At 43.7% G+C, this 119,779-nt stretch overlaps 9 protein-coding genes across 13 annotated transcripts; 5 read left to right on the top strand and 4 right to left on the bottom strand.

Annotated features, from left to right (window-relative positions):
- Nucleotides 1-12,786: 12,786 nt before the first annotated feature.
- Nucleotides 12,787-26,074, bottom strand: coq8b (coenzyme Q8B). The gene is made up of 16 exons (XM_071536923.1): nt 25,997-26,074; nt 25,204-25,385; nt 24,340-24,496; nt 23,701-23,909; nt 22,610-22,676; nt 21,462-21,536; nt 20,869-20,988; nt 20,656-20,741; nt 20,230-20,370; nt 20,034-20,115; nt 18,319-18,412; nt 17,550-17,691; nt 16,098-16,205; nt 15,650-15,715; nt 15,233-15,319; nt 12,787-14,205 (listed from the first exon to the last, which is right to left on the bottom strand). Coding segments are annotated over exons 1-16 (1,923 nt in total). The 5' UTR covers nt 25,998-26,074; the 3' UTR covers nt 12,787-13,899.
- A 3,001-nt stretch (nt 26,075-29,075) lies between these two features.
- fbxo46 (F-box protein 46) lies at nt 29,076-41,020 on the top strand. The gene is made up of 3 exons (XM_071536936.1): nt 29,076-29,447; nt 35,706-36,338; nt 37,238-41,020. Exons 2-3 carry the CDS (start codon nt 35,853-35,855, stop codon nt 39,110-39,112), a joined length of 2,361 nt encoding a protein of 786 aa, XP_071393037.1. The 5' UTR covers nt 29,076-29,447; nt 35,706-35,852; the 3' UTR covers nt 39,113-41,020.
- A 960-nt stretch (nt 41,021-41,980) lies between these two features.
- Nucleotides 41,981-49,410, bottom strand: slc5a2 (solute carrier family 5 member 2). 5 transcript variants are annotated; one of them, XM_071536912.1, is made up of 15 exons: nt 49,297-49,410; nt 49,075-49,146; nt 48,588-48,692; nt 48,309-48,368; nt 47,996-48,100; nt 47,680-47,785; nt 47,351-47,431; nt 46,512-46,741; nt 45,827-45,962; nt 45,603-45,710; nt 45,134-45,284; nt 43,341-43,509; nt 42,597-42,812; nt 42,309-42,444; nt 41,981-42,233 (listed from the first exon to the last, which is right to left on the bottom strand). In XM_071536912.1, the coding sequence occupies exons 1-15, from the start codon at nt 49,408-49,410 to the stop codon at nt 42,013-42,015; spliced, it is 2,010 nt and encodes a 669-aa protein (XP_071393013.1). In that variant the 3' UTR covers nt 41,981-42,012. The 5 variants fall into 5 exon arrangements, with proteins under 5 accessions (XP_071393013.1, XP_071393014.1, XP_071393017.1 ...); XM_071536913.1 differs by having other exon boundaries at nt 41,981-42,213; nt 42,289-42,444; nt 49,297-49,335; XM_071536916.1 differs by having other exon boundaries at nt 41,981-42,225; nt 42,349-42,444; nt 49,297-49,335.
- Nucleotides 49,411-50,015: 605 nt separating this feature from the next.
- Nucleotides 50,016-55,132, bottom strand: LOC139658772 (kelch-like protein 12). Its single transcript, XM_071536940.1, has 5 exons — nt 54,680-55,132; nt 54,143-54,296; nt 53,813-53,891; nt 53,451-53,678; nt 50,016-53,268 (listed from the first exon to the last, which is right to left on the bottom strand). Exons 2-5 carry the CDS (start codon nt 54,294-54,296, stop codon nt 51,777-51,779), a joined length of 1,953 nt encoding a protein of 650 aa, XP_071393041.1. The 5' UTR covers nt 54,680-55,132; the 3' UTR covers nt 50,016-51,776.
- Nucleotides 55,133-55,684: 552 nt separating this feature from the next.
- On the top strand, nt 55,685-63,169 carry sars2 (seryl-tRNA synthetase 2, mitochondrial). The gene is made up of 16 exons (XM_071536941.1): nt 55,685-55,967; nt 56,649-56,744; nt 56,962-56,991; nt 57,152-57,292; nt 57,657-57,711; nt 57,846-57,909; nt 58,829-58,934; nt 59,035-59,082; nt 59,548-59,656; nt 59,862-59,907; nt 59,998-60,085; nt 60,586-60,698; nt 60,824-60,917; nt 61,815-61,907; nt 62,002-62,067; nt 62,619-63,169. Exons 1-16 carry the CDS (start codon nt 55,692-55,694, stop codon nt 62,757-62,759), a joined length of 1,566 nt encoding a protein of 521 aa, XP_071393042.1. The 5' UTR covers nt 55,685-55,691; the 3' UTR covers nt 62,760-63,169.
- Nucleotides 63,170-64,233: 1,064 nt separating this feature from the next.
- Nucleotides 64,234-69,110, top strand: LOC139658774 (uncharacterized). The gene is made up of 6 exons (XM_071536942.1): nt 64,234-64,365; nt 66,989-67,029; nt 67,146-67,215; nt 67,559-67,624; nt 68,211-69,023; nt 69,106-69,110. The coding sequence occupies exons 1-6, from the start codon at nt 64,320-64,322 to the stop codon at nt 69,108-69,110; spliced, it is 1,041 nt and encodes a 346-aa protein (XP_071393043.1). The 5' UTR covers nt 64,234-64,319.
- Nucleotides 69,111-71,498: 2,388 nt separating this feature from the next.
- LOC139658766 (inositol-tetrakisphosphate 1-kinase-like) lies at nt 71,499-77,676 on the bottom strand. Its single transcript, XM_071536935.1, has 10 exons — nt 77,513-77,676; nt 77,034-77,058; nt 75,735-75,857; nt 73,662-73,779; nt 73,374-73,475; nt 72,928-72,968; nt 72,641-72,806; nt 72,458-72,525; nt 71,772-71,934; nt 71,499-71,650 (listed from the first exon to the last, which is right to left on the bottom strand). Exons 1-10 carry the CDS (start codon nt 77,593-77,595, stop codon nt 71,499-71,501), a joined length of 1,041 nt encoding a protein of 346 aa, XP_071393036.1. The 5' UTR covers nt 77,596-77,676.
- A 247-nt stretch (nt 77,677-77,923) lies between these two features.
- psma6l (proteasome 20S subunit alpha 6, like) lies at nt 77,924-82,152 on the top strand. Its single transcript, XM_071536928.1, has 7 exons — nt 77,924-78,205; nt 78,788-78,882; nt 79,525-79,606; nt 79,812-79,967; nt 80,070-80,248; nt 80,712-80,806; nt 81,392-82,152. Exons 1-7 carry the CDS (start codon nt 78,130-78,132, stop codon nt 81,447-81,449), a joined length of 741 nt encoding a protein of 246 aa, XP_071393029.1. The 5' UTR covers nt 77,924-78,129; the 3' UTR covers nt 81,450-82,152.
- A 16,675-nt stretch (nt 82,153-98,827) lies between these two features.
- LOC139658771 (homeobox protein otx5-A-like) lies at nt 98,828-101,370 on the top strand. The gene is made up of 3 exons (XM_071536939.1): nt 98,828-98,934; nt 100,335-100,486; nt 100,735-101,370. The coding sequence occupies exons 1-3, from the start codon at nt 98,838-98,840 to the stop codon at nt 101,368-101,370; spliced, it is 885 nt and encodes a 294-aa protein (XP_071393040.1). The 5' UTR covers nt 98,828-98,837.
- Nucleotides 101,371-119,779: the final 18,409 nt, after the last annotated feature.

Below are 119,779 nucleotides of genomic sequence, written 5' to 3'. Positions count from 1 at the left end.
CCTGTGGGAGGACAGTTTAGGTACTTTCTATTGATCTCCACTCTATGGCTTGTTGAGGCCTGAGGAGCCTGGAGCCTCATCTATTAACACAAAAAACAAAAAAAAATGCCCTCTGGCTTCATCCTAGATTTCATCACACTGTACAGTCATTTCAAACAGGGATGAAATGCAACAGCGTCATATTGTGCGTAATGATATAAAGCAGTTTTAGCTTTGATATATCAAAGAAAAGCATTGTTCTTTTGGCATCGAGATGTGTTTTTCGTGATAAAAAGACTCGGGTTTAGAATTTTGTGTGTACAGAAGAAGCTTTTCTCCACGAGGAGCCTGGTTGTCTGATCTTGTACAGACACATAACAGGCAAACCTGCCACCCCAGTCTTCTCTGCCTCATTGCTTGGCATGTTTCTCTCTCTCTTTGAGTCTCTCCCTGTCTCTATCGTCCCCTTAATTCAATTTAACTGTTCAATTTAGTGGCTTGACACTGGGATTCCACACATTGCCAAAGCAGACGGTGACATTGAATTATTATTAAGGTGACATTGAGTGAATTACATTGACTACAGAGCAAAATAGAACGGTTTCGGCATCTACAATGTTATTTTTCATTCAGGATTTTTGCCCATTTAGCTCAATGTGTAACAACAATCGACACATTTTGCAGTTGAACTTGCACACCAGCTCTTCTTGGCACATAAATAGGGAACTTTTAGAGGACTGGGAAACTAGTAAGTAAGTAACTCTTATGTTTTCATATCTCTTACAGTGTAGTGTGTGAGATCCTGTCTCTATTTCCCCTGATGACAAAATGAACACAGCCTCTCTCTTTCCCTCTTTTCTCTGTCTTATATCTCTGTCAACTCAATTCAACTCAGTGTGCTTATTATAAACAATATTGCCAAGGGCGTCAAGAATTTTATTTTATTTTTATTTACATGAAATGTTTCCTCCTTGTATCGGTGTGTGTGTGCGTGTGTGTTTCTGCCTCAGTGGTTGGACGGTGGAGGATCTGGGTCGTTACATATTCATTTCTCGACCACACACTGAGTATCAATAGTCTATGTGGAAGATATCAGTGTAGACACAAAGATACAATGAAAAACCAAGTACCTCTTGATTGTCATGTAGCAATGTAATCATGTCTATCAGTGAGATAGAAATGTCACTATTCAGTTTCCACTGGTTGACCTCAGTTCATGGCATGAAGTAATACATTTTGCTGCAGTAATTTCACATGATATTGGGATTTCTCCAAGTAAGTATGGGAGTTCCTGAATGTCTGTTTTGGTTTCAAATTCATGGTAGATCATGGTTATGCTTGGAAAACGCATAACCAAGGTCTGCAGTCTTTCTGGCTCCCTCTCCATGCTTTCCCACCCACTTTTTCCCCTAGTAGTGGAGGAAGCAGTGTACAGTGCCTCAGCAGAATACCTGACTGACTGGGTGGCTGGTTAAGATGGATGGCTGGCTGGCTGGCTGTGCAGACCTGGAATGCCCTGGACTAGGTTGCCTGCTGGATGACAGGCTGGCTGGCTGACTGGCTGATTGACTGGCTTTCTGGGTGGCTAGCTCGCAGCAGGAGAACCCTGAATTCCCTAGGCTGACTGGGCTGACTGGCTACTCATCTTCCTACAGTGCAGACAGACAATGGCAGGTCTGTTCCTTTGGGAGAGAGAGCAGGCAGCGACCGCCACTTCCCCTGGCCGAGAGAGCGAGAGAGAGAGAGAGAGAGAGAGAGAGAGAGAGAGAGAGAGAGATGAAGAAATGGATGTGTAGAGAGGAAGGGAGGAAGATTGAGAAAGATAGTGAGAAGAAAACTAGACAGAGGGAGTCTTTTAGAGGCCGAGGGCCGGGAGGGAAGCCGAAAAAAGGCAGGGAGGATGACAGAAATTAGGAGAGGAAAATGACGGAGAGAGAGAGAGTGTAGAGAAAAAGGTCTGCTGGAGTGGACCGGCACTCCAGCAGCCGGTCAGGCATTGCCTATTAGCCCTATACAGTCCAATATGGCTCTTGTGTAATGACCTACAATCAATCACAACGCTGCTTTCTATTGCCCTTTTCACAAGGTATTTGCCTCATAGTCGAGCCCCTAAGCGGTCCCGACAGGAACAATCCACTCTAAATGCTAACACTATCAACAATCTCCATCTCCGGTATGGATGGGCTTTCCCTTTTTTCATGGTGGTCGTGGCATTTCACCGCAGCCCACCGCTCGCTGTGTGAGCCTGTGAAATAAGACACCTCTCCCTCCTCCATCCCTCCATCCCTCCCTCCTTTCATCCCTCCCTCCCTCCCTGCCCTCCGTCCATCTCTCCTGCACCCGGCCGGCTCCTCGCCTCTCTCCTCTTGGCCTCCGCCTCCATCCATCTGCCTCGGCAAATACTCCCTCTCTCTTCCCCCTCCTTCCCTCCTCTACCTCTCTCCGTCTATCATTACTCTGTCCACTATTCGTCCTGTAGTTTTCCTTCTTCTTAATCTATCTTCTTTCCCTCTATCAAACAGAGGGCTTTCAGGTGACATAAACACCCTCTGGCAGCACACATCTGATTGATTTTGTGTTTAGATGTCACCTTGTTAGCTAGCTATTATATCTGATAAGCTAACCATCACTGTCTTGTAAACACATCTAATTTGCGTACTAGCTAACATATCTAGTATAAGTTAGCATCAGTAGTGGCTAGTAGTCACATTTTAACATGTAACTATTAGTGTTAGTAGTGGCTAATAGTCGCACGTGAACATTAACATCAGTTGCTTGGCTTACTTAGCCTGTTGGCTAGTTAGCTAGCTAACAAAGCCAAACACCGACAGTTTGTTCAGGTTAGCTGACTCTTCTCAAGCTACGACTCAGAGTAGAGACGAGGACGAAAGACAAGATACTTTACTGTGTCACAGTAACCTACATTTGGAAACAAATCTACCTTAGCTGACTTTTCAAATTAGCCTATAATGTTTCAGCCACACCACAACAATCCTTTTCAGGTAGGCTATCTCTCTTTTGCTAGCTGATTGTTATATTTTAGGTATTATTTGTGCACAGTTCTCCAATGGACCTCCATGATGGCACCAGCAGCAACTGCAAATCAATAATAATACTATAGGGCCTCATAGACTATCATAGTGTGTCTATGGTACTGAAGTTTATAGTAACTTTTTTATGGTACTTTATCTCCTATGGTATCACTATATATTCCTATAGGGTCTGTGGTAGGCTACTAAGCGAGTTTTTAGTGACCTTATCTTACTCTATGGCATTTTGTTTTCTCTCCTATGGTACTGTATCATTATAATATTCCTATAATATTCTTATAGGATATTATATATAGTTTATAGTTTTGCTGTGATATGTATATAGCATCCTTGTAAAATGTATTATAAGGATTACTAGGCCTGTAGTTCTTTTTTGTAAGGGATCGTTCCTCTTTTCCATCTCATCCCTCTCTCCTTCGTGATCATGATGCCAGCAGCTGGGAGAGTGGGCCACATCTGGCGAGCAGCTGGCCGCATTGGCTAGAAAGATAGGCAGACGGAGAGACTGAGAGGAGGAGAGGAAGAAAGGAGAGGAGAGGAGTGAAGGACGATAGTGCGATAAGAAAATCTATATAAAGGTATATTAAAAGTTGGTGAGAGCTGCAGGACTGAAGCGAGGGAGGAGAGGAGTGGTGCAGGCAGAGGAAAAGAGAGAGAGAGGAGGGACAGTGCAGAGAGGAGGAGTGGAAGAATGGAGGGAAGAGCAGGAGGACAGAGAGAAAGAGAAAAGTCAGGGAGGGCTCACTCAGAGGAAAAGAAGAAGATGAGGGAAGAGAGAGAGAGAGAGAGAGAGGGAGCCAGAGAGAGATAGAGAGAGTACAGTCATGTGAAGTCAGATGCTCCTAATCAGCCGTGTTGCTGTCGGAGCTCCTCGCCATGGCAACCATGAGTCACAGCACCGGTAAACGGGGAGAACGTTTTCGACCGAAGCCTCGTCGACGCATTCACCGCCGTGGCATGACTTCACGTTTTACAAGCGTAGCATGAGGTAACCCGCAGAAAATAACGCGCGCTGCTTACAAGAGGTATACTTTCCCTTAGCCGGTATTTTCTTTTTTTACAGGTGGATTTACTACTGAGATTACCATGTATTTTACAACAGCAACCTGTGGGATTCTCTGATCCCAAAACACAAAAGATGCCTTGTTGTTCCTTGGCATCTGTGATGAATTTAAGTAGGGGAGTCAATTCACTGAATACTAAGGTGTTGCAAAGGCCCTGCATCTGATATCATAGACAAACTTGCTTGTATATCTTGTATTACCTGCTGGCAATACATGTGTATTTGGTAAATGTGATCAAGTAGGACTATTCGTCCTAGGCAAGCAAACACACAGCTTAAAAGGGAACATTTGCCCTGAATGTTCCTCTGGTTTTTTTGTTGTTTGTTTTTAAGATAAGACTTTAACATAGATTTTAGATAGAATTTAAGCAAAAGTCTGATTTACAGTTAAATAATAGTAGCAGTTGGTATTCTTCCATCACCTCCCCATTCTCCTCCCTAAATTATGTCAAGTCCAATCCAGTGTGTCCGTTTCAGCACACCCTTGATCCATGCTCTTGTTCCTTGATCCTTCTCATTCCAGTCCTGATACGGAGAATCTCTTAACGAGTGAAGTAGATAATAGTTTTGTTCCATCTGTTCCTGTAGACAGCAGGGATGCGGTGCAAGGGAAACCCAAACTGCACACTGTGGTGTTACGCTACACTGAACTGGACAGCACTCTGTTCCCCTCTGTCATCCCAGTCACTGGTCAGTGCTTCCTTGACTGTTTACCAGGGATGGAGTGGAGGGTAAACCCATCTAAACTTCCCCACCTTTTAGTATACATCACAGCAAGGTGTATCAAACTGATGTAAGTTGATGATAGAGTTTTTAAGGAGATAAAAACTATCATTTTCTGAAACTATAACTGATTTTTGTTTTGACGTAGGTGGTTCTTTGCCTTATGATGATCACTGACTGGAGGTCATAGTTTACCCACTTGTTTATTTACCACTATATCCCTGTCCACACACTGTCCACACACACACACACACAGAAGCAATACCCACACACACACATATGAAAGCACCCCCCCACACACACACATACGCACACAGACAGACTTTTCTCAGAGTGACTCATTCTATTTTCAAGTGGAGGCAACATGTGGCCGTGTTACCACATAAACTCAAACTCTATCTCTCTGTCTGTCTGTCTGTCTCTCTCTCTCCCTCTAACTCTCTCTCTCTCTCTCTCTCTCTCTCTCTCATACAGTGTGATTCCTATGTGTTCTCTAGCAGTAAAAGACTGATTAGATCAGCCGTCCTCCATCCTTCAGTCTGTCTTTGGGACACTGACCGCTTCAGACAGGCCCGTGGAGCTCTACCACACACACACAGACACACATACAGACACACACACGGACACACACACAGACACACACAGACGCACCCCATCAACCATAAAAAACCCTTTAAGTGCTGTCACCCTGCTCCTCCACCCCCACCTCTCTGTCACCCACCTCTCTCTCTCTCTCTCTCTCTCTCTCCACTCTTCACATAGCATAGTGAATAGGCTCCTCTGTGCTCTGGAAGATTTAACTTTGGGTTCTGTCTGTCGCTAACAATCTCTCTCCCTCGGTGTCACTCTGAAATAGTGCGGCGGAGGAGCCGGCGACAGTCTAAAGGGTCTTTTCCACACTAATAAACCGAGGCTCAGCTGCACATACTGTACAGGCTCAGAATTAAAACAGAGGAGCGCCAGAAAAACCCACTGGACCTGAGCTGCAGCTATACTGTACATCACACAACATCAGAGACTAACAACGCTCAGCTTTCCCCCGGTGGATTACAGTCCAGACAAGCCATCTGGGCTCATTTGCCTCCTCATCTAGATCAAATGGGGAATCCTGATTATGCAGTCATGTTTTTTTTTGTTTTTTTTTACCTTTACTTATCCAGGGAGAGTCAGGTGAGCATGCATGCTGTTTCGCAGCATCGCCTTGCTTCACATTCACACAGTTAAAACGCGTTCAAAGCCTTGCTCAAGGGCAGCTGTTCAGGTACAGGAGAGCCTTACTCATTCACTTTCCCCACCTAAATTTTCCTAGCCGGTTGGAGGGATTCAAACTGGCAACCCTCCAGTCACAATCCCGCTTCTGTAAACTCTAGGCTCGTACCACCGCCCGTGTTTTTCCCTTTCAGAAATGTAGCATTGCAGTAATGTAGAGGACGATGAAACATTTGGTGAGTCTGTCATCACGCCGCCATAAATCTGGCACTAAGACTGCGCTGGGCCTCCCTTTGAAGCAGTTGACACTTCTCTCTGTGTGGAAACCCTGCGTTGGCAGCACATAAGTGTCTCCATACTGCAGAGAGAGCTACTGGGATTAAAGTTGGTGCTGTGTGCTGGACATTCACAGTAGGCGCTAGGTGTAATTCGGGATGAACCGTGTGAAACTGCCAGCATGTCGGTATGCTAATAGCTCGGAAAAGGCTACAGATCAAATCAGATCTGCAGGGATGCGACATTTCAGATGCTTATTTTCAGCATTTGTAGGTTTTTGGATGCACAACTCCTGTTCGTTTCCAACGGAGAAACTTTTCCCTCCTTTTTTGGTGTTCCTCATCGCATTGCTTTTAAACAGGCTAAAATAGGTCATCACAAAAAAAAAAAAAAAAAAAATCAGAGCCCAATGAGACAAGCGCGCGCAACCCTTGCAACTCAAAGTGACAGTTATTAGTTGCGATGAGTGCTCCAGTCGGGGGTTCTGGCTGCTGAGAAAGACCCATTTCCACTTTCCTTGTTATCTGCAGAGAAAAACGCCACTGAAGCAAAGGAAATAAATTGCTGATCGCCGGGGAAACAGGCGCACGCACACACAAACAAGCACGTAAGCATTCTCTCTCCACACACACACACTCATACCCCCCAAATCTGTGCCTTCACACATGAGCACGCTTACACATGCATTCAAATCTATCCCTCCATTCATCCATCCACCCATATCTACTTAATGCACACAAATAAGAGCGCACCAGACGAAACACACACAAACAGACACATATACTATACGGTAGGCCTTCTCTGCTGTGTCTTTGTACCAGCGTGCCATTGTGCAACCATTAGAGTGTGCAGTAATGGAAATATACGGGGGGAAAGGAGTGGTTGCATTTAACTAGCCTGCAGAAATCAGATAACTCCACTCAGCACACAGGCACTTAGGCATCAGACGGCGGTGATGGAAGCCTATATGTGTGTGTGTGTGTGTGTGTGTGTGTGCGAGAGAGAGAGAGGATGACATGGATATAAATGTTAGAAGACAAGTGCATCTTGTGTATTGGGGTTCTGCACACACTGACATGATCATGTCCAATGACCAGAGGAGTCTGTGCCACAAATCAGAGACAGCAACCAGGGAACAAATGGCTTTTCTGTCCCTGTTGGCTAATTCCCACTTTTCGCTCTCCCTTTCTCTTCCTCCCCTTCTGTTCCCCCACCCCCCACCCCTCTCTCTCTCTCTTGTTCTTTTACATTGTCACTCTCTCTCTCTCTCTGTTCTTCCTCAATCTTTCCCTCTGCCTCTCCTAATTTCTGTCATGCCGTCTTTCTCTTTTTCCCTCTCCTCCTGGGCCCCTTGCTCTGTCTCTAAAGTCTAAGTCTCGCTCGTCTCTCCATCTTCCTCTCTTCTCTCTCTCTCTCACACACACACACACACACACACACACACATTACCCCTCCCTGTTTCTGCGTTAATTAATCCCACCACCAGAAATAGAGTTCTGTAATCAATTTGGGGGTTTAGTAGCAGGGCTTGGTTTCATTCATTAACACACACACACACACACACACACACACACACGTACGTGCAAACACAGTACAGCCGTAACCCACACAGTGTCATTTATTCAAACAATATCAGCCACGGCCTTATGCTTTATTTCATTATGCGCCATAGCCCTAAAAATAGCAGTCACTTCCTAAGCAAAGTGTATCAGGCCAAAACTATTTTACAAACTTTTCCCACATATTTAGCACCTCAGTACAGCTGTACTGCTAACGCATATTTTGCAGTTTACATAATACATTTTTATGCTTGTAACCTCCCTCCATGAAGGATGAATGATTCAAAACTGACATCGATTACATCTATACTTAATAAAAGATAAAACTCTCTGATTTTAAAAATCACAGAACAGTAATCCACTCCAGAATTTCTCTAAACTGCAATCTGGTCTTCAGACGAGCTCCTGACCAGTAGAATAATAAAGTGTGTGACTGGGTCTGAGGAAGCCCAGTGTGGCCGTGGCTGCCGGCAGTAGCAGGGCAGGGGGTGGAAGTGGAGCCGCTTGTTTAGCAGACCCACCCTGACCGGCACAAAGGGGGGCGACGCCCTCCTCCGCCACCAGCCAACCCAGACAGCGTCCTGATTGGCCGGCTGGATGACCTCTGATCCCGTCATATTGTGGTCCCAGCTGGCCCAACCCTCCCCCGTGTGTGTGTGTGTGTAAGTGTGTGTGTGTGTGTGTGTCTGTGTGTGTGGACAACAAAAGACAGCCAAGTCCTAATGCTGCAATCAGAGCACGGGAAGAGGGGAAATGGTCTAAGGGGAAATAGAGAGAGAGAGAGAAAGAGAGTGTGTGTGTGTGTGTGTGTGTGTGTGTGTGTGTGTGTGTTTGGGGGGCTGGGGGTAAATACGATCTAGTTGCAATTGCATGACACAGTGTAGCAGAAATGATTACATCAGGTCCAATCCACATTCAGCAGCTCTAGTTCCAACTCTGGGCCAAACCTAGACTTCGTCCAAACTCCGCCAGGTGCGAGCACAACTCAATCAAAAAATCTTCCTTAGGTGCACGGCCAAAAGTTAATAGATGAGGAAGGAAAAGCCAGCACTCATAATGTCCTTTATCTTTTTAATTCGCTGGGCAGCTACAGAGCACCAACGACGGACGCGTTTCAGCACTAAGCCATCACCAAACCTAGACTTCCACAAGCCCCAGCCCAAAGCCAAACCTAGACTTCCACAAGCCCCAGCCCAAAGCCAAACCTAGGCTTCCACTGGCCCCAGCCCAAAGCCAAACTTAGGCTTCCAGTAGCCCCAGCCCAAAGCCAACCTAGGCTTCCACTAGTCCCAGCTCTGGGCCAGACCTAGACTTCCACAAGCCCCAGTTCCAGGCCAAACCTAGGCTTCCAATAGCCCCAGCCCAAAGCCAAATCTAGGCTTCCACTAGCCCCAGCCCTGGACCACCTGCTTAGACAGCTGCTGGGCCAGGCTGGGGGGCAGCCCTGTCCCTACTCTCTTAATACTCTGCATGTGACACACACACACACACGTCTCTCTCTCTCTGAGAGGCATAGGTCAGGGTAGACCACCCCTAACAGCATGACTGGCTGTCTGAGGAATGCCATGTCATGGAACAGATGGAGCCACACAGACAATAGAATCACATGCATTTACTAGGCCTATGGAGGCATGTGCCGAATGTATGAGTGTGTGCGTGTGTGTGCCTGTGTGTGTGTGTGTGTGTCAGCTTTACAATGGCAATCTCTGAGCCATTTGAATGCTTTGGCACTTCTGCATTCATGTTCTGAGATGTTCCTTTTCATATCTGTGAACCAATGTGAGAGATCACTGTGCACTGCAGCACTTTCTCCAACAAAGGATAAAGCCCTGCAGAACTTTGAAGGTGATGCAACGATCCCCAAAAGAGACAAGTTCATAGGAGAACCACAAAGCATGATGCAATGGAGAGAGACACAGAGAGAGAGAGAGAGAGAGAGACGCAGAGAGAGAGAGAGAGAGAGAGAGAGAGAGAGAGAGAGAGAGAGAGAGAGAGAGAGAGAGAGAGAGAGAGAGAGAGAGAGAGAGAGAGAGAGAGAGAGAGAGAGAGAGAGAGAGAGAGAGTCCTGCAGACAGGTAGAATTATGGGCCTGCATATTCAAACTCTGGGCGCGTTTCTCAACGGCCACGCTGTCCCGGAGCAAATACCTAGAAAACACCGCCCCTAGATGAGGCGTACTACAGCAATCATATCTATAAATCAAGCATATACAAGTCAACGTCACTCTTTACAACGCAATCCATATCACATTATCAAATTCCCACGTCAACTATGAAGCACTAAACAGTCATCCCTGCCGAAAAATCACTATAATATGCCTATAATATTCCTATAGGGACTTACAGTGTGTCCGCAGTACTCAATAGTGAATTTATAGTGATCTTATCATACTTTTTCCCATCTCCTATGGGATGATTAGAATATTCCCACGATAATATTCCTATAGAGACGTATAGTTTTGATTATAGTTTTGCTGTGATATCTGAAATATATCCCACTGAAATGTATTATAGGATGACTATAGTTCTTTTTCGTTATGGATGTGCTCCGCTATCATAAAGGCTGGATCTGCCACAACTCATTCATTTCACACACATATGGGCCCACCGGCAAGATCCATTTCCAAGAACATTGCAGTGCAGTTGTATCTAAACATTACAAACAAATATTACCCATACTCCCAATCCAATTACACAATACCGCTTTGAGTGGGTGCGCGTTAGAATAGCCTATAATGTTTCCATTCATTATTAACCCATTATCAGATCTTCAAATAGCCCCAATAAGTCCCCATAAATAGGGATGCCAGATTGGACGGGAAACCAGTAAACTCACCCAAGAGAACGACGGATTATCGACTCCCCGCGACCTCCTTGTTGTGTAAATCCAAAACCACCCGGACGAAAAATATATGATATGGGAGAGTAGTCTGTAATTTGTGATTTCACAAATTCTTCTCCTTCATCCACACTGTGGCAGCGATGTATGGAGGCGATATATGGAGCCGCAACTGAACCTGGTCGGTGCACAAAAAAAGATATAAGATGTAGCCTATACAACAGCGATTCAGGCTCAGTCATGCAATAAAACAAAAATAAAAAACACGGGGTATAAAAGGGAGATTTCGATCAAATTGCTTTATCTGTAGTAGCCTAATCTCGGATGCTTTGGTTGTTGACTGACTGTGCACTTACTGGGCTGCTCGCTCCCCGGCTCCACCCGCTAGACCCAGCCTTCCCAGTGCGCCCATTGGCACAGACGGCCGGACATGCAAATCCACTCTTCCCATTGATGTTTTCCAAAAAAAGAAAAAAGAAAAAAAGAAAAACACCGCAGGTTGCGCTGCTTCAGCCGCTCCACTGCGCCACCGTGCGGCAGCGCGCCTCCCATGATGATGTGCTACTCCGATGATCCCTGTAGGGAAATTCTCTGTTCGCTTGCAGTGTGGGAGCAGAGTGTGAGCAGATAACAGAACAGCACCCATGGAGCTGGTAGGGATCCCCACCCTTGCACGAGGCCACCCTAGGGTACAAGGCAACAACTATTTATAAGACATACATATATACAGATATACAGATATGCTGGTGGCTGCATGGTTCACTCTCATGTCCAGCCTTTATGATAACACTTTACATCTACAATCATTTATGAAAAATAACTAATAATCCTATGATACATTTTAGGATTCTATACAAATAGCACAGCAAAACTATACGTCTCGATAGGGATATTATAGAGATACCATAGGAGGTACAAAAAAATACCATACAGCACAATAAGGTCATTATACGCACTAAGCCAGCATGTCACCCCAGGGTGGTCTAGTGTTCATGAAAGCAGGAGACACAACACTAACAGCATAGCTCCCATTCTGCAGTCTGTTCAGTTTGCATGATATAAATGGCAAAGCCTAGCGGGCACAGTGGGCTGTCAGCCATCAGTTAATGTTCACATTGTGGTCACTATAAGGTCTTAACTGTAAGAATGTGACATAGATTTTTCATTAAGCAATACCATCAGTGATAAAAAACCTGCTGGACCTCATGCTGAATGTCCAGACATTTGCTGCTGCAGAAATGTAATGTGAACAGTGAGTGAATGTTTCACTCCAGAAGGTGCCTCCTGAAAGGTTTCATCATGTTTTCCACTTCATAGATGAATTGGTCCTGGTAGAAATCAACATTCGCCAGTCCAGCGTGTGTACCCTAATGAAAGGTCTGCTAGCAGGGCCAAAAAGGACCATTTCTATTCCCATAAACTGAAGCCAGCTGCTCGTTACAAGCAGAGGAAGGGTCCAACTTTCCGTTGCGTGAAACTACAAGAGAAGAATGTCCTTTTTCTTCTCTCAGCATGTGCTGGAGTCATTAACTGAGGCTGATTCCCCAAACTCAGAAAAGCAAACTGTGATTCTGATGTATTGTTTACCACAGCCAACCTTACTATACAAATAGCTTAGCAGCTGTACTGTACAGGATGCAAAAGTATTCAATTGCAGAACACCAAGAGGTTAGATCTGTTTCCGTCAGGTTTTTATGGTCTTAGTGAAAGCCAGACATCTCAGCTACTGTGGAGTGAATGATAAAGTTTGGTGAGCAGCCTTCACACAAAATCCTGTGGTGTACTAATGGCTTGATAGACGACAAACAGGCTGGCATTGCCTTGAAACAAAAATAGTTCCTGAAAAAAGTAGACACATCAGCACCATCTTTACATCAAGTCTTACATTGTGTGAGCCGAGGACACTCAACGGTCAATACAAAAAAAGTGTAAGGAGAGAATGTGGAGGGCAAAGATCAAATATGGCCTCTAGTCAATGACATTTCCCTCACGGAGGTCTAAAATTGAAATGGAAAGATCGATACAAAGTGAAAGAAATCCTTGGCATGTAGCCTCTTCTTAACACGAGTCAGTGAAGTTCAATTTGTGATCTGTGAGCCTTGCTCTTCCTTGTCACATTTTATTTCACATTTTATAGAAAACACAACGCACAGCACACTGCTTTGTACAGTTACAGCATATAGGCTATATCATATGGAAATGTTATAACAAATATGAAAATCTCAGTTGCAATGAGTCCGACAGTATCTTACATTCTGGAGTTTTTTATATGATATATTATTCAAGGTCTTTACTCAATGGGGTTCCATCTGACTGTCTTCAGTGATTCCTATGATAATCTGCTCTTCTGCCATTACATCACATTCAAATGAAAACTTTATTTGTCCTCTGAAAAGGCTGCATGTCCTTGAGACAGAAGATACCCGCGCTCTTGGAAATATGGTGAACCTGGTTTTAAAAGTGAGCGGTAGCCAGTATAAATTAATTTAGCTATCCTTTTACAGCCCTACAAGCACACATGTAGTGATATTACGTCAGCAAACATTTACAGTAGCCTTGCGTTGTGCATTTGCTGTGACAGTGAGATGGAAACCATTGGGCCAATGCCATCAAACACACAAATCAACACCCAAAACACATTAAATTATCTTCTTCCCCAATACAGATCTAATCACTAATATAGCTATTTGGGCTACAGCCCGTATTGCTCATGACAAAATTATCAACATCATATCAATCTCATAGGGATTCTATTCATTCATTACCATTATTCTTAAGTATTTGTTTGTCTATACATGTCGGGGCTTAATGCAGCCCTAAGTGAAGAGCATTTCAGAGAAGCAGAGGAATCGAGTCACTGAGTGACAGGTTGGGGTGGGATACCTCCGCTCTTTATAGTCTCAAGCTAATATCAGTGGACTGTAGCATTGAAGGGACACAGGGAGAGAAAATCAAGTGCACCCATGGTCCACAGCAGTGCACACTGGCATAGTCAGTTATCTCTTTACATGGTGCACAGTCTTACATTAGACCCTCATTCATAGTGTTCAACCTCTCTGCCTTGTCCTAGAGTTGAGACACACCTTGATCCAAAGCCGAGCATTTGGGGATTCCCTTTACTTGGACCACAAGCCCCCTCTGAAACAGTCTAGGCGGGTGTTCTTATCATGGAGACACAGGTAGTGAACGTGTGCCTGCGCCCCTAAGCGCGGGCCTGTGCCGCCTCCCTGGCCTGCCTCCTCTGGTTGTAGTTGTTGTAGATGTCCAGGAACATGTCCCGGCAGGAGATGCGCGCCTTCAGTTTGGAGCAGATGAGGAAGGAGCCGGCCATCTTGCGGTGGAGGGAGTAGCTCTCCTCAGGCGGAGGGGTGAGGCGGTGGCGCAGCATGACGGGGATGAGGCTCTGGATGCGCTGGGTGGTGCTCTGGTTGCCGAAGTCAAACGGCTCCGCGGAGGCAAAGGCTTCGCCTAGGATCATCACCGCCTCCACGTGGGCGTCTTGGAAAGTCTGGTAGAGGAGGGGAGGGAGGGAGAGGCGTTAGGATGACTGTTTGTATGTATGGCACGTCTTCCTCTGTGTGTGTGTGTCTGCATATTAATTAATCCATTCAGCTCTATTGCAAACACAGGTATGTTTGAAAACAATCAGATTTGCAAGCTCAAAAAACTCAAAAAGGAAGGGCATAGAGGTGTATCAGCATGTTATTATCACATGAAAAGAAGAGGGGAATCACTTCTAATGCAAAAAGATCAATATTCAAGCTAACACTTGCGAAGATGGAAATGCATACATAAGCAGTGGAATAGTAAATATGGCTATGCAATACATACACACTTTAGGCAATGTGTTTTGAGTGGATACACTCTGAGGCAGCCTGAGGAAGAGTGTCCACATTTCCTTCTTTGCAACTTTATCTTGAATAATTTGTGCTCTTTTATGCATTAGAAGTGGTTCCTCTCTCCTTATTTTCTGAATATTTGCCTCCTTGGGAACTCATTGCTCTTTTCCACACCCTTCATGTTTAATTATCATATACTGTGAAAAAGGAAAGCAATACCAAAACAGAGACAAAACTATACGGCACTCGGAGAACAATTCTCAAACTTGCTGTTACACCCAAAGACATCATTCCTATCACTGAAACTATAAGTTACATTGATTTCTTGATCTGCAAATATACCCTATGGAATCAAGTCTCTATATCCGTTAGTTTCATAGTTCATAGTCCCAGAGCTGGATCACCACCAAAATCTAAGCAATTGTTTCTTGGTCTAACAGCTATCTATTCGCCACATTTCATGGAAATCCGTTTACACAGGGCTGTAAACAACCTCCTCGGTGGAGGTAAAAATAAATGTGGAGAGAGAGAACGAGGAGGCGATTATGCTCTGTGACTGTGGGGAAAAGGCACGGGGCGCAGGGAGCGAGGCTGAGGCAGGAATAGACGGAAACAAATGGAGAAGAGGCAGCGGAGGATAAACCCTATCAAAAATGAATGAGCGCAGCAGAGTAAGCAGAGACTAAAATACCCTACCTTGGCCTCGAAGCCCGTCAGGAACTTCAGGTCCTTCGATTTGGAGAGAACAGTGGCTCGATCACCCACAGAGGCTGCATGCACCACCTACACACACACACACAGACACACACACACACACACACACACACACACACACAGTGAGGATGATTCCAGCATGAGAGAGAGGACTGATACGGTAATCATGTTTATTTAAAGGGCTTCCCATTAAGGCATTGACATATTGAAGTGGCTCCAACTGAGTGTGTGTGTGTGAGTGTGTGTGTGTGTGTGTGAAAATGCAGCGTTATCATTTTTCCAAAGCTGCTGCAAAATATGGCCAAAGATACGGGTGCTTAATTATTAAAAAAACCTTGTTGCATAAATCATGTTGTGTGGCTCCCTGATGAGTGTGTTATCATCTCTGACTCATCGTACCTTTATGTAGTCATCTATGAATGATTCTGGGTAGTCTCTGCAGGCTCCAAAGTCCAACAGAATAACCTAGAGACAAGATATAATTAGTTGGTAAAAAGCAATACATGGTCAAATCACGCCCAACAGAGAGAGTATGATGTAGCTGCTGCGGACACAAAATCACAAGGTGATGAGTCATACTTGTTGCTAACGTTTGGTCTTCTTTTGTACAACTATGAGTTTATCTGACTGGTCAACATGGCATGTCTTCAGAATTCAAAATGCAAAATTGAAACTACAGTTCACTTATTAATGAGACCCTTCGTTACGACTAGATTTAAGAACCTTTTAATGGTTCCATTTTTCAAATATTTTCAAAAAACCCACTTCCCAAGTGAATTGAGCCCATCCCTGCTGTGTGTTCCATTTGCATGTAGATGTGTGTGTGTGTCTACAGTTGCTCTCTCACCTTGTTGGTGTCTGCGTTGTAGAAGAAGTTGGCCCAGTTGGGATCCGTCTGCATGAACCTGAACTCAAACACCTCCCTGAGACACAACTGGAGGATGCTGAAACAGATCTGGAGGAGAGTAGAGTAGAGTAGAGTAGAGTAGAGTAGAGTAGAGTAGAGTAGAGTAGAGTAGAGTAGAGTAGAGTAGAGTAGAGGAGAGGAGAGGAGAGGAGAGGAGAGGAGAGGAGAGTCAATTTGCTTTTTTTGGGAGGGAGAGTCCACTAGTCCATTAAAAATCAAGACCATCCATCACCTCAACAGTTTCTTCCCATGAGCAAGGTGGTTAATCTAAATTTAAGACTTTTTTAGGCCTTTTTAATCCCAGTTTTTGCATCTGAAATAAATGTGAGAATGAAAACTAGTGTCAACCTATCGCAACATAAGTCTGCATGACTGGGCTTTCTGTTCTCACCCGAAAACAAAACCTCCAAAACTGAATTACGAACTCGACCTCACCCTTACACAATCTCTGAACTCCTCCTCACACCCCCTATAGAGCCATCTGTACGCCTATTACTGTTTTTATTTATTGCTTTGATAGTTATCATGACACAACTTTTTTCAGCCTCAGGAATTATGTCCTTGGTCTGTTACGCACATAACCTATATCATACATCTAATCCTGTTCAGTGCACCACATGGTGCACTGGACCGATGCACTGCTAGACACTCACCGTGTCCAAAGATGCAGCCATACTGTATGCCATGGTCAAATGTGCATGAATCTTGAATGTTAAATGCATATTTGTAGAATGATACGCATAGTCTATCTTCTACTGCCGCTGTTCCTTTGCACTGTATGTGAGGTCCTGCTGTTCTTGTACGATGTGCCCCTGTCTCTTCAATGCTTCCAAGACAAATGCCCGTACTTGTCACATTATTGCATGTGTCACAAATCACAAATTAAAGTGATTGTGATTATGGTTGTGATTACCAAACAGAGAGTGGATTTCCCAAAAGAGCTTCCATACATTTTCATTAATCAATAGCGACAGGAGCAATGAAATACAGAAACACCATGGAATATGTTAAAGTTCAAATAAAGGGTTTCCACCATGGCTCTGATGTAAGATTGCATGACCGTTCCATAACTAGATTGGAGCACTTTTATGAAAAATGTTATTCCCTCCTGGTTTGTTCATGTGACTCAGCTCAGAGAAGTTCTAAAGTTGGTAAACAGTCTGGTTTGCACTACAGTTGGGCTTGCTGTGGAGAAAAACAGCTGAAAATCACCACCTAATGCAGTGAAATGAAATACATTCTGGTAATACATTCTTGTAAAATCCGCTGCTATTTCCCGACTTCCCCAGAGAATTTATCAAAGTCCCTAACTTTCCCCTTCTCAAAACCTCTCAAAATGCTGTAATATTTCAGAAATTCCACAACCAGTGTGGACCCTGAGTCAGCCCCTACCTGGTTCCTGGTCTCCTGGTCCAGGTCCACACAGCGGTCCAGTGGGACTCCCTGCACCAGCTCCATGGCCAGCACCCTGCGCCCCGACAGCTCGTCTATCACCTCGGGCACTTGGAAGAACTCCTCTCCCTCCAGCAGGGACCTGAGGGCCAGCGACAACACAACACAAAATTGTTTAAAAGAAGAAGAAGGCCTGACATCACCTGACAAGATGCCACATATTAACTGGCTAATATTAACAAAATAATGTGATATACTGTTGTTGTCTGCATAGGAGTAAACTAAACATGACTAAATATACAAACTATAAATACTGACCCAGGGACTTCATTTATAAAAAGGTTCTCTAATACTCTAATACTAAAAACTTAAACTAATATATAATAATAATCTTTTTTTGTATGACACTTTCAAAACTGTTACAAAATGCTTTACAAAAGGAGTATATAAAAACAAAAACACAAAATCAACAGTAAAAAGTAAAAAGCTTTGGATTTCTATCATGATCCAAATTCTGAATGAAACAGACTTATTTTTTATCGTATTATTTGAAATTTCTGATGAAAACTAGAATGAAGTCCTAAATTTGAGGTAACTACATATGTATATGCATGCATTTTGAGGAGCAGCAACCACTCGATGAAACCTCTTCAAAATTATAGAGTAAGTTTGGCTTCTAGTCTGTGCAGTTAAATAGTGTGTAACAGCCAGCCAGCCAGGTTCACTTGTGTGCGGAGGGTTTATGTTGCGACGCTCCACAGAAACACACCTGAACTTCTTGGCACACTCTGCTTCCCTCTTATAGTCGCACTCCCACGCCAGCTCTCTCTGCAGCACCTCTAAGCTGCTGTCTGCAAACAGACCTGCGGAAAAACAAACAGTGCAAAACTCAGGGGGGGAAGCTGAAGGAAACACACTGGCTCTCTGTCATCTTCACACACAACGGCGCGGCTGCTGCAAATGAATGCTGCAGAAAAATCTGTATTGATGGGAATGGATTAAAACAGGCGTCATTTCAACAAAACCTAAGGTGTGACAAGGTCATGGCATACAATAATACACTGTACAAAGTAGTACGACCACTTTCCTGATATGGAGTTGGATGCCCTTTTGCACAATCCATGTCTCTTTTGTCTCCACTCTTTAACCTGTCTCTCCCCTTCATGACTGAAATGGAGCCTGCAGTAGTTCAGGCAGGACATTCGGGCTGAATATCAAATCCACAAATGCCAAGTTGATACATGTGTCCTTGTGGAGAATGATCTTGCTAACTTGTAGTTTGAGATGAGCTGTGAACTTGACGTCTCGCACACGATCAATTAAAACACGCAGCAGGTTTTCAGTTTCCTAGCCGTTTCATCCGGCTCTGTACTATAGACTGCAGTACAGGTTGGACATGATGAGTCGCTCTCAAAATGAACATTGGGGCTACCGTCCACTATCCTTGCAATGTTTTGTTTTGGAATCATATTCCAGCTTTTATTTTGTCAATGTGTCAAGGAGGACACAAGAATGCACAAGAATACAAACTGAGAAAGAGCTTTGGCCATGTGCGGGCTATAGCAGCTATCAGCTTATCCATAACACACATCAAACACAATCAAATATTGACAATATGGTGGTCTATTATATCAAGATGACCTGCTTGTTGTACTGCTGCTTAGTCTGGTGTTGCTGAACCCTCCACTGGTTCCATTCTGGTACCTAGATGCTCTCTACAGTGTGTCATGCAGACTTGGCTTGTCTTGTGACTGTACATTAATCACCAGGAGGCTGTGTGCCTGCTGCTCCTGTTCTGTATATTCACATAGGAGGGGTTGGTTTGTGCTCCCTGCCTGATCTTTAGTGTGCTTGCTTGAATTTGTGTGGGAAGCACTGAAAAGAAGTGTAGCTGTCAATGTCAGATACCACTGTATTACCATTTGGTACAATAAATGGTTTCATCTGTATGACTTTTTGATCTTGTGTGATGGACAAACGAATGAACAAACGAACACGCAAACAATCAAACAGAAGAGGCATAATCCCATAGGAGCTAAGTGGAAAGCAGCATAATTACTGGTAATTATGATCTATCACTGCATCACACTGCTTCCCATCCCTCTAGCTCTTGCAGTGTGCTTATATTGTAGGTAATATTCTAAATGGAAATTGAGAAGATTTTCAGAGGAAAATCACGTACCATAGAGCTACTAATGGTTTGGCTTTTCTGACCCAATTGTCTAGATGAGTTTGAAGTTTGGACACAGACGATTAGAGGTAATTTGTGGCATGAAATAATGGATGTATGTAATGGAAAATATTTTTGGATATGACACTAGGATATGGCAACTGCTAAGGCCTGCCATATGTGGATTTATGCCTCCGACTTTAAAAGCACTCACTTATGTTACCAATTATTTCCAAGCAGTTTTCCAATGAAAAAAGGTTTTGGTCTTGGATGGACGAACAAACATTGAAATAAAAACTGATTTAGCTTTTTACCTTCTGGCAGGACCACGCTCATCTTTAGTACTGACATCAGGTTGTTGATGTCACTGTGGATGCTCTCCGCCACTCCTGGGTACTGAGATGGACAGAAACACCAGGACAGAAAAAGAAAAAAACAGACAGTAAAATAAATATAGAGAGAGAACGGGTATGAGGAAGACAGAAATAGAGTGTGTGAACACCCTCCTACCTGGATCTTCATGGCAATTTCTCTACCGTCGTGTAAGACCCCATGATGCACCTGGCCGATGGAAGCTGCAGCAAAAGGTTTGTCTTCATAGGACGACAGCTTCTCTCTCCAGGCCGGCCCCAGCTCCTCCTCTAGAACTTTCTATACACATACACACACACACACACACACACACACACACACACACACACACACACACACACACACCAAGTTGGAACTATTGAAGCGATTCTGGTATATTTAATGGCAAACAAAGGTCTTACTCAAAGCCACAATATCTTGGGCAAAGTGGAACGCAATGGTGAGGTGCATGCTGGCGGATCAAAGCTAGTAAACAGAAGAGTCAGCTGCACAGCTCATTCTGTATATATATATATATATATTGTATATATACACACACAATGTAATGTAACTATACCCACTTACATTCATCTGCCAGGTGGGCATGAAGTCTGCGCTCTGTCGGACCCTCTCAAAGATCTTCTGCAGTTGGGGGTTGATGAAGGAGTTGTCTGGAAGGAGGAGATAACATCAGGAAGCCATCAGATAAACTTTTTTACTGGCCCAAAAAATCTCTGTGAGGATATCTGAACAGCATCAAAGAGCATTCTGCAGTGCTTCTACTGCTGCACTGCGTACCTTGTATGCTGAGCATCTGTCCTATCTTGAGCGCAGCCCCGCGGACCTTACACAGCGTATTGACTATTCTCTCTGCGTTGGCCTCTGACAGGAGGGGAGAGTCTAGCAGGGCACCCACCTCTATGAAACACACACAGACACACACAAGGAATGAGCAGTGAGACAAAGTGCAAACTATTGGAATTGCAATGCCGCCTATTATACTTAAGGGACAGAAAGTGAAGCCCCATAACAGCGCAGTGAATTAGCTACTATCTTCAACTTGCAGCATGTACATAACCAGGCTCAAGACCTGAACTAGCCACTTGTAGCAGTGTGTAAACACTGGGGCAGTGGTACATCATTAAACACTGTTCATTTAACACAGACTGAAACCTTTGTTAAAACTCTTGTCAACAGGCTTGTTAACAGGTTTGATTTAATGCTAGTCCACTGCCTGGCAGGTGCTGACACATTAGAAACATCTCTAGGGCCGACCAGCTGACCATCTGTCTGCTGGATTTGCCAAGTCCGCACTGGACCAGAAGACACTTTATAGGAATGGGAGGAGAGAACGCTAGAGGAGGAGTCAGGAGAGGAGAGAATATCGTTACCTCCTGGTCGTTTGCCTCCCAGCGACTGTTTTGCCACCTCTGCAATGGCACCGAGCCCCAGACCCACTGCCAGTCCTGCAGCGAAGAGACAGAAACACAAGTCATGAGTTAAGTTTGGGGACTTTCAGCTCGAAGCACTCAAGAGACGCTCGTGGGAAACGATTTGACTGGTTTGACTCCTGCTGCTGCTGGTTGGAGAATAATGAGATCACATTTCATGTCTGGCCCCCTTTTGCTAAAAGTTGAAGTATTTTTAACTTCTGGCACTTGAGAACTGAAAACATGTTAAGCTCTCAGTGCTGCTGGGAACATGAAAAAGCATGCCCTTTCCATTGTAAACAAGGAGGGCCCTTGGATAGCAGTTGTCAAGGGAGAGTAGAGTGTGACTCATTCACTATCCCCATCCAGCTTCCCCCAAATACCTTCAGATAATATTGAGACTTTTAACAGAGTACACTGAGTGGAGCTTGGCAAAGAAAAATAATAGACTAAAATAAACAGTTAGGTGGAGACAATCACGTCTCATTTATCTAATCAGTAACAACAGTGCTGATCTGGGAGCCCTTCATTGAGATTGTGTTTTGGCAACACTCTATGAAATCCATATTCATAATGCATCTTAAGGGTATTTATCAAGACTGCATTCATGTACAGCTATCAAACAGTCATAGCGCATTAACATCAAAATACAATATATTATACCAATACCCTAAACACATTATACAGCATTGTTAAAGACATGAGGTGAAATGATAGCACAGCTCATAATACAGAGATCTTCATATATGGGTTTTATTTAACCGCATGAGTTATATAATTCGCCTCACCTTGTAACTCTGTGTTACAACACATAAGACCTCCTAGAGTTACGTAATCCGATAGCAACTGATTCAGGGAAGACATATAGATTTATGATATATGACATTACAGCTACACTGTAGGAGTATAATTAGGCTTTACGCTATATTTACTGCAGACTGTAAGGGTGTGCTTGGCATACTAGACATTTTTACTGTCCAAGGTCATTTTTGCCTGGTTTTATAATCATGTGGAGAGGACAGACAAGGATTCTCTCTCAGACCACTGTATATGAACAGTGTATATTGCCAAGATGTGTTTGTACACAACTAAAATAGATTTGCTTTTACCGCCGAAGTTAACCAGCCTGCTGATCCTAGTGGCAGGCACCTTCCTCTCTCTGGCACGGTCACTCAGCTGGGGAAGAAAGACCACATCTCAGTCATAATAATAAAATGTATTTCATATTTTTTACAGTAGTGTATTTCAAATATTTGTCATTGTGCAAATCTAAGCTGTACTAAAGAGAAAACTAACTAAAACACTCTATGTGCCATAGGGCAAACTCTTCAGACAGTACCCTTGACTTACATCATGAAGGGAACACACACACACACACACACACACACACACACACACACACACACAAACACACACAAACACACACACACACACACACACAGACACAGACAGAACAACTATGCAGTGACATACATTACATAACATGAGTCTACTTAAAATAAGGTCCTGGCACCTGTCAGTGGTTTATCTCCAGCACAGACCAGGAGGAATACACCAAGACCTCTAGTGTAACACGATGAATATATGTGTTGCACTAGAGGTGTTTTCCAGTGTTTTCTCAATATATAACTATATTCCATCAACACATGTGCAAAGACGAGACAAAAATACATCCATCACCATACAGAGAAGGATGCCCCTGTTATCTGACCTGGATTAAATTAATATTTCAAACATATTCTTTGTTCAATAAACTGATCTAATCTGGAATGATTAAATCAACAGCCTCATAACAAAGAAGGAGATGTTTCAACAGCCAATCTGGAGTATGACATTGCAAAAGGAGTAGTAACTCCTAGTAGTGAATAATTACTCTTCTGCTTATAGTTTCATTTTCTAAGCCATGTTTTATATATAATGATATTGCTTTCACCCTAAGCATTCACCAATCTGCTGATTCTAGTGGCACCTTCCTCTATCTGGAACAGTCACTAAAATGACCATGCAAAATAAATGTGTATGTGTGTAAACATTATGTGACTAGTGTGACTAGATGATAATACCGTCTTCTCCTTATACCTCCCTTTAGGTGCTAGCCTGCTTATTTATACTCATACTTATGAGGACATAAATATAAACTAAAAATAATCAAACATATTATTTTGTTAAATTGGCTGGTAGCTGCAGCCATCCAACCAACCTTCTGTCTGACAGGTTTGACCAGGGCCTGCTTGGCCTCCCTGGCCTTCTTGATGTCCTCTGGTGTGAGTCTGGCCACCACCGTGTCGTGGACAAACCTGGCCTGGTGGTAGCAGTGGCGCTGGAGGCCAGGACCCGTGTGGAGGAACCGGGCACTCTGCCCCGGCCAGCCTGCCCCTCCTGGAGCCGCCCCTGGGGTAGGAGGCACTCCTGTGGTAGGGAGAGGAGGGGGTGTGAATTATAGCTCGTCTTGCTGAACATATTACTCGGACTTGATGAGCCATGATGACCGAAGCTACACTGCAGCGCATAAAGCAGGGTGTCTGCAAGTTTCATCTAGTTAGAGCTAAGACTTTTTAATACCTTGAATGAAATATGAGCAGTTTTGCCACTGAAATGAACATGAAAATTAAAAATTACAAAACCAAAACAAACAAACAAAAAAATGTAGTCCTATCAGAGTATAAACCTGTGACTGGGCTGATTTCTCAAGGGAAAAAAAGATAGCCAAACCCTTGACCATCACTACAGAGGAGCAATGGCATCATGATATTCTTATAACACAATTGTCTATATTTTTCAGTGTCATGCATCTATATGTCACCTACTATATATGCTAATAAGATGGACTTGACAATACCTGTTGGCATCTCTGCTGAGGCCCCTGTTCCAGCCTGGTCTTGCCAAGCTGTGTCGGGGGGGAACTCAGACCCCACGGCCCATCTAGCTGCTTCTTCAGGGTCCATCTCCTCCCAGCCCTCCGCATCCGGAAACACATCCTCCTTTATCGACTGTTGCTACAGACAGAGTAGAGTTGGACCGGCAATTTAGCCAAATGTTTCACTGTGTACGTACATACATTACCCATTTTGTGTGTGTGCACATTTCTTGATGCTGCTGTTGGACAGAAATGTGATGATATGGTGAGGTCCGTAGACTGAACAGTGTATGCACTGGACTCCCTATACTCATCCCACCTCCTTAACAGATAATCAAGAACGTCTTCACAAAAACCTGTTTGAGGGAAACCCTACCCAACATGCGCAGCTGCCAAGCAGTGCTTAATACAAAAGAAACAAGTCTAAGGTCTGAATATTCCCTGTAATGTAATCAATGTGTAACACAGTTGTTGTATGTTGGCTTCACAACATCAACACTGAATCATCTCAAAAAGCATCCAGCTATTTCTACAAGCAAGGAAGATGGACTGATGGCCAAATTAGCATGACAATATTTGTACACAAACTCCTCAGATGTTTGACAGAACCAAACTGAGAAAATCTGCCCTCATGATGTAAGTGATTCTTTTTGTCCATCTGCTCTAGCCTTTGTCAATTCTGGCATGCGCTGATTAGTCAAATATGTCTTTAACCCTCACACCGAAAAGTCAACCATGAGAAAATGGACTTGCAAATCCCTACTGCATGGGCATCAGCACTCAACTGCAGATTTACATCATTCTATCTTCATCTCCCTCTTCAAATGTGTGTGTGTTATTCCTCACCGCACTGCTGCCTCCCATGACGGTGCCCACCAGTCCTTCCACCACATCCTGAGCAGCTTTGACCCCTGCCCCGAGGGAGGAGTTGCAGGCCATCAGTCTGAGCTGCTCCCCCTGGGTGGTGACCATGGCAGACCCCACCTTACCTGCCCCGCGCAACACCTGCAGGACCTCAGACAGCATCACTTTACACAAACAGAGACAACAGGAAATAATTGGAGTTAGATGATATGACAGAGAGACAACACACACATTAAAAGCCAAATTTCACAAGTTTACAAAGTAACTGAGACACACCCACCACACTCCTCAAAAGATGAAAAACATGTAAATAAGCCAATGTTTGCAAGATACATGTAGGATGATTCTAGATAAATCTAAAGACTGTTTTGACAAAAAATAGTTCTTCACAATATACTGTATCATGCTATGTGGTTTAACCTTGGATGTGATTGGCTTTCAAGACATGCTAGCCCATATGAACACGTGCCATCTGCATTTTCCGAACTCTGTACGACTAGTAACAGTGACCTATATAAATTTACAATAAACTACCTGAACAAAGGTTATTTATAGGTATTTATAAGCTAACAGTTAAGTTAATTAGCTACTTAGATAACTCCTGTAGTAAGTTTTGAGTCAAGTATTGATCATGTTGTGTAACATCAGAAGCTAGCTAAAGACAGAGGCTAGCAAACAATAAATCCAACGTGGGCCCACAATTACAAAATGCCTCCTTCCTTTCACATGCAAAATAACTGAATGGACATTCAGCTGTGAAAGTAAGGTCACTCACTCTCTGTAAAGCGGTGTTTTCCAGTGTTTTCTCAATAGCTGACAGGGGCGTCCTCCTCTGCCACTGAAGTGAATAGGAACTGCTGCTGTTTTGCAACGCTTTAGCACCCGGAAGTTCAAATTTGACAGACGAGACCGTCTTCCAACCGCAGTCGGACGTTTGATAAGTGGGCGGGACCCCATGCGTCCAGTCCGAACGGCCGTTTTAGTAAACCAATGACAGTGTGCAGAACAAACGTTGCCATGGTTTTTACAAGATGACGGATGTCTGAATTGCGACTGCAGATCAAATCAGAGCCATACAAGGCGGGGATAAATTGGAACAACGTCCAATCAGGTTTTCTTTGGGGCGTGCCGTTTTGGAGTGTCACTAAATGCACGTGTAGAGGTGCAGTTACAAAACCACAAGCCAAGGAGATGCGCTGGTGTTTGTTGGGCAGTTAATATAGAACCTCCTTGAGTAATATACAGTAACATACCTTAATTTACCCTTCAGATATCCTATGCAACATGTAGATGATTTCCTGTCTGTTGACCACGTGGTACTTTTGAGATCATCTTTCTGAAGTTAACAGGTGTTGGTATGCCTCCTATAGTACAGATTTTTCATATAGATCTGCAGCATTTGTGTATGTTTTTATTAACAGGATAACCCCCTTCAGGTTAATTATGTGGGGTTTTTATGTGAGGCTCCTGTACCAATGTTTAAAAAAAAAGTATATAGGGAAAATTTAAAGAAAATAAGCAAAACCAATGGAAAATGTGACTACAGGACAAGACACAGCAAAAGCGGAAACAGTTAATTTGTGCTGTTGAGGAAAGAAAGGGGGAAAAAATCAAACAAACAAAACCTTTGTCCAATACGAATTTTAACAAAGCACAAGCTGTAATGATGAACGGACTGAGCAAATAGTCAGTGGAAGCATGAGCAACCTGTTTGAAGATTACTAGGAGCATCATTCTTGTTCTAGTTTTGCACCACTGAGGTTAAACATCCCAGGCTAGCACAGTTAACAGAGTGGTGCGAAGAAAGCTGGGTTTGAACATATTTCTTAACATTGGTTTTACCGTACTTGGAGAACCAGAGGGGCAGGCTTTATCACTTCGGGACAAGTCAGATAGTGTCAGATGACAGTCAGTGACACCGAGAAAATAATTTCCTCTCCAGGACAATAAACTACCTATCCTACCCTATGAGTTATAAATCACAAAAAAGTCCACATAGTAAACTGTATTGCACTCATTGTATAATCATAAGAGGCAAGCCCCACCTATCTTGTACTCCAAGCAGTTTAGAACAACCGCTAAGAATTCTTACAAAACACAAACAAGAATCCATTGGTCCATTAGTCCAGTCTGATTAGTTTCATAGAGATGGCATAGAGCAAATAAACATTTTCAGGAGAGGGACATAAAGTGCTAAGAGGACACACACTGGGTATGATCCTAATCACAGCATAGTTCAGGGTAAACCCACCTGAACTCAGTTTACCCACCTTTTTGTTTGCAGTATACCACAATAGGTTATATCAAACTGATATAAAAGGATAAGGTATTTGAAGGGAAAACAGCACAAATGAATGCTTCTCTTAAAATATAATTGAGTTTTGTTACTCATGGTGGCTGTTTCCCTCATGATGATCACTGACCTGGCATCACAGCTTAGCCATCTTTTTATTTACCATGATTCACTGATCCTGATACTTCCTGGCTAGTGTTATGCATGATTCTTGTCTGTTTTATACTATTATATCTTATCTGTTACCATGTAATGTAATATACTGTAGACTAAGTATGTCTGGCTATGGTAATAAAGTAGACATCGATGGTGACAGGGGTATAATCAACATCATTAGGGTCTAGCATACTAGATATGTAGGGCACATACACACACACACACACACACACACACACACACACACAGAATGCAGGCCCTCTGCTGGACTGATTCGGTTCAGCTCTCAGCTTCTGTCTGTAGCCAAGCAGAAATGCAAACATGTGCAAAACACACTGTCCACTATGGCACAGACCTTTTCTGAAGCCACTACCTGAGGACCCACTTTGACATCTGCTCTGAGTAGACATACAGTGAAGAAACAGCGTGAATACCTGAACAGTTCATACTGAAAGATCCCCATGTGCTTCATTTCTGTCCACATACCCACCTACAGGTTTTAGAAGATAAGATGAAACTTTAATGATCCCTGTGGAGAAAGTGGGCCATTTCAGCAGCAAATAGTAATAGGATACAGCAGAGAAAATTCAATATAAACAGAAAAATAGAATATTATGAAGAATATAGAAAATGGGGGTTATATCAACATACAACTAACCATTTCAACACCAGAACAGAAAGAGTGAGAGGTATTATGATGTGCAAAATAACATCAGTAGGACTTATGTAGGCAAAGAAAGAATGAAAGCAGAACATGCATGAAATTAATATATATATATATATATATAGATAGATAGATAGATAGATAGATAGTAGATAGATAGATATATAATATGAAATACAGCAGGTGGAAAAACATGGATATATATGCAGTATGAAATAGGTGGAACCATGTTATATGAAACAATGCCAAGGATACAGAATATAATGAACAGAGATATGTGAATTTATAGCAATATACATGATGTGCAAAATTTACATTATAGTCACATTAATAAGTCTGCAGAGGGCCATACTGAAAGTGTGTAAACATGTATTGTGCAAAACAAAAACAACTTGTCACTGCCCTGGGTTCACCTGTCTTGTGGGTTTATCTGACACAATGACCTTCTGGTGTTGCGATTAGAGGATAGTCAAGCTCTAGTATTTATAATTATATATACTAACTGTGTACTCTACTCTAAATGATGTGATGTGAGACTGTGAGAGAGAGAGAGAGAGAGAGAGAGAGAGAGAGAGAGAGAGAGAGCGAGCGAGCGAGAGCGCGCAGGGGGCAGTAGAGGGAGGGAGTCGTGGTGAAGCCATATATGGGCACACCATCGACTCTGCATTGCTATTGGCTGTGGGCCTTATGCAGCTGCTTGTCAACAAGATGGCCTTCCTCCTCCTGCCGTTTTGACACTGATTATTTTGGTATCCCCGAGAACATACCGTAAAAGCTTGTGTCACTTCTAAATAGATAGCGAGAGAGGGACTGGTAAGAGTCCTAAAAAGGCGTACAGTCAGTTAGATTGTGTTCAAAGAACTGACAGCCACTCAGGCCTCGATAGCAACCACCACTAGACAAGGTTGATTAGAAAGTAGCTGCTGGCTAATGTCGTTAGCCAGCGACGGAGCTAGCTTAGCTACGTGGACACGGGTAACTCGTGTCACCTGCATCCCACTAACTGGTGTCTGGACAAATTGCTTAGGTTAGTAGGGAATACAGCTTGGTAACCAGTTGTCATCGACAGCCAATAGGTCAATAAGCTCATCTCTGGAGATCAACGTTGCTAAGGTAAGGTGGCTACCAAAGTATAACCACGTAACTAGCTTAACGTTTAGAGTTTTCTACCTAGTTAGCTTGCTAGCTGGCGCTGTCCTCATTATCGCGCAGGTAAAGCTATGCTAGCCAGTTAGCGAGCTAGTTAGCTAATGTTTTGCTATCCAGCCTGTTGGCTACCCTTTAACTAACTAGAAACGTATGGAATTCGCTGAAAGCGTAGATGGCCCGGGCCTAGCTAATGTGAAACATTCATGTTTTGAAATGAAACCGATACTGGTGCCAACTCGATCAAGAAGGCGAGCTGAGTATTTACTATTTTACTAACGACGCTATTGGACTGTTTTGCTCCGTTGGCTAACTCGTGAGCTAGGTTGGTTAAGACGTTAAATGATAAGTGCTGCAAAGTTGGTTATCAAATGATTGGTCTTACTAAAGTCAATTTTGTTGCCATCATTTGTGGTGCCTGTGGCGTTAATCTAGTTGGCTGTCATTAGGAAGTTGCCATCATCACATCTATTTTGTAGTGTTTTTAAGGTTATCTCTAACAGAATCAAGTAAACAAGCTTGATTTTCATCTAACACTTAAGATTAATTACAATACATGTTTTGATTTAAGGCAAGCATAATGTTATGCACACTGTGTGTCATTAAACCGCATTGATGTGGCGAACAAAGTTCATATGACTGAAGTAACAACCTGCATTATTCCCTATTATTTTCCTATTATTTTTTTCCATGTTTATGTTTATTGTATGCACCTTCATACCAAGGCAAATTCCTTGTATTGTGAAAACTTACTTGGCAATAAACCTGATTCTGATTCAGATTCATTGTTGAAAGGAAATATGTGCAATCCTATGGGGCAACCTACATTGAGTCTGTTTTTGTCACAATATTCAGTAATAGATCAGATAATTATTAACCACTCATGTTGGCATCATGTTAAAATTATCTGTTCTTGGACATGCATTGTTGTACTTGCATGGAATTTTGTCTGATGTTAATTATGAAAATGTTTGGCAATGTATAATTTGTCAGCGTCCTTTCAGAGGTTCAAGTAGGGCTATACGCTGTGTTGACACAATGGTCTTTGTGATTGTGATTTCAAAGCTTGCATCAAAGTCTAACTTGTGTTGTGACAGTGTTACAGCACAAACATGCACACACACACACACAGCCCTGTAGGCCAGTCAGCCACCCTTTCTAGCTGGCCTGACAGAAGGGCCACTCTAGACGGTTATGTTCCTGGGCAGGCTGCTGGAGTGATGCAGTCAGTCCTATTGTTCTGTTGACAGTTTGCAGCAGAGCTGGCCTGCTGGCCATGCTCCTGTTGCATTGTCTCCACAGGCGCAGAGGGACAGGGCGAACACACACACACACACACACACACACAGAGGGAGCTTGAGCTAAGGCTTTTTGGCATGCATGGGTAATATATCACTCGCCTGCTTGGGTCCTTCTGGCTGAAAGGCTGTGAAAAAGAGGGGGGGAGGTGGAGGAGAGAATGAGCTGCTGAGATGGAGTGACAGTGTTTTGTGTTTGCCAGTTTTGACTTGTATTGGAAAGGGTAGCCTAAGACCCATACCCTAATATCCGTAAGAGAAAACAACACAAAGTGGATCAAGGCGCAAGCCTTGACATTGGCGCACCACCTCACATTTACAAATGTGGAAAAGCCAAATTCAGCTTAAATGCAGATGCGTTACACTATGTACTCTGAACTGTGTACACCTACAAATGAATTGCATGTCCTGGTGAGAGTGCCCAGCTGCCCTTGATTTGTATAGGGAAATGACTAGTTTAGCAGAACTTAGGTTTTGCTGTGCATGGGTATATGCTAAACCTGCCAATCTCTGGTTGAACATTTGCTCTCACTGTGCGAACAGCAGGATAAGTTTCTCCCGGTTTGAAAGAACAAACTGTGAATGGGTCAGTACCTTGTAAACATCCAAATAAATAAATGTTGTGGATTACTGCATCTTGCTGGCAGAATGGAGTGAGAGTCTAGTCATGTTTTGCGATGTTAGAGTAACTGTCAGAATCTCCCAGACAGAACAGGAATGATAGTCGGTATTATTGACATTACATGCATGTGGGTTGGGTAGACAAGTAGCTGAGCTGTGAAGTTACTGAACTAGGCTGTCTGGTCTGTAGATCCACTTCATATCTCTTTCCTTTAACCTGTGTTGTGATTTGGCCTGGTTGAAAGTCTATTCCCATAAGACTTCTGTTGTGCACTCATACCATGGCAGCTTGTATCATCTAGATTTTTATATCCTACCTACTGCCTTAAGTGCACACTTATAATATGTGTGGAGACGGATAAGAGAATATGTTTTCTTGACAATTTCTGTTTTGACAGTTAATTTATTGGGCATCTTGGGGACCTGATGATGCAGGCCTCTGCTCTAATAGCACTGCACTGTGGTGTCGCTGGCTGCCTCCGTGCTTGGACAGGATTTGGAGGATTAGGTCGATGCAAAAAGCTTAAAACCAAACCCAAGCCTTCATTTGCAGGAATTGTTTCAAATGAAGAGAAAAATAGAAATGGCTGAGTTACAATTTTAGCTTATATCAGCTGTCGGGGGGAATGACGTGGAGCACTGAAATCTGAATGGGAGATGGATCTCCACTTAATCTGGATGTGACATTGTATGGTGAAATGTATAGCTCTCAGAACAAAATTTGTAATAATAACAGGTGTAATAATTTCACTGTCAAGAGCTGAGTGTCTGTTCTCACTCTTTGGTTGGCGTTTTAAAGCGGTTGTTTTGGTTTAGGCCTAATTCTGATAGATTTAGCCTCAGAAACATGTTCCTCTTCCATTTACAGAGATGACCCTAGGGTATTATGGTGGTGTTGCTTGTGCTGACTGGCAGCTTATTTTGGAAGTGTAGTGTGATAGTAACAACTTAAGTCCAGGAATAAATGCCAAAATATTTGTTAGATGTGTGTCTGTGTGTGTGCTTCCTGCTTTTTAGAATTGGACATTTTTAATTATTTTCCAGACCACTTAAAAAAATAAAGGTTGTTTGCCTTTGGAGAATGTTGAACACTCACATCCCTGTACAAAACATTTGCCATTGATTTCATTACCATCTAAGTGTGTGTGTGGTCTCTCCTCTCCCCACCATCTTATGTTGATGGGCTCACTGAGTGTGAGTGAATGCTGGTCAATAGCTTGATAAGGTGACTGGCGTTCCTGCCATTCTGTCTCTGTGTGTGTGTGCGTGTGTGACTTTGTACTGGAACACTGCAATGGACAGACTGTCTTTCTGTGGCCCCTCTTATAATTCCATCCAATCTGTTTTGGGAGACGGAGAGCGTGATGCAGTGAGAAGGCGGGACAAAGAAGAGGTGATGGAAAGGAGGCAGAGAATAAAAGTGGTTGGGCAGAGAGAGAGAGTGAGAGAGTGAGAAGGGGTCAGGGAGAGAGAGCAATGAAAAGGGTTCACTAGTTTTTTTTCCCTCACAACAGTGTAATCTGCCTGCTCTTAGCCGAGTTGTTGCTGTGTGATTATGGAGGAAGCATTTGAATTGGTTCACCACATTGCGTGGGCGGTGTTTGCTTTTTGCACCTCTCTCAACCATTCCATTAGTCCAAAAGTACAAAGCACCACCCATTCAGTGTGCCAGACAGACAGCAAAACAAAGACTGAAGGAGTATGGTGGCTAAAATGGGAGAGCAGGTTACTGCCTTGGCAAACCTCAGAGAAACCAATCTTAAACAAATACACCAAGCTTTTGCCAAATATGCTCTTTAATAGTCTTGTGCAACAACAACATTGTTTGAAGAGCTCTGTGTGTCCAGGGTTTAGAGCATTGTGGAGATTTTGAGGCTGCAATGCTAACTTGTACTGTCCACTAAAGTATATTAGCGTGATAAGTTAGGTGTAAAGGGTACTTCTGTAACAGAACAAGTGGAACTGGACCAAATTTTATTTTAGACTTTGTTTTATTTTAGGCTACGCTATCTTGTGTCTCTTCCCCCTCATTTACATAGACCAAACTGAGCCAATACTAATGGTTGGTTACCTGCCAAAATTGCATACCACTTTTCAAGTCGCTGCCACAACCCAAAATTTACCAGAGAGGAAGACAAGTTAATAGAATGGCAATGCACTTGTGTGAGATTCTCACTGGAGCAGACAGTAGGTCTAGACCTGCAAGTCCCAACACAGTCAAGTGTTCTTGTTGCTATGTACTGGTGCAAGGTAAATTTTTTGGCATGGGCTCAATCAAATCATCTCTTAGAGGGTTTGGCATATTCTAATCAGTACTAATATAATGGTTTTAAATGCTCACCTTTATCCCATCCCATGATGTATTTGTTCTTGAGGGGAGTGGTGTTTGTCAGGATGGCAGCGCTCCTATCAGCAAGACACAAGTTTGTTACTGTTCTAGGTGAGGAAGTTCACCTCAGCAACTGTTTTCAGGGAGTGCTTGGCTAAATATCCAAATGATATTCAAAGAGATAAAGGTAGCACATCCCACAAATGGACAATATCATGATCATATCATCATATGCTTACGCCACTTCTGGTGTACTGGTAATGGTTGATTTTTCCTATCTGAGGTGCTTCCTGCAGTGAACATAAATGTTCCTTGCTGATTGTTATAACTGAAATCAACTTTTATTGGTGTCAATTTGACTACAAACTATTTCTTACCTTGAGTGCTTCATATGCTCTGAAGACTGTATTAGCCAAAATGTGTGTCTTGTATAATGTGTGTGTGTCTGCCATAAATGCACTATAGTACAAAACAAGTGATTCATTGTTTTTCCGATGTGCGTGATGTGCTACCTTTTTATCTTTCTCAACCATAGTCACAATAATGGCTTTAGCCAATATGAATATGCAGTATTTCCCCAATAACCAGACACAATCTAAAGGTAGCATTTATGGGATGTTCTGAAATGTCATTTTTTATATAGGCCCATATGGTGACTCGACATATTGGTAATGACTAGCAGTTTTATCATACCCTCTGACATGTCTTAAACAAATCCACACCAGAATAAACGCCTCACACCACTGCAGAGCCAGCATCTTTGAGGATCTATACCTTATATCCTAGCATTTGATTACTCGACTATGAAGGATTCTACTCAGCTTTTTTCAATCCTATGTTTAAACACATAGCATAACAACCATAATATTGATGTGTAATGGTCTTAGCTTATTCTAACCAATCCTAGCAGTTATGGGGAAAATTGTACTGTATAAGATTACAGGGTGATATGGAAAAAAAAAATCCCGGCTAGTTTAATTATGCAATATATCTGTGCATGAAGCTTGCTTACTTAACCTTACTTAAAGAGGGCAGTTTAGGACTGAGAGTTGAGGTGTAACTGCGTTCAAGCTGTTCCACAGTTGAGGAGGCCTTTAAATCAGCAGTGAGCTAAACATGTTGCTCCATCGCCACTTGTTTCCCTCCTTAAGCATGCCGGCACGTTCCTGGCAGCTCCTACAGCTGGCACAGTCTGTGACGCAGAAGCAAAGCACTCTGGGTGGACTAAAGGCTTTCCCCCCAGCCTGTAGCATAGGCTCTATGGCAGCCAGGGAGAGAGGGGTGAGGACAGGGGAGGACAGCTACAGCAGTTTGACTACTACCCCACCCCCCCTCCTGCTGTTTGCTAAAAATAGGTCCAGCATATGCCTGCCTGCCCCTCCCTGTGTTGCCTCCTATTAAGCAAGTCCCCTTTGAAGCACTGAGAGGAGGAGAGGAGAAAGGGATGAGAGGAGAATCCATTTGGTGCTTTTATGTTCCACCTCTCATCCCTTTGATCTGCAGGCCCCAGACACATAACCTGAAATGGAATCCCTTTAATTTGATTGAGAGGCTCCAAGGCGGGAGAGTTGATCTTAGAATAAAGTAGCAAATGTAATTGCTAATTGAGTTTGGCCAAAGTAGGAGACAGTCTAGTTATGATTGGTTCTGATAACAGTATGATGGTAGTTCTTTTCTCTCCAGACTGGTGATTGGGGTGTTGCTGTAGAAAGCTAGTTTGCCTTCCACTCTCCATGCTCCATCTCTCACCTCGAGGCAACTATTCAATACGACCTCAATTGGTCATTGACTGTCTGAATTGATCCCGGCACTGATGAGCATTGTTGCACTAGAGATATGAACTCTGTTGTCATGATTTAGCCATTTTATGACTGTGCTAATGTTATCCTCTCTTATTTCCTCTATTCCCCTTATCTTTGCTTCTACCCCTCCCTTCTCTCTCATCCCCTCTCCTCTTCTCCCCTTCTCTTGATGCAGATTGTATGCCCAGTGCTGCTGGTGAGTTGGGTGCCAGACAGTGCCTGTCAGGTTGGCACTGGGACAGGGAGCAGAGAATGAGAGGTCTGGCTCTGGGTGCTTGCTGGCCAGCCTAGATGCCGATATGCCCCGGTGGTCCGCACCGTGATGGACCGAGACACCTTCTCCCACATCCGCCTGTGGTGCCCACGCCCCTTTGGCACCTACTCCCAGAACAAGGCTCGCAGCCCAGGCTCAGGGGGCAGCGGCGGAGGGGTTGGCGGGGCAGGGTCCCCCTCCCTCTGCAAGGCTGAGCCCTCCCCAGCGGGCAGAAGGTCGCTGGATGGAAGTGGAGATGGAGGGATGATGGTGGGGGGGCAGGAGGAGAATGGCGATGAGGAAGAGGAGGACGTGGGTTCGGAGAATACTCCCCCCGACCCTGAGCTCAGCTCCAGCTCCCTGACACAGAGCCAGGCCCCTCCGCCCTCCTCAGCCCCTCCCTCACCTCCCTCTTCCGGGGCCCAGATGGAGGATGGCCGCGTGCTGTTGGACACCTGGTATGTCATTAAGCCAGGCAACACCAAGGAGAAGATTGCCTTCTTTGTAGCGCACCAGTTCAGTGGAGCAGGCCTGCCCAGACCCAGCGCCATGAAGGTAAGGAGCTGCCAGATTGGTGCTGACTGGAAACAAAATGTGCAGCAGTGATTTCTACACATTGAAGTCTCTGCTACAGGCAGTAAATAGAATCAGTTAAGCTCACTCGTTCTGTTTGTGTTTATTCATTCAAAAGAATGCATTTTAACTTATTACAAACTGATCCTCTGCTTATCTTCCATTGTTCCATTGATTGTTGCTAACTGAGACAATCAGACACATGAACTAGATGGAAAACACTTTAGTTGTTGCTGTAAAATGTGGTAAACAGCATTAAGAATAAATAGCTTACAGCATGGCTGCATTTCTTTAATAGTTTTTGTCATTGTTACTACCTTCAAAAATGAAAGCATAAAAATAAATACCTTACCATTATAATAACATTGAAAGCAGCTCTGTTGCTGCCGCCTCTCAAAATACTTGCATTCCAAACATTACACATAGCTGTTGGGCTTTTTTCTGTTTGCAATTTAAAATGATTCCACACTGATGGTGCGACTCGACTCCTTCCACATTCTATGCTTTCATTTATGTTGTAATTTTTTTACACTTTTTACGGCAATTGGCATAAATGGAGTGGAGGGGGAGAAATTCAATAGATGGATCGGGATTTGATAGGGTGCCATGTAGCCGATATGGATCAATCAAAATACACCTTGATCAGGTCTTATTCCGATCTTTGATATCCGTTCAGGGCACCCTTTAGTGGTTGATTATCGTTTCCAAGTTAGGACTGGTCAATTGCTATTCAGAGTCGAATTTGAACAAAGTGTGAGTTGATTACAACTGTCCCTAAAGTTGTATTTTAGTTCACTGTTTTGTCAATGGCTTTAGTTAGAATTTTATTAGTAGTATTAGTATTTTTCAATTAAATATGAATTTATTTTCCTTCTTCCCAGGTGAAAGGTAATTGGGCGACCGACTGCAGTAAGGCCAAACGACGAAGACGATGCTCCTCCTACGACCCTCCAACACGCTCCCAAACATCCTCGGAGCCGCACCTGAGTCACGACTCCTCCCTGGCCCCCGACGCATCTCCTAGCCCTGATGAGCCGCCACTGGGAGGGGTGAGTGAGACGGACCTGCTGTCGGTGGCGGAGATGGTGGCCTTGGTGGAGCAGAGGACAGCCATGGCCCTCCAGGGGATGGTGGCTGTTCAGGGGAACCAGCAGCACCACCAGCCCCCTACCACCACACACACCCAGGGCCTCTCCTCCCACCAGCACACCCTTCTGCGGGGCACGGTGTCAGACCCCACCCCCATGGTGTTTGTGTCGGACAGTTCGGAGAGCCAGCCCTCTGATGAGCCCCAGGAGGGATCCTCTTCTCCCATCCAGACAGACCAGGAGCTGGAGGAGCAGCAGCAGCAGGAGTCATGCAGGGTGGCCCAGGCCATCGCACACTTTGAGTCCCAGAACCTGGAGAATCGGCTTCGCCTGGGCTCTGGTTCTGGGAATGGAATGGACTCCTCTAACCGAGACCAAGAAAGGGAGCGTAGAAGAGGAGGGGAGTCGGGGACTGGCCTCGCAGCCCCTCATCCGCCCCCCAGTCACAGTCATGGTGAGGTGAGGATAGCTTTCCGGGTGTCAAGCCTGGACCCCCGGTCCCAGTCTGAGCCCGCCGGCAGGCCCCGCTGCATGTTTATGAGCTGTGGCGGCGGGGGCAGCCAGGCAGGGGCCAGGTCCAAAGAGAAGATCACCTGCGACCTCTACCAGCTTGTCAGTCCCTCCTCACGAGACCCCAGCAGTCTGCTGCTCGCTGCCACATCTGCTGCCCCCAAACCAGACGGAGACCTCCATCACCCGGACAGGCAGGCGTGTGGCAGCCCAGATACGACCCAGGAACTCTCCTCTGGGGAGAAGAAGGCTGCAGGTGTAGGGAGGGAGAGAGTGACTGGCTTCCACGTAGAGGTGGTGGTGACGGGCGCTGTGGACCAGTGTGTATTTTATGGCAAGGACAGCACAGAGAATGTGCAGGAGGAGACGGTGTGTTTCGCAATGCCCAGTGGGGGAGGGGGTGGCGGGGGTGTAGGCAGCTCCACTGACCCTTCGTCAGACGATCCCCCTCCCGGCCAGCTCTTCTTCCTTCAGCCCCCCCGGGGCCCAGAGGAGGATGGGAAGGGAACGGGCACCGGCAGCGGGTCAGGAATGTGCTCTTTGGACTGTGCCAACAATAACGGCCCTGGGGCGGGGGTGGTGGGGGGCTCGGGGGAGCGGGCAACTCGGCCCGACTCTCCCCTGGCCAGCGTGGGGGTGGTGGAGGACTGTTCGGACCCCTCGCTGTGTCGCCTCTACCGCCACGTCTCCCACGACTTCCTGGAGATCCGCTTTCAGATTCAGCGCCTCCTAGAACCGCGCCAGTACATGCTGCTGCTCCCCGACCACATCATGGTCAACATCTTCAGCTACCTGCCGACCCGCTCCCTGGCCGCCCTCAAGTGCACCTGCCACGACTTCAAGGTGCTGATCGAGACCTACGGGGTGCGGGCGGTGGACTCGCGCTGGAACCAGGACCCCCTCTACAGGGACGATCCCTGCAAACAGTGCAAGCGGCAGTACGAGCGCGGGGACGTTTCCCTGTGCCGTTGGCACCCCAAACCTTACCACCACGACCTGCCTTACGGACGCTCCTACTGGATGTGTTGCCGGCGCACAGACAAGGACACACCGGGCTGCCGCGTCGGGCTCCACGATAACAACTGGGTCCAGCAGCCCGCCGACGGCTCCCAGCCTGTCCGCACCAAGCGGGAGGACAGGAGGGAGGAGGCCAGGTAGAGAGGGAGGAAGGAGTAGGCCTCCCGCGTAAACTCTTGTCTCTTCCTGCATCCCTCCTTCTTTTGTCCCTCTGTCATTCAGAGGAGGAACAGAAAGAACAGAGGGATACAAAAGAGGAACTAGCACTCCAGGACAGTTTTTTTTCTTTGCTCCAGCACTCCTTTCTCTTGTTTGCCCTCAGAGGAGGGAGGATGAGAGGTAGAGAAGGAGGAGAGGTGTGCCTCTCTCCTTGCCTTTTTTTTTTAACCCTCCGGAATCCCCCTCTCTCCCCACTCTGCTCCAATGGTGGCACGTTTTGAAAGTTTGTATACCAGGGTTGGGGTCCCCTCCTGCTGCTGTCAGTCAGCTCTCTCTCTGCCTCTTACTCATTCGGGTTTCTGTCTAACTCCATACTTGGTTGTTAGGTACTTCATGTGAAAACTCTGCAGTGTATTTGATTGAGATTAGCATTCATAAAGTGACGCATAGAAATGTAATGCCCTAGAGCCTGCTTACTATTCCCGCTATGGCCAATTCTTCTTCTTCATACTTGTTCTATGTTGTGTGTTGTATCCATAAACGTCCATGTTAGCTGTACAATGGTGCTTCGAGGAACAAGCTGTACGGGGTCCTACAGATGTAAAACGTTTCAGTGGTGGAATGTTCAGCGTTACAATAGAAATGTGATTGTATAAAGCGAACTTGACTTTCCGTTGTACAAGATTGCCACTCGTACCTGTCCTGCGCCATGCGTTTTCTTTCTATTTCTCTGAATGTGCTGTAATGTTGTACTCTATTGAACAGCCCCCTGATAATGCTGCTGAAACCATTGCCTGTGTCACTGATGTTAACTGTTTATAGCCATACTATTGGTCAATGACGGGCTCGGCCTCTCCATTCTAGCCAGTCTTATTGGCCACTGAGATCTATCCTTGTCACCATTTCGGAGCGGACCCTAACCTTGCATACAGAAGAGCCACCAAGGACTTCCTGGTTTACAGAGAATTATGGGAGATAGAATTTATTGAATGAGAACTAGAGAACAGTGGGATGGAATGGGATGGAAAAAAAGAGCAACTTGATGTCACTTTGCAAAGGCCTGATGTCACTTTGTATGGTTTGATTGACTTGCTTGTTTGCCATTTTGTTATTTTTGTTTGGTTGTTTTATTGGGGTGTGTGTGTGTGTAAGAGAATGTTTGCTGTTGTATTCCCTTTTATTCTTGAGGACTGTGTTCTCCCAGTATCGGTTTGTCCCCCCTCACCCCACATGCAATCTTTTTTTTTTTTTTTTTTTTTTTTAAACTCCATCTTTGGTTTAACCCCCAACTCTCTGCCTTTCCTCCTCCCCTCCGTGCGATTCGGCAGAGGGCAGCGTTTGCCAAAGCCGTCGTTCTTGCTTTGAAGCGGGTGAAAACAACGACCACAGACCATAGAAACTCTCTACACCAGCTTCCAGCCTTAAAACCCCCCTACCTCTTACCCACCCTGCAGGAGAATGAGGCGTCAGATGCCCCACAGAGATCGAGTGTATTGGGAGTCGCACAGGAACCTGTAAGCAGCTAGATTTTTGATGGTTGATGGACTCCATACAACTCCAGATCCACCCATGACTCCTTTTGGGAGTGTCGTTGGGTAAGACGGACAGTGCCTGGTGAAGGCTCTGACTCCTCATTCTTTGAAGAACCTATTTCTCTCTCCCTCCCTCCCCTCCCCACCACTCCTGCTTTTACACTCCCACCCCCCACCCCCCCACCCCCTGCAAACTGACAGACTGGACATGCATAAAGAGCTGTTGGGATGAATGATGCTGAAACTCTGCATGGAGGGGGGAAGAAGGTGGGGGAGGCATGGGAGAACTCTGTAGGTTCCAGACATGTACAATGCTAATGGGAAATATCTGCTTAAATAAAAACAGAAGTGATGATTAAACTGGAAATCTGGATGACTGCCTGGTTTCTGCGGTGTGACCATGTGGTGTGAGATGAGAGAATACAAATGAAAAGCTATGTGGCTTTAGGGATATCGCAAATGCTCACAGGCCTAATTTAGAACTTGGTGTATTTATCAGTATTTGACACAATGCATTGCTCTTTAGTTTACTCTTGTAAAGTGATAAATACGGAAGAGGGCTGTATATACTGTATATAACGGTTGATTAAGGACTGTGGGCAAATTACCCCAAATCCTTCATTTCCACTTTAATCTTCCATTGACTTCTCCAGCACAAGCTTGAGGGAGGTCAGAGAGATCCAAGGAAACAACAATGAATGCAGCCAAAGGCTTGATTTGTTACATTTTCCTCCTGGCGTCCTATGAATGTATATCCAAAAAGCCTAATAATTTCTTCCTCTCACACCTATTCCAGTGCACGAGACAGGCAAAGAATGAGCAGACATGCAATTCAATCAACATGTAACTGTATACAGTAATGGCACTCTAACCTGATGAAACAGTATTTTGAGGCTCTGCATTGCACATGCTTTTTGCAGCTGGGCAAATGATATCAATGAGCAAAACCCATTGTCTTTTAAAGAATAGTGAGACTGTTGCTGGTTAGAGAATTGCATGGAACCTGTATTACTTGGACTCAACTGCACATCATACAGTAAGGGAATCTAATATTTACTTCCTACTTTAAACACACTTGAAGACTAAGGTTTCTAATTCAATGCATCATTTTGCAGTGCAGTGACAAGACATTGCCAACAGATGGCGACACTGGCTTAGTATTTGTCTTACAGTCCACTGAAGTGAAGATTGACTAAGTCCCATCAAACCAATTAGAATAACCATACTTTTAATTGGGTTTATCATTCAACAGCATATCCACACTTAACTCACATCAAGATACCAACTCATTCCAATAAATTCATCATCTTCAGCACTATACTGGTCATCTCAGCCAGGAGGAGGACTCTCTTATGCGTAGTAACCCCACATAAAAACTGCTACAGCCATCATGACGAGAGCGTTGGCATCCACAGCGTACTTCCACACCGGGTCCTCGCTGATGTCGGGCAGCTGCTCTGACGCCTCGGGCACTTCCTGCTCCGTGGGCTCGGGGGCTACGGAGCTGCCGCCCACGCCGCAGAACCAGCCAACCAGGCGACAGATACCAGACTTGGCCTCCTGCTCAGCAACTGAGGAGAGAGAGGAGTCAGTACATTTGTCCATGTCTTTGTGACTCTCTGTGACAGCTTCCCATCTTTTTTCACCTGGGTTGCTCTCGGTTTTCTCCCTCTTCCTCTCCTCAGCCTCTCTTTGGGCTCTCCTCCCTCTCTCCTGGTCCTTCCAGTCCAAATCCTCCCTTTCCTCCTTGGAGTGGCGCAGGCTGAACACCAGACGATGGAGCTGCGAGGGAAGAGGGAGAGAGAGAGAGTGTGTATTGCCTCATTCTCCTACAGTATACACACTTCCCCCTGCTTCAAACAAAATCTGACCACGATTCCATAGCTGAAACCGGATCTGATCGTAGCTCTTACTGTAAGTTTGAAGTGACTCACGTGTTGATCCTCTATGGGCTCTGTGCAGTAGCTGACCAGCAGCACCAGCGCTGACGTACAGAGGAAGAGCAGCACGGCAAAGTAGAGGTAATGGACCCCGCACACCAGACCGGGACAGTTAGAGGGGAACAGACAGCTGCCGGTACCAAACCAGAACTCCGGGACCATCCGACACAGACCCATCACCAGGCCGCCCATCAGGCCCCAGAACGCACCCTGGAAAAAGAGAGAGGAAAAACACAGTGTTCAGTGTGTATAATTTATCAGTGCTTGATTGAAGCACTGAAAAGCTAGAAACAAGAACTAGAACCAAGACTGTAGTTTGCAGTATCATCAAGCAACACTTGATCTGTTTTATTGACAAGACACCGTGACAGGATGCATTTCCTACTTTTGAAATGTTCGCACTACTTTGAAATGCCATTTAGATGTAAAAGCTCAAACATGCATCCTATGAATCCACATAGTAAGCTTCTCATTCAGTGTCAAATAGCTCCAGAATGTGATTTTAGCTCAGGGAGAGTGCTGTTGCACAAATACAAATCAAACTGTACAACATCTTAATAAAAGTATACATGAATTCAGGTTGCCTCTCATAAGCAACTGATGTTATACTTCAGATCATATGTTGATGATTTAACAGACTTCCCGTTCGATAAGTAACTCTGTGCCATTAAAATATAAAAAAAATATCAATAAACCATTAATTACAATGTATTACCAACTACATATATGCAGTCTCACCGGTTCGTTGACTCTCTTAACAAACACTGCCAGGAGGAAGACTGAGGCGATAGGGGGAGCCAGATAGCTGGTGACTGACTGGATGTAATCGAACAGCTGACCACTCTGGGCCGCCTGGACAACTGGGATCCAACAGATGCTGATGGCTACGATACACAGCACCCAGACTCTGGAGAGGAGAGGAGGAGGAGGAGGAGCAAGGTATGGTAGGTTGATGGTGAGTAAGGAAGAAAGGCAGAGATATGGTGAATGAAATGTGCCATGCGGTGGATGCTTTTTATCCAAAGCACCTTACAGTACCATAACTTAACCTCTTTTTGACCTTGAGTGGGGCCACTTTGTTCAGTGTATTACTCAGATAGTTATTGAAAGCATCAACCATTTCATGTCCTGAGCAGTTTAGATGACATGAGTCCACTTCTCTTACAAGCTCTGAGAACTAGAGGAACAGAGAGCTCCAAGCTGAGGCTGGTACTGGGGCTGCGGTGAGAGTGACTGGTCATCTATGGGTTCAATACATTCAATGCTGGCAATTCATTAGCACTCTGAGCCTGAGTTCTAGGCTGTTTTACCTCACCGACCGAAGACATTGGAAGTGTGTCATGCAGTTCTCTGTCATTTTCCAGTGCAAAAATTCTGGTTTTTAGCAGAGCAATCTTCTGTAGCAGTTTATGGCAGTCCAGAGTGTGAGGAGGTATCGTGTATTCCCGAATGGTGAAAATGTTTTAAAAATAGGTGATCACGACCTCTGATCACTTTAATCCTGTAGAATTAGTAGTTAACAGGAACTCCCACTCATATTTTTGTGCATTACAGCTGGAAAAACAGGAAAATATTGCCGAAAAATAGATAAGCAGGCAGGAGCAAAGCAGAGAGCGCCTGTAGTGCTGGAGGGGCGGAAGCGAGAGTGGGAGTAGGAGTCAAACCCCTAATTAGGATCAGACCAATAAATCGGTTTGCTGATAGTTTGGGCCGATATTAGCCTTGATATTGGCCAGTCAGTCGTCCACCTCTGATATGATGGATATGGTAGTTTAATAGATATTTATTGTGTAATTGATCAATTTTACACTGGTTGTCTATGGGAAGCCCTTAACCTGAGTTGATTCTAATATAACATTGTGACTGTACTCTACGCAACGATGCATGAATATGTTTTAGTATTATTATTATTAGTAGTAGTAATAGGAGTAGTACTAGTAGTAGTATCCTGGGTTTTTGTGTCCCATGGTCTAAATGCTGTAGGAAGGCCAGCCCACACAAAGAGGTGCAGACTATTGGCAATGATCGCACACTCCTTACATTTGCTGTGATTTTTACTTTATGCACCAATATTCAGTTAGAGTGCTTTCATCAGGGTGTTTAATACCAAGAATAAAATTCAGGCGGAAACACTGAACACTTGGGATGTTTTGGGCATGAAAATAGTCTAATTTCAAGATATTGAATGTTGGCACAAAATATCAGCTAATGGCAGCTTTAATCCCAAAAATTGTCAGCCTATATATTGGCTGAACCCTACCCATAACCTTGGCAGCATTAATGTCATTATCTACTCATTGAGCAATGCTATGGCACTGTGAAAAGACATCAAGAAGCTCCAACAGATTCCTGCTGGTTAGGCCTGGCATCCACACTGTAGCCGGGGTGAGAATCATCGCGCAAAAGAGCCCAATGTGTTTTAATACCACAGGAAAAAGAACAGCTCTACATGGAGACAGAGAAGGAGTTTGGCAAATGCAAAAGACCTGAAACGGGCCTTTTGTTCCGAACAGCAGCGTCTGTTTCCCTACCTGCCCACGATCATGAGCTCGCTCTCGGCGGCCTGCGGCCTGATGCGAGTCCAGATGTCCATGGTGAACAGAGTGCTGCTGCTGTTGAAGATGGAGGCCAGGGAGGACATGAGAGCAGCCAGCATCACGGCCAGCATCAGACCGCGCAAACCTGCAGAGGGAGAAGGAAGGAGGGAAGGAGAGGCAGTGGAGAGGAGGAAGGAGAAGGGGGGAAAGAGATGAGTAGAAGGGAGAGAAAGAGGGGGATCAAATGAGATGAGGATGAAATTAGGACCTAAATATCTTTCTGATATCAGTTCAAAACACTTTCCAAAGCTGTTTTAATATGATTTTTGACCATGCCATAGTATCACATTATGCTTTCTTGCTGGGTTTAGTCAGTCATTAAATCTACCATGGTGATGTGGTCAGTGTCAGAGATAAATAGGGTGTGGTTTAAGGGTGAATAGTCACTGTGATGCGTCCTTACCATTGGGCATGACTGACACCACCAGTTTAGGGTAAGCAATATTGGAGCAGCCCACCTCAGTCCCACACACCTCCTTACACACCTCTGGGACCACACAGCCAACCTCGTCTATGGGTGGATGGAAACACACACACATACACATACACAAGAACACACAATCACTGGATCAACACCGCTGACTAGCTCTTGAATGTGATTTGACAGGAAAAGTGCAACCCGCACACCTGGGTAGAGGACCCTGCTGATCATGCCGGGGAACACCATGAGGAACATGGGCAGCAGTTTGAGGTAGCCGCACATGATGCAGCCGGCCTTCACATGGGTCAGACTGCGAGCCGCCAGGCACCGCTGGACTATCACCTACAGAGGAAAGCCACATTTGTATCCAACATATTCAAAATGGGTCAGGGCAGCAGGTCTACTTGTGGGGGCGATAGGGGGCGAGGCACGGCTTCTCAGTTAGTTGAACACACATATAATATTCTCACACTAGAAGGATATATAGTAGTTACATATATAATATAGCCCTACTTTACTATGAAATTAGCATTTTTTTGTTGACAACATATGTCTGTAAGTATATCTAAAATATATCTTGGTCACTCAAAGTATGTCAGATACATGTACAAATACATTTGTTGGCCATTTTTTTTTTAATCAATTTTGAAACATATACCTAAACATATTCTAAGGTATATGTGAAATGTGTTTTTTTCCATATGAGGCCAGGAGTAAAAAGTGATAGCAGCATCTCTAGTGAGTCTAACGAGTCCCTGGATGGGACTACAGAACTGACCCCCGCTCTCTGTGTTCACACTCTGCCCCTCAGTTTGCCCTGTGGGTGTAAAACCAAGCCAAAGCTTTCAACTGACAGGTTATCTGGAAGGATAGACAATCTGGGACGTTAACCTGGTCCGTGCACCAGTACCAGCCTCCCACTATCGCGATGCCAAACAGCACCCCGGGCCAGGGCAGGTCCCCCGTGGCCGGGTCCCTCAGCAGGCTGAAGGCGTCCTGCCTGGGGGTGTAGCACTGGGGGGAGATGTTGTAGCGCTGGGGGTCCAGGGACGAGGTGGCACCCGGCATCGCAGAGCTGTAGCTGGCCAGTAGAGCGCTGTAGCCTCCTACTTCAGCAAAGGCTTCAGGGTTTGGGGAAGAGTCATCAGTCATTTGTGGCCTTTGTCATTTAAAAATATAGATTTACAATGACAATATATAGGCAGGGTGAAGGGGGAGATGTGGTGATGGAGAGGTTCAGATCCTTGTTTTTACCTTAACTGTGTTGATTCAAGCCAATATTACATGCAACCAGTGGTAAGGAGTACAAAGTGAAAGCTCAGATAACCTCTTGTTGTCTGCTACTGACATGGCTGGAGTTATGAGTCAGCTGCTGAGTCAGCACTATCTGCTCATGAAGTCAAAACACCACCGATTCATGATAGGGCGTTGTTGTTTTTCTTCCTCCCCACTCTTGCCTGGTTCCTTTGACTTTCTTGGTAATCTACACCAGAGTTAGGCTGCTATATCAATATTGGCCTTTGTTAGTATCAGCCTGTCAATGTCGCAACTGGCAACCCACCCACTGAATACTTTTTTTCCATGAAAATAGTCAAATTGACAGATATTGAAAGTCGTGGCACAGAATAACAGCTATCAGCAGATTAAATACAAAAACATCAGTATTGGCCTTCAAAAACCTGTATCAGCTGAACCCTGATCATAAGGGAAGCTGTACAGTCTGGACTTACAGAAGCCGGTGAGGACCAAGGCCCCGGCAATGATGACAAAGGTCTGAACTGTGTCTGTGTACATCAGAGCAGCCAGGCCACCTGGTGACACACACACACACACACACACACACACACACACAGGAATATCAATCAGCACCCTAACATCACTTTGACAAGCTAATTAACAGTTAGTCAATATTCATTATTATTGTGAAGCGGTGTTGAACATCCACTAGCTCATTATTGGATTAAAAAGTCAGAAAGGCCACAGAGGGATCAGCTGCATTGCCCAGATAGCCGGCCTGTAGATGGACCCAGCAACCCCTCGCACACACACACACACACACCTGTAACAGTGTACAGGGCTGTGATGGACAGGAGGGCGATGACGGCCACATAGATGTTCCATCCTAACGCCTGCTGGATGAACACAGCTCCTGAAAACATATCCACCTGGAGAGACAGGGAGGGAGGGAGGGAGGGAGGGGGGGGAAGAGAGAGAGAGAGCGAGAGAGAGAGAGAGCGAGAGCGAGAGCGAGAGAGAGAGAGAGCGAGAGAGAGAGAGAGAGAGAGAGAGAGAGAGAGAGAGAGAGAGAGAGAGAAGAAATTCATATATCCATATATCATCCATGGTACTGCCTGTACTCAGACGGGACGACTCACAGAGATCTTGGTGAAGATGTAGAGGAACAGAGAGATGACTGACAGGTAGAGGCTGATCCTGCTCCCTCCAAACCTCTTCTTCAGGTACTGGGGCATGGTGATCACCTACAAGACCGCACATTCACACAACAGCGATCCATGTGGAGACTATAGGAGCCATCACAGTTTAGTCAATGCAGTAAATGACTTACCAATCCAATGCAACACTGGCTGTGAGGTACATTACTTAGGGGACTTTGCTCTTCTTTACCATGCTTTTTGATTCAGTGGAGCATCTTTTCCTAAGTGCAGTGAATGTAAATGAACTACTCACCCCAGCTGTAAGGTAGACAGGTACAAACAGCCAACCCAGCAGCAGCACGATGAATAAAGCCTGACGCATCAGAAAAACAGCATATTATAACACCTGACATGTTAGACAGTGGCTTCTCCTGGACACAACATGACTGAGGTTCTCAACACAGACATATCAAGGTGATTCATGTATCGATTCACTTTGTCAACATGATTTAAGGTGACTTCTTGTATACGATCAACTCATGTAGAGTCTGGTTGTTTTCTGAGCAAGAAGTGTGTATAGAGTATGACTTACGTTCCACTCAAACCCTCCCACTGCGATTCCACTGGCGGCCCCGGTGCCTGCCAAGCCCACAAAGTGACCGCTACCAATGTTGCTGGCAAACAGAGACGCACCGACCTGAGAATAAACAGAAAAACACTGAGGAAACAGTGGACACATGCCATCATATTAAGACTTTTGGGAGTGCACAGGACTGGGAAATAAAGGAATAGTGAAGCATAAATATCGACTCAACTTAATCTTTCTGGGAGCTTCAAACTAGAGCCATTTATTGCCTCTTATCTGGAAGCAACCACCAGGTTTTTGCAGCTTAGTAACTCTTCAAGATACAAAAGGATTTGACAGGCGTGGGGAGAATTCCATTAAGAGGCAAACTGAAGGCACTATGTATTTCTTCTCACTTAGCCAGTCCTTTAAAACCACCAGAAGTGAGTGAAAAACCACATTCATACTCTCTTCATCTGAGAGGTCAAGCAGTTTTATATGTAGTTGAACTCACTGGCCACCAGGTCATGGTCCGTCCTGCCAGGAAATACCCTCCCACCGTCCCACGGTTGGTCCGAAACATGGACTGGAACACAGAGAGGACAATTTGCACAAGCCAAATGCAATATCACTGTGCTGACATACAACTGTACAAAGTGAATTTACAGTTTTATGTGACATAAATGTATAATTCCACCCATATAAGTCTATTACCAATTAGAAAAGACTCTCTCACCCAAATGCCGACACCAATGACCATGATGAAGTATCCAATGATGACGGTGATATCTGCTGGGTTGTTGATGTTCCCCTTGTCTGATGAGGAGGGGTTCAAGGAGGGATTCTCCATCGCTCTCATCCACGTTGATTAACCTGTAGCTTGATACAATTGACTCACCTATACTTGAAACAGCTGTCCTTTGTTTCCCCGATCTAACTTCCCTTATTACTTTACTTCTAATTGGGACCTTCGGCCGCAAAAATACCTGAACTTAGGCACAAATACTGTCAAATAACTACAAGAAAATCAATCAGTCCAGTTACAGCGGATCGTCTGAGAGACCGAGGCATGGGCAGGAGAGCTGGATGGTCAGAACAAGCAGGCTAAGACCTTTGGTCAGCAGTGACAATGGGCAGATTCAGCAGTTTATTAATGACAGTAATTATTAACACCAAACCACTAAAAATGTTCACCAACAAGTCAGGTTTCAGTCAAGTAGTTTTGCTAGATTTTTAACACTTGAAGCAGTTTGGACAAAATCTATCCTCTGCTTCTCTTATGTCCAACAAGCTATCTATGCTCCCAAAGTAGAAATATTACAAATGATTTAAACTACAACCCATATTATTCAAAAAGACAAAAACTGTTTGTTTTTTACCCACTAAAAAACATTACCACTTGTAATAAGAGAATAAAAGACAATCAGTAAAAAAAAATGTAAGCAAATAGTCCTTTAATCATTTGATAGCATTGCTGTCATCAAAACATCCATTTGCCTTTCAAGTTCAAAAACATCATCAGATTGTACGAATGAGGCCAACTTACTTCTTCAGGTGGAAGTATGTGGGTGTGTGTGTGTGCAAAGAGCACGTGTTGAATAGATTTGTTCCCCAGCATAGAACACACACACACATACACACACGCACGCATGCACACACACAATCACTTTTCACATCTCATACAACCTATAAGCACACAATTCTATGCAGGTGAAGGGAAAAATCTGTCAATGATTCATTTGAGACATCTAGGTGAAAATTCAGAGAATCACATGGGAAATAAAAAAAAAAAAAAAAAAGACAGTGGGACGTGGATCTTCTAGAAATACAAACGGTAGAATCTCAGTTTTCGGAGCCTCACACCTCTGGACCAACCAGCCGACCAAACTGACAAATGAAGCAAACTCTGGCAATGTGAAACTAATACTAATACTCTATGCAATGGCTACTAAACATGCTACTGAAATAATGTCCACTGCAAATGAAGACTATACAGGGTGTTTTAGAATACATGTTCAAGCATGTCTAACCTTTTGGAAAGTATTATCCTTGCATTTCAATGTTTCACTTTACCCTGCAGTTTGCAGTCTGGGCAATCAACTGACAAACATATTGGTAGAGAATTGATTGAAATTGTAATTTCTGGTGGTTTCAGACACAGCGAGTAGTGTTTTTCATGTGTGCAAGGCGCCCAGGTTAAAACCACTCAATCTCCCTGGAAATATTTGAATTTGATAGATGGAAAAAGACAAGTGGAGAACAGCAGACAAAGGAGACTGGAGCACAGTAAGAGAAAACAGAAACATAATGGCTTACAGTGGAACAATGACCTTACATCTCTGGACACAATGTTTTGGACTTTCACAAAGTCAGAATTTAGTTACTTTTTACCTCCTTGTGTGGAATCGTTTTCAGATCTGCACCCACTGTATCTGCCTCTCTGTGACAGTGGCTCTCAGAGCTCACAGCGCCATCTTAGAGGAAGCCTTGGCATTAGAATCAGGGCAAAAATGATCATTCCAAAACAACAACGGCAAAAAAAGATCTTCAAAATACATTTCAATAAATAAGGTACAATGTATTCAGATAATCATAACCTCCATGCCAGGTACATTCAAACCTCCTATGGCTGGGGCCCGTGGAACAAAAATCCCATTTTGACACTGCTGCTGATAAATTCTCAGCATTGACATGACTTCCAAACAGCCTTGAAAAAATCTTAGACAGCGAGTTAAAATTCAAATTACATTTAAAAAAAAAAGCAATTACAAAAGGGAAAAATACATATATTTTGAATACATTCAAGGCCTTTTTTTCTCTCAAACTTACTAAAGGACTTGAGTGTTCCCTGTTCTGGCAAATGATAGATTAAGTTACATTCGGGTACAAGTTGCCCTTTGCCTAACTTCTGGCCCCACTCACTCACTGTCTGTCTGTATTTTTGACTGTCTGTAGTAATTAATTTCACTCAGTTTGTCTGCATCATTGAGTCCATCATAGGCCTACTCTATGGCCTTTTTTATGGCCTTCTCTATGGTCTTTTCCTTGTGACTTCATCTTAATCATCATCAACATCAACTCAATCATCAACATGAGTGAGGTCAAGGAGGAGTTACAAGGAAAAGCAGGCCATTTTCTGGCTAATTCGAACGCAGCCTAGAACTCCTCTCTGTGTCACATGACTGGCTGCCATCACTCCGATCACACTGGTCCGCATCAGGCTACCTTCTTGCAGTCGTCTTTGGCTAGCCTCAGTCTGGCCAGGATGTGTTTCTTAGGGAACTTTAGAGTGGTACACCCGAACTGGCTCACCCCGCCGGTGTCTCCGGGGAGTTTCTCGCGTCTCTGGACCCAGCTACGCCAGCCGGGCTTCCAACAGTACACGCTGTCGTAGAACCGCGAGCCGTTCTCCCCGCCCAGCACGTAAATCCTCCGTTTCCACCTGGCCACGCCCCCGGCCGCGATCCGCCGCGGCAGGCCGGGGAAAACCACAGGGCTTGGGGCTCGGTCGCTCCCGCCGCCCGCGCTCCCCCGCTCCCCAGTGACCGTCCCTCCTCCCCCGGTCACCTCTCTCTCCACCCCAGAGCCCCTCCCCTCTCTGAAAAACAGCACGCGGCCGGTAGCGTCCAACGTTTCCAGATTGGTGTAGTTTCCGTCCAGGAACTTGGTGGCGTCCCTCATGTAGCCCCCGATGGCGCAGACTCCCCCTCGCACCGCCACCCCTCCGGCGAGACAGGTGGCGCCGGAGTCCAGTGTCACGCGTGTCCAGCAGTCGGTCAGGGTGTGGTAAATAAGCACTCCTGAATGGACCACGGCCCGGTTCTGCTCTAGCGTGGTTCCACCCAGTAGGTAGAGCCGTCCGCGCAGGGCGGCGCAGGCGAAGGCGCGCAGGGGGAGCGGCAGTCGAGGCCCAGGGGCCCACTGCAGTGACGCCAGCTCCAGGGTCTCGCAGGAGTCCAGCAGAGCGGAGCGGTTACTGCCGCCCAAGGCATAGAGTGAGTCCCCACAGCCCAGCAGGCCTAGCATCGCCCGGGGCTGGACCATGGAAGGCCGCTCTATCCAGCGGTCCAACACAGCATCGTATTCGTGGACGGCCGCGGACACGGAGCCCGTCCGAAGGATTCCACCAGCTACGAACAACCGGTCGCCTACAGCCGTGCAGCCGGGACAGACCAGCGAACCCAGCGCTGCCAACTTCTCCCACTTCCCTGTCCGGGGGTCAAAGCAGTCCACTGTATAGTCAGTCGCCACAAAATTCTCATCCTCCCGAGGCGTCAGATCCACGCAGACAATCTTTTTCTCAAACATGCCCTCCCGTGGTCTTAGAGGCCCTCCGAGGCCCTCACCGGCCGCGGCGGGCCCCAGCTCCTGGCTCAGTCTTCGGCTCTCCTCCTGGGACAGCAGCCCTGGCCGCAGGTGGTGAAGTAATGCCGGCATGTGGGCGTAACGATCCAGGGGTTGGTGCTCCGCCCAGCGCCGCGCCGCGTCGTACACCTCCGCCTCGGAGTCCACCCCCAGGCGGTCGGAACCCAGGAGGCTGCCCAGGGTGCCGTGGTCCAGCAGGAGGAAGTCTTTTTGCCGGGCCACCCGGGGGAAGTGCTGGGCTACCAGCCTCAGAGAGGCTCGCAGCAGCAGCTGGTCGTGGTGAGAGCGAGCCAGAGAGTACATCCCAAGGCAGTTATCCACCGAGAGGTGCTCGAATAGAAACCTGGAGAGGAGAGAAAGAGCAGGGGGAGAGAAGGAAGGAGGGAAGAGAGAGACAGAGAGAGAGCAAGATAAGGAATAGGTGAGGAGAGGACTGTTTCCTGCACTGTAAAGTGCAGGAAACCCCAACAATACAAATGTCACTTGAAGGCTAATGTGGACGTGAAAATAAACCCTAACAGCTACCTGGAGCACAGGTCCTGCAGGGGCATGACTTGAAGCCGGTTGGCGGCCACAAACAGGTCCTCAGCTGTGTCCAGAGAAAGCCCCGCCTCACCGGTGTACACAAACTGGATGACAGTCTCCATGACGGACGGCGTCACCTCCTCCAGTCGGATCTCAGTGAGGCGAGACTCAACCAGAGGGCTGGTGAACATGGCCCGGAAATACGGGCTAACAGCTGCCAAGAGGACTCTGAGTTGAAGGGAGACAAGGTTGGGAGGAGAGAGGGAGGGAATCAGGAGACGACAGGAGTAGATAACCACCTGAAAAAAGCTACAAGGTTATTCCCTCACAATACTCCTTTGTAAGAGAGATGGCGGGCCTACCTGTGACACATGAACTTCTTTCCCTCCACTAACAGAGTGACGTCACACAACTGCTGAGCATCCAGGAGCTGCTTCAACCCTGAGACACAGAAGAAGAAGGAGGGAAAGGGAGGAGGGGACGGACAAAGAAAGAATTAGAAAGAGGGGAAGTGACAGAGATAGACAAAAAAGGCAGTGAGAGAAAGGGGTTGGGAGGACAGGTGAAAGGACAGAGGAGGGGAAGAAAAGAGGTGAGGCAGAAAATGAGTGATACCAACGCTAAGATGACTAGTCCTTGTCGTCCTTGGACCGCCAACCCCCCAACTCTAGCCTCATCTTCTTCTGTCTCACCATGTGTGATGTAGTCACCCAGCGGGGTGGTGCTGTCGTCAGGGAAGTCCTCCTCCTCCGAGTCGCTGTCCGACAGGGGCTCCCCTCCTCCCCCGTCCCCGTCCTGCCACGGCTGGGGACGCCAGGTGACTGTGCCCCCCCGCACCGCGTTCATCTGAGGGATAGTGCACATTCACACTGGAGTTAGAGACTTACTCACATACACAAGCATGCAAAAATGTGTGAGCACAGTGACCTTAACAGGTTTCGAACAGCTTAATCTCTGTGTGTGGGAGGTCATATCTGTAACAGGCCCAACATCTCCCAACATGTAACCAATACAGGAACAGAGGAATTTCTCTAGCCAAAGTTCATGATAGCTAACTAGTAGCCTATTGTGCAACCTACTTTTATAGCCAAGTAAGTCGTGTTTACATAGATGTCCTTCCACTTCCATCTTTACCATTATGAGAATAACATTTCTGCTTTCAATAAGAATGACTGACAAGAAATTGTCAGACAAATGCTGACTGCTGTTGGCATTTTAGCTCACGTTACCTTTGCTCTTCTTCTCGTTTCCACCGTGAAGCTTTGGGTGTCCGTTTCAGCAGGAACCGGTAGGATAGTTTAGGGTAACTGTGGGCTATCTAAGCACCCCGTTTATTAATGTCTAGACCAGACGGTTCCAGCGGCTTTTAGGGCTCCCATCTGTGTGTCTGGTCCTCGGGGCTCAGCAGAAAGCCTCGTCCGGCCTGCGGGGAGAGGCGCGCCAGGCTACTCGGTCCTCATCCAGCCCCATGCAGATAACACCACCAGACACTAACGGGCTAACCTAGCTTGCGGAGAAAAACTCTCCCCCCTGTGCAAGTGCATCTGCCAGTCTGTCTCTTTCTCCCTGCAGTACATATCAGTCCACCATGGCACTACATACACACACCTAGCGCGGCCGCGAGAGGTTAAAGACTGTAGTTTTTAAAGCCGAACAGGACAGAGGAGATGTGACTGAGTTCAGTCGGCCGCACTTGTCATGTCTGAACCGCATTACCGCAACGTAAAGTTCCGCTTATCTGATTGGCTGACCTTTGACTCGTGACGTTTTGTTTTGAGCTCTGCTCGTGCTCTCAAAGAGAGCAAAATTATAATGTCGGTCATGTGCCCGACATAATTTATAACGATGCCTGTGCATAAATGTTTTATATATTTTGAAATTAACATTTAAGAAACAAAAAAATCATAATATTTCTTCTTCCTGGTCGCTTACTATTGGTCGCTTTTATTTTGATCCCGCCTCCGCTAATCGTACACACTTCCGCATTCATGTTGCATTCATGTTGCATTCATGCGCTATGTGCTGCGTTTTCGTCTGTGGTACATATTGATATGCTTTCAAACATTAAATCAAATGTATAACTTACTAAGTGCATGTGCGTTAAGTGTTAAAAAGCTGACCAACAGTAAACAAAGCCCACAGATAACAGTCACAGCGTTTGACACTCCCAACCATCCCAACCATCGTCTGTGTAACGGTTTTCCCATATGACTTGAATGCATCACCAACCAGAAGACAAACATGGCGACGCGCATTGGCATGGTCGCTAGAGTTGGAGGCAGAGCATTGCATGCGTTAAAGCCGGTAACAAGACAGTATGCAAGGCAGGGAACAACCTTATTCACCCCGCATCGCTTTTCCCACGGAGCCCGCAGCAGTTTGTACGAACATATCCGCGAAGGCTACAGTGACAAGCCGGAGCTGGACATGAGACTTGTGTGTGAGGAGACCGACAAAGTCATGGCCAATGTGGAGAGCAGGAAGGGCGACCTGCGAGGGGACGATGTCAGAGAAATTGTAAGATTTGTTTGCTGCAGATAGAGATGGATAGTGTTTGTGAAATTGAAACAATGCCAGCATAACGGTGCTAAGTCACTACCTGTCAAGGGAGCTGAGCATTAGCCCGATACCCTCCTTAAATTTGTCAATTTAATCAGCAGAAATGCTTATATCATAAAATATTATTAATGTGACTCATATGACCTTTTTTCTAATCGTTCGGATTCACTCTTCAATTCGGCATACATACAATTCACCAAATTGCACTTATTATAATAAAATTTCATATTTTAAAACCGGTTCGCATGCAACTCTTCGAACCACCAACCCATTGTTTGGTGGTAGCGAGCAGTGCGAACCAGTTATAACATATATAAAATTCATTGAAATGAATGCTGCTTGGTGGATAATATGTATGCCGAATTGAAGAGTGGCCCCAAATTATTTTCAAGAAAGATATTGAGTCGTGTTTTATGTGGTATGTACGTCTGTCTAGCAAGGACAGGTTGTAATAGCCAGATTTTTTAATTGAATTTGGCGTTAGCTCAACCTACTTGCCTGATTGTAAGTAAAGCTAAATTTCACTTGGATGTCTTTTCACTTTGATGTCTGCTCTACCTTGACACTGTTGTATGATCATATTCACTGCGTGTGTGTGTGACTGTACTGTATTTGCCGGTTTCTATCTATCCATTGTAGGTGTGTGTGTGGCAGCAGCTCCAAGCAGTGAGGAAGGACATCTCTGATCTGGAGGCGCAGAAGAAATACATCAGTGACTCAGTCAAAGCGCTAGTGGTCAGTAAAGGTTAAAGGTTATTAGTAGTCAATACGACTTACCACAATTGTCTTTGCTTGCATACAGTGCATTGATGATAACATTCACAGTAGGGCTGGATATCAAAAAACAATACAGCCAGAATGAGTTCTATTTAGTCCTCTATGGTAATGAACAGCAATAGTATAAGCTGCCTTTATCCATAAACTTGACATGTTCATAATCTCATCTTCACAGGAAAATAATGACAAGAATGCCCTTGCCAGTGTAAGTTCAACTTTTACTCATCAGAGCTTGAACTCTTTCTTTCTGTGCGATTGAGTCGACCAATCTTGATGTTCTTGCTCTCTTGTCATTACAGTAGTATTTGTCAGTAGTAAATGGCGTGTGGGGGCACAGTGATGAGTCCTGGTTCTTTCTCATGCAGCTTCCAGAGTACAACCAGGCTCGCCAGAGGGGCCGAGAGATCCGCAGCAGACTGAGTCAGCTCTACCCCAAAGAGAGCGAGCTTGAGCAGGAACACTACGGACGAGCGCTGAGGCTGCCCAACACCACACACCCTGATGTGGTGAGGACACACACACTTCTGCTGCTACGACTCCAGAGAGAATACGTCTGTAAAACTTAAAATGCCTTTATTGCATTGGCAAATTCTATATACAGAACATGATTAAAACAAACTCCAGCGCGTTTCGGCGTCTGCCTTCCTCTGGGAGTAGAACTTGCCAATGCAATAAAGGAATTTATATGTTTTTAACTAGAAGTTGAGTGCCTTGGCTTCTCTCATCCTCTTAAGTGGAATATCTGTACCCTCTGCCAAAGCGCACCTTCTTGCTTGGCACAGTTGATCGTTTTAAGAAGCTCTCCTGTCCTATCGCCCTCGAAAATAAGTGTAGTTTGAACCTTTTTAAAGTTCCTGTTTCCTTTTTCAGCCAGTTGGAGATGAGAGCCAGGCAAGGGTGGTGGAGCTGGTGGGACAGAAGCCAGGTGATCAGTGTGTTCTGTTTATTGATATGAACTGTGGATGGATAGACATTTAAAAATGTCTATGAATCACTTGTAATGTCCTGTGCTTCACCTTCATGAATCCCAAAATCTATTTTCTCTCCTCCTTGCTGCAGTGTTTGACTTCAAGCCCAGAGGCCATGTAGAGCTAGGGGAGGAGCTGGGGCTTATCAGACAGAGGTGAGCATGACTCTGTGTAGAGAAAATGTGTACTATTCCAATGTCACATGTCAACATGTACTATCTCACATGTTTTTCCCATTTAGACCCATGTCTACTAGGGTTTCTATTGGCAACTGTAATACCTCAGTAACCTGAATTATACAAGTGCTTTGAATAGATATTTGAACTTCAACGCTTCAGTCATTGCTTCCACGCACATAGCATACTCATCAACACATAATACATTACCTCTGAAAGCCCACAAAATGGGTATAAAAGAATGTGCTCTCCCTCAGGCGTAGGCCCAGCCTGTATAGCTGTCATTACTAAATAACTAGTTAATTTTGAATGAGGTGCGTCTTCATTGTCTAGATGAGAACAGATGTACAGTTAAACACATCCAGACCGTCCCTGAGGCCGGCAGACATTCATGTTAAACATCTGTTGTCTCTGGGTAATGTAGTGGAGGGTAAACCTATCTAAACTCAGCTTAACTGCCTTTGTATTTACAGAATAGAGTTTGCCACCTTTTTAGGCTGACATGTAAATTCATAGTATACAAAGAGGATACAAAGTACTATGAAACTGATGTAGTTTATATGGAATTTGCATCTTTTTAAGGCCTTATAATGATCACCACCTGGAAGTCATAGTTTACCCATTGCTTTGTTTACCATGACATCACTGGTTGTCTCCAGTTCTATGTTATATGAGCAACACTTGTTTCAAACAGAAAGCTCATCAGCAATGCTTTGCTTTGAGTTATGTCCTCAGTTGGTTTGAGTTTAGTCGATCTCAGTCTCTTATTTCTCTACCTAACTCTTTCATCGTTCTTTAATATTTTGTTCTGTTTAATCTCTTTCCTGGATATTGGTAATAAAGCGATAAACCCAACATCATGCTTGTGTTATGTTTGTCCCTGTGTCCCCTCTCCCAGACATCTAGCTCATGTGTCAGGCCACAGGTCGTACTATCTGAGGGGAGCGGGGGCCAGACTCCAGACCGCTCTGCAAAACTTTGCCCTGGACACACTGCAGCGGCGGGTAAGCCTGTGTGTGGAAACTTGAGATATAAAGCCTGTGGAAATAAATGGATTGCATCACTTTCCTCAAGCCTGTGTTTTTATGCTGTTGACTTCTGCAGGGCTTCATTCCCATGGTTGTACCTGACATGCTGAAGGGGGCGGTGTTTGTAAGTCAAAGCTCGCTTATTCCACCTTCACTCTCATTTGTTTTTAGTGTATCTGAACATACATTAGTGTTGTCACAATGCCAGAATTTTGACTTAATACCAATACTAAGTTTAATATCTAAACATTAGATACTACAATGATACCTTGACAAACAAGAAAAACCATCAAGCAATGTCAACACTATTTTAACCAAAAGCATCATAGCTTCTGAAGTGGAATATAAGCTTGCAGAATATATTTGGTGAACGCATTGAACATTCATAAATTAAATAGCGAATTCCATCTCGCCAACAGTACCAAAGAAATATTGCAATTTTGGTTATTGTAACAACACTAATATACATTAAATTGGTGCCAAATTCAGACATGATGGTTTGAAAGACCCAAACACCTTTAACCCTCACACTGTCCCTCCCTCCCTCACTACCTCCCCTTGTTCCTCTCTCTGTCTCCTCCCCCTCCAGGAGGGTTGTGGGATGCAGCCCAACGCCCACCGGTCCCAGGTCTACTCACTGGACCCGGCCTATTTCCCTGACCTCAACCTGGCTGGAACTGGAGAGGTCGGGGTGGCAGGTGAAACTCCACCGCTCACTACTGTTAATGCTCCTTCTCAACACGTTAGAATCTGCCAGAGACTTGTGTAGGCTGTGTAGATATGTTCTCTTGTTGTTGTTACAGTTCCTACTGGTCGCCACTAGAGGTCAATAACGGTCATAAATTACTATTCATTTTATAATATGAAGTAAGTAGATATCTGATGTGTCTCTGTCTGCTTTAGGTTATTTCATGGACCATGCAGTGAACTGGAAGGACCTGCCTGTCAGGTGAGAAGCACTTCCTGTCCTGGCTTGGTGTAGATAGAGTATCATATGAGACTAATTATACACAACATGACATGTAATCTCCCGCCGCAGGACGGTGTGCAGCAGCACATGCTACAGAGCGGAGACAGACACAGGCAGAGAGACATGGGGGCTTTACAGAGTTCATCACTTCAACAAGGTAATGAGAAACCCAACTCTATAACGGATACACTAGAGTTTTAAACTGTAATCATCTTTAATGATCCTCATGGGGAAATTGGGTCATTGCAGCAGCAGATAATGGGATACAGCAAAGAAAAGCAGGATAGAAATAAGAATAGAGAAAACCTACAAATTCAACACTAGAACATATTAAGTAAAAAATATATGAATTTACAGCATATATGCAGGGTGTGCTAAACGTGCGTTTCTATAATGTCAGATCATACATGTGTAAAGTATGTGAAATAACACATACAGGTCATGTAAAAAAATCTATTAACCTTATCAAATCATAGTCTCATCAATCATATAATTTACAGCTATAGATAACATGTACATGCAGATTTGCATTACTTTATTACCGATGTCACTGACAGACAAGTACATACTCTAACCCTATGTATATGCCTGTGAAGTGTCTTTGTAATTAACTCTCTGTGTGTGTGTGTGTGTGTGTGTATATGTGTGTGTCCCCAGATAGAGATGTTTGGAGTGACAGCAGATGAGACGGGGAACGAGAGCTCTCAACTCCTGGACGAGTTTGTCTCCCTGCAGAAGGAGATCTTCTCCTCGCTTGAACTACACTACAGGTCAGTACACACACACAGATACATATACTCAGACACCCACCCACTCACCTTCTCCTTCATATACTGGTACCAGTTGTGTCTTGAATATGAGATGTAAGTGGTACTTGCGTGGGCTTTCCTCGCAGAGTCCTGGACATGCCGACACAGGAGCTCGGCCCTCCAGCCTATAGGAAGTATGATATCGAAGCCTGGATGCCTGGGAGGAGCAGCTACGGAGAGGTCAGCCTCATGATATCACTGTCACCTGGACTTTCACAGTGTTCTCAGACCTGTAGTGATATTCTGCTAATATACTGTATGAGAAGTGTTTCATTTGTCTCAGCATGCCTTTGTCTCATCTGATGAGCATGAGCCAAACAATAGCTCAGTGTTGGTATACATGCTTTATTTTAAGGTTCATTTGACAGTTTTTACCTGCCAGCTTTACACCACCCTGACTGCATACATTTAATAAAATATGGGTAAATATGGCTCCAGTGTGAATGGAAGACCGTAAAGGAATAGTTCACCCCCAAAATGAAAAAGTCAGTCTTCATCTGCTCACCCCCATGTCAGCTGAAATGCCATTGAAGTTGGTACACATCAACTTCACACAGCATGTTAGCCCCCGCAGTTCCATCTCAGCCTTTTGGGACCATCTTTTTATAGCTCAAAAAAAGCATAAAATGTCCAACAAATTTGTCCAAACAGCTTGTGCAATATAATCCAAGTGTTTTGTAGCCAAACGATTGCACTTTGAGCATTGTCAGTGAGGAGAATATTGGACTTTTGGACCCACAGTGCGATCATTTGGCTACAAAACACTTGGATCATGCTGCACAAGCTGTTTGGAGAAATTTGATGGACATTTTCTTGCTTTTAGTTTGAGCTATAAAAAGATAGCACTGTTAACTTGGGTAGTTTGGGAGAAGGTTGAGATGGGACCATATGTGTTTGATGGTCCTACAAACTTCAATTGCATTTCGACTGTCATGGAGGTGAGTAGGAATTTTCATTTTGGGGTGAACTATTCCTTTAACCCGGCACTGTTACTGTACCCATCGTACTCCACTAGGCCGGTTGTATTTTGATGCTGATTGTGCTTTTGCCTGGCGGATCTCCTTCTCCATATATCAGATTTCCAGCGGGTCCAACTGTACAGACTACCAGAGCAGACGCCTCAACATCCTGTATGAGAGCGAGGACGGCAGTCTGCAGTACGCCCACACGGTAAGACCGGACAGGAGGCCAGGGCTGGTGTACGTTCTTACTGGTTTACTTTACGGTGGGTTGAATCCTCCATGATGTGTGTGTCCTCCTCTAGGTGAACGCTACAGCCTGCGCCATCCCCCGGACCATCATCGCTATCCTGGAGACTCACCAGACCAAAGTAAGACACCAACATGTGTACGCACTCATACACATATGGTATGAGTATTTTTATGCAAAATATAGTGTATTTAACTAGAAATGCTGAATGGAAACATCACATTTAAAAAAAAAACAAATTCCTTGACATTGCATCAAAGTAATTAAATAATTTTACAATTGCTTGAGGCAGATTGTCTCCTGTGTATAAGGCGGCCATCTTGGTTTTATGGACATTAGGTGGTGTATCAGAACATTACCAGGAGCATTTCTTTGTTTTTGTTTTTGGACAGTATGAAATATGGCCTTTAACTCCAATATTTCCAATACTAATCAATTCTTGAAAGACTAATTTTTTTTTTCATGGATTTGCTTCAACCCAGCTGATGGGAACGCACCTAATTCACATTTCATTTTTTGCGATATTTCCAAAGTTTGCTTGAAAGTCACTTGACAGTTGGATGAAAACATAGCCAGTGAGATTGATAATACTGACCTATCTTGGCACTTCTCCCTTTGTCTCTTTCTCCCTCCCCACCTCTATCCCTCCCTCCTTTCTCCCTATCCATCCAGGAAGGAACAGTGCGTGTCCCCCGAGCCTTGCAGCCTTATTTGGGTCTAGAAGTGATTGAGAAGCCAAAGTACACTCCACTGAAATACATTGGACCCAACCAGCACAGCCGTCCGCCCAGGCCCGCTCCCAAGACCAGATGACACACACACACACACACACACCTAGTACTATGCCACCACCGTCACCCACAAACATAAAAACATCCAAGATGGGAGCCAATTCACGCTCAACTTTGTCAAATCAGAAAGTAGATTTTTGAAGCATGCTTCATCCAGGATGTTTCCTACATTGAGCTTTAGGTTGATTGACAAACACATTAAGGATCATCGTTCTTCTTGGAATAAATTACTTTTTAAGTTGTGTGTGAATTCAGTTCATCCCTGTTTGGAGGTAATGGATCTGACCTCAACTCAGCGGAAGCCTTCCATCTCTCCACTGGTTTACTATCACTGTAAATATATTTATGTCTTTTGTCGAATGACATGAAATTGTCAGTATCAAGTTGAATGTCTGCTGTCAAGATAATGGGGAGAGGAATAAACAATGAGAACCAGAGTTACTTTCAGTCCCTCTGTTGCTTACTGGTTCACATGTTCTGTTCTTTACATGAGGATTGCATGCAGGAAATCTGAAAGTTTTGCTCACATTTTCAGTGAAGGAAACCAACATATGCACACACACACATACAGACACACACACTTAAACTCACTCACACTCACTGCTGTACTGTTGTGACCTTGAGGAGGCTGGCAAATGGAGCAGACAAGAGTATTTAATGGCTCCCAGAGGTGACATTAGTCCTGTTTGTGTGTGCTACTTTACCAACTGTTATGAAGTATCAATAATTAATGTGCAAATGTAATTAACCGTCAGCTAGAGGTGGTGATAGTGATGTTTGCAGAAGCAACGCAACTAACTGAATATCTCCCAGCAGGGGTTCCCAAGCCTTTCCATACCAAGAACTCACAAATAAATGCATATTAGACCGCAGACCCCATTTACCAATATGCAGGATTTGATATTACAGTCATAATCCAGGGTGAGCATTCATTCAGAAGCCCATCAGATGTCAAAACAATGATTTACTAAATCGCAACCCACTTACCCACTTAGGCTTATCGCTAGTCCCAACATTACTCAATAATAATATTGTGTCCCAAGGAACCCCCTCTGATAAGGTTTAGACATATAGGGACATACAGACACACAGATACAGTACATATAGATAGGGAGAGGACAGTGGGACCTCTGATCAAAACAGCCATCTTTATATATTCTCTCATTAGGATTATTCATTTGGATTTCTCATTTTGCTGTGGACCTCCTGGAACCCCCAAAAGGACCCGTGGTGTTCCTCGGACCCCACTTTGGAAACCACTCTCTGATACTATTATTAATACACCTGAGGATAGAAAGGTGTCAGATGAGCGTGTTTAACTTTACTATAATACTATAATACTATAATTTAACATGTACAGTAGCCTACTGATGACAGTTGTAGGAAAGCTACTTGACTTTTTCTGGCACCTTAACGAGGTTCCGGCATTGATCTGGTCTCAGTCACCTGACACCGCACACACACACACACACACACACACACACTGCGCTGCTCGGCTCCACCTCGCTCGGCGGGTGTGTGGGGAAGATCCTGCCCGTTATTTCAAGGTTATCTCCTGCAGGGGCCTCACTGTTCGGATCCTATGGGAATTTTGATATTTGCAGTTTTCCTCTGGACTGCCGTCGGAGGTAAGGATTCATTACAGTAATTAATGGTCTATAGACTTTATTATGATAGGGCGCTTCAATATGAAATAACGGTACACATTTCGAGGAGCCAGTTGCGCTCAATACGCCGGTGTCGAGCCTGATATTTCACACAATATTTTGATAGACCTATTGCCGCAGCTGAGCTCATTTGTAGCCAGATTTGTGTTTTTTTCAGCCGTGGAAGCCTTTTTGGTTATGATATTATGAAACCAGCCTTAGAATAAACAGACGGAACATGGATGCGTTGCCAGTGATAAACACTGTCCTCAATATAATTATAGGTGCGTGGTAACCTAATGGCGAAACAACCCACGTAGGTATAGACTAATAAACACAGGCGTTGTTACATAATTTCTTCAGCGCCCACCTTTATTTCTATGTTGTATGGATCTACTGGATTGTTGTGTTTTCTCGATTATCTATGCCGGGCGATATACTGTTCTAGCTGTTTGGGCTGTTGTTGTGTAGATTTTACATAGAAGCCAATACCTATTATATCTAACTACTGAGCCAAACCAATCCTGGTAAATGCGGATTAAAGTCCCGCACAGGTGAGCGGAACGGCGCACATGTGCGCACCGCGGGAGTCGCTGTGAAAACCGTGTGAACTGGCTGTAACAGCTATGTTTGTGACTTGCTATGTCAGACGCGAGTCTAAGTAGGTGCGCGCTGGAGTGAGATGGCGTGCGAAAGAGGGTTTCTAGTGTTGTTACGCACAGTGTAATGCGGTAACACCGGCTATAGGCTTCATATTGTACATAGACTAATAAAGCAGCCTATTTGTTTGGGGGTTTAGGGTTTATTCAGCTGTTGGGTGCAGACAGCAGTGTGTTATGGCTGTGAAAAAACATAACTAAACCCCACCCTAACGAAATAGAGCTATAGCCTACATTTTAGAAGGATTGGCCTACTAAAAATATCACAACAAAGGCAAAACTGCAGATTATATCCTATAGGAATATTATAGTGATATCATAGGAGATAAAATAACCATGAAGTAGAGTTAAGGTTACTATAAACTCTATTGAGTACCACAGAAACACTGCTTTAGTCCATATAATATGTGGCTCCGGTCCCTTTAATCATCTACAACATGTCATACCTTGGTGATGAAACTGTGGAATGATTTGAAATCTGCAGTAACCTACTTTGACTGATGATGTTGTCTTTCTTATTGTCTAATGTGGACCATTTGGCTGAGCATGGCACAGGGTGGCAGCAGGACAAGCCAATAAGAGCAGAGCCAGATCACAGTGTTTGGGCCAGGGTGTCCCAGCTTAGAGAGACAGTAACACACCAACACACACGCACACACCCCTCTCCATCACATGGACATGCTGAGCTTTACAGGGTCGAGCTGTACTCACGTGTTGGTGGAGGTTCATCAATGGCCAAGTGTCAATTAGGCCTATTGATCCTGATCTGTGCTGGTCTGGCAGTGTGTCCACACAGACCACAGAGTTTTAAAACCTACAGCTGGTGGCTGCTGTGTGTGGGTGACAAACAATGGAGCTAACACTTTAATAGAAAACAGTGTTGTGTTCAAGCCTGTTTCTGTAATATCCAAGCTAGAAGTCTTTAACAATCATAGTTTGAGGAAATACGAGACTAGGTTTCCATGTGTAACAGCACACTCAAAAAAATTAACATTGACACTCTTAGGTATTAAGAATAAAAAATACAACTTAATCTTTTATTCTTAATACCTAAGAGGGTCATGCTCATTTTCATTTAAATAAACACAGTTTCAAGAAATATAAAAAAATTAAACAAACACAAATTTGTTCAGTTTAATATCAATTAAACTGAACCAGATAAAATGAACTAAAATGGTTTGAAGTGTCTCGACTGTTATTGGATCTATGAAACTAGATAATGAATTGTTTAATGCCATTCAGTTTAGCTCTGTTTGAGTCAATTTTATAAGTGGTAATACCTTATTTAATGCAATTTCACAAATAGTAATGCTTAATTTAAGTTAGATTTACATAAAGAAATTAGAAATTTTATGTGTAAACCTTTCAAAATTGACCAAAATCTATGGCAACATTTAGGCTCTTATGAATTCCGTAACTAAAGCAGTTAAGCCAGACCTGCTGCCGTGACTGTAAATCGTTCTTCATGTGTTCCTGTGTATCTCAGTGAGGAAGACACTGATGGCTGCTTTAGTGTGCCTTTAATGATCTGCTGGCAGGCCGGGATTGGGCGACTGATTTAGCTCCGGTGGGAAACTACCTGTGAGGCAAAGCCTTTGGGAATATCTGCTTCCCGGGGGAGAGACACACACACAGTGAGAGAGAGGGAGAGAGAGAGAGAGAGATTAAAGCTTCTTTCCTGGGTCGCTGTACCAGGGTGACTGTGCTTACCTTAATGAGGGAACAGTTCCACCCACGCCTGGGACAAACCATCACTAAGTAAACAAACAGCTTTATCCCCGGTGCTCATTTCAAGCGTTTAGGGTAGTTTGGTGCAAGTGCAGCTGCTGCGGAAATGCTAAATGTATTGATTTTCACCAGCGCCCATTCTCCCTTAAATTCTGTCTTTCCATCTCTCTCTCTCTCTCTCTCTCTCTCCACACCTCCCTCCTCACTCTGTGTCCTAGTGGGATGCCGGCCAGTATCCTCGCCCCTAAACGATGCCAAGGTCAGAATCAAGTCCTTTCCTTCCTTTTCTTTCGCTCAGCATAACGTGCATCTTTATGTACCCTTTATTTATCTATTTGCCACTAACAATGTGTGTTTTGTGTGTTGTGCTTCAAGGTTGAATGTATTATTCAGGAGACGCTGAATGGCGACGGGTCACACCACGACTGTGACCCGCGGCTAACAGGTGACATCTCTATTATAATCATAACATCGCCTCTGTTCATCAGCACTCAATCGTGACTCACAGTATATCAGTACAATTCCAATTTACAGTAAATGCGACAGTAGAGAAAGTCAATACTTGAGAATAGAGGATAGAGGACTTTCTGAATCCATGCTTTTGCCTTTTGCTTTACCACGTTTACTGCATTTTACATATTTATGTGCTTTATATTCCACTAATCTAGCTGATGCATTCCTTTGTTGTATAAAATAGTTAGCTTGTTAGGATTTGCTGTGTTGTACTGTTGTATTCAGTGGATTTGCTATCCTTAAGTGTTATTGTGTCTTTTGTTTTTTCTGTGCAGAGGAGCTCGATGAAGTGCAAAGACATCAGGGTCTGCTCAGGGAGCTGCAGGAGCTGGCTGATGATGGTACACACACACACACACACACACACACACACACACACACACACACACACACAGACATTTGTGCATTTCCAACACTTCATTGCAATTGCAAGAACACGTAACTCTGATTTAGGTGTTTTTCATTTCATTTTTGCTTGAATTAAAAAATTAAACAATTAAAAAAATCCAATAAGGTGCGGTGCAACCATAAAAGTGGTCTCTAAGTACAAAATGGATGAACACCATACTCTCCCTTATGAAGGCCTTCTTGCCAAAACATCATGTTTTTAATTAAATATTACTTTTACGTAATGCAGAGTGTGACACCCGTCCATTTTGTACTAGTTTGTACGTTTACTTGAATTCTAGGTGATCCTATACTGTATATGCTGAGTAGGTCCCATGTCTGAAAGCCATTCAAAGGCCAGTGTATTGTAACAAATATGCACAGGTGACAGTGTTAGTGCAAGAACCTGCCCGCTTTTTCTCCTGGGCATGTTTTCATCTGACAGAGGTGACATTTGCACACAGAAACACACACACACACACACACACACACAAACACACACAGGCGAGTGACTATCTGGATATCGCTGTCTGCTTGCAGAGAGAGAAAGGGAGGGGGAGAGCGAGAGGGAGCGATATGAGTACAACCTGGCGGACGACGAGAGCGACTTCGAGCAGCGGGACGAGGAGGAGCGAGGAGAAGTGACCGAGCCCGGGAGGAAGACGGAGGAGAAGAGGGACGAGGACGACGAGGGCGACGAGACGGAGCGGAAGACGGAGGACGACGCGATCAAGGAGAAGATGGAGGAGCCGCGCACCGAGGACAGAGGGACGGCCGCCGAGGAGGCGAGAGCCAAGGAGCTGGAGGAGCTGCTGGCCGAGGAGATCACCAAGAAGGGCAAGGAGGAGCGGAACGACGACGAGCTAAAAGAGCTGCTGAAGGAGCTGAAGAAGAAGCGCTACGAGGCGGCGAAGGAGAGGGAGCTGCAGAAGGAGGAGGAGGAGGAGGAGGAGAACGAGGGGGAGGAGGAGGAGGAGGAGGAGAAGGACGCCAAAAAGGAGGAGGGGGGCGAGACCGCGGAGGAGGAGGAGAAGAAGAGGAGCGAGGAGCGGCGGAAGAACGAGGTGGAGCTGATGGTGGAGAAGGAGAAGGTGGAGCGGGAGCTGAAGGAGCTGCTGCAGGAGCAGGACAGCAAGAGCAAGCCGGAGCAGGAGCGGGAGCGCAAGGAGAAGCAGGAGGAGCTGGAGGAGCTGCTGGGGAAGATGAAGCGGGTGAAGGAAGAGGAGGAGGAGGAGGAGGAGGAGGAGGAGAGGAAGGAGGACGATGACGCTGGAGACGAGGGGGCGAAGGAGCAGACAGAAGGGGATAAGGAGGGAGAGGGAGAAAAGGAGTCGGAGAAGAAGGCGGCGGAGGGCGAGGTGGAGAAGAAAAAGGAGGAGGAGGAGAAGAAGAAGGTGGAGGTGGAGGTGGAGGTGAAGGAGCCGCAGCAGAAGAGGGTGATGGAGAAGGCGAGCGACGAGGCCACGCGGCAGTTCGAGAGGGAGAGGTTCGAGGGCGGAGAGGAGGAGGGAGACGGAGATGAGGAGGACGAGGAGGACGAGGACGAGTACGTCAGGGAGGACGAGCGGGGGGACGGAGACGACGACGAGGGTGACGCCGAGGAAGACGAAGGGGAGGTACGTCGCTGTAGATAATGTGTGCGGGAGAGATTGTGCGCTCCTTGCTTGTTTTCTGAGCCTTTTTTTTCTCTGTCTGCAGGAGTTGCTGGAGATCGAAGCAGAGCTGCGCAGAGTTGCTGCAGAGCTGAGGGAGCTTCGCAGAGGATAAGACCCACACACACACACACACACACACACACACACACACACACATTCACGCGCACACACACAGCAGACTTGACAGTCGAACCCCCTTTGTCACATTCACACATTCAGTTCACACATTCTCGATTAACAGTCTTCAGATCTCTACAGCACTCAGAGAAATGTCTTCAGCTGTGAATCTGTAACATGGGACTTTAGGACAAAACTGTACATACCGCTGTTTCATTTCTGCTTTTCGGAGCGCCTGGAATGTGATGTCATCGTTTCCTCGACGCTTCCCTTGAATGTTTGTGGATGAGGTTAAGGCGTCGAGGAAAGGAAAACACATTTTCTAGACCATGTGAAAGCGTACTTCATGTCCATCTCCACTCGTGTCCCTGTCTCTGTACATGTAAATGCTGTTTGTAGGGTAGACAGATCATTTCAATTGGGTCACACATGAACCAGTATGGATGCAAAGCATTCAGCACTTTCATGAATCATTATTTTAGACGATAGATTGCCAATCATCGATGAATACCGGCAATCCTTAGAACTGATGCTTCTTTTCTCTGAAAGTATGTGTTCTTGATGGGGAAAAAAGTTCTCTTCAATACGTAATCTGTGTTATTTCAATATATATTTTGTGCAATAATCGATAACTGTGTGTAAGCTGTTCCTGCTGTTCTGACTGTTAATGTAAGCAACGTATTGCTGATATTTCTACACGGAAACACTCATTATTTCTCTCCTTTCGATGATAAAATAGTAACGAGGATTGTGTTTCATTTGGCTCATGCACTGTTAAAACCAGACTGTTTGCGAAGAACCGGGGTGACACGACAAATCCTGCAGGCCGACGCGCAAACTTCACACGTCAAGTTTGTCTCACACGCGGCGAGTGTGCGGCGACAGGATGCGATGTACTTACAGCTTACAAGGTCTAAAAGTGTCACCTCGGGTTCTCAGCCAGCTTTGCACTCTTATCTTAACAAGCCAAGGAGGAGTCGAGGGAAGAGGGAGACACTTAAGCCATTTGTTGTCACAGTTGTAACAGCGACACTGACAAATAATATTGATGACTGCTCAGTAGTGTTACATCACCGTTTTCATGGCTGTTGTTCTCATGCCACCCATGTAAATACCAGAGCATTGTCTTTGTAAGCCAAGGTCATAGGAACATATGAAGCAACAGCGCCCCCAGGTGGTCATGGGATAGAAATGCACACAGTGCAGGAGATTACCAGGGTTACCATTGGAGGCCCATTAACTGCAATAACACAATATAGACTACAGCACATGTGAATGCAATAATTAGCCAAATACATTCTAATGAATTATTTAATGTATTTTAATATGTAATCAAAGTGCATCATATAGTACTCTAAATATAATCTCTTTTTTTCTACACAACAAGATTTACAACACATTTGTGTATTTGAACACTGGCAATGCAGCCTTTCAACTTGTATAAACACATGGTAATAACACACATGTAATCAGTTAACACTGATTTAGCTCATTACTGTCTATTCCAAAGATTATGAGGTGTTTGTTCACTTGAGATTAACTGAAAAATGAATGTATTATGATTTTTTCTATAGAAGTGCAAAACGTTTCCACAAAATGTATCTTACAAACCAGCAAGACAGATGTTAGGAAAATGTCTAGGGGGAGAGATGAGGGAATAGAGGGCATTTCAAACAATAGGAAAAGGATAATAAAAACACCATTCGTAATATTACTGGCCAATCAGAGTGCTGTATTTTGTGCCTGCTGTATCTTCTTCTATGCTACCTGTCAATCAATAAACGCAAAGTGTACTGAACCACTCTGCATCGTCTGTTTGGTTTGTGGTTGTCATTAATTAAGTAGCATCTCTTAACCGCAATGTTAATTAATTTGGGTAAGGCTTAGTGGACAGGGGGTACAATGTAAGTCAATGTAAAGCTAAATCTGCTACTGGGAATCCTTTTGGTCCCAGCAGCACAGTGAAAAAGTTTGTGTCGAAGAGTGTCTTGTGTTTCTCTTGGGTCCCAGGAGGCCGATGAGGCACGGTAGAAATCAGTAAGCCGCTCCAGGCTACTTAAAGGCTAGCTGTCCGCGCAGATGGGCCACCTGTAGCCTGCGTTGCCTCAGGAGATCCAGCAGCCTGGGGGCCAGCAGCAGTCTGTCTGTCCAACACCGACTCAATGTGGCTTAGCAGAGAGGAGAAAAACTGGGGGACTCCTTCATAGCCTGAGAGTGAGAGAGAGAAAGAGAGAGCCAGAGAGAGAGAGGTGTGTATGTCGTAACTTTACTGTGTGTGCATGTGTGTGTGTGTGTGTGTGTCTGCTCATAGGCCACCGTGCGCACCTACCTGGGAAGATGTTGATGTCGATGACGGTGAGGGTGTGTGTGTGTATGTTGATGATGACGTCCACGCCGAACAGGGCCATGCTCAGCTGCACCCGGAGCTCCCTGACCAGGGCGGCCACCGCCTCGGAGCTGGGAGGGGGGAGGCACGGCATCTGCTCGTCCAGCTGAAGAGAACAGGAGGAGAGAGCTTTGTTACGGTGCATTTCAGACTACTCATGGGTGCCAAATGGGTGGGGAGGGGTTGGGTTTCCACACGGGACAGTACAATGAGTGCCTGAGTTTAGACAACCACAGGAAAGCATTTGAAAGGCCATTGTAGTGTAGTTTTCTCTGATTGACAACTTGACACCATCTGGTACTGTAAGGAGTTTTAAACAAACGTTACGACTTATTTGCAGCTAAAATTAAACAAGGTCTGAGGGAAAGTGAGAGAGATTGACAAAAGGTCAATGTGGGATATAAAAAGGCAGAAAGTGTGAGGAGAGGGGAATGAAAGCGATGAAAGAGCAGTTTTTTGGTCAAAGGCCCAATCTGGCACCATCCACTTGTGACTTGTCTAAAAAAGGAGTTATGGAATTGAAGACGTTTCTTTCACTGCACTTTTGATACACAGTATATTAAAAATGTTACATGTACATATGTTGCGGCTGGTTTGTTTATATTTCTAATGTCATTTGTAATACTGACCGCTGTGAGGTGGGAGCTGGACTCTGGCTTGGACACCTCATGGCTGTTGAAGAAGATGGTCTTCCTGTCTGGAGGTGCAGAGACACCACAAATGCAATGGAGACAGGGAACAAAGTAGTAGAAGAGAGAAGAATAGAGAAAAACAGCAGGAGAGGAGAGGAGAGGAGAGGAAAGATCTCCTACCACAGGGTCCAGAGGGGAAGTTCTTGAGCGAGGGTCTCTCCACGCAGAAGTGTCTGTCTCCCACCACAAACACCTTGTGCAGGACGGCCCCATGGTTGACGAAGCTCTGGAGCACACAGGGCGGACGCACATCAGCCAGGCTCCCTGCACTGAAGATCAGAGACATCTGGAGAACAAACAGAGAGAGGAATGAACATCAATGAACGAACAGCACAAACACAAATGTACAGCTAAAATGAATTTCTCACAGGCATGAAGTGAGACTTTGATATCCGCACACCACTCACCTCATGGGAAAGCGAGCCATGGGCCACTCTGGTTTTACAAACTGGTGGCAACAGAGAAAAAGAGGAAGTGCTTTAAGCCTGTGTCATATTTCATGAAATAATAAAAAGTTAACTAATGGTTTCAGCAGTGTCAGTCAGAATAATGTTAAACTAAGAAACCTTTGGTTACTGCCAGGAAACATGAAAAATAGTTGAGGATATTTTTATAAATTAGCTTATAAACCCAGGTTACACACAAAGTGAATGAATACATGTAAGAATAAATTGGTACATAGAATAGAAATGAAATACAGATTGCTCAGGTGAGATAAGATGAAACATTCTTAAATTATGAATTCTTAAATATCTCATAACTACTAAATAAAGCATTCAAAGACGAAGTACTAAAATCAGCACACTCAAAGCTTCACTATTGAACTGAGAAGCTACAAACACAGTGTACTGACTGAGAGGGAAGCTGAGGCCTTGGGTCACCATCGCCTGCTGAATGGACAACATGTCACTGGCACAGTGGATCTCAAGATAAGGAGGACTGCAGATACGCCAGTCTGTGGAATAGAATAGAATAGAATAGAATAGAATATATAAAGAAACACCATTGTCCATTTGAGAGCATAATGCATTTTCAGAAGATCTGCTTGCCTTATAAAAAGGGAGGTGTCTGTATCTACCACCACACAGTAAATCTACAGTATTTACAGTATACATGTGGTTGGAGCTGTAGGCTACTGCACCTCGGAGCGAGTTGTGCAGCTTGCTCATGATCCGATAGGAGGCGAAGCGGTCCAGCAGCTGGGTCATGGCAGGCAGGGGGTCCAGAAGAACTGTACTGGGGTGAGCTGACACATAACTCTGTGGTGTGAAAGAGAGAGGGAAGACTTCTCACTTCCAGCACCACTGGTTGATGCATTTCATTATTAATCATTAGCAAATATACTGTATATAGTTGTCAGTATGCAAGTAATCCACATTCCTATCAAAATCAAAACCAGAGTCACAATGTATAGGCTATATGTTGTATGTCTTGGTGACATTGGTGCAGCAACAGGGCCTCACATTTAGTGCAAGGGGATAATTGACAATTACAATTACAATTACAATTTCACATTTGGCAGACGCTTTTATCCAAAGCGACTTACACATGAGATTTTCATACAACACAAGCAAGGTTCTAGTTAGGAGAGAACAACGAGAGTAAGTGCTATAAAGCTAAGTTCTGGTCCAACAGGACATAGGTGCTACGAGGCAGTGCTATAAAGCTAAGTTCTGGTCCAACAGGACATAGGTGCTACGAGGCAGCCCACGGCAGCCATTTTGAACACTCTGGGTGGGAAACTCTACCTACAGGACATACCTGGAACTAATATTTATTCAAAACATAAGTGAAACCTTACCTAGTTATCAAATTAACTCACAATCTCGGGAACAACAACTATCCTAAGACAAATGCTTGAATTTAGCAGGGAAGTTAGTTTACTAGTTAGTAAGCTAGCTAGCACCCTGGTAACTAGCATTAATGGACAAAATATATTAAAATGTCAACCTATATCCTTCTGTATTCTTCAAATAAATTCATTTCTAATATGTTTTTCAGTGGTGAATCTATGAATCTTGTTACACAGTCTACCAACAGTAGGACAGCTGTATAGGCTACTTGCTCTTCCAGGTAGAGTTTCAGGGTGTTCAATGGCCGCCTTAAGGTCAATGCAGGACATAGTGCATGAGTTTACTACTGTCTTACTAGCTGGACACAGGTATGTAAGTCAACATTAAAATCAGTTGAAACACTTTATAAGCAGACACTGAAAATATTGGATAAAAAGCCAAAGTCATATCATTGTAAAATTTTAAATAAATATAATTTCTAAAGTTGGGAAAGCATAATCATGACATTCTGCTTGTATATAAAATCTTCCATGGCTTGCCCCCCCCCCCCCCCCCCCCCCACACACACTCAATTCATTAATAAAAATCAAAACTTAGCCACCAGAGCTTTTGGGCAATCAGCCTTTTCCTATGGAGCAGCACATACCTGGAACACTATACCCACAGAACTAAGGAACATCACATCTCTTAACTCCTTTTCCAAATCTATAAAACAGTGCTTATTGGTCAAAAATGCTCTCATAACAGAAGAAACAAGGTTACTTGTAATGCTATATTCATTGTGATGTGCTTTATGATACTGTCATCTAGATGCCTGTGCTATGCTTTATGTGTTTCCATGCTGTATGATCTTCCCTATGCTTTGTCTGAGCTTATGTGTTGTGAATGTTCTTTTATGCTGCTCATTATGCTTCTTATTAATGTTTGCATAGTTTTAGCTCATTTGTCTGCGCTTATGTGTTGTGGATGTTCTTTTGTGTTCTTTAAGCCATCGTCCTGCTCAGGGACTACAGATGAAAATTAGGCTGTACGACTATGTCAGGCACATTTACATGGGGCATCTAAGGTCTTATGTTTATTAATGTGCACTGTCCCTTTGTTAAATAAATAAACTTAAACTTAAACACACAATAGGCCGTACATAAATAAATATTCCTCTAGATACATTTTATACACAAAGCATTTTAACACATGCATTCAGGCAGTGTGGCATGCAGTAGTTTGCAGCCAAATTGCGAGTCCAGCATTGCAGTGGAACACCACACCATGAGATAGCCTAGTTGTACTCAATAGGAATAGGAGTTCTGAACCTTGTAGAGCATGGATATAATTCTTGAGGTGCAGTGTATAAAGGCTTGTGCACACGTTATATGTACTATCAGCTTGTGCAAGCAATACTAGGTAATGATAAATAAGTCTACCTGGAAGTTGGCGAGGAGCTGCTGCGACTGGCTGTCGTGCTCAGCCTCCACGATGACATCAGACAATTTGTGGACGATGACATCAAAGGGTCCCTGGGACACCAGCGGCTGGCTGAGGTCGAGCTACCACAGTGGAGAAACACTACAGATCTGGGCATCCTGTGTATACATTATGCTCATCTGGTTGACCTGGCAAACAGTAGTAGTGGGGCATGAGGAGCTCTGAGGAACTCTTGATTTTGCTCATTTTCGGGTAATGTTTTGGGAATTTAATGATGACATGTAATGTGTAAACAAATGAGATCATGGTCAAGACGATCGATAGCCTCTATCTCACGCCAGTGGTGTTATTAGTGCCTGTGTTTCTCAAAGACCACATGTCCTCTCCTTCACATTCAGAGGATGTTTCCACTTGTCCCTCCTCCCCATCCCTGGCGCTCCCTGTCGCTACTTGCTTCATTTTCACCAGAAGAACAGCGCCCTCTTCTTGTTTTATGCTGTATATCAATCTCCCATTGTGCCATACAGCAATAAAGCAAATTTCCTGTGAAGTCCGACCCGGTGGCAAACAATGTAAAGTGCAGTGTAGAGGCTGAATTAGGCAGAATTAAAGTGGTAATGATTTATTGATGTCAAAATGCTACACTAGTTTGACATCAAGCCATGTCATAAATTCACATAAAACATGTGGGAAATGATTAAATCATTATTGTACGTATTCCACTCTCTCCCAAGCTGCTGTAGAGACACTCACATGCAATGAAATGCTTCAGCAGTGCCAGCCAAGCAGGCTTTGTTTACTGTACTGCTTCAAGGATGTGTTGGGGGTGGCTGCAGGTGGCTGTGACACATAATGCTAAGGTGGCAGACATCTGTAAATGACACTGTATGCTTGGGTGCATGTGTGTGTGATCATGTGCCAATCCTCTCCTATGTGTTACACCTACACTGTGATACAGTTACTGTCATTACTGTCACTATGCTTTGTTTAACTGTAACTTGTTTAACTGCTTTTGTTTAACGCGTAACGTCATCCTGCTGTATGTGTGTGTGTGTGTTTTGCATGCACGCAAATAAATGTGTGCATGTAAATATAAATGTAAATTGTCCCCACACACACACACACACACACTCACACAATGTTGATTGCTGCATAGTTACAGCCTTAAAAAAAAACTGGCATAACCACTTCCACGCTTTTCACCACAGATTTCACACTTCTTCATTCCTTCATTGTGCCTATTACCAAAGTCTTAACATAATGATAATAATAATGATTATTATTCATGAATCACTTACCTCTACCACCTCCACCCCATGGCCCCTGCAGAAAAATACAATGTACAAAGTGCAATTTATATATTTTACTGTTGGTGGTGTCATTTTCCCCAGTGATTCATACACTGGAGTCTTCTGATCGTAAACAAGGACGATATAGAACAAGACTTCTCAAAAGATGTCCCACCATTGGATAAGGTTTTGTCCCTAGGACCCTCATATGGGAACATTTTTGTTGTTGATTACGTTCTGAGTTGAACTGTATATAGTGGTGAGAATGAAACCTTTGATTACAACAGCCATTCTCATACATCCTCTAATTTGGTCAATTTCTAGTGAATTAAATCATAGTGAAAGTAATCTGTTCCTAATTTTGCTGTGGGACCCCCTGGAACCTCCTCACGGTCCCCGGATCCCACCTTGAGAACCACTGTCACTTTATGTATTATATACTGGAATAATAAGTTGTATATGAATAGCACAAGAGAGTGTCAACTTACGCACAGAGCTCTGCAAAGGCGTCCAGGTTCATCCTCCTGCGCTTCTTATCGCTGAGGCAGAAGCCCACCCTGCGGCCTGACATTTGGCTCCGTCTCTGGGGGCCACCAGTGGCCAAATGACAGGAGATAGGGAGAGAGAGAGAGCGACAGAGAGAGTGAGAGAGAGCGAGAGAGAGCTGTAGTAGATGCCTCGATCTATTCAACCCTCCTCCTAAAATGTCTGCTATGTCATATCGACAGAACTCCTCACTTTTTTTTTTTTTTTTTTAAAGTACACCAGAGTCATGAGGTTTTTTTTACTCCACCGGTCAAAGTAGCCGAGTCTAACTGGTAAAGTCACTTGACTTCCTTATTGCTGCCATCCAATGATAATAAGTGAGATGCGCCGGTCACCTCGCGCACCTCATTGAATAACTGAAAGAGAAAGTAAAAACTTACAGGGAAGTTCCTCCATTATGCTGCTTATCGTTTTAGGCTAATCCTCTGTCATGCTGGTTCAATCTCACTGACACTCACAAAGACAGGAATATTCTGTGATTCAGGTGTAAGTTGTAAAGGTGGAGTAAGTGCTCGCGAGTTCATTTGAGGTCACATTTGTTTTGACGCGGACGAGGAAAATGTCCCGCGGTTCCAACGCTGGTTTCGACCGACACATCACCATCTTTTCACCGGAGGGCCGACTCTACCAAGTCGGTGAGACGTTTTACCTTGTTTTACAGTCCTGGAACATGCATACTGCACAATACTACTACTACTGATAATAACACGCAGAAACAACGTACAAAAATCGCGAGCTTTGAATGATAAGGGTCTATCTGGGTGGAGTGCAGCTCTGAGATACTGAGCATCAAAGATTTGACACACCAGCTAGCAAAACTGCTATGTAGTCTACTTTCTTGTAAAATATTTAACCAAAAGGTTCTTTCACAAAATGACACCACACAAGTATGTGGTAAATATGTGGATAACTCAATTTTGATAAATAAAAATAACCATATAGTTCCAAGGTCACGAAATATAAAAATATGTATTCATTTACTTAATATATATATATTTTTGTAGTGCCACTTTTAATATGAAATATTGAGCTTGGATTTATATGGTTCTATCTGACTTTTTGTAAATCAGAATTGAGTTGTCCACATATTCATGAACTTTGAAGGACCAAACATGCTTGTTCTCAACAGATGAACAGGATATGACACATTGAAAACTTTCTATTTTATTCTATTCTATTCTATTCTATTCTATTCTATATGATGTACTGTCTTGCAGAGTATGCCTTCAAAGCCATCGCCCAGGGTGGGTTGACGTCAGTGGGGATCCGGGGGACGGACTGCGCTGTGGTGGTCACACAGAAGAAAGTACCAGTAAGACATTGTGACACACACACACACACACACACACACACACACACCGGGATGATGATGTGAGATGAAGCAGAACAGTAAAGGGGTCAGATATGACCAGTGAAGCCTGACAGAGTCGTGACTCCAGCTTTCTGCTGACTTGACAGTGGAAGATATTACCTAGACCCAATACTCACATTACCAAGCCAGAGGCAGCTTCATGCTTTAGCAAGCCTTCATTTCTGATCATCATCATCATCATCATCATAATCATCGGTGGCATTTGACTTTTTATCAAAAAATAAATCAAAAATAAATCAGGAGAGCATTCAAGACTAATGTTCCATCTAAGCTACATGCGTTTAAGCTACATAATTATCATATTGACCAAATAATAATATCTTGTCAGTCACCAGTCATTCTTTCCTCTTTGTCCCCAGAAACTTACTCTAAGCAGGTTTATAGTTTTGGTGGTAAATAACATTAGATGCAGGGACTTTGCCATAGCTTAGGGTTTAGCAAATTGACGCCCCTGATCATAATGTGTTTGTTATGTAATATAATATTAATATTTATTACATAACATACTGAAATATAGATGTTCGTTGTCACAAGATGATAATGTCAAGTGGATGTGACACTGTGACCTTTTCCCACACGCAGGACAAGCTGCTGGACTCCTCCACCCTCACCAACATGTACAAACTGACTCCTCGCATCGGCTGTGTGATGACCGGACACGGTGGTATGTATCCACTACACACACACACACACACACACACACACACACTTACACACACGCACAGACACAGACAGCCAATCTTCTCGGCAATGGTCTTGTTTGTTGACGGTATTTATACGAATGTCTCAATGTATGTGATAATAATTTTTTCATGTTAAAATGACACATGTAGCACCTTAAACTGTCTCTTCTCCTCTGTCCTGTGCAGCGGACAGTCGTTCCCAGGTTCACCGGGCGCGAGTGGAGGCGGGGGAATGGAAATACAAGTTTGGTTACGACATCACGGCGGACGTGTTGTGCCGCAGGATGGCTGACATCTCCCAGGTCTACACACAGAACGCTGAGATGAGGCCTCTTGGCTGCTGTGAGTGTAACCACTCTCTAGTTTTTAGACTTTACGTTTGTGAGTTTTGTCTATCCGCCTCCTTCATCCTCCTCCTCCCTCCCTCTTCCATTCTCCTCCCAGGTATGATCCTGGTGGCCATAGACCCCCAGCAGGGCCCCGTGCTGTATAAATGTGACCCGGCCGGCTACTACTGTGGCTTCAGGGCCACAGCAGTTGGGGCCAAACAGACAGAGGCCAACAGCTACCTGGAGAAGAAACTGAAGAAGAGGCCCGACCTGAGCCAGGACAGGACGGTACAGGTAGAGCAACAAGAGCTTTCTGAGTGCTGTTAGAGGGATCGTCCCGCAACAGAAAGGCCAAAGTGCCCATCAACACCCATAAGTCCTATCAAAGTGTCCTTGAGTAAGACTTTGAACCCCTACCTGCTCACTCACCCTACATTTCTACGCATAAAATGTATTGTAGAATGAAGGCTTTTGAAGACTGAAACTTCACCTTATGTAATAGTAGAGAGTTACACCTTGGGCAAAAGTTATAACTCTACTAGTGGATTTTTCAATTTCACCTTGACTGAAAACCTCTACCCACACGACTAGTAAAGAACACCCTAGCTTTGGTTGTATTTTAGCACCTCTCCAGTGTGTTTGTTTTCTATATCATGTGTTAAAAGATGGTTTAGGTGTTTGCTGTATGGGACAGAAGTTGGTGTTTATGTATTTAAGCTAGTCAGCACCCTCACGTTATCCCCCTCTTTCTTTCCAGATGGCGATCTCCTGTCTGTCCTCCATCCTGTCTACGGACTTCAAGGCCAGTGAGCTGGAGGTGGGAATAGTCACCAGGGAACAACCTAAGTTCAGGTAACTTGACTCTAGCTGGAGTAGTTTTGTTTTTGTTTGATATAGTGGTCTGAATGGTGAGTTTACAATGATGAAGGATCTTGTGGCTCAGACTCAAAGGAGCTGCCTCTGCTTTGGATTATTGTCTTTTGGAATGGTTAGAAAACTTGACTATGTTCACTTTATGTGATTTTGATTGTTTTTTGATTCCACACATAGTTTTATCTTGCTCTCTTATGTGTAATGTTGACAGTATGTAAGTCTGACTTCATGCGTTCTTGTATGTTGTTGGTCTTTTATTTTTGTCATGATGCTGCTTAATCTCAGTGGAACTAACCTTGTTAAATAAAGGTTTAATGAATAAAATAAAAAAAAGAATGCACCCTCTACCATATCAAAAAGTTCATAGATGCACTGGGCTGTTATGAAGGGCTTGACATGGCCGTGTCTAACTCGCTTTTTGCTTTCTCCCCTACTGTCTGTCCTTCCTCCTTGTTCTTTGTTCTTTTTCCTCTTTCATCTGGTTGTTATTCCCATGTCTTCTCACCTCCCTGCCTCTTCTCTCCCTTCTTCTTCCCCTCTTCTTCTCCCCTCTCCCTCCCCTAGGACCCTCTCTGAGGCAGAGACAGAGGCCCACCTGGTTGCCATAGCAGAACGGGAGTAAAGGTGCCCACACAGACTTCAGACCATGCTTCATGATAGTATTTCATTTTCTGGTGTCTTTGAATTAGCCCACTGAACAGCAGTGTGTGTGCAGTACACTACCTTCCAACTGGGACGTCCCGAGAGCTTAATCAAGCACACCTTCAGAAGATGTTTGACGTTTGTTATGATGCACTGATTCAGTGGGGCTTCACCAGATATTTTCACTGGGCTTCTTTATACAATAGAGTAACGCGATAATAACATAGACATAGTGTACCAAGGTTTTAATATCTCATATGGTCATAAAGTGATTGGGCACATGGAGCCATCTTGGATGAATGTGAAACTTCAGTGGACAGTACAGAATTATTTGGACACCAGCTACCTGGTATGGCTTCCTGTGTTTTTGGTTAAGTATGTAAAGAATACTTCATCCACCTCATTTCATACCATATGTTTATCTCACGAGCCTTGTTGTCATCTCCAAACTTCAAATTGCAATAAAAAATCTCCAACTGACTCATGGTTGACCTCTTAAAACCACTGTTAGAATAAAATAGACAGCCAGAGAAAATGGAAATTATTATTATTATTATTGGTTTTGGCAGGGTGTACGTCATGTCCAACACTAGTAAACAAAGAGCCGTTTTAAAGGTTTCAGCCCTAGTAGGTCTTCATTAGATCTCAATACTACAAACATTGCCCTGTTTTGGATCTATTAAAAGGTGTCTTAGAGAATAGTGTTGCTGTTTCTCCACTCACACTCAACCCAGCACCTACGGAAGCATGTGTGTATACCTACCTCCATTACTGAACTCCAAATTTTCCAGTTAGAATAGATAAAAACAGTTCATTTCCCAAATTTTCCCAAATTTCCTGATTAAATCCATACCAACACTCTCCTTTTTCATCAGCAGATGGCAGCAGTTAGGTGATCATATGAGTTGAGGCAGGCTTCCTGGTCGCTGGCTCTCGTTGGAGGGCTCGCTGTATACTAGAGAACTGGGAAATACGTCACCTGAGTCCATTAGGGCTCATTAGGGCTCAGACCACAGTCCAGGGTTCACTTCATGACATTCAGCTAGAGAAAAATGGACAATGTTGTCATGGGAACTGAGACGTCACAAATGCCTGTGTGTGTGTTCAGTAATCTGTTAATAGCAATAATAATAGTAGTAATAGTCCTATTTATTATTCTAACATGGTAAAACATGATACTTTTCATATGGTATATCTGCATTTCTTTTTCCCCGTGAATGATACCATCCCCCCATAATATAGAGAGCAATGGTTTTCCTGCACTACTTTATTTGACCACTAGATGGCAATGTTGTGACTTGTGCTAACTTACTGTGTCTTGTGAGTCTTTCTTAAGAGAATACAAGACTTCGGTTTGTACCTTGCTATACCTGAAAGTCTATTTTGACTCAAGGTAAACAGTCACAGTGTGAGGTCCAGTGTGTGGGTGTGTGTGTGTGTGTGTGTGTGTGTCTGGATGTGCATGTGTAGCTATATATGTGTGTGTTTATGTGTGTCAGACAGCCAATCCTGACACGACATCCTGTTATGTGTGCGCGTGTGTGTATATATGTGTGTGTGTGTTGTGTGTGTGTGTGTGTGAACGAACGCTTGTGCATGCAGACTGCCAGGTGACATTCAGTAATTGAATGGGACAGTGATCCGCATCCACAGATTGGTGGGTCATTGTGGTGGAAACTAAGAGTGACAGGTACACACACACACACACACACACACACACACATGCACACATAAAAGACAGAGAGCAGTGATGTGAGTCTGCATCCACTTTATTGAAAATAGAAGGCTAAAAATAGTAAGAAAATGCTATCAAGTCACAGGTTCCCATTATACTTATAAAAGATTGAAAATAAAGTGAAAAAATCAACACTTTATTTTGCAGGTAAATATCGCCTATTTAACATCAACTTCAGTAGTAAAATAACGAGCATAATAACAATGGACAAGGAATGTTTCCCTCCTTACTTACCTGTAAGGCAAACAGTAGTGTGTGAGGCATTATAGATATGTGAATAAGAGTTTTATTGATCTATACAGTGCTTCTATGTAGCCCTGATAGTGGAGAAGATTATGTTATCCAATTCTCTGGAAACTACAACAGGCGCCTGGAGTTTAATGCATTGGCTTCATAATTACAGTGTGCTTGGGGTTCCAATCCCATATAGATAATAATAAATAATAATAAAGGCTAATAAAACCATAAAAACAGGAATTTTGTGTATGAATTTTGGGTCCAACCAGTCATAATTACACACCTCTGGGATGTGAGGTAGTGGATCTACAGCTTGTTTGCAGACACAATTAGGATTTAGGCTGAGAGGCTTGGATGATCACTGACTGTCAGTGAGAGCAGCAAACCCCTGCTAGTCTCCTTAAAGCTACTAGTGGTATCAGGCCCTAAGTTACGGTGATAGGCCTCTTAACTTAATTCTTCTTTGGGTCTCTCGTCCACTTGGCCTTACGGGCGTGTGCACCTCGTCTGCTGTCTTAGGTGAAAACAACATGTAGGTAAAGGCATAGAACCTGGCACATGAGATGTCTTGGCCTACTCTAAGCCCATGCCAACTGCAACAACCTGAGTACAGTGTTGCAGCACAGATTAAGGCCATTAAATACATGTCACTGAGTTAGCAATAGGTAACTTTGTTTATAGAGTATCCACTGAATCCACAGATTATTGGCAAAAAGTAAAAAGCCTGTTTAAATACAATAAAAAGATTTGGAGGGAAGGTTGGAGGTGTGACTGGTGACTTGAGTCTGGGTATTTCTCAGGTTCTTCATCCCCTCGTCCTCATCATCTCAAGCATGGGTAAAGAAAACCTAAAGGAGCACAAAACACAGAAAAGAGAGTCTCCATTAGTACCAACAGGCATCCACTGTGCTTGAGTGCAGCAAAAGAAACATTGAAAGATACATCAAGAGAATCGGAAAGCGAGATGGGTGAAACGGGCCCTTATCCAGGCGTTGTGAGATCTGCTGTGTGTACCATGTAACAGAGTTGTTTATCCAGTCGTACATGAGTGTGCAGAAATAGCCACGGCAATTGGTACGTCATGTTCTCACAGGGGATCAAAGCGACGGTCGTGACACTGTGGATCCATCGCTCAGCTGAGTTTTCCATACTGGACATCTCAACTGAAGTATACCAGAACATTATCCAAACTGTTTTAAACTGTTGTACCGGCTGGGTCCCAAACCCTCCCTCTCCCTCTTTCTTGTCTCCTATCCACACTCTTGACCCGGCCAAGCTCTTTACCCTACATGGATAAGAAGACAGACTTTTTGGTGCTAAAAACTTGTTCGTGTTTTTATCATATGGCCTGTAGATTCGTAAATTGTAAAAATTAAACATCATTAACTCAATATAGCTGATGTAGCCTGGTTTATTTTTTGAACTATTTCAGGTGAGCAACCATGTATTCATCCGCTGTGCAGTGATTTTTAGGTGCACACAGTCTCCCAACGCCCACCACCTTCATTTCCTATGGAGACAGGGAAAGTAGTCCCCCCTAGTTCAAAACAGTATGTTATGTTTTAGATAATATTTCATGTACATTTTACCAATCTATGCAAAACTGCCAGATTTAGCCGGATATCATTCAATATTAATAACCATTTAGCTTTAGAGCTGCTACAAGTTCTCATTTTCCCACTTTTGAGATATGCTAGTAGCCTAATATCACTCGACATAGTATTTGTCGAGTTCTATATATCCAACAATCTACCAGGGACACATGGATGGTTTTGCATCTCTGTTCTCATCACTTAACAAGTACGTTGACCAATGGGACAATGTCCCAAAAACTTGGTGTATTCCTTTAGCAGTGGTTCTCAGTCCTGCTCCTCAGGACCCAGAGCCCTGCTGGTTTTCATTCTAGCCATCTAATTAGGGACTGATATACACCTGGGACGCCAGGTGAATGCAATTAACTAGCTGGTAGGATAGAAAACCAGCAGTACTTGGGAACAACTGCTTTAATGGGTTCTAATTTTCTAATATCAGATTTCAGCCAGTTATAAACACCATCTTCTGTTGAATCCCATCCACCCTCACCCCCTCTCCCCCTCTCCCCCTCTCCCTGCCACCTCCCTCCCCCACTTCTCCAACCAAACTCCTATATTCCTTTCCACTCCTTGCCCCTTCTCCCCTCCCGCACCCCACCCCCTCCACAGACTCTGCCTTTCCTTCTCTTCCTCCACCCTCCATCCACACCTCTTCTCCCCTTATCCCTCCCCTCCACCTCCTCCCACCTGTTGTCCTCAACCCCCCTCTCTCCCCCCTCTCCCTCCCTCCCTGGTATGAAATGTTGACCCTGTGGCTGGTGTCTCCTGGTACTGGGACCGCCTGCCAAGCTGAACGGGCCCAGTGCATCGGGTAGCCCCGCTGTGTACGTATGCGCGTGTGTATGTGTGTGTGTGTGTGTGTTGGGTCACGGCGTGGGGATTAGGTGTGTGTGAGTGATTGAGGGTGACAGCGGCCCTAGCATTAGGGGCCCTGTGGCAGATTTCGTAGGCCTGTTTTAGACACACTAAGCTGGATTTACCAGCAGCAGTGTGTCAGCAGTGATGCAGCCTGCCCGGACCTCCTACAGCACACACACACACAAGCACAGACACACAGACACACACAGACATAAACGCACACACACACACACACACACACACACACACACACACACACACATAGACCCTTGTCACCTCTGACACTACCCGTCTGCCCTGTTCTACCTCTAACCACTATGGTTCTCCCTCCTTCCTTCTCTCTCTATCCTTCCCTCATAGCCTACTATGGTTACCACTCTAGTCTATTTCCTATAGTTTCAGGTGTTGACTGGACCAATTTCTTCACTATATGGATGGAGGGTGCTGTACTGTAGCAAGTACCTGAAGCCGTGTTTCTCATGAATGGATTCCAAATTTCTCGTTTTAGATTTCAGTCAGCAACCCAAAATACTGTGGTACCTTCAATATTTTCCATCTGTCAAATCAGAAACAAATCTGACTAATAGGAGCGATCTGATATCCCCCTACCATGTATTCTTTTAGCTTACCTTGTGTTCTTCTATTGTATACAAGAGGAACCATCATAAAAATGTATGGCACATTGAGCCATATCTATTTCTTATTGCTGACAATCAAAATGTAAAGTCTTCTCACTCACTTTAGTTTGTTTCTTGCTGTTCACACTACAGTAACATGAATAGCAGAAATATGCTAAGGCACAATGGACTCGATGGAGTGTGCAGACCACTGCAGCATGAACTGAGGCCTGCACCGACCCCAACACAAACATTATGGTCCGATTAATACAAGACTCTGCCAGACTCATGAACATTTTCCCAAATCTTCAAATCCATTTATCTGCTGTAAATCATATTAAACGGTACATCCGTTGCTTCTCTACAGTGAAGTTGAGGGTGTTTAGCTTTGCATGCTGGGTGGAGGATGTGTGTTGCTACTTTGTGTGTATCGGCAGTAGTGTGTATAGTGTGTGTGTATTAGCGCTGGGGGTATGAGAGGTCGCTTTGGCCCTGCATGGTTGCGCACTTATATGTTTGCATGCTCGATTTTGTCTTTGCATGTTTGCGTGAATTGTGCTTGCTTGCCTGTGGATGTTTATGTGTGTTTGTGTGTGTGTGTGTGTGTGTGTGCCTGTGTGTGTGTGTGTGTGCCTGTGTGTGTGTGTTTGCCCCCAGATCTCTGTTACAGCCTGTCCATTGTGAAGCAGAGTGTTGAGCAAGATCCTGACCCACCGGCGGGTACTAATCAGACGCATTCCTCAGGATTAAACAGCCAATTAACAATAAGAGAACCATTGTGGCCCTGTCTCCTTGTGCGTCACAGTTAAAGGGTTTTGTGTGTACGTGTCGCGCTGGATGTGTGTGTGACTCCGTTTGCGCGTGTGAGTGCATGTGTGTGTGTGTGTGCGCGCATGTGCACGCGCAAGGTGCTTTTTGCCATTCAAAAAGGTCTTTCGAGCACTCTTTGTGTTTCTGTATGGGCGCATTGCATTGCTGTGTTACACTGCTCAGCGGTCAGTTTAAAATGCATGCAATGGCTTTACAATTAAGACACACTGCGGTCAGATATAGAGTGAGAGAGATGTGTGCTATGGCTCCTGCATGCCAAACAGTATGTGAACAGTGCCTGCAAGTCATAAAGTGTGTATGTGTGTGTGTGTGTGTGTGTGTGGTGTGTGTGTGTCAGTGTTCTTATAATCTTATCATGAAACTAGAAGGGCACTCGGAGAGCGCAGACCTCCGCCAAGGTTCGTGCTATTATTGCTTGTTTGTGAGTCGGATCCGGATCCGCTCCAAAATTTAATGGGTTCTTCCTTGGCCCATGCTACACCCTTCCACGAAGTTTCATGAAAATCGGGCCAGTAGTTTTTCCGTAATCCTGCTAACAGACAAACAGACAAACAAACGGCACCGAAAACATAACCTGCTTGGCGGAGGTAACAAGGCACTCCTGGGTTTGTTGGGACACCACTGGAGAGTCTACCTACTCTTTAGGTTTTACACAGATAATGCAAATATTACAGTGATTATTCTATTCTATTCTATTCTATTCTATTCTTTAAGTTATGAGCAGTAGCCATCGGGTCCATCACTGCATGCACGTAGACTAGTGTGTGTGTGTGCATGCAATTACTGTACAGTATGTGTGTTATTGTGTGTGTGTGCATGGGTGTGTACATGGGTGGCTGTGTGTCTTGAACAGGCATCCTTCTGTGTGTGTGTGTGTGTGTGTGGGCCTGGGGGTGGGTGTATGCATCAGTGTGGCACGTGTCGGAGTGTGGCCGAGGATTAGTGAGGCTCAGGGCCTGTTGCTCCACTTCCATGATTACTACTGCTGTCTACTGCCATATGGGGTGGTGGGGGGATGGGGTGGGGTGGGGTGGGGTGGGGGGGCGGGATGGGGTGGGTGGGTGCAAGCTACTGTACCAAGCTATACACACATACACACATATATACACACACACACACACACACACACTTACCCCCTGCCCAGCCGACCCGCCCCCACCCGTACCAATGTCCCCCTACACCCACCCCACCAGCACACCACCACACACATGCTGCCAGAACACATGCCCGCAGTGGTCACACACACACACACACAGCCAGTCTTCGACTTGGTAAAACAAAGCTGATATGTGCATTCATGCATGGTCTCATGCGCTGCCTTATGGAGGGCTGTGTGTATCCTTGCTCTGGCTTGTGTGTGTGTGTGTGTGTGTGTGTGTGTGTGGGTGTAGCACCCAGTCCATAAACCTGCCTAAAAAGCAAATAACTTTGTTTTCTGTTTAGTGATGCATCACAGTGTCTATACATTAATTGAATTGTTTTAAATCAAAGGGTTTTGTCTAGTGGCTGTCGGTTTGTGCAGTAATGATTTTAAATTCATGTACTGCTATATTAATATAGCCACATTCCACAGATCCAGCACCTAACAATTAATAGAACACAAAATGTGTTGTTCATAAAACCTTAAAATGGCAATTATCACACATATAATGATGATAATATGTGCATAATGAAAGGCCATGCTGTACATTTTCAAATGTACACTATGTATTTTGTTTTGGCATTTTGGTAACACTTGATAAATATTAGTAAAACAAAAATAAACAACAGTTCCACAAATATGTGTGTCATTGCTTCCACAGATAAAGGATTTTCAATTCACTATGGCCATAGATAGGCTTTTTATTACTGTAGCAGACTTGCTTTTGATATAAGTATAGAACCTTTTTCTGCAATTTTATAACATATAACTTATAACATAAGATTTTTATATTTTACGTTATTAAAATAAATATAAATAAAAAATTGAAATGTAAAAGCTCCTGTGACACAACTGAAATGAATTAGCTTATTACTAGTGTATGAGTATGAAGGTACGAACAGGTGTTAACCTGTTTAATCCCCAGACACTGGCCAAGGAGGGGGCTAAATGATGACAATTAACACACACACACACACACACACACACACACACACACACACACACTCTGCAAACAGACCCCACCTGCTGCTGTCTGCAGTGGATTAGAAATCTGTCTACCCTTGGAAGCCAGCAGGACACACACATGCACGCGCCAGGGGGTCTCAGTCTGTGAAATTGATCAAGACGCCACACACACATTATTTACAGATATTACACAGGGAGAGACAGACGGACCCTCTTCTGGCACATCCACTATGCCTGCACCGGGCTGTACAGATGCTGGTGAGCATCATAAATAGGATAAGACACGTAACTGTAAAGTCCCTTCCAAAAACAGAGGCTGAGAAATATTAATAAGTATCAACAATGTTACATTTATTTTCGGAGGACTCATTCCTCAGCTGCTTGACATGCCTCGGCCTGTGAAATAGATGCTGACTTCAATCTATTCTAAATATCACCTCCAAAATCACTGCTGGTCCCCTCAGAGGCCATGTGTGACTGGTAGGCCGTCCGTCTTCCCACTGTTTGTTGCCAGTTTGTCATAAACGTTCCACAAACAGGCACACATGCCTGCCGCTGTTAACGTGAAAATTGTGTCTACTAGATTGGTAAATGACTCCATGTCACTAAACATATTAATTGAATTAATATAGTTGAGTGAATTGTGGGGTTCAGGTCCAAATTTAACTCGACTCAATTCAGTTCACAGCAAATTCTGTGTTGATTTTTCAGTGACAGATATTTGGAGTTGACAAGTGTTGATTGGAGAGGTAAATTATCTCTGATGGTGTGGACTTATAGAAATATTGCAATTTGATTTTGATTTTATTTTGATCTCTTTTAGCCCATTGGCTAATCTTCCAAGAGTCCACATTAAAAACATTTAAACATACAATAATTCATAATAATACAACACATAATTGTTGACACACACATATCATATACATACACACACATAACCTACATACATTGGCACATATCCTGTATGGACCTATATATATACACATATTCATCTACATGTGTTCACATATAATACCAATACTCTACAAGCCTACTGTGCAATACAATAGTGTGATGATAACTACATTTGAATCTTGAAATCTTGCAATCAACAATCCAAATGCCGTACTGTTCTTGAGTGAGTTATTGTAATGAATTCCATAATTTAACAGTTCTGAAAATAAAAGTCTGTCTTCCCATTTCAGTTTTTATTTTTGGTAGTACATAATGATTTTTATCTCTTATTCTTATGTTAACTTGATGTTTATCACGTACTAATAACAATTTGTCCTTAATACTAACTGGCTTTTTAAACTTTTGAATTTTTGAAATTAGTGCAATAGAATGTTGTCTCACATGCTCTACTACTGTGGGCCATCCCATTATAGTATGTAGTTCACTCACTCCTCTTTCAAACCCACACCTTAAGACCATTCTTGCTGCCTTGTTTAGTGTGATCTGCAGTCTCCTCATATCTCTCTGAGCTGCATTGCCCCACACTGCACCGCAATAATTAATGTGACTGTAGATTAGACTATGAGATATTACCTTAAGAATGTCTTTAGATAAAAACTTTAAATTCGTCCAACCATTCCTGCCGTTTTCATCACTCTTTTAGAAAGATCTATAATATGAGCCGTCCATGAGAGATTGTTTTGTATTTTAACTCCCAATAATTTGACTTCTGTAACCTCTTTAATTTGAACACTGCCGTATGTTAAATACCATGGCTTCAATTTCTTCCTCTTTCCTGTAGTACATATAATCATATTTTTCGTTTTATTTACATTTAATGCCAATTGATTGCTTTCCACCCATTTGATGACACATTTAAAATAATTTGATGAATATTCATGCAACTGAGTTTGTGAATCTGCTACTGCAGTGATGGCTGTATCATCCGCAAACATATGTGCATTTGAGTTGGCTAACAGGGAAGATCATGGTGATGAAGAGGCAGTGGTGTTGATTTTTACACTCAGAATTAACAATGGGGATTTTGCTGTGTGTGTACCTAAAGCACAGAGGGAAATATGACTTTACGTTGATTTTTTATGTCCGCATTTATTATTATTTGACTTTTTAGATCACTGCAAAAAGTGACTTGATTCATTTCGTAGACATCATTCAGGTGGTCAATTTATATTTCAGAAGAGCTTGGTAACTTATCCCTCTACAAGATTCATAGTGGCTCTTATTCCATGTCAGATACATTGGTAGACAATCTTATAGTCAGGTCTGTGCACATCTTGGCTGTTGATCACCCTCTACAGATGACTGATTAAGTTTGTGTTAAAGCATTCATATTTTAACAAGAATATTTTAATGATGTGTATAATCTAAGGACTGAACACTCAATAACTTTACAAACTCATGAGTTTTTGAGTTTAGTTCTTAGGTAGAATTGAATTAGCATTGCTTCATTTTGAAAGGCACTGCAGGTTACCAACTGCCTAAGTTAAGTATTTGTTTGCATGTCCTTTCTGTTTGTCATGTGCAGTACACCATTAATTATGCTCTTATGAATGAAATTGGTGACATTTATGAAAAGTGAACAGCAGTAATCTTCAATTTAGACAACATGGTCTTATTTAATTTAGGCACCACAGAAGTAAATAGATACTACCGACACTGAGCATAATGTAGACCTAAAGGTTATATATACATTGTTATGTAGTCCAGTCTTATATAAGGGAACACAGCCTAAATAGTGTTCACCTTTAGCCTAGACCCATATACAGACACTGTTATGACAGACTGCCGACAACCCAAATCCCACTAAATGGACACACACACACACACACACACACACACACACACAAACACTCTCACATATGCACATGTACACTCTCTCGCTTGCTCTCTCTCTCACACACACACACACACACACACACAGTCACTTACGCATCCACTAATGGCATGTAATGGCCAGTCTGGTAATGACCATCAGTGAGGCCATCACATGTATCCTGTATGGACCATGGGACCATCACTGTACTACATGGAAGAGGAGCGAAGCTGCACCCTCTGTCTGTGTAGAGAGACACATGGCTGGGCCCGGCCTCACGCAGAGTAATCCTCACATCAGTTTAATGAGGAGTTAACACACACTGACCTCAATATCCACACACACCCAGAGACTTTTAACTATATATATGAAACCAGTGCAGACAGTCGCAGTGATGTGATACAAATTTAAAGATGCAGTCGGTAAGAACCAAACATGTCCGACCTCAATCACTAAATGAAAGCCTATGAATAACTAGAACTTCTAAATGTAGAAGCAACAAAAGGAGCTCAACGCTGACAGCAAGACCCCCTGAAAACTCAGCCTAGGTCTGCCGCAACGCCCCTCCCATACCCCCCCCAACCCCCCCCCCCCATCTGCCTCTCTCTCTCTCTCTCTGTCTCTCTCTTCCTCCACTTACTCCTGCCCCCGTTCTACCATCGCGCTCCTCTCCTCTTCCTTCCACCTCCACCTCCACCCCTCCCTCTCTCCCCGTGACATCCGGAACTTTCCGCCCAGTTTCCTCCAGTAAGACGTTCAGCTTCCACCAGTCCTCTTACATAAGCACCACACACACGCACACACACACACACACACACACACACACACACACACACACACACATTCTTCCTGGTCGGTCTGTCTGTCTCTCCATCTCACACCCAGCAGCCACGGTTCCCTATAGCGAGGTATCCCACAATGCTCCAGCCCTTTACCTTATCAATAGCGATCGATCCAGCCGTAGCGGGCAGGTCCTGCTCTCTGTCCCTCTGTAGCGAGCGCTCGGCTCTCTCCATCCGCCCTTCCTCTGTCAATCTGGCCACAAACCCCTCTTTCCTCCCTTTATCCCGAGGTAAGATACTTACTTTTCAGATAAAGCATATTATGATAAATCGGCTGAACTCTGTGCGTGTGTGTGTGTGTGTGTGTGTGTGTGTGTGTGTATGTGTGTGTCACTGTCACACACACACACATACGCACATGCACACACACTACATGCACACACTATGCACACACTTACACACACAGAGAGACATACAAAAATACACTGTGTATCGAACAACATGATGTCAGAGGTGCTTAACAGCTGGAAAAGTGTGTGTGTGTGTGTGTGTGTGTGTGTTTTGGGGCTTTTGGGATGTGAAGCTGTTTTTAGTCTACACCACGCCATAAATCATTCAATGGTGACATGAACACAACTGATCAGTAATCTTCCCTTTTTGCATGTTTACATCATCTCTCAGACACACACACACACACACACACACACACACACACACACACACACACACACAAAGGATCACTCAGCAAACAGGCCCACACAATGTCACAAGAACCATACCAAGTGCATTACATTGAATTGAAAAAAGTGTCAAAGCAGCCATCTTAAAAATGCCCATCCTTAATTTAGTAAGGAGACATTTAGGAAAAACTTGTTTCCATAGTTCTCAATTTTCAGATAATTTTCTGTAAATAAAAAAAGAAAGAAAAAAAGCTTGGCCTGTAGTTTCTGTTAGTAAGAAGTCCCCAGGAATTTATTTGGAAAGATCCTTTATAAACAATATCAAACAAACAGGCATGGACAGACCGATCGAAGGAACAAGGAAGATTATGTGTCTATATTTTTTCTTTTTTTAAATTGAAACGAGTCAGTTTGTACCGGCCGGCTAGTTCAGTGAAGGGCGCGTGGATGCCTCCTTGCTAATGAAATTGGACTAGAGAAATGCTGGAGCATATGGCCAAATGTTCTCCAACAAAGTGGGATGGAAGTTGAGGTCAACATGGGGAATAAAAGAGTTTGGAGAAAATGAAAACTAAATGAAAATACAATGGCTGTGTTTGCCTCTGGGACGTGTATGCGTGCTTGCTTCAAAATGGGATGTTTATGAAATGCTGTTTGAGTGTGTGTTTGTGGTGTGTGTGTGTGTGTGTGTGTGTGTGTGTGTGTAGGAGTATAGATTAGATGTACTAAGCCTCTTATGTGCTGGTTGTCCTTAATTTGTTTTTGCGCTGGGTCCTAGTGCCTCCAGACTACCAGCAGGCCTCCAGCACTGAGCCATTCCCACACAAACAACCCAGAAAACATCACACATCATGCAACAATAAAATGTCTTGTAAAATGTCTTGATCTTAGAAGGCAATAATATGAACAGCTTAGCAACAATTAGGCCATGTATGTACCCATGTAGAACAAGAGAAGATTAACTATTTTTTAAACAAAATTAAGAAAACTGAAAAAAGATTAACAGAATGAAATGAAATTTTAAAAAATCTATAATAGATCAACATTTTAACATGTCAAGGAAACAATTACATCAATCCATGGTAAACCAGTTTTATTAAGCCCATGCAAAACTGTGAGTGTAGTAAAGTCTCAGTAGAGTTTCAGTAGAGTTGCCTGTAACTTTGTGATCATCAATTTTAGGCCAAATAAACCACATTCACAGAGAAACAAATTACATTTCCTATCCTAGCACCCTAATGGAAAATCACTGTAACATTCCTATGTTATTCCTATAGGGACTTACAGTGTGTCTGTGGTACTCAATAGTGAGTTTATACTCTTACAGTCCTAATTTAGGCTACGGTAGAACTAACTGGTAGTAGGTACTTTATGGGATCACTTTAATATTTTATAGGGATTTAGGCTATAGTTTTACTGTGATATTCGTATAGTATTCTTCTACAATTTATTATATCTTTTCCATAAGGGTATCGATAGTTTCTCAAAAGCAACTGTCTCCTTTAGTTTCGGTGTTTTTGTCCTTATTCTGCTTCTTTCGATATTTTACAATATAGGCTAACTGAACTATTTGTGAGGGCCTTAAATAATTATTAGTTTGTAGCCTTTTTATCTCGCATGCAGAAACGTCACGGCTGTATTGTATTTATTAAAACTTAGAGGAGTGGAATTCTTCTTTTTCAGGCGATTTTACTTGATTAATTATGCATAATTGATTGATTCATAATTTGTAAATAATTATTTGATTAATTGCTTCCCAATTTACCTTTTAGGACACCCGTCATCTTGTCTGCTCTTAGTATGCTATTAGAGGCTGCTGCAAATATTCATTATTTCAAAAGAAGTAAGTATTTATTACAAATACCAAAAACATTGGCCTAATCAATTTGTAGGCTATAATAGGAATGTATATTTTCTAGATTCCATCAATCATCTCAAGAACCACTGGTTTCAAGGCTCCAATAAACAACTTAATTAAATTGGTTGATGGCATGAAAATGTAGCCTATTTCTTAAAAAAATAGAAGACAAATGTTAAATGTCTCAAGTAGAATAAAATGAAGAGGAAGAGCTCGGGGGGAGCAGGTGCGCGAAGAGTGCGCGTGCACAGTATGGTGGCGCGCGCGCTCTGCGGCATATCTGAGGTCTCTTGCCATTCCCGCCGTTTTTTTTTCTTCGTCGGTTGGAGGTCTCGAGTCATTCTTGCCGTTCCCCTACCGACTCCCTACTGTTACCTTGATTACCTGTCCTGTCCTATCTGGGCTATCAGTGGCGGTTCAGTTCGTCCACAGCCTCCAACCTGCCCGTGCTAGAAATACAAAATAGCCTACCGAAAGACAAACAACAACAAACAAACCGTACCCTACCTGGATGTGCAGCAGGTGAGGTGTCCACTGGAGACAAAAGGTAGTCCAAACGTCGACATACATAGCCTACATAGCCTACATAGGCTACAGACACTCACACACACAGCCTGCACACAGACGCCCTGGTAGACGCAGCAGGTGAAGACATTTTATTCGAGATTTAGAAATGTTCAAACACGCCGGTAAAGTCTCTCTCTCTTTCTCAGTGTGTCTTTATATCTCCGCTTTGGCTTTACAGAGCTAGATAAACCCCTTATACAGTTTGGGCTGTAGCTACATGGGTCTGTGTGTGTGTGCGCGTGGATTTTAAACTATAAGAAATCCGATTCAATTAACAAGCGCAGAGAATCGGCTTTGGACACTGTGAAATTGTCTAGCCGCAGAGGATGGCACAGGCCAAACGAGCCTAGAGAGGACAGCTCTGTCTGTCTCTCACTGTCTGCAAGTGCGGACTAATTTTATCAACAAAACTTTGAGGCCTCCCCGAGAATGATGTGTTGAAATAATGAGATGAAATAAGTCGTATCAAACGATGTTGCAACAACGGCTTTGAGCACAAGAGTGTTTTGGACCAAGCTTTTATGCTGCAAAATTTATTTTGAATACGGAGTGGTGCAAAATATATCTCTTTCGAAATATCTCACTTTGTCCTTACAGGCTAAGGCCTAATAGGGACTATAGTCTAACGAATAGAATAGCCCAATAGCCCTATGTGTTTTAACCAAATTTACTTAACTATAAATAATTGACTTAGGCTACTAATTTACGATTTATTTAGGGTTACTGAGTTGTATCGGCCTGCCCGTTGCCTGTTTCTTTCTTAAAGACAAATAGGCCTATGTGGTTTTTATCTAGTCCTATGCAGCGATGCAGTGATCATAAGGCATCAGCCAATATAAGCAAAAATCAGTTGTATTATCAAATTATTATACAGCATTAACGTAGCCTTTGCTTTTTTCCCCCTTAAAGTAGCCTACCATATCCTCTAGGCTAAATAACTTACCTCCTCCACTAGGCCTATATCTCTAGATGTTGTAAAGATATGTGTGAACTTCTACCAAATGTTGACATATAGGCCTAGTGGTGCTTAAAACTGAGATCATTATTATTAGCTATTGTTGTTATTATTATTATTAGTGTTAGTATCATTATTATTACTATTATTAGGCTATTATTATTATTATTGTTGCTGAATAGTGCATGAATGAATTGCCAGGAGGGAGCATGTTGGGGATCAGAAGGGGATTTAATAGCAGAACAACGCGGTCTTTGTGCTGCTTTTAATCCGGCCTGTACCCCCTTCTCCGCCCCTCAGTTGCTCTATCCCTCTGCCTCCACACTCAGACAGAGTCGCCCAATTATTTCAGAAGGCCACTTCTAAAAATGGTTAATAATAATGAACAAGACTGGACAAGACTAGAGATTGGACACGGATAAGGTGGATATTGAGGTCCTCTTGAAGCACAGACCTTTCTCTCTGATTCACCCAGAGAGAAAGTCAACAGTATATGCAAAATTTGCCATGGACCTCTTACCTTATAATAATAAACGTGAACAAACTCAGTTTTAATCTATAGTTTTATTCTGTCTTTATTTATTTTATTATTACAATTATTTTTATTTAGCCTACGTAGTAGTTTTTTTTGTTTTGTTTCAATTGCTTGCACTATTACTTTGCTTATTTATATCCTTGTCTCTGCTGCTGCAATGACTCTATTTCCCCACTGAGATTATTAAAGTTTCATCTAAACTAATGTGAGAGCCAGACATAAGATATACTTTGGAATCCTACAGCTACAAACATAATAGTCATTTCAAGTCCTATGAATTCAGTGTTAATATTTATGCGCTGCAGGCCAAGCCACATAATGAACAGCGCGTGCTTGTGTGTGTGCACACGTGCGTGCGCGCGCGCTTGTGTGTGTGTCCGAGTGTCCGAGAGAGGGAGAGAGGGAGGGAGAGAGAGAGAGAGAGAGAGAGAGAGAGAGAGAGACACAGAGAGAGAGAGAGAGGGAGGAGGGAGGGGTCTGGGTGTCTACTTTGGTAAGAAGTTACTTCTAATTAGCCAGCCTCTTCTTGCTCGCCTCACTTCTCCAGCCTGCAGCCAGATCCTCTCCTCAGGGACCAGGGACCAAGGACCGCCAGGGGCCCCTCGACCTCACAACACCCAGACCACAGACAGCCGAACCTTTTTGGAACTGTTGTTTACACCTTTCACCTGACGACACCGGTGCGCAATTACGCACGACTTGGATGGGGAGACTGCATCACAGCGCTGCTCTTGTTTAGTTATATCTTTTGGACTTTGTTTCCTTTGGTGTCTCGACTTACAGATTTAGGTTCATTTGGTGTTTTGCTTGTGTTATCTGGATAGAGGAAACGTAGAATATACACACCAGCACCATTCAAATCCGCTGTGAGTTTTGCGCTCCGGGTTACGACAGGTGTATTGGCGCAGCTCCTGTAGCGTCTGCAGTTTTAACCACAGGTGTCTGGCACGACGGCACCAAATCAGAGTAGCCTGCAGAGATAGAGAAGGAGAGAAACAACAGGGGAAAACAAAAACAACAACTGAGAGTTATAAAGCCTTGAAAAACAACCCAGGGTATCAAAAAGACAGAGAGGGAGGGAGAGGGGGGAGTGATAGAAAGAGAGAGAGAGAGAAAGAGAGAGAGAGAGAGAGAGAGAGAGAGAGAGAGACACCCCCTGGAGACTAGCTAGGAGACCCGGCCCCCGGTCTGAGAGAAGGAGAGAGAGAGTGAGTGAGTGAGGGAGTGTTTTAAAGCCGGCAGGAGGCATGATGTCCTACATTAAGCAACCCCATTACGCCGTGAACGGGTTAACGCTGTCCGGCCCGGGCATGGATCTGCTCCACTCCGCCGTTGGATATCCCAGTAAGTAGCACACCCGTCTCTGTTTTTAACCCCTTTAAAACTGTAGTTGTATTGTTTGTTCAAGTGAAAAATGTTTATTTTCAAGTGTAGAGACCGAAGGAATTCACAGAAAATACCATGCTTTCCTTTCCGCGCGTAAAAGAAGCATTGCGCAAGGAACGCAATGGTTCTTAGCTCAGTCATTTGTATTAAATTCAATCGAAATTCAATTCTGATGTTATGTGTCATGAGTATACAGTTATGAATAGATGTCTCTATGTTTCTTCAGCCACCAGAACATGTGTTCACTTGACCTATAAGTTCAGCGGATTACAGAGTCAAAGAACAATAAAAAAAATGTGTGTGAATGGAAACGCAGCCTGTTCACACACAGACTTAACATCAAAACAGTCTCCAATCTGTTGCTCATATAATGTAACCTATTTAGAAAAGGATGTGCATTGTATTTTATTTCGATGCCATAATGTTTCGTTGCCTGATCAGCATCTGTCATCTGTGAGAAGTGTGTAGTTTGAATGAAACGTTGCAGATCATTGGTACTGAAGAAAGAAGGCATTGTAAAACGTAGCCTCTTTGTAGCCCTAACAGTCTTCATGCTTTTAGATTTTCCATTAATAGAGTTTTATCATCATTATTATAATTGATAATCTATAACATATGTTCTTTCGTTCGTTCCCCTTTATTTCGATTCAAATAGTCTGATTATGACAGGTAAAACTTGAGGACCTTTTACATCCATCGAATAAATAAAAAAAAATCAATCATCGACGGCATTCGTTGAGACAATAAAAGTCACTTTCTTTCAGCACCAAAACACAGGATATAAATATAATACTCTAACGAAATTTGTGAGTGAAATTAATAAAACTTCGGGGAAACCAATATTTTGGTTACGTTCTGTGATATCTAATCGTGAAATCTTATCGGCATTTTTCGGCAATTCACCAAATGTCTGAACCTTGATAAAGTAAAGGAATAACAACATTATTGTCTTATACAATAAATATGTAGGTCCAAATTCATGTACTTGCTTTATTATCGACAATCGAAGTTGTCTCTTTCGTTCTTGCTAGAAATCTCTCATCTAATCTCGCATTATTTCCAAACTATACTATGTTATAAGCAAATCCTTAAAGGTTTTTTCTTTTCTTTTTTTTTTCTTTTTGGGATTAGGTTATGCCAACAGATACACTTTATCAAGGAGGGCGCTCGACAACTATAGGCCTCCCAACATCTGGGCAACGTCAGATGCTGTAGCCTACATACTGTATAGGCTACTATAATTTAGACCCTAAATTCGTTGAATATCGGGACATAATACTACTACTCCGTAAAATACTAAAACTAATACTACTACTACTACTAATAATAATACTAATGTGGATTGATTTTTTCCCCAGACACCCCACGTAAGCAGCGTCGGGAGCGCACCACCTTCACGCGCGCTCAGCTGGACATCCTAGAGGCGCTGTTCGCCAAAACGCGCTACCCGGACATCTTCATGAGGGAGGAGGTGGCGCTCAAGATCAACCTGCCCGAGTCCCGAGTCCAGGTAACGATAACAAAGGGAAAAAGGGGAGAGAAAAAAAAGGGAAACTATGTGTGTGTGTGTGTGTGTGTGTGTGTGTGTGTGTGTGTATGTGCGAGAGAGTGAGAGAGAGAGAGGGAGAGGTGTGGTCATGATGGAAACAACGCAAGCTTTACCAGTTTGATAATTAAGGTATTAATGGTAATCAGTTGATTAGATAATTAAGTACTGGTTTTATAATGAATTTCACCCCATCCCCTCCTGTCCTCCAGGTCTGGTTCAAGAACCGCCGTGCCAAGTGCCGCCAGCAGCAGCAGCAGAGCACGGGCCAGTCCAAACCGAGGCCCCCGAAGAAGAAGGCGTCCCCGGCCCGCGAGGCCAGCTCCGAGGCCAGCGCCAACCCCGCCAACGGACCCTACAGCCCTCCGCCCCCTCCCCCGGGCACCACCATCACCCCCAACTCCAGCTCCGCCAGCGCCACCGTCTCCATCTGGAGCCCGGCCTCCATCTCCCCGCTGCCGGACCCCCTGTCCGTCTCCACCACCCCCTGCATGCAGCGCTCCACCGCCTACCCCATGACCTACACCCAGGCTCCGGCCTACAGCCAGAGCTACGCGGGCTCCTCCTCCTACTTCACCGGCCTGGACTGCAGCTCCTACCTGTCCCCCATGCACCCGCAGCTGTCGGGCACCGGCGGCGCCCTGAGCCCCATCACGGCCTCCTCCATGGGCGGGCCTCTCAGCCAGTCCCCCTCGCTCTCCTCCCAGGGCTACACGGCCGCCTCGCTGGGCTTCGGAGCCGTCGACTGTCTGGACTACAAGGACCAAGCTGCCTGGAAGCTCAACTTCAACGCCACTGACTGTCTGGACTACAAAGACCAGAACTCCTGGAAGTTCCAGGTCTTGTAAATACAGGAAGTTGGGAGTGGGGAGGGGAGGGGATAGGAAAGGAGGTGAGGAAGGGAACGAAATCGAAGCGAGGTGAACAACCCAAGATTGCGTTCAGTGTTAAAAGGAAGAAGGAAGAAAACTTGGGACACAGAAATCAACTAATCATATCAGTCTATGAACTAATCAGCTGAAAAAAAATCTCTTTTTTCATTTGTGCTGTGTGGAAATGTGTGTGGAAGCTGTGTAGTAGTAACTGATCTGTTGATGCTTGGCTTGGTGATTGTAACCAAGAGATGGTAGTAATATATCTAGAAGTCACACAACAAAGAAAATCAACCTTGTAATCAAGGAATGGCACAGTATGTAAAAGGAAAGCAATATTGCAATATCTGTACAATGAGATCGAATGCATCTAAATGAACAACAGCTTTAATGCTTCATATTTGTTAATCATCAATCGCAGTTCAGTGGATTAAAAGGTAGAAATTGTTGTGAATAATGATTTTAATTACAGTATCAGCATATTATTGATGACAAGAGGATTTAAAGAGAACATGAAAAACAAAGGAAGTCTAGTCACATGTAAGATGCATCGTTTTGATTGCTGACTCAATGGTTGTAGTTAATAGAAATATTGTGCAACATTAGGCCTGAATGGTACAGCTGAATCCAACCTTAAGAAATAGTTTGACTGGCCTTGACTTGGACCAAATTTAAAACAGTGCTTATTTTTCCTCATTACTACAGCATGACCATTGTCCCCCTGAGTAATGACTAAAATAGACTGCCTTGAATTTGATGTTGAGCGTTAAAGCACGAGAATCGACGAGAGTCCGAGATTATGTTTATTTCTTCCTTCCACACTTTTGTCTTTTATTTGCTCTGATGTATTTCCTTTTTAAAGCTGCTTTTCATTTCCATGCTAAACAGACACACTACTGGACAGACATCTGAAGGACACTCAGACAGATGTGGGTGTCCTCAGGGTGGCCATTAATTCAATAACTAACCAAGAAAACAGATTCCCAGTAGCCTTGTATGATGCTGACCCTCTGCAGCCTGTGTGTGGTACAGGGGGGAAGGGGTGAGGGTTAGTCGCTAAAGTCACTGCAGTTCAAACCTGTTGCCTTTGAGCATGGTTGTAACCATTAGCACAATGGTTCATACAGTTTTAGGTAAAATAGGAACACCCAAGACAATCTGGGCAACGATGGCCACACTGGCTATCGGCAGCCAAGTCCCCCCCCACCCCCCACCCCCACCCCCCCGGCTCCATCCCCCCCCCACACTGTGTTTGCACAGGGCTAGTGGTTGACCGACTGTTGAAGCAGTTCTTGAACATACAGACTTTACAAAACCCTGTTGCCGAAAAAGTCAACCGCTCTAGCGCTCGAGGTGTCTGACAGGAGAGAGGACTGCACCAGAGAAAGGGAAGGGACTGGGCCGACACGGAGGAGCCAGCCCTTGCACAGAGAGTTTGGTGTCTTTCTCAACTCCGACCTGTAAAGATGTGATGGATACCACTGTATGTGTTTGATGTATCGTTTGATCTTTTTTTTTTTTTTTTGTATTAGACTAAAACAACATTATGTTTCTTTGAAAATTTGTGAATTCTTTGAAGTAAAATTGTGGTAATTTGTTTTGAAGTTGATATTATTATCAGTATTATTACTATCATTATTAATATTATGTCTCCAGCTGACATCGATATTGCTAATATACTTTTTGTTGTTCTTTTGTAAATATTAAAACTTTACTTGAAAATGCAATCATGTCTGGTATCGGCAATGTGTTGTTACACAGGCACTCCACCCAACCGAATCTCTCTCTCTTTCTTAATTTCTAGACAACTGCCAACTTTTTATTTTATTCTGTTTATATTTTTCTGGTTTCTTCTTTTTTTTTCAAACTCAGGGTTTTATCCAATAAAAGTAGCAGTAATAGGACACAATGCTGTGTATGCTTCTTAATCATCTACTTTTATCTTTTGCATTGCTATAATCTTCTCTGCTTATTTTTCTGACATGAATGAATCTTCTTATTTTGTATATTTCATCTGTCATGTCTCCTGTGTTTGACCAGTCTCACCACTACCATGCTAGATAGCTGTGATGTTTCTGAGACATTAAACAACTTCATTAAAACCATGGGGTCACTGTGTTTTATACTTTATTAGATTTGGGTGTTTAATTACTGAACACTGGCTGTCATTCTGAATACTTGAAGCTTTATTTAAATGACTAGAGATGCCAAGTAGGTGGCAGAGATTGACTTGCTGGCATGACACTGCTGATTCAAGCATCACTAAATCACACCTAGGCCTACCTAATACACCACAGAGCATTAAGGTAGGGCTATACCTCTGACATGTGTTATCCCTCTATATCTCTACCCTTGGGGCTACGATGGGAGGCAAAGTGAGTGTCGGACATCCAGAGAGGGGAGATTGGGAATCAGTTTCTGGGAACATTCCACTAATCCATACAAGAGGTTGAGTGGGTATAAGGCAGAGATGAGAGGGAGCGGGGCAGAGAGGACAGACAACAGATTAGAACTAACCATAATACTGAGTCCCACCGCTCCACCAGCCACCGACTGAAGCATGAGAGAGAGATGGACAGATTATTTTGGATTGCTGGATGTCTCTGTGCTTCGCTGCCACGGAGGGGCCAGAGGGGTCAGCTCCATGGGGGTTGTGAGAAGTGCATTGGATGAAAGGTTTTTGGGACGCTATTAGCTTATGGCTCGTTGATATGCTCTATCTCCTGAAACACGGCTGTGGGCCTTAATTCAGGGTGACACAATAACGGTAGATGAAGAAAATGTTGAAGCTGTTTTACGCATGGTATATGGTCCATCCCTGACTGTTTTACTTGTTGTTGTCAATTGGCTCTTTTGTCTTTGGAGCCTTTTAGTGTGGCTTTACAAACTCTGACTGGAGGACACATTGCCACTGGTGGAACACAGACAATACAGATATGAATTGAATTGAATTGAATTGAATTGAATTGAATTGAATTGAATTGAATTGAATTGAATTGAATTGAATTGAATTGAATTGAATTGAATTGAATTGAATTGAATTGATTGGAATGGAATGGATTAGAATGGAATGGAATGGAATGGAATGCAATGGAAGGGAAGAGAATGAAATTAATGCTTCTATGTGTTGTTTTTATTTTTTATTTTTTTATTTAGCCTTTATTTAACCAGGTTTGTCCCACTGAGATCAAGGATCTCTTTTATCTCTTTAGGATCTCTTTAGGATATCAATTAAAAACCCTAGGTATTTAAAAGTAGATACCAACCCAATTTTTTGACCATTTCTGTTAACAGTTTTATCGGACAATGCTGATCTTACTATTCTTGAAGTGGTAAAGAACATAAGTTTTGTTTTATCTGCATTTAGAACAAGTTGCAGTTGACAAAGCTGTTCTTGTACTCTATCAAATGCATACTGAAGATACGCAAAAGCCTTAGCAGGAGTGGGTGCAAAGCAGTAAATGACAGTGTTATCTGCGTAGAAATGAAAGGCTGCATTTGGAATATTCTGGCAATTTATGTATATAGTAAATAATAGTGGGCCCAAAACCGAACCTTGTGGGACCCCCTTATGGACTTGCAGTACCTCCGAGATAGCACCCTCTAACTGAATAGCCTGGGTTTTGTCCGTGAGATAGTTTGCAATCCACCCAACTGCATGTTCAGAAAAACCAATAGCTGTAAGAGGTCCAAGTAAAGTATTGTGATCAACGGTATCAAAGGCGAGAAGTCTATAAAAAGAGAAAGACAGCACTGCTTGCTATCTAGGGCTTCAGTTATATCGTTTATGACCTTCATGGCAGCAGTAATAGTACTATGGTTTTTGCGGAATCCTGACTGAAATGTAGACAGTGTAGAGTTGGTAGCCAGGTATTCTTTTACTTGTTCACTGACCAGGAATTCAAGCACCTTAGCCAAAACAGAGAGTTTAGAGATTGGTCTATAATTATTTAAGATAGTTGGGTCGCCTCCTTTCAAGAGGGGAATAACAAAGGCAGTTTTCCAGTCCTTGGGGATTTTATTTGTTGACAAGGTAGGATTAAAAATGTGACACAGTGGTTCAGCTATAAATTCTGATGCCAATTTTAAAAAGACGGTCTCTAAGTTATCTGGACCAGGTGGTTTTCTAGGATTAAGTTCTTTTAGAGCTCTAATTGTGGTGTTGTGGTAAAGGGGGTGAAGTTAAAGACCTGAGTATTGCCAGTGGCTCTGCCATTAATTGGAGATACTCTAGGGGAATTTTCAGAGTTAAACAAGAAACCAGAGGAAATAAAATGATTATTAAAATAATTTAACATTTCTGTCTTGTCAGTTACTCTGAGACCATCAATGAGTATACTGGGTGGAAGATTATTTGAGTTACAGCTAGCAGACAATGATTTAATGGTTTTACAGAATTTCTTTGGATTTCTGAGGCTTTCTGTAGTCGTGGACAAGTACAATTCTGCCTCAACTTGTGTTTTCCTATTTTTAAGTGGCAGTTAAGCTTCAAATAACTGTGGAGAGACATTCAAGGGGAGCTGTGTGTGTGTGTGTGTGTGTGTGTGTGTGTGTGTGTGTGTGTGTGCGTGCGTTAACTTTCCAATAAACAGTTAACCAGTTAAACAGTTCACAGCACACATGTACATGCCACTAGAGAAGTACAAACATTACACAAGTAGTCCATGATGTTGCTGAGGTAGTTTGTTGATTGCAAAGAGCTCCTGTCCAAGCATGCTTTTTGCACATAAAGGATCTATATCTGGCCTGACAGGGAGAGGGTGAACCATGGCTCGAGGGTCTTCAGTCAGGGTCTTGTATTATATTGAGTGTTTTATGTATTTGTTACTAGCACTTACCAGTGCACAGGATTTGATCCAAGGTGAGCATTCATACAGGAGCCCAATTCAAATGTCAAAAGAAGGATGTTCTATAGTCACAAATGGTGACTATCAGGCTACATCATAAATCTTCATTCACCGGCACCAGCCTCTTTACCTTATGGGTAAAAAAGTGTTTTTAAGTGTGATCCTACGAAGGTTTATTCATTACCTATGTGTGTTTCTCAAAGCAGCACTTAGAGCAGGAGTGTGCCAATATTAGAAGCCACTGTGACGAAATCAAATATATATCGTTCTGGTACAAGTTCAAAACAGTTTCCAAAGTTGTTTTAATATTACTTTTTATTCACATTATCCTTTTCATAATGTCATATTGTGAACATTTTGTGCTCATTTGGGTTGACGTTGAACCTGCACATCATATAAACTTAAGGGGGGCCCACCTCCTCCACATACAATACAACTTTACATGGGGCAATTTAAAGATTTAAATATCAATATAGCTTTATCGGATTCTCTTGGACGGATGGTGCACCTATTTCCTCAGACCACCGCCTGCGGGGCTGACTGGGATTTAGCCTGCAGGGAACAGACGGCTGGTTTCAGGCCCGCGGTGACACAGCATAATACTGGCCCGCCTAAAAGCTCATTAACAAAGTGCAGTGTAGTACGCTCACTAATGGGCTTGGGTGTTCCTTTTACCCAAGTTGCACTTTTACAAAAATGCTATGATTTGTGACCCGCATGGATCTGCATGTTCTGGTGTGTGTGTGTTCTGGTGAGTGTGTAAAGAGGAAGAAATAGAGGAATATGATAGAAAGAGTAACAATGAGTCCAGAGATTACATCAGACCTGATAAGAGAAATGAAGGAAGAGAGAGAAAGAGATTAAAAAGAGGTATAAAGAATGAATGAGGTGATCAGATTTGGGAGTGGGAGACGAGAAAGAGGAGAGGGAGATATGAGCAGGTATAACATGTAGGAACCAGGGACTACATGGTGCCAGGTTGTTTGATGGCCATAGATGGATAGAGATAGGAGAGGCTGGTGAAGGCCCCCTCCTGCGCTCTGCACTCCAGTCCCAGGCAGCGTGGGCCTGTAATCCCCTAGTCGCAGCATATGGACTCTGGAGCACAGCGGCAGAGACACAGACACAGATACACTCAGGACTTAGAAATATGATTCATTTCTTTCCCCTCCCTAATCCCCGACGAACAAGCTGGCGGCCGGGCTGCTCTGGAGGCACACTGTAATCATGCCACAGGCTGCCAGAGCTGACCAGCCTCTCCCTCCCTCCCTCCCTCCCTCCCTTCATCCCTCCTTCCCTCCATCCCTCCTTCCTCCCTCCTGCCTGCCTGCCTGCAGTCCAATTTCCTCTTAATCGATTCCTAATCCCAACGCCGCCAAGCATGCACGCACCAAGCACACATATACACACATGCAGTATATGCGCAGGCACAACACATGGAAAGTCATCATCACACGCATGCACACACACACACACACACACACACACACACATGCAAAGAGAAAGAGAAAGTCATCACCAAAAACACAGATGCACAAACAGCTACAAACAAAAGGCACACATGCACATGCACACGCACACGCACACGCACACGCACACACAACTCATCCACACAGACAATGGCACAGATTTACACACACACATGCACACAATCTTTTTGCCGGGGAAAAATAAAATAAAATTAAAAAGAAATCCGTGATGAGACATAGTTTTAGAGAGATGAACTGGCATCATGTCAGAGTAGTTGGGGACGTTTTGTACTATTGTGTGGGAGACAAGACAGAGTCAGACCTGGGTCAAACAGCATTTGCCAATACTATTTATAGTTTGTTTTTTTATAATTAGGTGGCAGATAGGTGGGGTTTGCCATGCGCATAGGGCAACAGAATGAGTGCCACAATGTTTAAATAATAGGGAAGTATTTTATGGTCAATTTAATATAATTTCTGACACTTACTCAATTGTTCTGATGTCCTAAACCCTACTAGAACCCCATTAGACCCATTAGAAAAAATGCTAAGACTATTTGCAAATAGCATTTGAACAGAGCGCAGTCTAGTGCAAGGCCATTCTTAGCGATAATGATTGGAAAACTACAGGACTGTGATCACATAGTCCATATCGTGATCATCCATATAGGATGAAATCCCAGTAATCCATTCTGTAATCCATATTTCTATATTACTGTAAGAAAAAACACTGCACATTCATTTTACAATCAAATCATTCTAGAATTAACATTTGCATAATATGCGGCTGTGTTAGAATAAGTAGCAGTGCTAGTTTATTGACAGCAACATCACATTTACAAAAGAGAACTGTCAGTTAAAACACTTAATTACTGTGTATTAAATAGACATTTAGACCAATAACAACATTAAAATATTTTTTAAATCTGGGTTAGAGTTAGAATTAGGGTTATTATCAAACTGTCATCAAATTAATAATACACAATAATGATTTAATAATTTTGTCATAGTCATTAAATAAGATTTGTAAGCGTGTGGTAATGCTGCCAAAGCACACAGCACTCCAGCGTAAGTAGGTGTGGGCGATCTGCAGCTAGTAGTGGTAACAGGATCAGTATTACAGTATGAATGGATCAACCAGCTACTGTCAACCTCAGCATACACTTATGCTAAGGTCTTTACTGCAGATTACAACTTAACACCTAGTTAATATCACTAATAGTAAAAGTCAGAGTTTAGATCCACAGATTAATGTCTTGGACTCAAATGGTAGTCTGGATTATGGGGAGCGTTTGGCGTTCAGTCGTCATTTGGAACCAGGAAGTACGAAGAGTAGATAAGAGAGAATTACACATCATTTAACATACGTGTAGAAGGAGAGATTGTGACTAACTAGGGCCGGCTGAGTGATACAGCTCTAGAAGAAATTGAGATACGACATCGAAATTTTGTGGGTTTTGTGGGTGTGTCTGTGTAAAATCTAACTTTTATGAACTATTGACCACATGTGATTTCACACCAAAAAATATTCTCATTCAGAAAATTTATTGCAGAAAATGTGAAGCATTGTCACTGCTGAGCCGCCTGGTAAGACTGCAGTCTGAACCACTGAACAGCGTGGGGGGTTGAGTGCCTTGCTCAAGGGCACAACATTACTTGTTGAAAGAGGTGAGAGCGTTGCTTGTGCTGAATCCCAATATCTGGACTCACAGACTGACTTTGGTTTTAAGTTGTCTGACATTGACCGAAGTGGTCAGTGTGAATACTTGAGTTTGCAAAGGTGCAGGGCTGCGCAACTGCATAAAAGGGGTAGGGGCCTACCTGGCGCCTTCTACATCATCATATCCCTAGTGCAATGAACTGTGGGAAATTTCACAAGTCTGCAGGGTTGTGGACTCTCTGGGAGTCCACACAAAGCCCCCAAAAAGTCTGCATGATAGCTCTTATGGACCTGATGACCTTATGGACCTTTGGCAAAGGACAGACTTCTGGATTCAGCACTATTCACTTTCCTGGTCCAGATGTCAGCACCAGCAAAAAGCTCTCCCTTCCTCCTTCTGCCTCTGTCTGCTTTCTTCATCCACCTCTCCTCGGAGTTTGCATTCCATTTTTTGTTATTTACAATGCATCTAACCCATCTCTCTCTTCTCCCACCCTGTATTCCTTGTTCCCACCTTTCCCTCCCATGTTCCCCTCATCCCCTCCTTCATGCCACCTCTCCTGCTGTATCCCCTCCTTCATGCCACCTCTCCTGCTGTATCCCCTCCTTGATGCCACCTCTCCTGCTGTATCCCCTCCTTCATGCCACCTCCGTGTGCCCCCTCGCTCTCTCCACCCCACCTCTCCTTGCAGTTTGTTATTCTTGCTGATCTAATTTAGAGAATGTCCCAAATCCTCTTAGTGTCCTGCTCCCTCAGCGCAACACTAAGTGAATTAGACAGGATTACTGTCTCTCTCTCTTCCTCCTCCTCCTCTTCTCCTTCTTCTTCTCCATACTGTCACTCTCTCCTCATCACCCCCCCTTCCGCTATCTCTCCATCTCTATGTCCATCTTTCTCTGGACATTTCTCTTTCCGTCGGCAGGATTATAGTGCTCTCCCTCTCCAGATGACAAATTGGTTCCAATGTTCCCCGGTGACAGATGCTCTTGCTGGCCCCAGTGCATCATGGGACATAAAGTATCGTTACTTAAACTTTGACCTCTTGCAAATGAAAATAGAAAAAAAACCCGACATAACACAGATGAAGTCCACTAAACATCAATGTGTACAACTTCTACATAATGACCAGAACACAGGAAAAGAGGGGAATGGAATTGCAAGTTGCAAAAGAATGCATTGAGCGAGTAATGTTGGTTGTTTAAGAGAAAAGCACTTTAACACTAGAAAACAGCTATTGGCAATGTACCTTGCATTTCTGGGGCCGCTTTGTTGTTTGGTGGTGTATTTTCCTTATTCCTGTGGATAGCTGGCCAAACGTAGACAATGTGACTTCACATTGAGATATTTCCAGCTCATGAAGTTTGATAGCAAAAAGTCACCATCAACCAATCTTCCTGTTATGGCTGTTAGGCTATAAAGCAAAGTGACAAGCAGCAGTTCCATAGTTCAAGCCAATATGGGAACATTGAGGATGTCCAGGAGTCTAGTGCTGTGTGAGATTGGTTAAAAGAGGTCTAACCTTTCAGTTCGAAAGTCTGTGTATCCATCTTTGTATTAGGCTACCATTAACATATAATGGCTGTATTACCATTGAACCTATAACACCCACATTTTATATACTGGTTATTGTGGCCATTGTGGTATAGGGGAAATGTTTGGGAGTTTTTTTGGGGGAGTTAACATTCTTAAATGTGATCTTTAATACTGTACGCATGAGATGAAATGAGATGATATGAGATGAGATGAGATGAGATGAGATGAGATGAGATGGAGGAGGAGGCAAGAGACCATATGGCAACGTAAACATAGGACAAGCAAATGAAAGAATAAATGAGAAAGGAGGCTTATAAATACAAGCGGAGAGGCGGGGCCAAGTGGTAAAACCATGGCAACAAAGTACACACACATCCACCGTTAATAGGTTCCCATCCAAGCCATGTCTATTTATATCAGTGGTGAACCAGATCCATTATGTATATTTGTTAGCCTATCATCATTTTAGCTATGTCGACTTTAACATATTTCACTTTGTAATATTTTACTGACTCCATCCTGTCATCCTTTTGGCATTGCATAGGAGAGATTATACACAGTATAATGATGTCCTGTTTTGTTTTGTGTTTTGACTTGAGTACATTTTAAAGGAGCTACTCTATATTTTTACTTTACTTACTTTTACTTTACTTTACTTCAACTTCAGTAACATTTCAAAACAACAGTATAACTACTTGAGCAGGGTATTCGTCTTTCCACCCCTGGCAGAACCGTTGCAGTCCGGCCTGTGTGCTGCTGGACGAGGGCCTGAGCTTTTGAACTTTGCCCCGACATCATGAGCCCTACTGTCTTCTTTGTCTGAGTAATGCCCAGTGAATATATCTTTCATCTTCTGGGATATGATCATAGAAATGTATTATTCTTATAGAGCTCCACTTTGTCAACACACTTTACTGCATTCAGTAGAATATCAGAAATAACACCAAGACCTTTGCATCGTTCAATCCCCCTTTCACCATAAGCCCCCTGCATTTCGTCACCCCCCCACTCTGCTCTGCTTTATATGCTCCTCTTTCTTTGTCTTAGTGCCAACCTCTCACCATCTCCTATCTCTCTCTCTCTCTTTCTCTCCCTCTTTTCATCTCTCTGTGCCATCTGAACACCCCCCCCCCCCCCCCTCTCCTCCCTCACTTTCAGTAATTCCAGCGTTGCCTCGCTCGCTGGCGTAGCTCGCCCTAATCCAGCTCTGACCTCAATCCCGTGATGTAACGGATCATGTGACATGGAGAGAAAGAGGGGGGGAGAGAGAGAGAGAGAGAGAGAGAGAGAGGGAGAGAGAACAGCGGACATAAAGTGGGGAAACATGGCCTAATCCCCACTGCTGGAGCCAGGAGCCACAGACCAATCACACACTGATGGGGTGGGGGGGGGCAGCCTCCATTAAGTTACAAAATATTAGATAGACACACATACAAACACACACACACACACACACAAAAACACAGCATGCAGGTACACACACACACACACACACACACACACACACACATATACACACTTTCTCTCTCTGTCTCCCTCCCTCTCTCTCCAACACACACACACACACACACACACCACACACACACATGCGCGCAGGCACACCCCATTTGGAAACAACAAGTCAACATGTTTGTTTCGTCTCTGTGAGTCAGTGGTTATTTACATGCCAGTGTGTGTGCTGCCAATAACAAAGACCAGTTTGTTGATGATTGATGAGCAGCCTCACACACTTACAAATATTTACTGTGTGTGACTTGTCATTTACAATATAATCTATATGAGGGCTTATACATGTCTGAATGTATACACAAACATAACACGTATACATGAACTGGTCACCTTGAATAGCAAGTGTCACTGTCTAGGTCTTTATCTTTGGTTGAAATCATCACATACTTCCCAGAGGAGCATTATGTAATTGGATGAGAGCACAAGCACAACGCAGGCCAGAGGTGTGTGTTGACAGGACAGTTTGACACAGACGGCCAAACATGTCCCCCTGATATTAAAAAACCAAACCATCATGGTGGATGGGGGTTTGAACAACTGGTATACAAGCTCAACCATCTAATGCCGTACAGTGGGGGCTGGGGTAAAGGATGTTCAAGGATATTTGGGCTTTTTTATAACTCAGATGAGTAGGCCTATGTCTAATCAGGTCTTATCAGTTATCAGAAATAATTAAAAAATCTGAGGAATAGTGCTACATAATAATATTCCATAGTCTGCTGAAACTGGACAACAACAATGCATTTCTAGAAAATAGTTTATTTGAGCACATAAGGTTGAAACCATGTTTAAAACCAATATATAGCCTAGGCCTAATACTAATAGTATACCAATAGTAATACTAATAGTAATACCACTACTGCTACTCCTACCAATACTACTCTACTACCACCAGTAGGAATAAGAATACTTTTTTTTTTTTTACATAATATTCATTGTACTTGAAGAAACAATTGGACATTGGATTTGGTCTGTGAGCACTATACCATCGCCACGAAAGTTGAAGTCTGTTTGATGTCTCACATCATTTGCAACTCTTTGCCAATAAATTAGAAAGGGTTCATTGGTGATAACACAGCGGTTATATAGCAGTTTATCTAAACATCATGAAACTTGATATACATGTTTTAAGTTCAGCCACCACACTTTTAAGTCAAATCAAGAAGGTGCCACAAATGCTAAAAATGTATACTGTATTTATTTTGTTTACCTGCAGTGTGGCTGACATTTGGCCTTGACTGATACTTGCAGTCATGGCCTATCACAAAGTGCCATGTAATTCAAAGACAATCAGGACCTTAAATTAGACTAAATATACCAAATTTCATGAAAATTCTAAGGACCAAGAGCACAAAGTGAGTGACTTTAAAAACATTTTTTTAAAACCGTAGATAAAACCATCCATATGATGCACTCACATACATTCTTGACGAGTTTGGGTTGGAAATTAGGCTTTCTGGGACTGTCACAGCTCAACATATATAGGTATATTTTACTCTTTATACATATTAACAATGTATACTGTTTGAATTGAGTTTCTGAGCTATGCTAAAACAGGTCAGCAGGGGGAGTGGTGGAGAGACTAGCCAGCACAGAGAGAGAGAGAGAGAGAGAAAGAGAGAGACAGAGAGAGAGAGAGAGAGAGAGAGAGAGAGAGAGAGACTGTACATTCTCCTCCCCCTCCCTCTGGCTGCTGGTAGCAGTGTGACTAGAGGAGCACATGGCCAGAGAACCGGGGGCTGGACACACACACACAAGCACGCACACACACACACACACACACACACACACACACACACACACACACACACACACACACACACACACACACACACACACACACACACACACCAAAACTCACACTGGTACCGCGCAGCAGCACAACTCACATCCAAGAACAATAAGGCACTGAGAGAATGGGCCTTGGAAAGAAATAAAATGCAAAACAAAACAAAAAGATCCAGTAGATCCCATGATGTTTTCACATGCAAACACACTGTTTACCAGTTTATTCAGACTGAGTGAAAATTTGGTTATTAGGGTTCCGAGATTGCTAGGGTTGTAATCTCTTTGTAGGTGATCAACTTTATTACTTGAAAAGAAGAATGTGGGAAATACTGAACAACAAGCAACACTTTGTATATATGGTCGATCAAAACAGACTCCTGATATCATTTAGTGGTAAATAAATGATGTCAGTGATCAAGGCAAGTCAAACAAGCACTAATATAAACACATGCTCATTCACCATCATTGTGTTACTTTTCTTCCCACATGCCTATGTCTGTGCCCAGACATAGGCTTTAAAAATGAGCATGTCAAGCATATTCTGAGCTAAGGCAACATAGATGAAGGCTGAATTATTAGGACAATATTCTTAAGCAATTAGATATATGCTTGGGACACCATGCTTGGGAATCCATGCTGTCAGTATAATAATAATCCATTACATTACTCCAGGTAATCTAATCTGGTTACTTCGCTTTCAAAAAAGATAGAGAAAGGAATGTATTTCAGTTTACAGGTTGCAAAATTGAATAGCCTTGTTACCATTATTAATAATCTAATTAACCGTTATTTGAAGATATGTAAACATGGTATTAGAAACCTATTTGTGTCGATGGTCCCAAAATAAAAACGCATTTTTGCCCAACCAACCAACGGTAACTGACTTCATTCAGTATATGATACAATATGATACAATATGATATGATAAGATTTAATACTATATGATATATGATACAATGTAACACTCAATATGATACAATACAATACAATGAAATGCTTAACTGGTCTATAGACATGAAAATTTAGTTTGTGAGCCACAATGAGAAGCAAGTACACATATAAAGTAATCACATAAAATAAAAGTGTCACATACGGCTCTGTGCATACACACTTTATTGTCAACAGGCACCATCACTGTCACCGTTTCACCAGCAGCTACAGTTCTTTAGTTTTGTGTGTGTCTCTTTTACAAACCCTGCAGCACTGGTGGCTGAACAAGGTTAATCCCTGGGAGCGCCCCCTCCACACACACACACACACACCCCCTCCGTTCTTCCATCCCTCCTCCCCTCTCCTCCTCCATCCCCTTCCTCCCCCCTCCTGCTCCTCTTCCTCCTCCTCCCCCCTCTCCGTCTCTTTGTGCGCTATGCTGTGTTAATCTCAGTGCCTCCGCGGTGCACTCATCTAATCTGACCCCACTCACGCCTTTACCCCCTCCCCTCTCTCTCTCTCTCTCACACACACACACACACACACACACACACACACACACACACACACCTCCCTCTCCCCACTCCTACCTGGACCCGTCCCATCTCTCCAGGAGGGATGTAGCAGAGGGTAAACCCACCTAATTTCAGTTTACATGCCTTTTTATCTGTGGAATAGTTTACCCATCCTTTTAGGCTGACATAAATCTTTATTACATAAATTAATAGTAGTTCATACATCATAGTAACAGTATCAAACTGATGTAACTTAAATGAGGATGGTGTCTTTTAAGGGAAGAAAGTAAATACATTTAAATAAATTAATTGGTAATCCACAAGATGCATTTTTTTTTTTTTCATTTTGTCTCCATCTTTGGTGCCCAGCCCTCATTGCTGTGGTGTTTCTGCATTGCCGACGTCTTTCTCCTTGGATTTTCTGTTAATGAAGTTTGAGTTTCTTTTCTTTGTCTGTTCAGCCATGGTGGCTATCACTGCTCATGCTAACTACCCAGTTCTTCTTCTGTTTATTCCAAACAAACCGGAAACGTAAAACGCATCACTTCCTGTGAGGAAGACTTTTCCTGGTAAAGACCTACCAGGCACCAGGTGTTTAGAACAGCAGATGTAAAAGCTTTCATGAACTGGATGTAGATTGATTCACTATTGTGCTACAGCAATCAGCAATAGAAATGTATATGAATTATTATTATTTACATGAAAATGTAGTGGATTATTGCTTTTATGCTTTAATGCTTCTCTGAAAATAGAATTGATTTTTAGTTATATTGCTGGCTGGAGATTAGAGTTTATTTTATTTTACTACATCATCATCTCTCCCTCTATCCTTCTCTCCCTCCTCTCCCCTTAGCTCTCCTATAGTCTCCCTCTATCTATCCACCTTTCTGCCCCCCCCCTCCACCTTTGTTCTGTATTTCTACCCCTTTCTGCCCCTTCTTTTGCCCCCCCACCCACCCTAGGGTGCCCTATATGTCTTCTGCCACCCCTCCCTCCTCCTAGAACAAACTATTTTAAGTCCTGGCAAGTTTTAAAGTATTTTAAAAACTCCTTGCTCTGCTGGAGTTGTGTGTTAAATCCCAGCCCCTCCACCCCCCTCCCTCCTTCCACACCCCCACCCCACCTCACATATCTGCCCCTGTACCCCTTCTGTATTCTGTCCCTCTCTATTTTATGTCTACACCGCCCCCCCCTCCCAAAAACACACACACACACACACACACACTGTACCCGTCGTGTGCTAATCTGGGGTCTGTCTCTCTGACCCCCTGCCCCCCACCTTCCGCACCCCCCCCCCCCCCCCCCCCCCCCCCCCACACACACACACACACACACACACACACCCACACCCCCCTCTCTCTCTCCTCCTCAACATCCAGCCCTGTCTCTCGTCTGCTCCCCCCCCCCCCCACCAATCCCAGCACTGTGTTAATCTGGTGCTGGTCTGACAGTCAGCACTTTGAGCGGCAGACAGACAGATTGGCTGTAATCCCCTGAGTGCCACAGATGGAGCACCACTATGCAGACCTTGGGGAAGGTGAACGCACATGCACACTTGCGTACACACACACACACACACACACACATATATATATATATATATACATATATATACACAGATGGACACACACAATTAAAAAAATAACTATACACATACCCCTTTACATACATTAGTTGCTGAACAATTAGAGCATCACACATGACCGGTCACATAATGGTATCACACGATACTCCACACTGTCACACTACACTGCATGTTCTTCATGAAACAAGCTCCAGATATACACATTTACTGTATATACAGTACATATATTGACCTTAGGCAAATAAAACAAGAGAATCAAACGTCAAACCAACTGTAATATGAGTAAAATCAGTGATGTGGTGGTAAATAAGAGAGGGCAAACAACCACAAATATGAACAAATCAACTGTATTTTCAGAACAAAATAGAATTTTTCCCTTATCCTCATATCATTTAGACCAGTTTGATACTATTTACGATATATACTATGAATTTACCTCCAAGTTACAAGTGGAGAAACAATATAATCCAGTATATAGTTGTGTCATTTGGTCATAAGGAGAAAAACAGGTATAGGTCACAGGTTCTCAAATCCAGAACCCAATTTGAGAACTGATTTGAGAACTCATTAAAACAAAGCCCATAATGCTCTTGTACTCTTGTAAGGAAGCACCAGACACAGGCTCATTCAGACCTATCTGACCCGTTTTGAGGCCCAGTCCATAGTTCACAGAACCAGTCCATTTCTTGGCGAACACAATATTTTCAGTTTTCCAAAGTATACCATAATCCCATATTGAACTAGTTATCAGTCATTATTCAGGCCAAGGCCTCTTTGGAGCAACAAAAGCACGGCTCTCCTCGGCCCACATGATGCTTTTCTCACAGTGTTCGGGTCCAAATCCTGAAAGAAACCGCTCTTTGATATGTTGCCCTGTAATCCTGCACTTAGATTAGCCAGGGGTTAGCTGTGGCTATGAAGTTTTGCATTTTTTTTTTACCCAAAGAATGAAATAGTTTCATACCGCTTATCTGATTCATAGTGTGAAGCCACTTCTTACTGTAATCTGGGAAAATGTGTGGCATTTCAGGACGGGTTTGGTGAGACATTTTTCTCAGTACACACGCCAGTTTAGAAGAGAAGAGAAGAGAAGAGAAGAGAAGAGAAGAGAAGAGAAGAGAAGAGAAGAGAAGAGAAGAGAAGAGAAGAGAAGAGAAGAGAAGAGAGAATCCACTCCAACTGTAGTAAGAGGTCTAGTTTGGATCAGAGGTGGCACACAACAAAATAAAAAGCCTATAAAAGAATATTTTTTACATTCATTTTCAAATAATTTCTCTGGATGGAGATTGAGCTATACTTTACCCTGGTTGGTTGACTATGTGTGATTGTGTGTGTGTGTGTGTGTGTGTGTGTGTGTGTGTGTTCATACCACTGTAGCTGTGATGGCCATTCAAAACAACAGGATTAAAGCCTGGTGTTTGATTAGATGTTTGTTTGTCTATGTGTGTTTCATTGTAATGAATATAGCTGAGGCCGCAGTAGTGTGTGTGTGTGTGTGTGTGTGTGTGTGTTTCATTGTAATGAATATGGCTGAGGGCATGGCTTTATCCCCTTTAATCAAGGAAGTAGAAGGATGAAATGAAACACTGATGAGGGAATGATGTCAACCCATAAGGGGATATTAATTGTAATGCTTGGGTCTCACGTCTGTGTGTGTGTGTGTGTGTGTGTGTGTGTGAGGGGTACAGAACACATTGTCCTCCAAGAATAGAAAACGGGGCAAAGTGGTCACTTGTCATTAGAGGAAAATGGGGTTAAGGACTAAGGTTAGTGTTGGAATTCAAGTTAAAGTTAGTTTAAGGGTTAAGGTTACAAGTAAAGTGCTTACGGTTAATTAGATGTGTATGTGTGTGTGTGCGTGTGTGTGTCTAAGAAAGAGAAATTAAGAGAGTGTGTAGGCATGCACATTAAAAGCCACATGCGTTTCCCTCACTATTTGCATGCATTCACATTGCATAAATACCAGTTAGTACATTTGATTTAATTTACCTACCAATAACAAATACCAGTGGTCCCATTATCTAGCTGCAGTCCATTCTAATGTCACGAGGGCCAGTGCTCAGTACAAGGAGTTTGAGGTTGATGTTACCAACACAAATATGGTATTGTAGCCCCATCTAGTGGTGCAGCTGGCACCAGGTGAGAGACAAAGGCTCACACAGTAAAGGTCTCTACACCTCGGTCTACAAAGGCTACTGAGGATGCATCCAGTTGCTAAGAATAGTGTTATTGATCTGGGATTATGGGTCAGGTTACATAACTGTAAATTAGAACCTAAAGGGAAAAGCTGCTCTCAAACACAGCTCACGTACGGTGTTTCTATGATCTGGGACTGTTTATTCATGATGTGTGAACATGTAAGCTTGTTGCAGAGATAGAAATGCAAAGAGCCAGGACTTGCTTAATGATATAATCTAAAGATAAAGACAAATCCTCTTGCTGCTCCACTGAGAGTGAATGGGAGACATCTTCCTGGAGGCAGTAACCGTACTACTTGAATTTATAGCAATATTTCTGCATTTTTTTGGTTGCTTGTTACCAATGGAAT

This window comes from Centroberyx affinis, unplaced genomic scaffold, assembly GCF_046629955.1.
Source record: "Centroberyx affinis isolate AG114_WGS23_722 - 3 ecotype Tasmania unplaced genomic scaffold, CSIRO-AGI_Caff_v1 ptg002960l_1, whole genome shotgun sequence".
Taxonomy (NCBI): Eukaryota; Metazoa; Chordata; class Actinopteri; order Beryciformes; family Berycidae; genus Centroberyx; species Centroberyx affinis.
Note: the sequence above shows the minus strand (reverse complement) of the source record. Positions and strands in the feature narration are given on the sequence as shown.

Bases quoted from the DNA above. Each gene is read 5' to 3' on its own strand.
- sars2 (XM_071536941.1), top strand. From the start codon at position 55,692: ATGGCGACGCGCATTGGCATGGTCGCTAGAGTTGGAGGCAGAGCATTG. The intron at 57,293-57,656 runs GTGAGGACACAC...TTCCTTTTTCAG, and splicing joins ACACCACACACCCTGATGTG to CCAGTTGGAGATGAGAGCCA. The intron at 59,908-59,997 runs GTGAGAAGCACT...CTCCCGCCGCAG, and splicing joins TGGAAGGACCTGCCTGTCAG to GACGGTGTGCAGCAGCACAT.
- slc5a2 (XM_071536912.1), bottom strand. From the start codon at position 49,410: ATGGAGAATCCCTCCTTGAACCCCTCCTCATCAGACAAGGGGAACATC. The intron at 45,711-45,826 runs GTGTGCGGGTTG...ATCCACCCATAG, and splicing joins CAGCAGGGTCCTCTACCCAG to ACGAGGTTGGCTGTGTGGTC. The intron at 45,285-45,602 runs GTAAGGACGCAT...CTCCCTCTGCAG, and splicing joins GGTGTCAGTCATGCCCAATG to GTTTGCGCGGTCTGATGCTG.
- coq8b (XM_071536923.1), bottom strand. The intron at 20,116-20,229 runs GTAGGAGGGTGT...TGTCCATCTCAG, and splicing joins AAATTGCCATGAAGATCCAG to TACCCAGGAGTGGCGGAGAG. The intron at 17,692-18,318 runs GTGTGTTTCTGT...GCTGGCCCTCAG, and splicing joins GAGTGTGCCAAGAAGTTCAG to GTCCCTGCTGGAGGGAGAGG.
- psma6l (XM_071536928.1), top strand. From the start codon at position 78,130: ATGTCCCGCGGTTCCAACGCTGGTTTCGACCGACACATCACCATCTTT. The intron at 79,607-79,811 runs GTATGTATCCAC...TGTCCTGTGCAG, and splicing joins TGTGATGACCGGACACGGTG to CGGACAGTCGTTCCCAGGTT. The intron at 80,249-80,711 runs GTAGAGCAACAA...CTTTCTTTCCAG, and splicing joins GCCAGGACAGGACGGTACAG to ATGGCGATCTCCTGTCTGTC.
- LOC139658772 (XM_071536940.1), bottom strand. From the start codon at position 54,296: ATGAACGCGGTGCGGGGGGGCACAGTCACCTGGCGTCCCCAGCCGTGG. The intron at 53,892-54,142 runs GTGAGACAGAAG...TCTGTGTCTCAG, and splicing joins GGGTGACTACATCACACATG to GGTTGAAGCAGCTCCTGGAT. The intron at 53,269-53,450 runs GTAGCTGTTAGG...TCTCCTCTCCAG, and splicing joins CTGCAGGACCTGTGCTCCAG to GTTTCTATTCGAGCACCTCT.
- LOC139658774 (XM_071536942.1), top strand. From the start codon at position 64,320: ATGGGAATTTTGATATTTGCAGTTTTCCTCTGGACTGCCGTCGGAG. The intron at 64,366-66,988 runs GTAAGGATTCAT...TCTGTGTCCTAG, and splicing joins CCTCTGGACTGCCGTCGGAG to TGGGATGCCGGCCAGTATCC. The intron at 67,625-68,210 runs GTACACACACAC...GTCTGCTTGCAG, and splicing joins GCAGGAGCTGGCTGATGATG to AGAGAGAAAGGGAGGGGGAG.
- LOC139658766 (XM_071536935.1), bottom strand. From the start codon at position 77,595: ATGTCAGGCCGCAGGGTGGGCTTCTGCCTCAGCGATAAGAAGCGCAGG. The intron at 72,969-73,373 runs GTCAGTACACTG...TGTTGCCACCAG, and splicing joins AGGCCTCAGCTTCCCTCTCA to TTTGTAAAACCAGAGTGGCC. The intron at 72,807-72,927 runs GTGAGTGGTGTG...TTTGTTCTCCAG, and splicing joins ATGGCTCGCTTTCCCATGAG to ATGTCTCTGATCTTCAGTGC.
- LOC139658771 (XM_071536939.1), top strand. From the start codon at position 98,838: ATGATGTCCTACATTAAGCAACCCCATTACGCCGTGAACGGGTTAACG. The intron at 98,935-100,334 runs GTAAGTAGCACA...TTTTTTCCCCAG, and splicing joins CTCCGCCGTTGGATATCCCA to ACACCCCACGTAAGCAGCGT. The intron at 100,487-100,734 runs GTAACGATAACA...CCTGTCCTCCAG, and splicing joins TGCCCGAGTCCCGAGTCCAG to GTCTGGTTCAAGAACCGCCG.
- fbxo46 (XM_071536936.1), top strand. From the start codon at position 35,853: ATGGACCGAGACACCTTCTCCCACATCCGCCTGTGGTGCCCACGCCCC. The intron at 36,339-37,237 runs GTAAGGAGCTGC...CCTTCTTCCCAG, and splicing joins CCAGACCCAGCGCCATGAAG to GTGAAAGGTAATTGGGCGAC.